Genomic DNA, 139,643 nt, shown 5'->3' on the forward strand with positions numbered 1-139,643 from the left:
AGACCAGACCGACCAACCTATGCACTGCCTGGACTGACTTCAAGAGAGCCTCTGACTCAATGACTTACATGTGGATCCTGGAATGCCTAGAACTGTACAAGTGCTTTTTCTACCCAATCAGAGCGTTCAGAGCGCTTTATACAGCATGCCTCATTCACCCATGCACACCCATTCATACAAGCACTTTTTCTATGCTTAAGTGTTTTCTATCAAACATTTACACTTGAGATGGATGCATTGGAGAGCAACAAGGTGCTAGTATCTTGCCGAAGAATATTTGGCATGTAGTCTGGAGCAGCCAGGGATCAAACCACCAAGCTTCCAATTAGTAGATACTCTACCTTCTGAGCTACAACCACCCCTGTACATCAGGAAGATGCCAACGAATGACCAGGTGCTTAGTGAATACCTCAGGCAGCAGAAACATGAGAAATAGGAAGGGCAAGAAGAGGAACCATCATGGAAGGACAGGCCCCCATACAGCATTGACCACCAGCAGATAGAAGAAGTGTCTGTTATCAAGAAATCCAACCAATAGCTGAAAAAAGCTGTACTGAAAGACAGCACAGAGGCACAAATCATGGCAGTGCAGGAACAAGCTCTAAGTACAAGATCCATAGAGGCAATGGTGTACCACACCAGGCAAGACCCCAGGTGCAAGCTGTGCAAAGATGTCCCTGAGACACTCCAATACATAACACCAGGGTGCAAGATGCTAGAGGGCGGCAAATCCAGGTAGCTGGTATATAGAGAAATATCTGTGCCAAGTATGGCCTGAAAGTCATGAGGTCAAAATGTGATATGCCCTCCATGGTGGTTGATGATGACTGAGCTAAGAGCCTGTGGGACTGCCAGTTACAGACAGACAAACTGGTGATGGCTAACCAACTGGACATAGTAGTGTTGGACAAGCAGAGGAAGATGGCCATAGCGAAAGATGTTGCTAGGATAACATTTTCAGGAAGAAGAAACACAAGAAGCTCAAGAAATACCATGGGTTGAGAGAAGAGCTTGAGAAGATGTGGAGGGTGAAGGCAACAGTGGTCCCAGTGGTAATCAGAGCACTCAGGATAGTGACTCCCAAACTGGGCAAGTGGCTTGAGCAGATCCCAGGAATGATATTCTAGATCTCTGTCCAGAAGAGTGTAGTCCTGGGAACAGCAAAGATACTGTACAGGACCCTCAAGCTCCCAGGCCTCTGGTAGGGGACCCAAGCTTGAGGCATAAAGACTGCCTGCAGGGCGAGTGGGGAATTTAAAAATATATATATATTTATATATTTTTTCAATAAAGTTATAAAGGTAGCTATGTATATATATATATATATATATATATATATATATATATATATATATATATATATATGACAGGTACCTTTACTATATATAGTAATATAATAAAAAAAATAGTGCTGTCACTTATAGTTGTGGTCAGAAGTTTACATACACTCATCCTGGCTATTAATGTGATGGTAATTTTGAGCTTTTAAAGATGAAACAAGAACTTAGTGCACAAGTTTGAATTTATTTTGGATTTTCTCTAATCCTTAAACATAAAAAGCTTAAACACTCGCTTAATTCTTAAATGATGCTGACACTTATATGACCTATGAACTTATTTTTAGTGATAATGATTGGCTACAAGTGGTAGTTTCTCTTTCCGTCATAAAAAGGTTTTTTTTTAATTTTTTATCTTTTTAAAAGCGCTTATTCTATTGACCAATGTTCAGAGTAATGGAAAAGTACAATACTGACCCTTATAAGTCAGGTCTGTGCTGGGAAACAAACCAAGATAACTGAACTCTATCAAGCATGAGGTTGAGGTGTAACGTGCTAAGTGACATTGAACCAATTATAAGTGGGGCTGTATGTATTTATTTAAACTTGTATGTAAAATTTTGTATAATCCACAGTTTGGATTAGAGAAAATCCAAAAGAAATTCAAACTTCTGCACCCAGCTCTTTGTTTTTAAAGTCATTAAAGTGTGCTGTACAATCATTCCACCCAGGAAAAAGATCAGTTCAAAGAAATCATTAAAAGCACACGCCATTGATGAGTGTATGTAAACCTTCCATACAGTGTATGTACGAATGTTTCACGTCCAAAACCCTTTTGCGGCTTTCCTTTGTAAACAGGCAGATCAACGGCCCACCCATGGGTCCTGCTGTTTGGGCCATCTCCTTCGCGCATGTCAAGCCACACGTGCATTTGCTGCGTGTCGTGTCGGTCGTTGTTGTGTACCATTGCGAATCGTGTACTTTGTGAAAACAACTACAATTGGATAAAACTCTGTGTTGGGTTAGAAACGGTCTCTAAATGGGAGGTCTTCAAAAGAAAAAGGTAGGTGTGGGTGTTCGTGTAATGTCGGCGTTTTATTACCAAAAGTCTGACTATCCAGTTAGCTAACAGCTAGCTGAAGTTTGTTTTTCTCAAACAGTAGATTCTCCTGGACTCGGGTGAGCTTATGTGCCTTGTTAACACATACTGTTTGCGCTGAATATGAGCATCTTCCTATGTTTTCCAGTTTGAGAGGGGCTCTGCCACCAACTACATCACCAGAAACAGAGCTCGAAAGAAGTTGCAGCTCAGCCTCCCGGACTTCAGGTAACGTTGCAGTTAGCATTTTTACACGTGTGTGTGTGTGTGTGTGTGTGTGTGTGTGTGTCTGTCTGTGTGTGTGTCAGTGTCAGTGTGTGTGTCTGTGTTTTAAATCACGATATATTCATACCCCGACGCCACTATATTAGTTTCTCGTTATTGTATAGTAGCTAACGCTTTCTGGGTGGAAAAAGGTGCTAGGGCCCATTTACAACACAAAGTCTTTAAAACTCAACTCAGTGGGTTTTCTTTGTTTGTTTGTTGTGAAACTGTGTATTGAACTGTGCTGTGTATTGAACAAGGTAGACATGTGTGCAGAGTCAAACAAAAGTGCATTTCTTTTTGGCTCCTGGCTTTGGAGGTCACAACAGTAGTCCCTAGCATCCTCCTCTTTCACATCAACACTCTGCATGTACTTCGCTACATCCATGAATCTCCTCTGTGGTCTTCCTCTTTTCCACCTGCCAGACATCTGCTCCATCAACATCCTTTGTTCAGTAATCATCCACCGTCCCTCCTCTACACATGTCCAAACCATCCCAGCCTTGTTTCTAACTTTGTCTCTGCTCAATCTTAGCTGTCCCTTTGATGTACTCAATTCTTACATTCCTACTGTAAAGTTGAAAATCTCAGCAGCTCTACCAGCTTGGCCTCCTGTCCAAATTATACTTCACAGCAGGTCTCACTACCATCTTGCAATCCTTAGCTGTCATTCTTGCTGCTATCCGTCTGCCACAAATCACCCCTGACCTTCATTTCCATCTTTTCCATCTGCCCTGCACTCTCTTCTTCACCTCTCTTGTGCACTGTTGCTTTGGATGGTTGACCCCAGCGTTAAAACTCCTCTTTCACTACTTCTGCTTCTCGCATCTTTGAAAAAAGTGAGTGAAAAGTATTAATGCATCCTCAAAAGTGAAGCAAAGTTTAATTAGCATTTCAGTAAAAACCTTGTTACCTTCAACAAGGAACAATGTATTGACGCCCAAGTTAGTGAGATAAAGTTATGTTAGTAGTTAATAATGGATCTGCACCTAGTGATATTCTTTATGATCAACACTATATCCATAAATCACATCTGACATATAATGTGCATATATTAATTTAACAAAAAATTCTGAGGTGTCTTAAATTTTTAGTGAATGTGATCAGAATATTTGGCAGTGGCTGGTAATTTCAAAATAAATCCCTGGTTCTGAAAATGTTACTCTCCATGCAAATATTACTAAGATTTTTTTTATAAACACCAGATTAGTTTCTGTTACATCACTGTATTTCTTATGCCATCACAGCAACTTACTTTTCTCCAAGTTTGTTCCAAATCTCGATTTCCAGTTGCAAGGCTTTCCCAGAAAGGAACCTTGTTGCAGACAAATGATTTCTCTTCTCTGATTTTCAGGCGACTTTGCATTCTCAAAGGCATATATCCTCATGAGCCAAAGCACAAGAAGAAGGTGAACAAAGGCTCTACAGCCCCAAGGACCTTCTACCTGCTCAAAGACATCCGCTTTCTGCTCCATGAGCCAATTGTTGGAAAATTCAGAGAGTACAAGGTATCTTACATAAGAAACCAGTGCCTTAGTGTGCTTTACCTCTACAAAAAGGATATTTAAATCACTTTGTTTTAATCAGTTTTTCCTCATCATGTCTTTGTTTTATTGTTTGATTTAAATTTGGTTGACAATCTTTTTTTGTACCTGTGTTATTTTCTTTTTATAGATATTTGTGCGTAAGCTTAAGAAGGCTTATGGAAAAACAGAGTGGTCTGCAGTGGAAAGACTGAGAGAGAACAAGCCAACCTATAAATTGGATCACATCATCAAAGAAAGGTTGGGTGGTTGTTCTTCACACTGAACATAAGAGGGCACAGTTGATCTTTTTTTCTCTGCCACTGTATGAATTAAATTGAAATTGTAGGGTAACAGTAGGACAGGATCTTTAGTAGTCTGTCAGTAGATTTTTTTTAAAGCTTTAATTGAAATTTAACTGATTTTTTTTATTTGAAAGGTAAGATGTTTTTGTTAAAAACACAAAACAAAAACAAAACCTCACAAATATTGTTTGTGCTTCTTTGTTTGGCAGGTATCCAACCTTCATTGATGCCCTCCGTGATATCGACGATGCCCTCTGCATGTGCTTCCTCTTCTCCACTTTTGCTCGAACAGGAAAATGTCATGTGCAGACAATCCAGCTGTGCAGACGGCTCACTGTGGAGTGGATGAACTATGTGATCGCATCACGTTCTCTCCGAAAGGTGCAAGTTCACCAACCTGTTATTGATCTGACTCAGTGAGAGTTGATTGACCTGTGTTCTGTAATGCACTAAACGTTTGTCTGCTTTGATAGGTTTTCCTCTCCATCAAGGGAATATATTATCAGGCTGAGGTGATGGGACAGCTCATTACATGGGTGGTGCCATATCAGTTCTCCCATGATGTAAGTGCAGTCTGGCAAATTGCAGTCAACAGGGACAGTGCTAATAATAAGCAGTCACTTTATTACTGTGGGGTTATAACATAGGTTGCCAGGCAAACATCGTAAATAAAAAATTGTCCTTAATGACTTGCCTGCTCATTAAGAATCAGAAATGTGTGGCTCCTATGAACAAGAAAACTGAATTTGCTTATGGCTTACACTTGTGAGCAGCTTGTGTGTTTTAAAATTAGAATATACTAAAAATTATGTTGGAAGTGACTGTGATTGAACTCACACTTGTAAATGTACCTCTGAAACTTGGTCAAACTAATATTTGTTTCCCTTTCAGCACCCCGTTGATGTTGATTACAGAGTAATGGCAACATTCACAGAGTTGTACACCACTCTGCTGGGCTTTGTCAATTTCAGGCTCTACAATTCTCTCAACTTGGTCTACCCACCAAAGGTATCATAGACTGTAATATAAAAAGGATTCATTATAAACTGGTCATATGTAAGCAGACCTGCCATCGGTTAATATCGCCTCTCATTTTGCAGCTGGACAGTAATGCAGAATCAGAGCCAAAGGAAGAGAGTGAGGATGACTATGCCATGAATTCTGAAAGTTACTTAGAGGTGAGTCACATTGTTTTAAAAAGTGTAAAAGACCTCTGATGTGTTTTTGTTTGTAGTCCTCATAACATTGAAAGGAGGCTTGTTGGTTATCCAGAGTAACAGAATAAATTCACTTAAACCATCCAGGATAAAACAGCTTTAGATCTTTGTTAAAAGTATAGTACCAGAGAGGACCGAGTTCTCTCTGCCACTGAGCATTTGAAACTTGGTTTGGCTGTATTGTAATGGTCTAGTTGTGGTATTGGGTGACTTTTTCCTTACGAAAGGCCATCAAACCATATCAGATTGTCAGTTGATTCAAACTGCTATTATAAGAGGAAGATGTGGTGATAGCAGAAATTACACACAATGTCTCCAGGAAGAATAGCGAAAGCATTGTTGACGCTTTTCGGAAAAAAACACGTCCCATGTGACCTCTAAATCCAGCTTTACCGTGTAAAGTCATTTTAAAGCACAGCGTACATTATTTTCCTGGCTTCATCAAAGTAATAAAGACAATGCATTCTGTTATTCAAGCAGGAGTCAACTTTATTTTCCCTCTGCTTTATTGAGACATAAAACTGGGGTATGTGTTAATGTGAATTTATAAATTGTAGACTTGTGCTCTGCTGAATGTGATCCACATTCCTTACTAGGTCATATCCAGTGGGAATCTCATTGTGTCTACCAGTTATTTATTCGTTATGCCAGTGGTTCTCAAACTGTGGTACACGTACGACTGGTGGTACTTTGGCTCTCTCTAGTGGTCCACGGGAAATCTAAAGAAAAAGCTGAGGATTCTTTTCAACAAAGGACCCACACAGAGGTTGAGCCTGCTATTCCATCCCAAGCAGAAAGGGGGAGCTCTTTATTGAACTACACATTGCATCAATAACCCCGCACATGAACTCACTCATGATATAACATCTCTTTCCATCAAACAACAACTGCCAGTGAATTTACACTGTAGCATTAACAGGAAGAGTCACGTAACATTAACAGATGTAAATAACAATTTCCTCGTCTTAAACGGCAAAACGTTCCCAAGGCATGATGGGAGATAACTAGCCACTCCCAACACACCACAGATACCATGTTCGATTGAGCAATTTCTGAAAAATTAAAACGTACAGCTCTGCTATCACTTCCAACATAAATGAAGACAGAAAACTAAACAGCGGTGGAGTTTATAGGGTTACTGAAATTGGGCTAGCTGGTATATAATGATGTCCTACGTGGTGGCTAGCTACACAGCTATGTTAGCATAATACAAACACAGTGAAGCTGGAGGATGAACGCTAACTTTTTTCCCACTCAATAAAAGTTAACGTTAGGGTTACCGATGGTTAGGGACAAATGCAGTCGCATGGCAGGATGCTGTAAACGGACCAAACGGTTAGTCATTAATATACTGCTCCATGGGCTGGGCTGTAGTTACATCATAAAGTTTTAAAAACTTAGCTTAGAAATGATTAGTGGTAATAAAAACCAAGAGAGGCCGACAGTGATCACTGACTTTTTTTAGGGGCTTTTTCAGATTTTTTTTCAGAATTTTTTATTTTTATTTTCAGAAATAGAACAAGATACAAAGCATTAAAACATGTTAAAAACACAACAGCCTTAATAAACTCAGTAGTTTGGACCCAGAAGCAGGATTCATACGTCATCACTTAAAGACTGGATATCCCACCTGCTGTGAATGTTTAAATGTAGTACAGTTGTTATTATTATCACTTGCCACATCCTGTTTATGACAGTTAAAATAAATAACATTCATATCAGAAATAAAATTGTCTTGTGTAAACTGTATATGGTGTTAAATAGGCCTATACTACTATACTTTAATGTCGGTCATAGGGGTGGTACTTCAAGAGCCATACATTTTATGTGGTGGTACTCATTGTAAAAAGTTTGAGAACCACTGCATTACCACTTTGCAGTTCTGGGTTGGACCCTCTTTTTGCTTCAGAGCTGCCTGAATTTTGTGTGCCATAGATTCAACAAGGTGGTGGAAACATTCCTCAGAGATTTTAGTCCATATTGACATAATAGCACAGTTGCTGCAGATTTGTATGCTGCTCATCCCTGATGCAAATCTCCCGATCCACCACATCCCAGTGGAGCTCTATTGGGCTACGTTCACACTGCAGGCGAAAGCGCATCAAATCCGATTTTTTCGCCCCTATGCAACCCGTATCCGATCTTGGTATGACAGTGTGAACGGCACAAATCCGATATTTTCAAATCCGATCTGGGTCACTTTCGTATGTGGTACTGAATCCGATACGTATCCGATGTTTTAGAAAGCGACTGCTGTGTGAACGGTCAAGTCGCATTAAATCCGTCTTTTACGTCACTGACACAGGACAGACGCCAATTATCAGCGCCGGAGAAGCGCCCGATAGGACATCGCGAACGATTTCCTACCATCCGGTGAAACTGTTGGGAAGACAACGTTGGAGAAATGTGAACATTTTATTTTTACTGTATTTTCTGCAGATTCTGACAGAAATCTGCAACTATCCTTTGAAGCACCGCTCCTCTCTAAAACAGCAAAAAGGATCATTATTAGGTCATCTACATTATTATGTAAATAACAAAATAACTTAAAGCAAAAATCTGGAAACATAAAGTCCGAAGTCTTTATATTAAGGGCAATCAGTCAAACAATATTGTTTGCTCTGGGTCTAAACAGAGCGAGTTGTGTGTGACATCTTCTTTTGCGCATGCGGGCCGCTTTGAGCGTTCACACTGGCGAGCGTTTGATGTCGCATTTTATGTGTAGTGTGAACAAGCAGACAAAAAAATCGGATTTGATCAAAAAATCGGAATTGAGCATTAAGACCTGCAGTGTGAACGTAGCCTAGGATTGAGATCTGATGAGGCTATTTGAGTGGAGTGAACTCAATGTCATGCTCAGGTTGAAAACAGTTTTAGATGATTTGAGCTTTGTTACATGGTGTTAGGGCTGTGCGATATGACCAAAATCTCATATCCCGATATTAAGACATCTATCATCCGATAACGATATAAATCACAAAAATGTAACATTTTCTGTAAATTCTGTGAATGTCGGGCAGCTCGACTTGCGTGAAGTGTTTCCAGCTGGGCGTCGCGTACCTGGAGTCGAGTGTTTTAACTGATGCATGAAACGATACATTTTTAGACATAGGTTGTAACAGCCGCTGTTTTCTTTGTGAGTATTTATTACACAGCGTGCTGCGGGGAAAAGCCTGTTCTAACGTTTGAGTCTAAGGTTTATTTTTTAGCACCTGACGGCTCTTTTTTGCTTCTCATCCGTAAATACTCTGCATCTTTCACATGATTCAGTTTATTTTGAAAAGTCTCAACAGGATCTTGAGCTTTATTGTGAAAGGTTTATGTGGAAAATAAACAAGCGGACACGAGGTGGTTTTACCGTCGTTGTTGCTAGCGACAACGCATAAAAACAAGCGCTTGTCCGTCTGTAGTGTGGTTATATTAAATATAAGAGAAAGAGAGAACTTTAGGAAATTAATATAGCCACTACAGTGACCATCAAAATAATGAAAAAATATTGCCGTAAACAGTTTATTTTGCGACACCACGAAACAAACGATAGCGTAAAATGAAACGATAGACGTTTTTCTATCGTCATCCGATATATATCGTTATATCGAACAGCCCTACATGGTGTGTTATCATGCTGGAAGCAACCATCAGAAGATGGTTACACTGATCATAAAGGGATGAGCATGGTCAGCAGCAATACTCGGGTAGGTTGTGGGGTTTAAATGATGACCAGTTAAGGGGCCCACATTATTACGCCACTGAGCTGTTGATACAAAGAAGCATGGAACCATGCTTTCATGTTGTTTACACTAAACTTTCACCCTACCTTCTGAATATCACAGCAGAAATTGACTCATCAGACCAACCTGTGTGAATGGTAGCCTCAGTTTCGTGTTTTTAGCTGACAGGTTTGGCATCTGATGTGGTCGTCTGCTGCTGTAGCCCATTTACTTCAGCTTTTAATGTATTGTGTGTTTTTGGTGATGCTCTTCTGCCATGTTTGTAACAAGCGGTTATTCAAGTTACTGTTGCCTTGCCATCCCCAGCCAAAGGAAGGTTGTTGCCATGTGATTGGCTGATTAGGTATTTGCATAAATAAGCGGTTGAACAGGTGTCTGTAATAAAGTGACTGGTGAGTGTATTTATTTAACTTAAAAATACAGTACACGTAACATGAGGTCTTGCCCTGTGTCATTTCTGACACTTTAATTAGAGCTCAACATGTAGTGTACCTATTAGTAGCCTTCAGTATACTAATAGAGAAATTATGTAAACCTATGTTTTTAAAGAAACAAGCCACATATGCTTAAATTAAACTGGTGACCAAACTAACTAAATCTATTAAATACGCATACATTGAGGTGTAAATGCTAACACTTGTTCTTACCTTGTTTTTGATTTTGCAGAAACTGTCAGCTCTGAGTGCCAGTCTGGCACGTGTGGTTTCTTCTGCAGAGGAGGAGGAGGCTCAACTGGACCATTTTCCCACTGAAGGGGTAAGAAAGCTAGCTCACAAAACATGACACATCACATGCATCTTGATTTACTCAAGCAAAGCATAATTATTTGTTATTGTGAGAAATATAATTAAAACACACAGATCACCACTTCATGCATAATGCATCTCATATGTATGGACGTGTGCATGTGTGTGTGTATATATATATATATATGTGTATATTTAGTGTGTACGTGTGTGTGCATGTACATGTCTATACTTATAGATATCTATTAATTACATAGTAATAGTAGTAGAATAGTTGAATTTATTACTTGCATATTTCCACAACCTTCCATAACACATACTGTGTATGAGTGTACATAGAACCTCAGCTACCGTTGTATATAGTGTATTATCTTATTTACCTGAGCTGTGGTACTGCACCCCCCCCCCCAATAAAGTATCTTATCTCAATCTTAGAAAAAACTTTCATTCTTTCTTTTTGCTCTAATTAGTCTCTAAGGGTGAACATTAAAGGTTACATCATTTGATCTTTTGGAGGTGTGATACAAGGGATTTACAGCTTTATGTTTGGTTGCTAGTGACGATGTGTTTCTCACCCTGGGAAGCTTGTTGTCAGTGACTGGTTTGAAGTTAACGATTGGTTTTGGCAATTCATTCTGATTTTCTGTAGTGTTAGGAAGTAAATGCAGTTCAAACTCTGCTTTATTTTATTTATTTATATTTTTGGGGGGGTGGGGGGCTCAAGCCATGGGCACTTAATCATGAGAAATATAAGAATGAAAAATATAAAAATACAATCTGTTATTCTAAAGTTTTCAAGTCCACTCACCTGAATGATCTTTCAACGTTATAGCTTCCAGACTAAAGTGCTTTATTAAGGCATTAACAGATCAACTATGGAAAGTGTGGCTAGTATCGTGTATTTCTGTGTCTTCTTTTCAAACTTTTTACACGCCTGATGAGCACATCTTTTTATTTTGCTTGTTCTTTCTCTTCTTTATGGCTGTACAGTTAGATTGAAAAATGTTAGTGTTTCTGAGACATTAGCTTTACTACAAAGCAAGGTAACCGCTTTTTTTTTTTTTTTTTTTTTTTTTTTTTTTTTTTTGTTATTTAAGTAATTTCGGGACTTAATTGTTACTAAGACATTGGGTGTAACTTCCTGGTGGGTTAATTTTACCTGAGCTTTGTGTGTCTATTCTTGTGTGTTCTGAGAACGTAACAGATCAGATCTGCACAAGTAGCCTACTAGCCTGTCACATTTCCTGGAAAGTAACACCACTATTCCTGTGGGTCTTGGTGTTTTTAGAGACAATCTAAACCCTCTGGTTTTCCCTGATGAGTCTCGATCACAGACATATAATCTCAGAGGAAGGAACTGTAATCCCTTGATGAGTTGTTTTCTGCTGGCTGCATGCAATTTCAAAGTCTTTTCATTGGTTCATTTATGATACTGTAGCTGTAGTCTATAGTTAGTGCATAAGCAGTGATGGTATTACTTTCTAGTCGGAGTCAGTGAGCTGTGGCTGTGGTGATCCTTGAGGACACCCCTTTCAAGCCGATGACACAAATGTAACTTGGAACAGATAGGTTAGATATGTGGTTAGTGTTCAGGCTGACCAGAATAAAGGAACTTGTACTTCCTATTGATGAAGTTAAAGTTCACAAAAACCAGCTCTAAGATGCTCTACAAGATGCTCTAGTGCCTTTGCTTCCAGAGTGGAGCATCTCACTTCAACTTCTTTGAAGTTGTTTCAGGGTCCCATAGACTTTATTCCTGGGACGTGAGGAGCAGGGTCACAGTCAGTCTACCCATCTACCCTTCAAGATGTAGGTGTAGTATGTTCAAGATCTTAAGTGGGTGAAAAGGCCAATTCAATCCTGCTACCTGGAATAAGTGAGCAAACAGGCTGCAAACCTCCATGGTTGCATTCCAGAGCTGGGGAGTCCAAGGGGGGTGGCTGCAACATAAACTGCATACCTTTAAAACCAGCCACTGTCATCCATGATTCTAAGTAGAGCCAAGGGCAAGCTGTCGTAGCTTACTGCTCATCAGTGGCTTCTGATTGATGATTTTAGGGTAACACATAACACACATAACACAGTGCATCTCACCACTAGGACTTTGTCTGTTAGTTGTGGACCATTGAACTCCATTTGTTACTGCCATATGCATGCAGTTAGTGCTTCCACACATATGAATAGGCAATGGTGCTGTGTGCCACATCTAAGCAAAGCCATGTCTAGGCTCTGAAGGAGCTGGTTATGGAGATGTTAATGTTTTTGCCGTCCTAAGATAGCCAGTCAGCAGAGGCATATCATAGCAGCAGCTTGGTAATACTGCAAGCAACAAACACCACAAGCTAAGCTGGTGGTAAAAGATGCAAGACAATGGCAATACTTTAATAATCCCTAAGGAAATTATGTGATGAAGCCTGCACTATACTCAGCTGCATTTTTTTTTTTTGTTTTTTTTTTGTATTCTTTGAGTATTGTACATGGGGTAGAGTAGCCAAGCCAACTTTATTTATAAAGCACTTTAAAGCTGGTGATCCAACAGCTGAGTAGTCATTTCTATTAGACTTCTTTGTTCTTCTTTAGAAGAATTTTATTTTATTATTTTTATCAGTTTTAAATTGCTTTGCATATGTTAAATTTCAGGCTCCAGACAGGTCTGTGATTGGTCATCAGATGCCAACAATAACTATTTTTATGTATAAGTGCATCAGCTGTGGTAACAAGTCCACTAATCACCACTGCTGAACAATTTAACACTGGTTCAGACAGTTTGTCTAACCTGACTGTGATTCTTTAGTTAAATCTGAGCAGATCAAATTCAGAGATAAATAAATCTATTCATTGTCGAGTTGTACTTTTTAACTAGCTTTTTAACATTTTCCTTTTGGGAATTGTCATAGGGTTATTAGAAATGCAATGAAATTAAGCTGTTCTGATTTAATTGTCAATTGAAATTACCAGAAGAATAATTCATGTTTTCCCTTTAATTCTTTGATACAGGAGGACATGGAGAAGATGGAGGCTAGGGAAAAGGAACTGAAACAGCAAGAAGCTCAGAAGAAGCTTTTTGAGGGACTCAAGTTTTACCTCAATAGAGAAGTTCCCAGGGAGTCTCTGGCGTTCATCATCAGGTGAGCGAGAGATGCTACAGTGAAGCAAAGAAACGTCCACAGAAGCCGGAAGCTGACTTTTTCACTTTTGTGTATTTCTGTTGCCTTTCAGGTGTTTTGGAGGTCAGGTATCCTGGGACAAGTCTGTGTGCATTGGTAGCACATACGAAATGACAGATGAGACCATCACCCATCACATTATTGACAGGCCCAGTGTTGACAAACAGTATATCAACAGGTAGAGAAATGCTGTGCTTTTCGTCATGTATGGCAATGCTGTCTAAACACCCTTCTTTTTTTCTTATAGAGGTAGTTCATTTTGGCATAGAACTCTTAATCCTAGAGACAGGAAGTGTGACATCATGTATATGACCCAACTTTACAATGACTCCTTTCACTGGAATCTTTCCTATCCCATCCCCCCCACCCCCTGGTCCTTCAGCACAAAAAATCCTCACCAAAGAGCAAGATTATATTCTCATCATTACATAGTAGACACAAGAAAATGTGCACTTATTTGCTATCATAACATACGATTTTAAAAACCTTTGCTTGTTTTAGATACTACATCCAACCCCAGTGGGTATATGACTGTGTCAATGCCAAAGTGCTCTTGCCTGTGGAGGATTATTTCCTTGGGGTGACTCTACCCCCTCACCTGTCTCCGTTTGTGGAGGAGAAGGAAGGTGACTATGTGCCTCCAGAGAAACTGAAGATCATGGCCTTACAGCGAGGAGAAAAAACAGGTGTGGTTCAGTTATATCTCAGTGTGTGTGCAGGTCACACCCATAATTAACTGACTTTTTTGCCCTGATCTTAGTCCTGGTTTAAAAAACAACCAACAAAAAAAAAAACTTCACATCTGAATGAACAACAGGTGTGTAGGAGGAAAACTATAAGATAGCTATAACCTCTGAACATGGTCTCTTGTCAGTATTTTGTTGCATCATAAAATTATGAGTATTGTACATAATCGAGTAGTTAAGCCAACTTTATTTAAAAAGAACAACCACTGAGCAAAGTGTTGGACGTAGGAAGACAAACACACTCTAATACATTTTTTTAAAAAGTGGCCTGTTTAATGTGAAATGGCAGCAAATTCCACAATTCGGGAACTTCTACAGCAAAAGTCCTGTCCCCCTCTGAGCCTCCACTGTGTCCTCGGCATATACAAGGAGTTGGTCAGCTAATCTGAGCAACTGGCAAAGAGTGCAAATGCAGCAGCTCAGAGAGGTAGTGTGGAGCGAGGCCATGTAACGACCTGAAAATAGATAAAAGAATTTTAAAATGTCATGTGTAAAGTTAAATAGACTCGTGGCATCTATTAATCTGAATGGTTGTAATTGATATTTGTTATAACTTATTTGATTTTTTTTGTTTTGTTTTTGGAGACTTTATCACAAAACTCTTTTAATAGTCTCATTATGTGATTAATTAGTGCCAGCATTCCTTAATTGGATGATTAAATTTTTCCTGGTGGCTGGATCGAAATGTTGTGATTTACTAAAAGAACTGTAAGTGAGACAGCGTGCAGAGGTTCTAGTTTATCTGATCAGTGCCCTTAAAAAAGCCACTTTGGCAGCACACAGTAATGAAAATAAAAGACGAATATTTAATGTAAGCACACAGGATTCAAATGTCAGAAGCACTAATTTTAAATAATTCCCTTTTCTTCCTTTTATAGGCAATGAACAGGAGGAGGAGGAAGAAGAAGAACAAGAGGAGGAGGAAGAGGAAGAAGAAGAAGAACAAGAGGAGGAGGAAGAGGATGACAATGGTGATGAAGAGGACGATGAAGAGGAAGTAGCAGAAGAGAAAAACCTTAAGAAAATGGAAGAACAAAGATCCCAGGGCAAGGTGATATGTCGGATCCTGTTTTCTTTGTCATGATTTTATTTTTAGTAATCTTTTAGAATCTTTATTGACTCATCTTGTTCCCTTTTAGTCTCTACAAGTCAAAGTGACACCTGGAAAGCTGAAGGTAGAAAATAAAGCACGCTTGGAGCAAGAGGAGAAGGCAGAGGAGAAGCGTCTAGCCATCATGATGATGAAGAAAAAGGAAAAGTACCTCTATGACAAAATCATGTTTGGAAAGAAAAGAAAAGTCCGTGAGGTTCGTACAATCCCTCTTCGTTATTTGTTCAGCCTAAAAGCTTCAACATTGAATATTTTAGTGTTGATACTGAGCATTTTATCTCAGGCCACAGTGTTTACCAGTATTATGTAGCTGCTGCGGCGAGAACGGTGCAGCCCAGCGCTGACCCCCGCCGAGTTCAATGAGCTTAAAAATGGTTGCGTAACTGGTGTTGAGTGTCTTCCATTAACTGGGCTCCTTCTCTTTTTACAGGCTAACAAGCTTGCTGCCAAGAGGAAGGCTCACGATGATGCAGAAAAAGCAAAAAAGAAAAAGGCCCGAAAATAACTGGTGCCTACTTCAGACTGACTTTGTTTTTAACTTTGAGGTTGAGTACTTTGCAGGTTTACATACCATAAAACCTGAAAGTGTAGTAGACCTCTGTGTGCTACATGCACTCTAATGACCTCTGCAAAACTTCAAACAGCGCAGGTTGTCACAAATGCTAGTTGTGTAATTATTATTGTAAAAGTAACTGTTTGTTTGATCTGTGCTACACTTTTCTGTATTTCACAATACAACTTCGTCTTTATTTTAAAGTCTGTAACCGAAATATTTTACAGTTAAACGGACTGAATTAAACCTGTTACTTGTGATATTGCATCTCTAAGAAGAAATGATTCTCTTAGTCTCGGCGCCATATTGAAAAAGGATTATTTGTCCTTGAGGCTGTAGCTTTAGGGCAGCTGTCTCTTTTCAAAGCTGTGCAGGGTCAGACAAGATGGCAAAAGGTCAGAATACAATCCAGAGAACAAACCTAAAGAGTTCACATCTGCAGAGGCTGAGGTCACGCTGCTGCTGTCGGTTGAACCTCTTTGCTGATTGGTTAACACTTACGTAGTGGGCGGTGATGACAAAGAACCACAAGACCAAAGCACCATCTCAGAGGGCAAAGGCTACGCCCATCATACCCCTCCGCTCCTTGGTTTCCTCACACAGTTTGACACTCGCTGCAGCCTCTCATCCCTCGCCTGGGACCCAAATCTACATTCCTCACAAGCCCACCCAGTTCAAGTCTCAGCCTGGCACTCCTTTTGCCTACAGGCAAAACCACTCCCCACTGAACAAAAACGGTGTTGTGCCTGAGCTTGATGAATGTGGGTTGACCAGCATAGATCGAGTATGCCTTCCCTTCCAAGAAGCGGGACATCAGTTTAGAGGAAGATGGAGCTCATGTGTAGTGGGGGTTTTTTTTTTTGGCCGGTATCGTGACAACGTATTGCAACATCTGTAAATGAAGCCAGATAGACTTGTCGCTCCAGTAATGTTCACTCTCTGCTATAATGGCTGTGTGGGATGGCAGTTTCACAGGCAGAAGGTACCGCGTGGTTTAACTTGTATGTAGAGTTAAAATATTGATAGCTTTTAGTTAATGAATTGCAGATAAAGATAAGGGAGATTAAAAGGTCAATCCTTTGTAAATATACGGTGGAAAAACTTGTATGCAGGTTTGTTGTGAAATAAATACGAAATATCTGATCTGTGGTGTAAAATTTAACAACACATACTCAGCAGCCTTGATCAACTAGTACACTCGGTCTTTGTGCTCTGGATTTCTAAATTTGTTTCTTTTATGCTGTTTTCTCCCCCTCCTGTCAGCTTGCAGCTCAGACTCCAGTGTTCACACTCAATGGTCTTTTGTATGTAGACACTGAATAGGCACTACAGTCTCACTCCTCCCTCACCATTTCAACCTCCCTCCCTCTCAACCCTCCTCTTTTACGCTCCCTAGCAAGTGCATGTCCCTTGACACAATTACTGACGTCACAGGTGGCTTGATGAGCCTCCCTGCAGTGCTTTGTTCAGCGTGATCAGTTTTGGAATCAAAAGTTGAAGAGGGAGGCAGCTGGCTGCCTGAAAGCATCAGGTGTGCATACAGAGAGGCAGGGGGAGAAAGAAGAGAAGAGGAACAGCACTCAGATGAATGACACACGCAGCACAGGACGTGATAGGACAGCAGGACAGTGCTGGGTCAATAGCGGCATGTGTATGTCGGGATCAAGATATAAGGACAGCCGTTAGAGGGAAATGAACTTGTATTCATTTTTTTGGAACTGGGCGGACTAAATGATACTGTCAATAAATTACCATTACCACTAGTTTGTCTTTGGACTTGCGCATAAGGGTAAGAAATGCTTCTCCGGTCTTTTCACAATAATCTTTATTTTAGAAAATCTCAATTGTAAGCATGTTGTACTTTTCCAACACCTTTTATTCAGTGTTTTCGCACGAAATGCAGTGATTCAACTAAATCTAGTCATGTTTACCCTTAATGTTTACTCTTAAAACAATGTTGCACTCAGTCTTTTCAATTCCTCCTCATATAAATGGGGGAGAGAAAAAAACAAACGAACTTTGTAATCCAGCTGTGCAAAGCTTAAGATCCATGATGGATGAGAAAACGTTTGGGAAAGTGAGTGAAGTAATGCTAATGTTGATCCTACCCAGGCATGCATTTTGGATAAATTGAGCTTTTGTGAAAATCTAAACATAGCCTCAACAGTTACTTTTTATTTATCCAGTACAGTCTGGTGTTTTGATGTTATTGCAGGAAATGTTATTCACTGCTCCTTTGCAGGCAAACAATCTTTTCCCAACTTCAGACACAATTACTTTTCTCTTCATGGACCTTTTTAGTAGATTTGCTCTGTGCCTCCTTCGAAAGCTGGCCTCAGTCCAAAAAACAGATGAATACTTGACCTAGTGGATACCAAGAAACGACGACGTACTTGACAGTCAGGATTCTCTAAAGGAGCAAAATCCCCGTCAGTTTCAGTTCAGCACAGACAAACACGCTGCCATGTGTGACTTACAATCATGATCAAAAGAAAAAAAATTGAAGCTGTTATGCTTTGAGCAGAAAAGGAGGGGACACAGATGGTCATTTTCTAATGGCAACCTAGTTTAAAGCTGTTACTAGAAACAGGCTAAATAAAAGCCTGAAAATATCTTTCACAGTTTCAGTGCTTTCATATCCATGCAGGAATGATCAGGGGAGAAAAATGGTCTTCGCTCAACATTTGAAGACAAATTGTAAATTCTTTCAGCTCAAAGTTACAATTGACTAAGACAGACATAAGCTCGGACAAAGGTGCAGGTTTAGGAGAGTGACTTTCATATGTACGAAGGCTGGCCTCATTCCAAAAAAGAGATGAATGTGACACAGATACCAAGAAACCACAACGTGCTTAACCGCCTGGATTTTTTAAAGGATGGAAACCTCTGTCACAGTTTCAGTTCAGGACAAATACTTTTAAAACTATGACCCATGATTTACAAGCATGATTAAGGGCAGAAATGGAAGTTGTTCGTCTTAAATTAGGAAAAAGAGGGAACATTTGTCGAACACAAAATCTGATGAATTCATTTCCTACTGGTAACATAGTTGAAAGCTGTGATTTATTAGAAATGGCACGTTACAATAACTTAAAGCAAAGATCACACAGTGGTTACTGTATTAGGTTTATCTTTCTGCATTATGATGTCCATAAAAAATATAATTTTTAGCAACTTTTCTGAATGCTGTTACTTCATGAAGATGTTAAATTATTGTTTGTGTGGGACAGTGTTTGTTTGACGCACGCGGTGATGGCAGAGGAACCAGTAATGAATGTAAACATCAAGTCAAACAGAGTTGAAAAGTGATGACATGTCTTGGAAGCAGCAGCAGCAGCACATAACAGGCAATTTAGTTCTGTCACAACACGGAGTTGTCCTATGCTGGCAAAATGCCTGAATGTGTCACTGACTGGAACACTTCCACAAGTCTGAAACATTCGGGAATCTCTCCAGTCGGAGATCTCCAAACAGTCTGGAATGCTTCTGTCCGTAAGGACAAGCGCAGATCAGGATGGCAGCTCTATATGATGCATATGTACAACTGTTGCCAAAAGTACATGTACTTCTTGTAAGTTTTTGTACTTCTATATTTCGATTATATATTGTCCTCCTGCTCTCTTTCACTGTAAGTCTGAAAGTTGTTTTTCCCTCCTGCTTTTTATTCATTTTGTGATCACTCACATATCTTGAGACACTTTCCAAAGGCCCCACCCCAAATTAGGAATGATTTGACTAAACTACAAAACTGTGTTTAAAACATTTGAGGGTGGGGGGTGGGAAGGGGTAGTTTAATTTGGTAATTTTCTCTCTGTAAGCAATCTTGCTTATTCCACTAGTGGTTGACAAGTTGGTAACAAAGAATATTAAATTTTGCTAACATGTGGTTAATTTTTTATTCAAATAGTATATATGCACTGGGTTCACGCTGGTTCAGATAATGTCACAAATTCCAGGTGGAGAGTTTCACCTCGTTATTTATGTAGCTGAGTGAGCAGGTGGCTCACCTTACTGCAGTCTGCAGGGGGGGATGCAATATCACTTTCCATGTTGATGCATTATTTATTTTAAAGGAAGCTGAGAACCCCAGGGTCAAACATTTCAATTCTCAAATATGTTGTTTTGTAATTCCTCATACAGTTCAAATTCTCTCTGTTTAAAATATTCTTTACATACAGTTACATTATATACGGTATGTAGTATGTTACCTCTTATTCACACTCAACTTGGAAAAAGTGGAAATGCTTTGCTGCTTATGCATTTGAGCAAGCTGGAACAAATTGTGAAATTACATTCATTGACTTCTTTGGAGCATTTTCAAAGATTGTATTTATTGATCTCCACCTACCTGCTCTTCAACAGGTCTCTGTTGAAAAAGAGATCTTGATCTCAGTGAAACTCTGTCTAAATAAAAGATTTAATAACAAAAATCATCAACATCATCATCACCTTTATTTATAAAGCACTTTAAAACAACCACAGCTGACACAAAGTGCTGTACATTGGAACTGTAAAATAAAATTACATGAGATATAAATAAAAACCAAATAAAAGAAGAGTGAAATCATTAATTAAATAACTACTTCAATTAAAAGAGAAACTAAGTCTCACTGAGGGTAAAAGCCAAGGAATAAAAGTGGGTTTTCTGACGTGACTTAAAAGTGGACAGTGAAGGGGCCTCTCTAACGTGCAAGGGCAAATTATTCCATAATTTAGGAGCCACGATAGAGAAGGCCCTGTCCCCTCTGAGCTTCCTCCTGGATCTCGGTACCTCCAGGAGCAGCTGGTCAGCTGACCTGAGAGACCGACAGGGTGTGTGGGGATGAAGAAGCTCAGAGAGGTAAGGCAGGGCAAGACTGTGAAGCCATTTAAAAACAAACATGATAATTTTAAAATGAACTCTAAAAGACACAGGCAGCCAGTGCAGAGAGGCTAGCACGGGGGTTATATGCTCTCTTTTTCGACTCCTGTTAGGAGTCGTGCAGCCGCATTTTGAACCAGCCGCAGACGTGAGAGCAATGACTGACTGACCCCCGCATAAAGTGAGTTACAGTAGTCCAGGCGGGAAGAAATAAAAGCATGGATCACTGTTTCAAGGTGCTGCCTTGAAAGAAAAGATTTTACTCTTGCCAGTCGCCTTAAATGATAAAAACTGGACTTCACCACTGCTCTGATTTGGTTGTCCAATTTAAAATCACTGTCCAACTTAAAACCAAGGTCAGTAACAACAGGTTTAAAATAGACTTCCAGGGATCCTAAATCAACAGAGGAGGACTCACAGGGACCACTAGGTCCAAACACCAACACTTCTGTTTTCTTTTCGTTAAAATTTAAAAAGTTTAGAGTCAACCAAGCTTTAATGTCATCTAGACATGTCAAGAGAGGTTTTATGGAGATGCCATTCTTCTGCTTTAGTGGTAAATAAATTTGGCAGTCATCGACATAACAATGAAATGAGATCCCATGCCTTCTAAGGATGGAACCCAGAGGCAATAGATACAGTAAAAAGAGCAGTGGCCCTAAAATTGAGCCCTGTGGGACGCCGCATGACAGAGGAGCAGAAGATGATTCGGAACCAAGAAGGCTGACAGAGAAAGTTCTATCTGACAAATAAGACCTAAACCAATTAAGTACAGTGCCACCAATACCCAGTGCCACCACCCAGTGCCACCAATATAAGTAGACAGCCAAGGTTAACTATGTAACAGTGTAACCTTTCCCTGTGGGTTCATATTCTTGAGCACCTTAAATTATAGGCCACACTATAGCACTGCTGTCCATGTGAAATTACTGGTTTGTAAACCTGCTATTAGTGAGCCTCTTTAATTTTTTTACCAAAATAGCTGTTCTTCCTGCCCTCTGTCAGAGTGTTCCCATTGAGCCATACACGTACCAAAACCAGCGTTAAAGCTACTCATTCAGTGCTGCTTTTCCTGAATGACAAATGCAACTTTCATCTGCCTTTGTGGTGCATTTCTTTTCACTTCGCTTTTGTGTGCACTTCTGTACACACAACTGAACAAAGATTATAATCCGTGTAATCAAATTACAATTAAATAACCAAGAAACTAAATCAATCATTTCAAGTGATCTTGTTATGCTGTGTCAGCGACACACCCACTGAGGAACAAACTCTGCTTGGCGATTATGTTTTGAGATAGCTAGAGACACCAGCGACCGTAGGGTTGGGTCCAGGGTCCAGAACAGGCAACATTAAGGGAACCCTAAAACTCCTGGCTAAAGATAAACTTAAATTTGTAAAATTATAGTTCACATCAACAGTAAAGACACTTTGTTAAGTCAATCGAAGGTCACTAAAATTAATATGAAATCAGTGTGTAACAATATTGGACTGTGTAGTTGTCTCTGGTCTCCAATCAGACCAATAGTGATGTGATTAGCCACATGTTTTTCTTTATTTACTGACTGTCTGAGTGGTGTCCAAAAAAAGATGTGGGCTTTATAAATAATTGGGAAACTTTCTAGGGCAAACCTGGTCTTGTTAAGATAGATGGTATCCATCCCACCTTGGATAAAGCAGCTCTCATTTTTATAAATCTTGCCAAATTTATTAAACCCCAAAACATGAATATCCAGAGTTGGGACCAGGAAGCAAATTTGCAGGCTTACATGTCTCTCTGGAGCTTCTCTCTTCCTGCTATACCCCCAAAACCCCATCCCCTCAGACTGTGTCTCCTCCCAGACCACCAGAAAAACAAACAAACCAAAAACCAAAAAAAACATTTTCAGGTAAATTTTGTTTTTTGTTTTTGTGCACTTTATGTTTAATATATGTATTTTGTTGTGCCTGAAATGAACAAATAAAAAAAAAACAAAACAAAAAAAAACAAAGGAAGAACAATATAGCACCTACAACTGTACCAAAGAGTAAAACAGTGACCGTTAGGTCTCTCTCTTCTAAGTCCTTATTAGTACATGCATTAATAATTTGTCAAAAAACTGATTTACCATGCCCTACAGAAACCTGGTTACAGCAGGATGGTTATGTTAGTTTAAATGAATCAACACCTCTGAGTTATACTAACTGTCGAACTCCAGAAGCACAGGGGTGCAGTCTCCTAAATCCCAAGTTTTATTGTTGTTATCTATCATCCACCTGGGCCTTACTCAGAGTTTCCATCTGATTACTCTGAGAGTAATCAGAGACTTTATATCTGATTTAGTGCTCAGCTCAAATAAAATTTTTATTGTGGGTGATTTTAACATCAATGTAGATATTGAAAATGACAGCCTCTGCTTGGTATTTTTAGACTTAACTTCTGACTACCTTCTCTCAAAATGTTACTTATGTAACCACCACTTTAAAGTCTAGATCTTCTTCTAACTTATTCTACAGAAACTTAACATTTAACAATATTCCCCGAAAACCCTCTATTGTCTGATCTTTTCCAACATTTAAATTTACAATAAAGGATTACACAGAATTGGGGAATATATTTGATTACAGTAGATGTCTTTTTGAAGGTGCTGTAACTAAATTTAGAGACATAATCCCTCCAGTGTTATTTTCTTCAATGCCTTGTCCCAGCTGAGTGCAAAACAGGTACCTGAACTTTACCCCCACAGAATTGATTATCTTGTTAATAATTTTGCATCGCTTCACTGCATACAAATCTGGATACTGCAGCACCTCTGAAAAAGAGGTTCTCAAATTAGAAGTACTTGACTCCCTCGTATAACTCTCAAATGCAAACCTTAAAGCAGATAACTTGTAAGCTGGAGAGGAAATGTTGTCTCGCTAATTTAGAAGATCCTTATTTAGCCTGGAAAAATAGTTTTTTGCTCAAAAGCCCTCCACAAAGCTAGAACATCTTACTATTCATCACTGATAGCAGAAAATAAGAATAAGTCTGTTTTCTCTTCAGCACTGTAGCCAGGCTGACAAAAAGTCAGAGCTCTGTTGTGTCAAGCTTTCCTTTAGTCTTAACTACTAATGACTTCATGAATTTCTTCACAAATAAAATTCCATCCATCCATCCATCCATCCATCCATCCATCCATCCATCCATCCATCCATCCATCCATCCATCCATCCATCCATCCATCCATCCATCCATCCATCTTCTTTCATTTTCGAATTCAGGGTCACAGGGGTGCTGGAGCCTGTCCCAGCTACCGTAGGATGAGAGGTGTTTGTTGCAGGGTTACCACAAAGAGACAGACAACCATTCGCACTCACATTCAAATCTATGGGCAAGTATGGGAGAGTACCCTGAGAGAACATGCAAACTCCACACTCCTCTCTGTGAGACAACAGGGCTAACCACTGTGCCATCGTGCTGCCAAAAAATTTTATCCATTAGAGAAAAAATTACTCATGACCATCTCACAGACATAACATTGTGTACAGCTTCTTTCAGTACCATTGATATTTATGTAGAGTCTTTTTCTCCAATCGTTCTAAGTTAACTTCAGGTCATCACAGTACTGAAACAGCATTAGTGAAAGTTCCAAATGATCTTCTTATGGCCTCCGATAGTTGACTCATCCTGCTGGACCTCAAAGCAACATTACATACTGTTGATCATAATATTTTATTACAGCAATCACAGCATGTTGTCATTACTGTTGACCAAAATATTTTATTACAGTGATTAGAGCATGCCGTGGGCATTAAAGGCCCTGCCCTGCAGTGGTTTGAATCATATCAAGCTAACAGACTCCAATTTGTTCATGTAAATGGAGAGTCCTCTTCACACACTAAGGTTAATTATGAAGTTCCAGAGGGTTTTGCATTAGTACCAGTTCTGTTTACATTATGCATGCTTCCCTTACACAGTATGAATAGAAGGCATAGCATACATTTTCACTGCTATGTAGACGATACCCAACTTTATCTATCCATGAAGCTAGACAGCACACACCAGCACACACCAAGTAGTTAAACTACAGGAATGACTACAGGACATTGTACAATGCCCCAAAAAATCTTATATAGATGGTTAGACTGATGCTTACTCTGGATGGCATTACGTTAGTCTCCAGTAACGCTGTGAGGAATCTTGGAGTTGTTTTTGAACAGAATATGTACCTCAATGCACATATTAAACAAATATGTAGACGCTTTCTTCCATTTGCACAATATCCTCAAATTAGAAATATCCTTTCTCAGAGTGATGATGAGAAACTAGTTCATTATTACTATAGACTGCTGTAATTATTTTAATTGCAATTTTAATTGTAATTAATTATTATCAGTGTCCTAAAAACTCCCTGAAAAGCCTTCAGTTGATCCAAAATGCTGCAGCAGGAGTATTGACCGGGATTAGAAAGAGAGAGCATACTTCTCCTTTACTGGATTTTCTTGATTGGCTCCTTGTCAAACCCAGAATCGAATAATCCGACAAGATTTTGAATAATCTGGCCCCATCTCATCTTAAAGACCTCATATTACTGCATCACCCCAATTTGTCACTTTGTCCTCAGACTGCAGGCTTACTTGTGCTTCACAGCGTATTTAAAAATCGAATGGGAGGCATAGCCTTCAGCTTCGAGGCCCCTCTTCTGTGGAATTACCTCCCAGTTTGGTTTTGGGAGACAGACACCCTCTCTGCTTTTAAGATTAGACTTAAAACTTCCCTGCTTGAAAAAGCATATAGTTAGAGCCAGATCAGTTCACCCTAAATTTTCCACTCAGCATTTAATCATTAGTTAATATTATTTAATTGTTCCTGTTAAAAGGGATTTTTTCCTTCCCACTGTCACCAAAGTCCTTGCTCATAGGGGGTCATCTCACTGTTGGAGTTTCTCTGTATTATTGCTGGGTCTTTACCTTACAATATAAAGTGCCTTGAGGTAACTGTTGTTGTTATTTGGTGCTATATAAAATGAACTTAACTGAATTGAGTTGAATTGAATTGTCTCTTAAAAGCAGATAAAATTTCAGGAACCATTTTCCGGTAACATGAGAACAACAACAAAAATGTCTGGACAGCATTCAGACAGGAAATATATAACATAGCAATGATAAACACGAAAATGAAAATGAGGATGAAGAAGAGATTTGTTCTGTGTTTTCAGGTGAGCTCTTCTTCTGCTGGACCATGACTGGCAAGCAAAGAATCCAATGGAGGTCCATGTGCAAAAGCCTGGTCCTGGGTACACTCCTGACAAGCTGCATGATCCTTGTTTACTGCCTCTCCACCCCACAGATCCACTACAGTCTGCCTGAGTAAGATTCCTATTGCTGGTGTGCATGTGTTCTGTAGAACCCATCATGTAAAATTTGCATTCTTCTGCAAGGAATATATTTCATATTCAATTATTTAGGTATAAGTTGTTTTTAAAAAACATTATTTTTTTTCTAGTTTCTCAAGTGTGATGGGTTAGTGCTTTAGTTTATTTTCTGTCACAGCATATTTAGAGACAATTTCCACAAAACCCATATGTCTTTATAGTTTGTTCTCATTTTCCTCTATGTAGGGTTCCGGTGCCTTATTCCTGTGCACACCGTCCAACACAGTCCCAGCACAAATCAACCATCAACAATTCAGACACTGCCTACATCTGTACTCCTAAAGTTGATATCATGTTCATGAAGACCCATAAAACAGCCAGCAGCACCTTCCTTAACATCCTTTTCCGGTTTGGAGAGAAACACCAGGTCAAATTTGCTTTTCCTGACAGCAGAAATGACTTCTTCTACCCATCTTTTTTCCAGCGCTCCCAGGTTAAAGACTACAGACCGGGAATGTGTTTCAACATTATCTGTAATCACATGCGCTTCAATGCACCTGAAGTGTCCAAGTTGCTGCCTGTGGACACATCCTACATCACCATTCTGCGAGACCCTGCAGAGCTTTTTGAATCTTCCTTCCACTACTTTGGCCGCCTGGTGCCTTTTACTTGGACGATACCAGGTGACGACAAGCTGACTGAGTTCCTACGTGATCCCCACAAGTACTTTGATCCAGGGAGCTTCAACTCTTACTACCTCAAGAATCTGCTGTTTTTTGACTTTGGACTGGACAACTCTCTGGATGTGAATGATCCGCGAGTGGAAGAAGGAATCAAATTCATCAGTGACCGTTTTCAGCTGGTCATGTTAGTGGAACACTTTGAGGAATCACTCATCCTGCTAAAGGATGCCCTCTGCTGGGAGATGGATGATTTGCTCTTCTTTAAGCTCAATATCCGTAAGGGATCCACTTTGTCTAAATTTACTCCTGAGCTGAGAGCTAGGGCCCTTGAGTGGAATGCTATTGATTGGAAGTTATATCAGCATTTTAATCAAACTTTCTGGAAGAAAGTAGACGCGTACGGGCACCAGCGTATGGCTGAGGATGTGGCAGAGCTCAAGAAGAGGAACAAGGAGATGACATCTATCTGCATTGAGGGCGGCCATGCTGTAGAAGCTGGCAGCATCCAAGAGAAAGACATGCAGCCCTGGCAGCCAATCGGAGAGAAGTCTATCATGGGCTATAATTTAAAAAAGAATATAGACAAAGCACATCGGAATCTGTGCCGCAAGATGTTAATGCCTGAGATTCAGTACTTAACAGAGCTTGGGGTGAACCTCTGGATTACCAAGTTGTGGGGCCATGTCCGAGATATAATTAACTGGTAACTCAGTGTGTGAGCACCAGGGGCCAATTTAAATCTGAAACACTGTATTAAGAAGTACTGCGTGGTTGACAGAATGAGAGGTTAATAACGTGTCATATTTTCTGTCTCTTTGCCTGTTTGAATTGTACATGGTTGTGCACTGTGATGTACATGATGAGAGCTTGAGAAAAAAGAAGTTATGCTCTACAAATACTGAATCAGTTTACGACATGCAGCCAAGGCTTAGTATTCTCCACTATGAGTCCGTTTAATTGTTCTTACTCTCAGATGTCAGCTTGTTCTAATGGAGTACTTGACATAACTATGAAGTTCACAATGACGTTCTAAAGCACTTTGATGGATTGATAAGAAATATTTATTTTCATCCCTGAGAAACTTCTGAGATTTTGGAAACATGGAAGGAATATCAGTTGGTTTGTAGTAAATGACGTCTTTGATGATCATTTGAAAAAGTCAAAACATTTCATTTCTAAGTGACTGATTCCCCACTAAGGACTGAAATATATGTGAAAATATGCAACTACTTTACTATCTGTGAAGGACAAAATCAGTCATGATTTTAAAAAGTATGTGAGTATCACTCTCTCTCTCTCTCTCTCTCTCTCTCTCTCTCTCTCTATACATATATATATATGTGTATATATATATACATATGTATGTATATGTATATATATATAACTTTTTTTAAATGAATGGCATTAGCTATCAGTCTACTTGAGAGTCCTATCACTACAAATTCTAAATCAAATCATCATTAATGTTATCAACTATAAACGTGCTTCTCCATGTCTGTCATGTAATATGTTTAATAAGGAATCAATAAATGAAAGAGCCATTAAAAATGATGTAATTAGCTGTAAAAAAAAACAAACAAACAAAAAAAACCAACCTTAATTTTATAGGATAAATGTTGCATTTCCAGCTGTATCAATGTTTTTTCTTCATGTGAGAACTTTACTGTTCAGTTTTCGTTTTGCTGCTTATATTTCAGTGATAATCAACAATAATGTGTTGCTCTTGCCAGTTGTTTTGGGAGGTAGAGTGACAATGTGATGTGACTTGTGTAGAGAGCAGGCAAATAACCTAAAACATATGTCTGTCAAGTAAGGTCCTACCTAAATGTACAATGACCAAGAGTGTTAAACACCACTCGCATGTCTACACAGCCTTATTATCAGAACCACTCATAAGAAATGCAATTTCATTTCATTAATTTATGTTTTGTTAATGCTCTTCATCATTCGTTAAACTCTTTAGTTTTGTAAATTCACCTATAATATTTAGTCAGTATTTCTTTCCATTCAGTATTGTCTTTTCTTAGTGTTTTGTATTACTAATGATTTGATTTTAACTAATGTCCTGATTTTGTCCTCCACACAATAATCCATTGTTACTACCGATATATGATAAGCTAAGTCTCACAATAAAATGAATAGTAATATTGTTTATTTAAAACAACCATTTAATTTTGTTGAATGACAGCCCTGGGAAATATCTGTTCCTAAAAATGGTGGGTTAAGATAAATGACCATATTGTATCTATGGATGGGTGAATAACATTTCACAAGTTTCCTGTTAAAATGAGCATTTGGTGCAGATAATGCCTCAAAATGGTAGTGGTTCCAAACGGACCTATTAAAGCATTTATTTTGATCATCAGTGTTAGAAAAGTGTAATTAAATCCACTGTGATTTGTTGTTATAAAATAAAAAAATAAAACATGAAAAGTTCAGTGAGGATGGTTATGTTTTTAACAGAAACTGCATGATCACAATACTTATTCATTGCTTGGAGATGTTCTTAACATTTGTGTTAAGACAGTCATAGACTTACAAACACTGTTAAGTCTACGGTTTTACATATCAGGATGTACTCTAATGGGGAAAAAATATGTAACCCTTAAAAGGAATTAAAATTTGACAAATAAAACCTGAAATGAACAACGACACTTGACATATTACACTGTGCCATTATTGATAATTGAAAGACTACACCTTTCATTTCTGACTTCATTGGAATTAAGAGGGTTATTAGCAGCAGTGCTGCTAATCAAACCCACTTGATTAATTGGATCTTGATTAATTGACATGAAAGCAGAAGTTTTGGGAGTTTGCTAGTCTGGAGCAGCGACATGCTGTAAGGATTTTGGACAGGAGTGCGTTTGCGGAGGGTGAAAACCACTCTCCCTGTCCAAATAGAGACACACATGCTGACCATGCTGAATAAAGTATGCTTAAAGTTACATTATGTAACTGTTATGTGGAAGGTTATAGCACAGATTAAAAGGAGTTTCCGGTTGCATCGTAAATTACAATGCAGATTTCTAGCTGAAGCATTAACCTCTCAAGTTCAACTGCATATTCGCTAGCTACGGTGGCTGCTATAGGACAAACATGCTTTAGGTAAGAGCGATAAAGAGGGCATGAAACACTGCATTTGTTGAGAGAAATTTACACCATGGAGCCCTACTTTAAAAAGGTACCATAGATTTTAAAACTGTAAAGCTGTATTTAAGAAATAGGCTTTAAACTTTTTAGGGAATGTTTGGTTTTATTTTATCCCAGTAAAGACTGTCACTGCGTTGTTTGGTTGGTTGCTGTTAATAGATTAATGTTAGTTTATATTAGCTAACTCGTGAGAGAACCAATAACTTTTAAAGTTTTAGGTTCCTTGAAGGAGAGCTTGTTTAAGTTCTTTGCATGGAAAAAAAAAATCGACGTTAGTCTTCTTCTTTTGTAAAATAATAAGTTCCAAGCCAAAACAATATTTTTTCTTTTGTCTGTTGCATACATCAATCTATTGTTCATGCAGACATGTTTATGGATGTCAGGATTCCCGGTCATGCTTTGGTAAGACACTTAGTTAAGTTTGTGGTGTGATGCGCATGTGGTAACCCTGTATGCTGATAAAACATGATATGCTTGGGAAAAGAGATCATTTTAATACATATAATACTAATGATCACATCTTGTAGACATCTGCTTTGCCTGTTGATTTCTCTGCTCGGTGTGTCCAACCGAACAGACAAGGAAAAATCAAACACAGAGGGGATTTTGTCTGACTCCTGCTTTGCAGTTTGGTGAGCCACTGGGGCACCTGACTCAAACAGGCCATCCTTCACAAAACCCTCATTTATTAAGTTATCTATAACCCCTTTTCAGTCCAGCTAGCTAACAACAGAGAACCACTTACTGCTTCAGAGAAAAAGAGTGAAAGTGGACACTATATCCTTGTTTTTAACATAAAACTCATTGCTGCTACCAGGAGCAGCAATGAGTGACTGCTGCTTTTTTAGCTTTAGTTTCCTTATTTTCTTTCTTTGTTTTTTTTACTTTTGGGTTATTGATTCTGTCACTAGTTAGCTAACATAAACTAAACTAATGTGTCTACAACCAACCGAGCAACTCAGCGATATCACATTCTATACTGGCACAAGATGGTGCTTAACGTGCTTTAAAATCTTTAATTTCAAAGACTCTTTTCCAAATTCCAGCTTTACAGACGGTGTTAAATCTATGACAGGTTTTTAGAGTAGGGCTCCAAACTGTAAATTAACGTTAATACCTATAGGTACTATATATAGTGTTTCATGTCAACTTCAAATGTGCACATACTACTCAAGATTACAGGACTGAAAGCATTTTGACTCCGCCTTTTCAACATTACAGGAAGTGAAGTACCCGCAGGGTTGTGGGGGGCGTGGATTTACCACTGCTTTTGATTTCTTGGTGTTGTTTTTAGTGTCTAATATCATGACATCGTAGGTATCGAACCGGTTAGCCAGATGTTTTAGCGCAACGTTAGCGTTGTTCGTTAACTTGTCGTTTTCTTCTTCATGTTGCTAGTTTTGGGGCGTAGCATTAGCTAGAGGCTAGCTAGCTAGCCAGGATTAGCTGAGCTTTTTTGTAGCTAACAGTTCTCTGGAGGACAACAGCCTCAGTCTTTAACAAAGAAGACTTGGGTAAGAGTAGTACCAATGTCACTCCAGATTTACATGTGGTGACACAAGTATTAGCACTTATGCTGGGGCATTAACAGCGTCGTTAATCGTTCACGTCCCTGCAGATGAGTGGCCCTGACATCTGATTGAGCCGGGGAATTAGCAAAAACATGTCCTGTAAGTCAACTAAAGTGGCTCCGAGTGTTGATTTCGACCACAGCTGCTCTGACAGCGTGGAATATTTGACACTTAATTTCGGCCCATTTGAGACTGTTCATCGCTGGAGAAGACTCCCTCCGTGCGATGAGTTTGTTGGTGCAAGGTAAGGTGTGGACAGATGAGCAGCAGCATCTTCACTCAAACTGAATACCTGTGGTCTTATTGAACTTCATGCGGCTTCACGCAGGCGCAGCAAACACACTGTGGTGGCTTACAGAGATGCAATATATGTGTTCGGGGGAGACAATGGGTAAGGGCTACAAGACTTTGCAGACATTTTTCAGATATATGTATTAGTTATTATATGTATGTGAGAATTCTGTGTCACCCAACAGCAAAAACATGCTGAATGATCTCCTCCGCTTTGATGTGAAGGATTGTTCCTGGTGTCGGTAAGGCTATAGCCTCACAGCCACAGTTGATTTGATTTTACTTTGTTGCAATACATATCACAATCCACGGAATATCCCAGATTAACACATATTTACATTTTAAGACCATCATAGTGTGCATGCAGTGAGTATCAGAACAAGGAGCACTAAAAAGTAATCATAAAGATCAGCTTATTTCCACAGTGGACACTTTTTTTGAAAGTATTACAATACAAGACACCAAATCAGCCAGAGTATATATAAAACATACACAATCTTAACCGTATAATAAAATAGAAGTTGACACATGTCTATAATTCACAGAGCTTTCACCACTGGAACGCCACCTGCCCCCAGATACCACCACTCAGCTGTGGTCTATGGCAGCAGCATGTTTGTATTTGGTAAATCCTTAATTATCTATAAAAGTCCTTTATTTTATCCATTTTAAACTCTGGTGGCATTTTTGTAATGTTCAACTTTGATATTTTCTAGGGGGCTACACTGGAGACATTTACTCAAATTCAAACCTGAAAAACAAAAATGACCTTTTTGAGTACAAGTTTGCTACAGGACAGTGGACTGAATGGAAAGTGGAGGGAAGGTAATGTATTAACTTGTTTCTTTTTAATAATGACCAAACATTGTCATTGTTATTGTGTCCCATGATATTATTGTATCTTGCCTCCGTGGTTTTTCCACCCTTAATACTTTAGGTCAGGGGTGTCGAACTCCAGGCCTTGAGGGCCAGTGTCCTGCAGGTTTTAGATCTCACCCTGGGTCAACACATCCGAATCAAATGATTAGTTCATTATCAGGCCTCTGGAGAACTTCAACTCATGTTGAGGAGGTCATTTAGCCACTTAAGAACAAGAATAAGAATAAGAATAACTTTATTTATCCCGAGGGGAATTCTTTTGTCATGTACATGCTCAAAGCAGCAGGAGACAGAGGAACAGATGAATAAGATATAAGATATACAATATATACAATAAGAATAGTAAAATAGTTAAATCAGCTGTGTTGGATCAAGGACACATCTAAAACTTGCAGGACACCGACCCTCAAGGCCTGGAGTTCAACACCTGTGCTTTAGGTTGTCTGGAGGATAAAATATGTTGGAAAAACTGTGGGCGCGTTTGGCATGTGCCTTTATGTTTACTGGCTGAACTAAAACTTTAGAGGAGCTCACACTGTGCACAGTTGCCTTCTACTATGTCCTAGCATGACAGCCCCCACTCCCCAATCCTCTACTTGCCTGCACTCACACCAAAGTTAATGATCCAGCCACAAGTACATATCAATTTGTCTCTGCATCAGCTTTTTAATAAAAATTTTATGCTTTTTGTGGCTTCTTAACTGGGCAATCAAAAAATTAATTACACAAAATAATTTTACAGTACATGAATAAGCATTACAGTTCTGCGTTTAGCTGTAGTTGATGCTTATTAACATCAGTATCTTCAAGTTGGCCTAGACAGAGTTCTTTTGGTCGGTCATTTTAAAGCAGAGGTGGGGAACGCCAGGACTCAAAGGTCGGTGTCCTGCAGGTTGATACTGAAAACACCGGCCCTTGAGCCTTGGAGTTCCCCACCCCTGCTTTAAAGGCTTAAACCCTCATCAGTTCAAAAATGGCCCTGCAAACGTATGTCATCAACATGATGTAATAGATGGTTGGTGGGGTTTTTTAGATATTCCAAGTAGTCTGTGATTCTTCGCAAAATTGCTGATAAAAGTTAAGCCCACCTACTTCAAAAATGGATCCCATAGTATCTCTAATCCACAGTCTTGCGGACAGCTTATTTTAATCCAGGACAAGCAAAATCTACAACTGTTTTAAGTCTTTGCAGGGACCTTTGAGGTACAGAGGCAAATAAAAGTTTAGTCTGGGACTATGCTTAAGTGTTGACTGTGAATCTCTGTTCCAGCTTGCCAGTGGCCAGATCTGCACATGGGGCCACAGTCTACAGTGATAAACTCTGGATATTTGCTGGTTATGATGGAAATGCCAGGTATGCATGAATTTTTTTTTTGTTTTCATTTTCTGCAGATGTATTTATTTTTGTGCATAACCTTGGTGACTATTTCGCCCACGTATAGGTTGAACGACATGTGGACCATCAGTCTGCAGGACCGAGAGCACGCGTGCTGGGAAGAGGTATGTTTAATTCATTTTCACAACAAAAGAGAACAACATTTAAAGTTAAAGACTCAGAAACCCTTGGTCAGCGTTCACGTCTGTCTTTGTGTCCATCAGATCGATCAGAGTGGTGAAATTCCGCCGTCTTGCTGCAACTTCCCTGTCGCCGTATGCAGGGACAAGATGTTTGTGTTTTCTGGACAGAGTGGAGCCAAAATTACTAACAACCTCTTTCAGTTTGAGTTCCAAGGCCACATGTAAGCAGAACCCTTTTTTTTTTTATATATCATTCAGCTACTTATACTATATTTACCAGCATTACCTGACACTCATAACTCCCATTTTCTCAGGTGGACACGTATACCAACTGAACATTTGCTGCGGGGCTCCCCTCCACCTCCGCAGAGGCGCTATGGACACACTATGGTTGCCTTTGACCGCCACCTGTATGTATTTGGAGGTGCTGCTGACAACACCCTGCCCAATGAGCTGCACTGCTATGATGTTGACTCTCAGACCTGGGAGGTGATTCAACCCAGCCATGACAGTGAGGTATGAAAAAATTTGGAAAACTTTCATTGTTTGTGTGATATCATTCATTTGTTGACACAAAGAACTATGTTATGGAGGTAGATGAATGATATCACAAATATTTTTATTAGGACAGTAAATTATTAAACGAGAAGACTTTGTTCCTGTACGTTCCATTCCTATCTATTGTACTACTTCTTTATGTAATGCAAACATAATATGTTTGGAAAGGCTGTTGAGTGGTGAGTCATTTTGAGTTTAGTTCGTTGCTGTAGCCCAGGGGTCTGCAACCTTTAACACCCAAAGAGCCACTTGGACCCGGTTTCCACGCAAAAGAAAACACTGGGAGCCGCAAATACTTTTTGACATCTAAAATGAAGATAACACTGTATATATTGTTTTTTTTACCTTTATGCTTTGTGTGAACAACTTAAGTAAGTAAAGTTTATTTATTAAGCGCTTTTCACAGACAGGCAGTCACAAAGCGCTGTACACAAAGATTAAAATAAACAATACAATCAATAGACATTATACACAATGTAAAAGATCAAATGTAAATAATGTAAAGAATATAAAATACATAGATCAACAAAAGGCTTGTTTGAACAGAAAAGTTTTTAACTGCTTTTTAAAAGAATCCACAGAGCAACTAAAGTGTGTTGCTTATGAAATCCATGAAGTGCTACAGAGAAAATTACATTTTATTTATGTAATTAACACATTTTGAACTCTTAAAGAAATATAACAAAAAGGAAAGACACTCAGTTGAAGGTCTCTTAAATGAATTTAAAAGCTGAACTTAAATGATCCATGTAGCAAAGAAAAACTGTTGTGAGCCGCCACCCTTATATCGCCTTTGGGCTTTTGGAACGTAGCGGAGCCTTGACCTGAATTTTAAAAAATAATTGGAAAAAAATCACTATGCTACAAAAAAAATGAAAAATAAATATTTGCAAAATTCTGCATAAATATTTATTTTACCTGGTTAATGTGTGGGCGTGGTCTGCAGTGCCGCTGCATGGGAGTCGGACTCACCTGAGCGGCACCCGCAATTACGCCTCGCCGCCTTAAAGTCTGTGCTCTCTGCTGTTGTGTTGTCGGGCTGTGAGCTGAAAAGCTACAGCCGGCTGTATGCGTACAGCAACCGTGTGTGAAAAGTGGTCAATAAAGAGATGCTGAAAAGCGTGTTCATGGAAACATCGTCGGGTCTGCCGTGGTATGTTTACAATGGGACTTCTGCTCCTGAACCTCTGCGCACAGCGTCTGCAAATCGGGGCTGTACGAAGTCACTTTCATCTTTACGCAGGACTGTAAGCTGTCATCTGTGAGGCATGGGCGGTGTTTGTTTTTAACATAGTTCACGGTGGAGAATAGCTGCTGACATAATGTGGATCCGAAGATCCATAATTGGCCTACCTGGGGTTGAAATAAATGCACTGCGTTTCGGCGGGTATACCGGCTTCGCGAGTGTGATGCTTATTTTGAGCGATGACCCCTGCTGTGGACAGTCTGCATTTTGTTACTGAAATTTGTGCAAGACAGCTTATATTATTGTAAATCATAGTGGTATGGTGTTCCTTTTGTGTCACCCTAGATAGGAATATAAAACACATGTTGGTGAATTTTACAGATATGTAATTAAACTCTATCTTCTTTTTTTGTTTTTGTTTTTTCTCAGATGCCCAGTGGGAGACTCTTCCATGCTGCTGCTGTGATTCTGGATGCCATGTACATCTTTGGTGGGACTGTGGACAACAATGTCCGCAGTGGGGAGATGTACAGATTCCAGGTTGGTGTCAAATCACCTCATTGCTAAGATATACCACCATAGTTAAAAAGTCTGTCCTCCCTTATGATTGATTACTAAAACTTCCACTTTTGTAGTTTTCATGCTACCCAAAGTGTACCCTCCATGAGGATTATGGCAAACTATGGGAGAACCGTCAGTTCTGTGATGTGGAGTTCATTCTGGGCGAGGTGAGTTTTCATTGCTGTAAAACTGGAAGCCAAGCCTCTAAACTGCTGATTAAAATTTCAAATATAACTACCTGGGTTGAGCAGGTGACCAGTATAGTCTGAGGTTATTGCAGGGCCCTAGGATCAAATCTGTCCTAGGCCCTTTGGTTACATTGCTTCCTATTGCCCTGTCCCCCAGCTTTATCAGCTGTCTTGTTGTAATAAAGGCTCAAAAGCCCAAAGGCAATTTTTGAAATTCATAGTGACTCACACATGATCTGCAAAACTTGTTTTTTTCCACTTGTCTGACTCATTGTTGTCTTGTTTGCAGAGTGAAGAGAGAGTCTTGGGGCATATCGCCATAGTGACTGCAAGATGTCAGTGGTTGCGGAAGAAAATCCTGCAGGCTCGAGATAGGCAGCGACAGGTTAGGACAATGCAGCAAGTACATCTCCTCTGACACATACAAGACTGTCAGTGACCTCAGAAGATATTTATAAATATGAAAAATCAGGCTGATCATGTAACTCTGTAACCTATCCCACATCTTGGAAATCAGAAACACTTTGAAGTGGTGACATAACTTCGAGCACCTGTGTCACAATTCAAATATTAAATGGCTCAAAACAGCACAAAAAGCTGAAGGGTTAAGAATTGAATCCTCCAACCTGCACTCTTCAAGCTGTGTTTTACATTTTAAAACAATGTGCACCGCAGGGCACACAATTAGTCGTGATCACATCATGATTGGTTGGTCTCCATCCCCACTGAAATAGGTTAGAGTGGAGATATTGTCATAAAGAAAGAGTAATGATTTGGTAATTATCTGTAATAAAAGGCTAGTGTTTGGTATTTGTCCAACAATAGTGTTGAAGGGGAAAATCAAGAGGTTATTGGTCGTATTTTTTTCAGACACTCATATTTATAGAAAATTAACTCAATTCAGACTTAATGTGCAAACTGAAGCTGCAAATGTAATCATTTTAGTTCATTTTCAGCTCATCCAGCCGTGGCAAGGTGTCTGTCGTCCATCCACAGTTCACAAGAATATCTACTCCTACAGTATTGGTCAGAATTGAATCAAACTTAATGTTCACCTAATTGGGTCTTCACCCAAATTGTGCTCAAAGTCTAGATCCCAGTTATCATTTAATGGGCAGTAACCCGTGAAATGTAATGGACTGTGAGGTGGATGTTGAGCTACATTCTCTAAATTTCAATTCTATGAAAACTCAGTGAGGCTTTCGCTACAGAAAAGGTGCAGCAACATAAATATTGCGCGTTCAATGCTTTAATGATCATGTTTATCTAAGCTTGTTGGTCTGAGGCATCACGATGTATTCATATAAGCATTTGTAAGAGTAATGGGTCACTGGTGTATTCACTGAGCCAGAATGATAGTTGCTTACTTTACTGTCTTACAGAAAACAAAACAGGAGAGCAGTGAGGATGAAGGAGCAGCTGGAGGCCCAAAGGATATGCCAGCAGGCAACAGGCCATCGGGCACACAGCCGCTGCTGGAGGTATCCATCAGAGAAGCGGAGGCTCAGCCTTTTGAAGTCTTAATGCAGTTTCTCTACACAGACAAGATCCAGTACCCTCGCAGAGGTACCACTCTACTCATGCTTCTCACGTTTGGTTGTTACCGGTCTTGCTGCAAAAGAGAGGGAAAATGTTTATTCTTGTGTGTATCTGTCTACACAGGTCATGTGCAGGATGTTCTCCTGATTATGGATGTGTACAAACTGGCCCTTAGCTTTAAGCTTTCCCGGCTGGAGCAGCTCTGTGTGCAGTACATTGAAGCATCAGTTGACCTGCAGAATGTTCTCAGTGTCTGTGAAAACGCCAACAAACTGCAGCTCGACCAGCTCAAGGTACATCCAGATTAAATGTTAACAGCTGAAAAGCGTCTTATACTGACATCTAGTGGTTAAAGTTTCTTAATTTCACTGATTTTCAAACTGTTGAGCTGGAACATGGACGACCAGGGTAAAAACATGGAGTGACGCCAAGTTAAATGAATATGACTTAAGTCTGGAAAATAAACAAACAAGAGTTTGTGGATGCTGTCCTGCTTATGATATTTGTGGTGTGAACCTTTTTGTGATTTCTAAAGTGTGAGAACCACTGGTCTAAAAGCTCTCAGTTTACAGTAGCAAAGGATGTCGCTCAGAGCCAGCTTGGTACTGAGTCACTCTTTAAGATCAGAGATGCCTAGGACAGGAAAAGGATTTGTTATTATGGCACTAATACCAACATCTTTTTTCTTTCTTCAGGAACATTGCCTTAATTTTGTGGTTAAGGAGTCACACTTTAACCAGGTTATCATGACAAAAGAGTTCGAGCATCTCTCCACTCCCCTGATAGTGGAGATTGTGCGACGAAAGCAGCAGCCTCCTCCTAGGGTGTACTCTGACCAGCCTGTGGACATCGGGACCTCCCTGGTGCAGGACATGAAGGCCTACCTGGAGGGAAGCGGCTTTGAGTTTTGTGACATTATTCTGCTGTTAGATGGTCACCCACGGCCTGCACACAAAGCCATACTGGCAGCTCGATCCAGGTAGATCAGTGTAGATTTTATGGATGGGTTGTTTTGTTTTTGTTTTGTATTTTTGGTACCTTACTTAAGCTGAATTGGATTTAATGTGGATTTTATGCTCCTTTGCCAATAGTTGACTCTTAGATTTGATTGCTTTCTGTAATGGCTTGACGTTGTATCACAGTTGGTCATGGTCCATTTCAGCTTAATGATGTGACTTATCCTTTTTATGCTGTTACTCCTCAGTTACTTTGAGGCAATGTTCCGCTCCTTCATGCCCGTGGACGGTCAGGTAAATATATCCATCGGTGAGATGGTCCCGAGTAAGCAGGCCTTTGAGTCGATGCTGCGTTATATTTACTATGGTGACGTGAACATGCCTCCAGAGGATTCCCTGTATCCTTTTCAGTTGTCGAGAGTTTTTTGTTTGTTTTTTTACTTTAACATTTCTGCAAATTTAAATAAAAAGGAAATGAGTAACTCAATTGAAGGCAAAGTAGCCTGTGAAATAATAATAATGATAACAACAATTAATTAATTAATTTAAAACTTAAAACTTTAAAATGTAAAAAAAACCCGTCAAATATCTTTACTTCTGTTCAGATCTTAAAAAAAACAACATATTCCTACAGAGACATTTGTATCGAGTACAGTTTGTAGCACTAACAGTAAAACTGCTGGCTCGTCACAAAAGAACTCAACATTTAACATAAGAAAAGGTGTGAACTTTTCATCTGTAAGTTAGAAAGTGTTGATGTTTAAGTTAAGAATAAGTGTTGGTTAATGTTTATAAATGGTTTATAAGTAGATAAGATCAGGGACACAATGAAATAATTCATAAACGTATCATTGCCAGAAACAAAATAAGGCCTTAAATGTTTCATATAACGAGTTTCTAAATAACACTGAAGCTTTTTTGAAAATTCAGCCACATGGGTTGTCGAAGCACGCAGCCTTACTTTTTGGTTAAAGTGAGTAAAGTTTCATTGGTTTTCATCCTTGACCCTGGATTAACAGCTATCTGTTTGCTGCACCATATTACTATGGGTTTTCTAACAACAGGCTGCAGGCTTACTGCAAGCAGAATCTCGAGATGAACGTCACTGTGGAGAATGTCTTGCAGGTATTGTGCTTTCGCCCAGGGGGAGCAGTGACCTAATTGGACAATGCGGTCCCTCACTTTTGTACAAAATAAATCATTTCTTCACTCACTTCTCTCTCGCTGTCCTCCCTCAGATTCTTGAGGCAGCTGATAAGACCCAGGCTCTGGACATGAAGAAGCACTGTCTCCACATTATTGTCCACCAGTTCATCAAGGTGGGTGGGCTTGTATCCGAAGCCCTGGGGGTTTGCTGCCCACTCACTGCAGCTGAGCTAACCCTCTAGTCCCGTCTTCTTTGCGGGAGACTGACACCTTTGGCCTCTTAGTGGATCACCCTCCATCTTCTGCGTGAAGAGGAGACTGTTTACAGGCTGGCCGGCTGTACAAGCACCTCATCACATTGCGATGAGGTGTCGCTCTGATTATTGTTTGTTATCCAAAGGAACAAAGAAGCACTCAATTTTCACTTTACTTCACTGGAGTGTTAGCTCTGCTGTATTTCTGTTAAGCTTTTATCTTCTTTTTATCTTTTATCTTCATTTTGTTGTGCATGAGCAATCAAGTGCTGCTTATTCCCCATTTTGACTCATTGTCTTATCTTAATTTGCTGTTCTTTTTTTCATTTTTTTTGTTCTCCTCCCCTCCCAAAGGTATCCAAGCTCCCCAACCTGAGGTCTCTCAGCCAGCTGCTGTTGTTGGACATCATTGAGTCGCTAGCCACACACATATCAGACAAACAGTGTGCCGAGATGTGCTCCGATATTTAGGACGGCTCTTTTCTACTCTTGCAGAAGCCCTACATCCCTGCTCCACCTAATCATTCCTTGCATGTGTCATACCCCACGCAACTGATGCCTTTTATCCACACTGTATCGAGTTGCTGTTGTTGTTGTTGTTTGTCCCTCTGCATCTCAGCGAGGAATGAAATCAGTGAAGGAACCAGATTGTACCTAGAATTGTTAAATAGTGTAAAATGATCTTTTCATGTATAACTCTGCTTTTATTTATTTTGTACAGACAGACCTTTTTTGCAAAGAAATTATTCTGCTCACTGTTGCTTTTGCATTTTTTTGGGGGATAAATATACAGCTCACATTTACATTTCATAATTGTGACAATAGAAATGGATTAAATCTCATCAGATGCATCATCTCAATAAAACATCACATCTATTAAAGTCAAGTGGGTTATTTATCTAAATCTCTATTCATTGAAGTTTGTATTATTTACATATGTCTTGTGGTAAAGAATCCAAATCATATGAAAATATTTATAATATATCTCTGTGTTAAGTACTGTTACTGGCACATGTCTTTGTGATAATTCTTACCATTAACAAAATCTGTGTATCCTATAATACTGACCTGAGTATTTAGTGACATTATTCTGTTATCATGCACTCGAAGCCTTAATAAATCTCCTACAGAATGAGTCATGTGTTCTGAGTGTCTGTGCTCTGATTCACCAGTATACCAACGTTATTGAGGTTTCTGCGCAACCATTTTGTCAGTTAATCAATAAATACAAAGGAATGTGTCAAAAAACTGAAGTTTTTCTGAAACCACAGAAGTGATTGATTTGACCTCTCTTTAGAAGCTATTGTCAGGTTGTGTTATCACAAATCTTCTGGGCTCTCTAACAGACGACTTTATTCTTGAGCCCAAACCTAACTTTTAACCTGCTTTTAAATCCTACAGCCATCTGTGCAAAGAGCCAATAACTCCATTATGTCAGCTTTGCCTAAAACTACAGCACTGGCCTTCCTCACTGTCTTTATGCAGGGACCATACTAGACTGGATCAGCGGGAAGGTTGTTTTGCTGTTTTTAGTGTTTGGGGTTAAAGTGGGTTGAATCAGGCAGCAGTCCTCATCCCGTCCAGCAGGATATGGCCTACTCAGTAAATACGTCACCATTGCTGCTTAGATGAGAAGTGGATGCCTCAAAGGTGTAGGAATTTTAAACAGCTGATGTTTAAAGTGAAATATTCAAAGACACTTTTGTTGGCCTTGAATACTGGTGCTAATCTAAAATTCAGACTATTGTTACAAACTAAAGCCAGTACAACTTAAACACAGTGTGAAAAAGCTGAAGGTCAGCCCTTGACCTTTCATTAAATCAGCATGTCCGTCAGGGGTCTCAGTTTCCACAGATCTATGCATGATAAGTTCAGACAACGCTCCCTGGTTTGAGCGGATGAATTCCTTTTGAATCTGCAAGGTTTTGGAATGCAGCGATTTTGGTGTACTCACGTGATCTAAATTAAATTCAGTAGTTTAATTTTAATTATTAATTTGAGATGTGTTACAGGTTCTTATATGTACTGCGGTCACCCTTAATAATCCCAGTATGAGTTCAATAAAATTAAAAAAAAGTATTTTATGAACGTTTATAGTTAATTTTGTTCATGGGGCTAAGACAAAATGTTTGTCCTAAATGCAGAGGCATTATATTGGTTTTCTACAAGCTGGCAGTTGTACTGCAGGATCTGTAACAACCCACAGAGGAATTCACAAAGTGCTGGACTCTTTTGGACTTTTGTACTGCTGCAGTGAGCACAAAGTGCTATTCACAGTAGAGATACTTGAGAAATTTAGCAAATCAAAATAAATAACTTAAACAAATAATATATAATCAAAAACGAAAGTCCATACCTCACCTAATTTTGCTGAAACTTTTAAAGTTGTACTGAATTTCACAGTCACGTGAAACAGTAACTTTTATGTCTTTCTTTTTTATGCGCCCCTCATGCACAGGTTGCTCATGTTTCATTCAAGTTGACTTGTGCACACACACGGCCGAGAATCCCTCTGCTCATATCTGGTTTCATTTAAATACTGAGTTCGTTGTTCGCTGGGATGACATTGAACACTGAAACCAAACAGTATGGCCGTTGTTATGCAGTGGTACCAGATTATCTCCTACTTATCAGGTGCATTTTCTTAAAGAAGTAAGAAGTGGGCTGTCCAGGTCTGTCCAACAGGTGGGACGAGCTACAGAGCCACTCGGATGGCTTGCCTAGCTTTACTTAGATTTGGACACAGAATCACAGCACAGACTTCACCGCACAAAGGCAGATGATGGTTTTTCTAACAGCTAAAATGATGCAAAGGACCGCGCTCTTTGTGACGGTTGGAGGCTTGGTGACATCTCTGATCACCACCTTCCTTCCACATTGGAAAACAATGAACTCTGATCTCAATGAAGTGGAGAACTGGTTCTCTGGGCTGTGGCACACCTGCCTCTACACCGAGGAAGTGGGAATTCAGTGTAAGGCCTACGATTCCATCATGGGACTGCCGATGGACCTGCAGATCTCCAGGGTGCTCATGTCAGTGTCTATTGGTACTGGTGCTTCAGCTGTATTGGCTGCTTTCCCGGGTCTAGAGGGGGTTGAGATGTGTATGGAGCCGCCTGGTCTGAAGAGAAGGCTCCTCATCTTTAGTGGGGTGCTGTCCTGGGTGTCTGGACTCACTACTCTGGCTCCTGTGTCTGTTGTGGCCTACACAACTGTGGTGGACTTCTGGGACGAGGGTTTTCCTGATGTGATGCCACGATGGGAGTATGGGGAGGCGATGTTCTCCGGATGGTTTGGAGGCCTGGCACTGGTCATCGGAGGGACTTTGTTCTTTGTAGCTGTATGCATGGGCGACTACGACCGGCAGACATCGAGTGTACCAAACAGCCCACAGGTGAAGCAAAAGACACAGCACTACCTAAAGACGGAGGTTTTATAACTTGGACATTCCCATATGTGTAATATCTGCGAGTTCATGTACGTTATATGGAAGCATGACAGCCTGTGAAAGGTTACAGTAGTTCTACCGAGAAGCACTGAAGTGTTTTTGGGGCCCTTTTGTTTTTTTTACTGGATTTCAAACTGGAAATCAAACTTTTTTTTCTGTGATCTCTGTTTAGAAGAAAAAATCTGAAGCAACTGTGTGCGACCAGACACATTTTATTAAAACAATGCGAGACAATAGATGGCTGCTGTAGTTTTTATTCTTGTTAAAGGATTGGAGGACAATTTATTTAGCAGAACATACACGCCATTGGAACCTCACTTAATGGTACGGTAAAAGCTAGTCAAAATAACTTTTTGGTTGAATTACTCATGCATTAGTTTTAATGTCAAGGGATGTGTGCAATAAGTGCACAAAAGTATGTCATAAAGTTTCAAAACACCAGAAAGGAACCTACTATCACCATAAAACCGATTTATGAGAGTTTTGTTTAGGAACACTGACCACAGGCAATCACTACAATAAAGTGAGTATTTTTTTCTGATGCTTTAAAAGTCTTTAAAGGTCAGTAATGCTTTTAAGACGAGCTTTCTTTCTTGCTAATCAGCATCAATATACCAGAAATATAAAGTGTAGCCATGCCAGATTATAGCAAAACTGTTCATTAACATCTGTAGTCCTGGGGCAGGTGACATCAAACTTTCTAATAAACAAAAACAAAAATAAATGATTCATCAGACAGAAGTAACTGATGGTTTGGGATCACTTACTGTTTAAGATGTGCCTTAAGTGCCTGGTATGTGGACCGCGCCTTTAATGCCTTTGGTAGGCTGTTCAGACATTTAGTTCCCTTTACTGACAGCACAGCTTGTCCAAATGCACCTATAAGGATATTTATCTATCCATTTAAGCTCCATGGAAGAACATATGTGAATATGCATGTAATTTACAGCTGCACTTGTGGTGATTTCTTTCAGATGAATTTTATTTGTATGTTTTAGTTAGAAGAATGATATTCAGCTGAACTGAAACATGAAGAAACTTAAAGAAACTTAAAGGTTTCTTTAAGTTCGTAATGAAAATGGGTCCGTAATGAAAATGTCCCGCATTAGTTGTGAGCAGAGTGTGAGTGCTCACTGCAGTGCAGGAGTGAATAAATGAGCAGGGGTTGCATTCTTGAGCTGCTCTGTGTTGAATTTCATTTGGTGGGGAGGGGGCTTGGTGCCATCAGCTCCTTTTAGAGCTTAATGTACTCTGTTGCTCACCGTTATTGTCAGAACTGATGTAGACTGTTTTGTTTTATTCTTTTCAGTTTCTTCATTTCACCAAAAAAGGGGGTCAAACACTGATGTTTCTTTGGCTGGGCGATGTATGTTATTAGCATTTACTTACTGATTGATTTAAAGCTAATTAACAGGTTAAATCTACCCCTAATAACTGCTGGCATTAATATTTTGGCAGAGCATTTGTTTTATAAGCCATTAATGATTCATTCACTTCTCCCTGCTCTCTTGATCTGGCTTTTTGGATGCTGCAGCTCTCTGTGACCCCTGGGTATTCAATTAAACTGAGTGATGTGTCAGTGATGTCAGATGGCCTTCCCTGCACACTGGGCGAGTCTGATAGGTCATCTTGTCGTGCATATCCACACGCCCCACCCTGGCTTTGACTCAAATATGCTTTTTCCATCAAACAAGAGCAGTGCGTGTGCACCTGTCAGCTGTCAAACATCAAATTAGTCCATGTGGAGAGTGGAAATGATCTAATTTGATCTCTATTCTTTTATAACCATGTTTTGTTTTGTTTTGTGTTTTTTGAAGTGAAAGCACTGACATTCTGAAAACACCATAAAGGTTTTGGTGCTGCATGCTGTTCATCACCCGTGTCACTGCTGTCATCATCATTTCCATAGAATGAATGTGCAATTATCAGGTGAATGACCTTGACCCATCTCTCCCACAATGGGAGCATAAGGAATGGAAATATCTCGAGAGCTCATTTCTATAAGACTTAGTAGGCTATACCTTTGTAATCCTGCTCTACCCTACCCCCTCACTGAACCCAGGATTTACTGCAACAACTGCACTTTCAGGCTTTCTCCCTCTGCTGCACACACTGATAGAAGTGCAGCATTCACACACACACACACACACACACACACACACACACACACACACACACACACACACACAGTAAGTGCGGCTTCGGTGTTTATTTTATGTTCCCTGGTGGTCAGTGTAACTACAATAAATCCAAACACTGGTAAGTTTTAACAGCAGATGATGCTCGTGGAAGCAGCATTTACAGGGAGCAACCAGTGTAATAGGTGGGCAGTCATTGGGGCAGTGCTTTGGGGAGGGTAGTTAAGTCTTTGATCAGGTTTAGCTGGCAAGTCAGGTCTTTGACATTTGAAGGCGAGGCTGAAATGGTCTGAACAGAAAAGCAAGCCTGGCGCGCGCACGCACACACACAGAGCGCGCGTGTGTGTGTTTTTTAAGAAAGAGAGAGGAAGGTTGGGTGGAGGAGAGCAGGGAACGGTGAGAATTCATGCTGTGTTAGCATCCCCTCAGCAACTCCATCAATACCGCATACAGCTGAGAAACTGGCAAAGGTCCTCCGTGCTGCGTTTTCAGGCTCGGACAGAGAAACAGAGCAACTCCCACAACCCGTCGGCTCAGTGTGCTGCTCCTGCTGCTCCTGCTGCTGCTGAGGGGGACTCTGAGAGGGGCAGAGCGCACACACACGTACACTCACCCACACACTCACTCACTCACTGGAGCCTCTGCTGCATCAAGAGGAAGAAGAGGAGTGCGGAGGAGGGTACGGAGGGACACGCAGACTGGGAATACTCTAGCGGAGAGAGCCAATCCGGAGAGGGAGAAGACTGCGAGGAGACCCGTGCTAATATGCTGCCGTGCTCCGCAGGGACGGCTGAGCACCAGGGAGTTTGACAGGATCTCAGTGCACCTGCTCCATGCACGCGGGTAAGACCCTTCACATTCTTTTTACACCAGGGACTCAGTTAGAGGTAATTACTTTATATGTGTTTATGTGATGCTGCGTGCGCGCGCGCGCGTGTGCGTGCGTGAGAGAGAGCGAGATCCCACTTATTTCTTCAAGTGGGTTTTGCCTGCATTGGCGCACTGTGGTCACATAGAGTACTTCTATAAGGAAGTTGCTTGCTCTGGGGGCTCTTCTGTTGAGAAACATCCACTGTTTCTCTACAAATCAGTTTGTTAGTGAAAACACACTCATGAGTGGAATAGATGAAAATCTTGGAGAAATTCTGATCCCTCAAACTTCACGCATATCAGATAATGTTTTCCAGTCCATATACACCAGTAACTTTTACAAAAATGAAAACAGGTCGAATATATCACAGCACATCTCCAATCATAATTTGACAGCAGCCATGTGTGTCTTTGTATGCGTCTGCGTGTGTGTGCTGAGAAACTGGTCACTTGCAGAACTGCTCTAAGGAAGTACAGCTGCCCTGTAGGGGTGTACACCCCTCTGAAGAACTCAGTTCCAGTTTTCCATGACATCATGGAGAGGTTATCGCTCAAAGTAGCAGCAAAATTACCTGATAGAGCCATGTAGTGCTATTGTTAACCAACTTAAGCTTTACAGATAAATACATACAAAACATTTTGGCATCTGAGTCAACATAAAGCCACAGGAACTTGTCTACTTCATGAACTCTGTGCTGTTGAACAGTAAATAATGCTGAATGCTGATTTGGTCTTTGTTTTCTTGAACCACGTGGCAGCTGCTGTATCATGTGAAGCAGTAATGTTTTTTTGAATTCCCCTTAAAAGCTTAATTAGGACTGTACCTGACTCTGTAATCAGGTAAATGTATAGTTAATTTATCACACATTATATTCCCGTTTCTTTTTTAATTTTCAGTCAAGGCTTTTTCACAGCCTGCACTCTGTTGGTGTCACATGGAGCTGAATTTATTTCTTCAAATCTTGCCCATAACAAGGATGTCACCTCACAAAGGAAACAAAAGCAAAACTATACACAAGCATTGATCTGAATAATCTGAATGAAATTAAACACACACACAAACACACACACACTGGAGCCTCCTAATGGGGATTGTGGTAACTGTAATCCACACTTTTTTCTTTCATAGTCAGTGACACGTAGGCACTGGAGTAAACAGAAGTCAATCAGAAGCTTGGCGGCATTTCAGGGAACACCTTTAACTTCAGACATGGCTTGGGACACTTGCTGCCCTTCCCTTTCCCTCCTGTTTCCTTTCACTGCAAACAATTAACACATGAACAGCAAAAAGACCCCAACAAAAAAAGATCAAGGATTAAAATGCTTTCATTTTTATACATTTGTCAGGGGCACTGAAGACTTCATTAAACTGCTAGTAAATAAAATAAATGGTCAGTAAGAGCCTGTCAGCTCAGCAGCAGGTTTATGCAATTGCAGGATGACTTCTCAGGCTTATCTTGCATTTCACGAACCTGAAGAGCTGACTGTGAGGGAAAGAAAGAAGCGTGGTCAAATATTAAGCAGCATGAGGCCTTTTATCAGCCAAGGATCAGAGAACTCTAACTACAGGCTAACCTGTCAGGATACCTGCCAAGCAGGTGTTTTAAAATAGTCAAGGTGTTATGAAGTGAATGAGCCAATAAACAGCTGATCTTCTCTTAGTACATATGGAGATCGCAGCATGTTCCTCTTCTGCTAACGTTACACATGCTATCACAGTTTGCGTGGTAATTTCAGTGGGTGTGTCCATCAAAGGGCTGGCATTTTCGACTGGCATTTGTTTCACTCACGTTCACTTTATAGATCAGCCTCTTTTCCACCAACCAGGAGTTGGCATTTTGCTAATTCTCCCCTCTGACATTCCAGTAACAGGTTTTGCATTTGTAGGGAAGTGAGTGAAACTGACAGCTTGTTTGCAGGCAGGATTATTAGCACTGCTTGGGGACAGGCCCAACAGTGAGAAAGAGTGAGGGATCTGCGTCATATGTTGTGAGGACCAAATCTGCTTAACCTACTTTAGTTTTGCACAAAATATCTTGGGTTTACTGGAGCTCCAGTATGGTAGCTATTTGTGATCCAATTTGTTGTTCATCAAATTTTCAGTGGTGACGAATTATTTAAGGGACAACATGCAAGGGGCAAGTTTTCCTACATATCTTCAGTCTTCAGAAAGGGACTTGATATTTTTTTTTGCTTTCTCTAGTTAGTGGCTTACACAGAAAGCACCTGGCAGTGCTGGCAAGGATGTTAACTAAATGCAAGGAAATGTGCTTGGCATAGATATTTGAAGGAACAGCGCAAAAATACAGATTAAAAAGAAGCTAGAGCAAATGGAGATCACTAGGTTTTCACTAGATTTTTGGCTTAACAAGTCAAGTAACACCTTGTTCAGTAACATCTCAAAGAAACAACGATGAAAGTATTCTCCTTATTTAAGTAAAAGCCCTAAAACAACAACGGAAAAATACACCCTACTTAATGATTAGCAACAAAATGTGCACAAGTGTATTTTAGTAGCCGTTTCCAATATTGGATTTACTTAAAGGGCCATGACATACATTTGAAGAGTCCTGAGATGATTAATGAAGTGAGATCTAGCCAATATTTCACCAAAAGGCCATCTTTGCCTTTTGGTGAAGTACTGGGATAGTTTTACCTCTTTGGATTAGCAGACCATGTAAAAAAGTTTATTGGGGATTCTGTCTCTTGTTGAAACACTTACAACTCATAAAGTGTTTGAACTCCAAATAATGTTTGTAGAATCTGCAGTTGTCCTTTTCATATGTGGCACACAGCAGGAGATGATACACTACACATGCGTTCCCACTACTGGCAACACTCCATAAGGTTTATGCAAGAGTGTTGTGTAGGTAGAGCATACAGCAGGAAGGAGTGAATGCTGTGATTTTTACCTTTGCTGTTGTTACATGGACAGAAACAGAGCTGGCAGGTTAAAAACTGCTTAATGTACAATTAACCTTCTAAGATATTTCCATTATCAGATGCAGCTTTACTCTCAGTCTTTAGCGCCTTATGAAAGCAACTTTAGACTGAGAGCTAAGACACTGGCAAAAGGTCTTTACAAACTGCCTTTTGTAAGAGATTGCAGTTCTGAAAGGTCAAATCATCCATCAGCTTATCCAGCCTGGTTATCTGAGCTGACAGGACAAAAGGCAAGATACACCCTGGATATAACACCTCACATTACATCAACATCTCTAGCCAGTTTAGAGTCACCAGTCAACCCAACACGTATGTTTTGGGGACAACCTGGAGCACTCACAGGGCCAGGGAAACCATAGAGGGGCCCAGGAGGTTCAAACCTACTAACTCCTTTCTATGAGGTGACAGCATTAACCACTGTACTACTGTGCTTCCCACCTGAAATGAGTAAATTTTGGACAGAGCACTTAACATCTATTTTTTTTTTTTTTCAAATATTTTAATGTAAACTTTTTCTGGAAATGAAGAAAAACGGAGCATGAAATGAATATTTTTGTGTGCAGCACTAGTAGCTCAATAATATACTTAAGTTGTCAAGTTTGGTGGTATAGACAGAGCCTGAATCCAGCATGCGAGACCAAAAGGAGGAAAATAAAAGAGAGACTTTATCGCAGCTGATACGTCCAAAATAAACAGAGCCAGGAAATAAATCCAAAAAATATAGGGACAAACTGAGCTGCAATAGAGAGGAACATAAACAGATGCTTTAATTAATGGGAAGGCAGGTCTACACATACACACAGAGAGGGCTGATAGGCAACAGGAGCTAGGTGGGGATGAGGCACAACTGAACATAATCAGCACAGGTGAATACAGTTAGGGCGGGGCTAAGGGAAAAACAGACCATTAAACTAAGGTTAACATTTAAAGGAAAATAGAAAATAACACAACAATGAAATATCAAACACAGATACAAGACAGGGGAACCAGAGGGAACTAAAAATCCTATTAAAAAAAAGAGAAAATCTCAAAACCAAGGATTACAAAACTGAATCTCATCACTAGAAAAACATTAAAACTCAAACAGAGCCCTTAAACTCAATTGCATTAACTAAGAATCCAAACCTCAGAACCTAAGGACCATCCTAAGTATCACAAGTACTTGAGTAAATGTACTTTCATCCAGAGCAAACAAATACATTGTACATATGCAACACCAACACACTGTTAGCTGCAGATTTCTGTCCAATTAGAGGAGATCTTTCCATTTCTCATTTGTCTTCAGGAACTTTCTCTAAGCAGCGCTCCATTCAGTACTGCAAAGTTGTTTTTTTTTCTAAAGTTCAAGGACATTAAGATGTGCTCAGAATATCAAGCAGTCCTTTTGGTTGTACCTCAATAGGATAATTTGGTGATGGATTGCACCGTGTTGAGTGATACACCTGCCATCCTGTGGCATCCTGTGTATGCTGAGATTCATAGCAGCCAGTGAGTAACTAGCTACAGTCCGTGTGGCTGAAATACCAGAGCTGGCAGAAATGTGTGAGGGCAATGTGGAAACAAAACAAGGGGGATTTTAAAACTCAAGGGGCCCCTGCTTCCCTTTAAAGCGCAGTGTGACGAGAAAGCTAATAGGTGTCGGAGTGCTGTTAATATTTAACAGTTTCCCATGCAATATGCATGAACAAAGGTAACAGTGTGTGTGGACATGTTCCTAATTAACACAACTGCTTCCTTTTTACAAGCACTAACATGTTACATAGACAAAGATAAACAGTGGCTGGGTTAGCTCTCCTCAGGGTCTGACTCATGCGTCCTTCACACATTTCAGAGCGACATCAGCTGCACATTAGTAACACAGACATAAAGACAAATATCAGTTTGGTAATGATAAAAACAACACAAGTATATTTTCTAATGCTTGTAGTTTTAACAGCAAGTCATCACAGTGTGACGGTGTGTGTGTTGTTGTTGTCACTCGCTCTGTGCATTCAGATTATGTGGAGGAGCTGACGTGTGCGATGGCCAGCTTGGACCTGCAGGTTCTCAGACCTCCAGCTCTGCATTACTGTTACCTCCAAAACAAGCAGCCCAGCTCCACGATCTGACTGTACCTCCCCTCCTCTCCTCTCCCCCTCTCCCTCTCTCTCCCTGGGTGTCCCTCAATCCTGGGCCCACCATGGGAGGATGCTTCTCCAAACCCAAACCAGGTAAACGGCATGTTTGCCCAATTCAAGCATTAGTAAATTAGTAAAATCCACAACTGCTGTATGATGTCCTTTACTTTTTGGAGAATGTTTTGTCTTTATATGCATCTTTATAAGTCTTGAGTCACCCCTCATTTCATTATATTTTGCTTCCAAGGAGCCAGGCTTTTAATTCTTTTAAAGTGGTCTTGAGAAATGGTTCTCGGGGCTTTCTGAAGGTCTTTCAAAAATGTATTGGATTTATTGGCTGCTTTTTCACTCATTTCACTCCAGTCCTTGTGCCTGACCATTTTCAAAAGAATGTTTTTTGTTTAACACTGTTCAACAAGGGACCTAACTCAAGGAAAGGAACCTATTTTAAGTAGGCACTTTGTCACTACCATCCAAAAACACAAAATTTGTTCCAATTTCTATAGTGATTTGTTACCATTTCTAATATATGAAAAATTCCAAAAGTAACAAAGACTGACAGATATAAAATTGTATTTTTGCACTAACAAGGTGATTCCCAAAAAGCTTTTAGCAAAAAGCATGCCATATCACAGCATGGTGTGCAGTGTGTCCTTAAAAAATGTGAAGAAACTGGACAAGTGCCAGACAGAAGAAGAAGCCTTCCTATAAACTATCTGCAGCACATTAATAGTATGTGAAAGTAACGTCCTTAAGAAATAGGAAAAAATCTAACAAGACTTGGGACACGACCTGAGTGATGCGTTTAACCCTTCAGTTGTTCACCAAAGCCTCATCAGCAATGCTCTCAATGGAAGGGTGGCTGTCAAGAAGCCACATTTTTCATTCAAATTGTTAATATGTACATCAGGTCAGGAGAGAGGTGCAATAGTGAGTGTTTACAGCCATCTGTAAAACATGATGGAATCTCTGTTGTGGTTTGGGGCTGTTTCAATCAGTGATGTTGGGAATCTTGTCAAAACTGATGGCATTATGAATGCAGAATGTTTTTTTAAAGAAATACTGCAGTCCTTGTAGTAGTTGTAAGGATAGTGAAGAAAATATAACACAATAATTATACAAAAAGCACCCTATTTTAATTTCTATTCTATATAAGGTTAAAATTATGAAGCTTTTCAATGTAAATCGGGACTGTTTGGTGTCTTTGTTTGTCATTTTCAGAGCTGTTGCTTCCAGATCCTGTTATACTCTTCCCCTCAGCCTCCTCTGTTTGCAGTTTATTTTGTGTGTGTGTGTGTGGGAGGAATTTAAATGCTCTCCCTACTGTCTTTGGTTATTAGGATTACATACTGAGACACAAATATCTTAAACTGACATATGTACAGTACGTGTGAGATCTGTTTATGCATCACCTCAGTGTTGGCATTGCTAAGAGGTACTCTAATAACACACTCGACTTCACATTCAGGTGCACTGAATAAGATTTCATCATCTGTTCAGAGACTCTAGTTGTATGTAAATGATGACTGTCAGGCAGCTGAAGACTAATAAGTGTTGATAACAGTGTAACCTCCGGCTACTAATGCACACTCAATGCACAACAAAGATTTACTATCTAGACTGGAAAAATGTCTCAGGTCAAAGGCTGAAGTTAGTTTCAAGTTCAAATAGAATGAGAAGAATAGAAAAGAATGCATTTCATTGTCACTATACACATGTACAATGAGATTTAGAGCATCTTCTACCCAGGCAGACGTGTTAAAGCATGAGATGGAAAAGAACATTATTAACATGAAACCTATGAAGTAGCTTATTCGGATACTTTATATTTATAAATAAGGATGACTCCCACTCTAAATATACAGTAAATACTGTAGAGGATCATTTATTCCCACTTACATAGAAATGAGTAAAAAGTGAGAGTAAATTTGCACCATGAGAAAGTCTATGATGGAGGGATGCCTTTAAAGACAAACTGCTGTACCATCTTCATTTGCCTAAAAATGTGAAGAAATACAAAAAGTAAATATAAAATCTGAACATTTTACATAATTATCTATGCCATGCTTTCTACTCAGTAAATGTAAAGTCTGTGTTGGGCAACTTACAAGAATTAGATCAAATATAGTTATGTATGTTATAACCCTGATAACTACTTAGTCTGATCAAATGAAGCATCAGCGTGACGACGTCTTATTTAGCCTCAGATATTACAGCTGCTTCTGGAGATTCTCTTCAGCCATGGAAAGCTTTCTCTTTCTTTTCTCCTGCAAATGCACTCACTACTATGATTTTCCATTGATTTTAATTAAGACTTGCTCAGCAGGAGAAAATTCCAGCCAGATTACTGTGTAAGAACCGGATGATCAGCACATTTTTCCAGCCGAACAGATAAAGCCTGCTGCAGTGAAAAAGGAGTTACACAACCGCTTCTTAATGTTCGCAAATACAAAGCAAACAGCAGCGCATCAGAGAAAACTGAGTGGCTCCAAAATACGTAGATTAATGTGCACCATGTTGCTGCAGTCTGTATTTTTTGCTGTCATCTTGGGAGAGCTCAAGCTGTACTTAAATCTCCACCACTCCCATCAATATCGCATTATTTAACGAGCATTATTTAAAAAGCGTCTTCAACTTGGTTAAACTGCATTTTTGAGAATGAACTGATGATTCAGTGTATGATTTTTTTTTTTTATTTAAATGCAAATTGTCAAACTATCTCCCTATTTTGGGGATTTTTATACCACATCACCAAAGAAACAACTGAATAAGAGGTATGCACTAGAAGGGAGGGGAAAAAAAGAAGACAGGGTTGCACCTGCTTCCTGCTTTCATTTGTTTGAGCTTTGTGGATGTCGGAGTCAATTTGTCCTAAGGTTGTAGACATCTCTCTAGGCTATAAGGCAAATTGCTGCTATAAAACTCTAGAGAAGGATAGAAATGAAATAACACAGAACAGGTTTATGGAATAATAAAGATAGTCCACTGGTGATCGTTAGCATCAATATCCCCTGAAATCATTTTCATTTTAAACCTTCAAACAATAATTCTGCATCAAATGCATTTATTCAGCCATGCATTTTCGCACATTTTCTGATTTGGCCGTGTCTCTGCTGTGCAGTTGAAGTAAAAGTGGAACTCTCTCTCCTGGATAAAGAAAAAGAGGTGGACGGGTTGTCGCCTAATGGCAAAGCGAGTCCCTTTGCTGAATGCAGACCTAACGGGGCCCTGGCTCACGGCTCTGATGATGACTCCACCCTGCTCCCTCTCTACCACAAACCCCGGGACTATGTGGAGGCCTCTGTGTGCCACGTTAAAGATCTGGAAAATGGACAGTAAGAACGTGATCGTGCAGCTTTTTTTATTCTCTCACCTGTTGAGGCACATTTTAAAGATGATAAAATACTGAAGGAAAGTAAAGTGTGGGAAGTATCGAATTAAGTAAGGCTGTCTTAAATTGGGAGAGCAGGATTGTGTTTCCTTTTCCATTAAGATAAGGAAAAATTTCATTTTCCGAGCTTTAATGGTAGTTAAGAACTAGATTGTGAGGACGTTTGGAGGTCACCCAGAATTAATTAATTCTTTGATTTTAATGTTTTAAGGTGACCTGCATAGATGTAGCACAGATATATTGCCTCCTGTTTAAAGTGCAGAAATTGTTTGTTAGAAGCATCCATGGCCAAACACATTCAGTTCTAGCCATACACACTAGGATAGTGATATAGTTGTTATAGTTTTGTACATCACAACAGTGAGTTTTAAATCAGTTAATCAAAATGTGGCTGAAGTGCAGTTTTTTTGCTTTAACTCAAACTTTAACAGAAGTACTGTATTAAGTGTTTAGGAATTAAAGACATTTATTATACATAGTCTCTCATTTTCAGAAGCTCAAAAATAGGTTGGACACTTGAGTGACAAGCAGTTTAATAACCAGGTTCTCAGGTAATTTAATGACAAACTGAGCAGATGAAAGATTTGGACTTGATTCCAAGAACTTGTATTTGGTAACTGTTCACCAGGACTGACTATATGAAGTCCAAAGAGATGTCACTCTGTCTCTAAAAGATGATCTTTTTATACTCAATCATGTTGCTGACCTGTTATCAGTTAACCTAGTTACCTACAAAATGTTCCTCCAGCTGTATCTATGAAGCACCCCTTACTTTTCCAGCCTTTTGTTTCCCCCCATCATAACTTTTATATTCTACTGTGAATAAAATCTCATAAAATATCAATTTATGCGAATTGCAAATCATTGTGCTTTATTTCTATGTTTACATTTTATACAGTGTCCCAATGTTTTTGGAATCGGGGTTGTAAAATCCTTTCAAAGTAAAGTTTAAAGTTTACACATCAATCACATCTTAGCTGTTTGAGTTGAAATCCACTGCAGTGTTGTACAGAGGCAAAATTACAGAAACCGTGTCATTGTCCAGTTACTCTGGATCTGACTATCATTTTATTTTGTGTGCTTGACAGAATGCGAGAGGTTGATTTGGGAAGCGGCAGGGCTCTGTTGATTAAAGAACATGGGGAGTTCACAGCCATGGGCCACAAGTGTCCACACTATGGAGCACCTCTGGTTAAAGGTGAGTCATTTATTTTTAGTTATGAAGTGACGTGGTGAGCGGGGATGGGTATATTTGTACCCCCCGAGTTCGATGTCTGCACACAGTGTTCCACAGTGGATGAGAAGGCTGTTTCCCTGCACCCTCAGGTGGGGGAATGGCTCCTGACCATCGTTTGTGCTGAATGACAATTCAGTGTACTGATTTGTCTTGCAGTTACTTGGCGTGGTGCTTGAAAGTGTGTTCTGCTGGTGGACTTCAATACTCGCATTGGCAATGACAGTGTGACCAGAAAGGGTATGACTGGGAGGGGCAGCTTGACAGATCTGAACCTGAGTGGTGCTCTGTTACTAAACTTATGTGCTAACCACATTTTGTCCATAACAAACACAATGTTTGAGCATGAAGGTGTCAATAAGTATAATGAACCCCAGGACACTCTATGTCACAGGTCGATGATAGATTTTGTGATTGTTTGCTCAACGAGTCTATGTGTTTTTCTTTGGGGCATCCTGTGGGCAATGCTTTGAGAGTAGGGAGTAACTAAGGGCCATTCAGTCCCTGTATAACCACAGCAAGAGCTCGGTTCGCATTGTCAGTAGTAAGTTAAACCTGTTACCAGTAAAAGTTCGACTCAAAGACCAGGACTGTTCTTTGTCAGTGATCCTGTTCATTACTTTTATGGATTTTCTAGGTGTAGACTAGTGATGGAGGGTTTCTTATTTAGTGGCCTCAGGATGAAATCTCTGCTCCTTCCAGATATTGTGATTCCTCTGTCCTCATCAGGCAGTGACAGTTGAGTGTGAAGTGGATGAGAAATATTACCTTCAGGTATGAGACCATGGTCCTTAACTGGAAAAGGGTAGAGTGCACACTCCAGGTCAGAGATGAGTTGCTGCCCAAGGGGAGAAGTTTTAGTATCTTGGGGTCTTGGTGCAGAAGACTGACAGATGGATTGGCATGGCATCTGAAATGATACAGATGCTGTACTGGTGTGTTGTGGTAAAGACGGAGCTTAGTATGAAAGCAAAGTTGCCAATTTACTGGTTAATATTCTCAGCAATGGCCACGATCTCTGGGAAATGAACAAAAGAATGAGATTATGGATAGAAGCAGCAGAAACGAGCTTCCTCCAAAGGGCGTGTGGACTCTCCCTTAGAGATACAATGCAGAGCTCAGTCATTAAGGAGGTGCTCAGAGTAGAGCTGCTACTCCTCCACATCAAAAGGAGCCAGCTGAATTGGTTTGGGCATCTGTTTAGGATGCCTCCTGATTGCCTTCTAGGTGAGATGTTTAAGGCATATACTACCAGGAGAGATTATGTCTCTTTTCTCACTTGGGAATGCCTCGATGTCCCCCCTGGATGAGCTGGAGAAGATGGCTGGGGAGAGAGATGTCTGTGTGTCTCTGCTTAGACTGCTAAACAAAATGTATGGATGGGCCATATGCTGTTATTTCAGGTGTGCTGTCCAAAGGACATGTACGCTGTCCCTGGCACGGTGCATGTTTTAACATTGCAACAGGAGACATTGAGGACTTCCCTGGACTGGACAGCCTGCCCATCTTTCAGGTGACCCTCCACACTGGTGCTAGCTCTTAACACATTTACTACCTAATCATCTTTTTAATGATCATCAAAAACTGTACACATCACTTAATTCTGTTTGCAGGTCAGAGTTGAAAAGGACAAGGTGATCATTCGGGCAAACAAGCAGGTAACACGAAGAAGATGAAGAGTTCATGCAGGAGAGTCAGCTGACCACTTGATTGACCTAGGATCTTTCTTTAATGATTTCCAGGCTCTTCAGTCACAGAAAAGGTCAAAGCCCATGGCCCGATGTTCAGCAGTCATTAACTCCAACACAGGATTCAGCCATGTTCTCATTATTGGCTCGGGTTAGTGTGTGTGTGTGTGTGTGTATGCTCTTTATTGTTTTATGTCTCACAGCTGACCCTAAATAACTCAATCTTCCTCTGAGTTTCGTCCTTGCAATGTTATGTGCATCTGTTTTGGTTAACTTACTGGCAGGTCCAGCCGGTTTGGTGTGTGCAGAAACACTGAGGCAAGAGGGCTTCACGGATCGCATTGTCATGTGCACTATGGACAAACATCCTCCATATGACAGGCCTAAACTGAGTAAGGTTTGTACACAGATCCTGAACACATACAATGAGATAGACCTCACTTAGTCACCAAAGTTACATAACAGACCGCTGTGGTCAGCGCTGCTAAAACAGTTCTTTGAAAAGCTACGCACTTCAAAACAACCAACAAAGTAAAGGGAAATGGCCTGTACATAAAAAATATATAAATAATAAATAATTCCAAATATGACTAAGGTTTTGGGTCATATTTGGTATAAAAGCACGCTTTAAAGGCAGCCAAGTAACTAAAGAGACTGTTACTACTGTGACTAGAATGACTGTAGGATCTGTTGTGTTTTTACAACAGGTTGAATATGATTAATTGTGACTTTGCAGTTTTGAGCAATAGCATGGGAAGAAAAGGGTTAAATGACATTTCTAGACTTTGTTCCAACTGTTTCCTTTGCTCAGTGCTAACTTGCTACCCCTCAGTCCTTAGAGAGCACGGCAGAGCAGCTGAGACTGCGCTCCATGGACTTCTTGCAAGATCATGACATTGAACTTCTCACAGAGAAAGAGGTGATTAATATTTAAAAGTTTAATTAATCATTAATTAATGATTAATGTTTAATGATATTTATATATATCTTTTTAATTAAGACTGTTTTTAAAAAAAGAAACTGAAGAAAAACTTCAATTTACACTTTCATTGTTTTTGTTTTGTGTGTTTTTAGGTGGTGGCAATAGATGTGAAAACACAGTCTGTGATATTTGAAGATGGCCTGAGGATGGAGTACAGGAAACTCTTTATTGCTACAGGAAGCAGGTAAGCAAAAAATATTCTTTTCTCATGATGCAGAAGAGCTGAGAATGTAAATGAGTAAACTGACACCCGATTGTGCTCCTGTTCCTGCTTGAAAGACCAAAACCAATGAACTACAAGGGCAAAGATGTCAGGAATGTGTTTCACCTCAGGACGCCCGAGGATGCTAACAGCATAGCGAGGCTAGCCAACAACAAGAATGCAGTGATTGTGGGAACGTCATTTGTGGGTGAGACAAGGACACATTTATAAACATATTGTTTTCATAACATTTAAATTTGCTGAAATAGAAAAGTATCATATATTCAAAATTCTATCTTTTGTTTAATAGATAAAACTAATACATTGATACACTGTACAGTTTTTAAACATTATATTATATTCTTTCATTTATTGTTTTATTTATATATTAATTAATTTCGACATTATATATTTCTTTATATATTAACTACCATTCATTGCTCATGTTTTTTTTCACAGTACAGCTTTCCAAAGGTGTTAACTCTTAATGTATTACTGTTTTGTGTCATCCTGCATTAACTAGTGTGTATGTTAAGTGCTGTTTATTCATTTTGCTGGCAGGTATGGAGGTGGCTGCAGCTCTGACTGACAAAGCCCACTCAGTCTCTGTCATCGGGATCGAGTCGGTCCCTTTTAAAAAAGCTCTCGGGGAGAAAGTAGGGAAAGCCATAATGAAGGTAGAGACGCCCTCCTGGGAAATCAAGCTTTTCAGAACATGAAGCACTTTCACAATTCTATCATCAGCATTCTCCCTGAGAGGAAACTATTAGTTAAAATGCAAATCATGTTTCGCAGGTCAATACAGCGCAACAAATGGGAGTGTAAATCTTCTCATTAGCGGCGATTGATCATGCAGACACATGAAAATTCAGCGGTGAACTTTTCCTGTCTCTGTTTTCGAGTATTCACTAGAACCGTTTTGTCTTTGCAGCTGTTTGAGGCAAACAGGGTGAAATTCTACATGCTGAACGAGGTGTCAGAGATGGTTGGCCATCATGGACAGGTATTCAGAAAGTGAGAGAAACAGCACAATGCTCGGACGCACTATTGTCTCTTGTTTGATAACGTGGCAAAACTCAGATAAGGAGGTGGGCATTGTGTCCACTGAACTTGGGATATTGAAGATTGCATCCATCTCTTGGGGGAAATGATCTAAATAACTGAGAGACGCTGTGACTTTACATGTATAATCCCATTTCTCAGTAAAAAAACTAACTGAATAAAAAGATCAGTTTTTATATTAACATTTATTTTGCGTGAGAGTTGTTAATGTATCAATAGATACACTAGCACATAAGTGCAAGTTGTTTCTTTTCCCTGTTACAGTTGAAAGAGGTTGTACTGAAGAGTGGAAAAGTCCTGCGGGCAGATGTGTGTGTCATTGGAGCAGGTGATATGAAACATAATACAGAATATGTCCTTATTGTCTGTCATTAATTATCTAAAAATTACTTTGGTGACATTAAAAGTGTGTTTTTGCGCTCTTGCTCTGCTCTCCTGCAGGAAGCGTTCCTGCAACAGGGTTCCTGAAACAGAGCGGCATCCACTTAGACTCCAAGGGCTTCATTACTGTGAACAAGGTGCTGTGCAGAGCCTGGAGCCTCACTTAAACTGTTTGACTCCCATTTTGTTAAATTCTTACATCTTTCTTCCAGAATATGCAGACGAATGTTGATGGGGTCTTTGCTGGAGGAGATGTGGTGATGTTTCCTTTCCCACCACGCAACAACAAGAAGGTGAACATCCCTCACTGGCAAATGGCTCATGTACACGGTGAGTTTGTTGTAGCATGTTCTTGACTGCATTCATACTCCAAAACTAAGGCTTTTATAACTCAACTATGTGAATGTTTTTGGTTTCCATTGGCACTGACAGGAAAGGTAGCAGCTCTTAGCATGATGGGCAGAGCCACTGAGATCAAAACCGTGCCTTACTTCTGGTCAGCCATGTTTGGGAAGACCATACGCTATGCAGGTAGGCGGGCCTTCCATCCATCTGTAGTGTTTGCTTTAGCCTGAAAGTTTGTGTTAAGAGGAAGACTGACTGTGAAAGGATCAGAGATTAAGAGGAAATGAGTCTGCCCTGAAATGTTGGTACTACACTGCCATCTAGCTGAACAAAAATGAAGCCCCGTGACCAAGAATTAGGCCTGAGTCGGATTATTTTTTTCTATTTGTGGAGGTTATGGTGACGGATTTGATGATGTCATTATACAAGGAGATCTGGATGAACTACGCTTTGTAGCATTTTATACAAGGTAAGATTTCTAGAATTTTTCTGACATCTTAGTTTGTCTGTGTGTTGTTTTAACTATTGTGAACTAATATTTATCTTTTATTGTGAAGGTACCTTCTCATTGTTTCCTCCTCTGGTCCATCTATAGGAGTGAGGAGGTGGTTTCTGTCACCAGCATGAACTATGATCCCATTGTATCCCGAGTGGCAGAGGTCCTAGGATCCGGAAAGACGATTAAGAAGCGAGATGTAGAGTAAGTGTCCTTCTGCACCAGAATCTGGTCGTGGTTACAATAATAATTTTGGTGTCTAAGGTTTATGTTAAAGAACTACCTGACAAATGTTATCAATCTGACAGAAACCACAGTGAGACATGGAGTTTATAATCACATGAAAAGTTTTGTGTGAGCCAAATAAATTGTCTTATTTTAACAAACTACAGAGCAATAATATATTTAGATATTTTACGTGATTTATTAATATTTTAAAACTGTATTTTAAGGATTACAAATTTTCCCCACTAACTATATACACTCTTTTGACAATTAGTTAAACCCCTGCTGGTACCACATCCCACTGGTACCCAGTTGGTAGTAAGGAGCTCAAAGTGTGCCAAGAAAATATTCCCCACACCATTACAGCACCCCTACCAGCCTGGACCGTTGATACAAGGCAGGATGCATCCATGCGTTCATGTTCTTTATGCCAAATTCTGGCCCTGCTGTTTTAACGTTGCAGCAGAAAATGAGACTCATCAGACCAGGCAAAGTTCTTTCATTCTTCTATTGCTCAATTTTGGTGAATACTGTGTCTCAGGTGAGCATGAATTGTAGTCTCAATTTCCTGTTCTTAGCTCACAGGAGTGAGCATGTGCTGTAGGCCATCTGCTCCAAGGTTTAATGTGTTCTGCATTCAGAGATGCTCTGCTGAATACCTTGGTTGAAATAAGGGGTTATTTGAGTCACTGTTCCCTCTCTGTCAGCTCGAAGCAGTCTGGTCATTTTCCTCTGACCTCTGGATGTTTTTTGTGTAAACTCTAGAGATGGTTGTTTGGGAAAATCCCAGCAGATCAGCAGTTTGAACTTAAACAGGTTATCTTGTCTCCATGCCTAAATATGTTATGTTGTTGAGATGTGATTGGCTGTTTAGGCATTTGTATAACAAGCAGTTGAACAGGTGCACCTAACAAAATATTCATTGACTGTATAGCAAATACACTGAGTACATTTGCATTTTAAGAAAGAACCAGCATAGTTATGAAGTATTTAAATAGTTTCAGCAGTTGTAATTTCCAAGTAAACTCCAAGTTTAATGTTTCGCTTTAACCACCAATAATATTATTGATATATAATATTATACTACTATTATGTATTTAACTGTATATAAACTCTAAAAATAATTAATTGCTTGTGATGCTCTCTAGTTGTGTTACAAGTAAACATTAACAGTAATATAATATTAAAATATTTGTCGTTATAACTTCTATCAGGCATCTGTATATATGTGAAAAAGTTTTTTTTACCCGACTTTATAAAGTCCTGTGACTTTATAAAGTCTGATTCCACAGAAATTAAGAGGGTAAGTAGCAGCCAGGTGCTGCTAATCAATCATCACCATGTGTGGGCACCTATATGAAAGCAGACTTTCCAGTTTGTTAGTCTGCAGTATTCAGGCATGTACTAACATAGTGCTACAATCTATATTTAGCTATGTATACTCCAGAGCTTCAGACACTACAGGCCTCAGTTAACACATTAATTGTTAACGTTCAAGGCAGTAAAACTAGAAAAAAGACCAAACAACTATAATTTGTTTAAAAGGGCTGCTAGAAAAAAGCCTCTTCTCTCAATAAAGAACAGGGCAGCACATTAAAGCGGGGGTGTTTGGTTATAATGCATAGCAGCATGTTTGGTGAAAACCAAACAATGCATATCAGCAACCATGAACGTCTCTGTATACCTCTGTATAAGTATTCTGGAGTCAGATGTGGGGCTCTCTGTCTGACAGCTAAAGCTTGGCCCAAATTAAATCAGACAACAGGATAATAATCCCAAGCACAGCAGCAAATCTCCAATGTGATGGGACCTTAATAGAGTTAAATGTAAATTAATGTTTGTAAACCTCCATTAACTGAAGCAACACTGTAAAGAAGAATGGGCCAAATTTCCACCACTGATGTGAAAGACTTATGCAGTCATACAGACAATGATTACTTCAAGTTACTGCTGCTAAAGGTGGTTCAACAAACTACTGAATCATGGAGTGTGCTTGGAGTTTCACAGGATTGCAGAAAGTCCTGTGAAAACGTTTTTTTTTTCATGACTGTGCAGCTATAGGATGAAAACTGTGATGGTAACACAAAGCTTTAATCACAATTAATAATATGAAATCACACACAGTGGTTAAGGAGCCTCTGTGAGAGGGTTTAGAAATCAGTTTCTTGACTATTATTAGGAACTGCTGGATCTGTTAATGCAGCAGAACCGTACCATAATGATGTTGCTGGAATCTTTTGTGTCCACTTTTTCCTTGTTTTTGTGACTTTACTGTTCTTGTGTCTTCTGTTTCTAATAATGCTTGCAAAAAACCTGAAGGATGTTAACACGACTTGGCAAGTATGGAAAAATATTTGCTTTTTCTCCTTTCTGCTTCACGCATTAACAGAAACTCACAGGGAGCTGTAATTTATCAACTAACTTGTGATTTTGTTGGCATGTTTTTGTTTGTATGTAATGGCTGGATTTTATGTGTGTTTTTTTTAGGACAGGAGACATTTCTTGGTTGATTGACAAAGGCTCTCAATGACTTCCCATCTGAAGTTCCCAGTCCCTTCGGACACCTCCATATGGACACTCATGGTGCTGAGACACTGAGCAGCTATCACAGTCTATTCACAACACACACAAATTTGCTGATATGACTGTCTGTTTGGGACATGCTTACCTGAGGACATCACTCAAACTTGCTTTTTCTCCTAAGAGACACTTTAAAATAACAAAAGGAGCTACGCGCGACCTGAAAACACTGAGCGACTGTGTTGGCAGGTCTTTTATTATTGATGTTGTCTTGTTTCACAACGAAGTAATACCGGTGTCAGCCTCCGTGCTGCTGCAAGATGTATCTACCTGTACACTTTGTTTATAAGAAGCCAGGGAAGGGCAATGAGTTTTTTTGTACAGATAATATTGTAAATAGTTATAATCCTGAATGCACTGTAACAAAATAATAGCATCCATTTTCCAGTGAATGACAGACGTGGTCGTATGCTTGCATACAGGCCGTAGATCTGCATGGTATAACTTGCTATAACAGGAGTTAAATTAAGCCCCAAACTAGTAAAAAAAAAAATTTAATGTAGACACATGAGCAAAGCTTAAATCTGCAACAAAAACAAACTGTGTTACCACTTCAGCACAAGCCTGAATGCAGCTTTTAACCTACTTACCAACTCTCACTCGCAGCGTTAATTTGTGATTTATTATAATGGTTAGACTCACAGCTTACCTCTCTGTTATGGTTGCCTTGCTAGTAGAGTGCACAAATGGAATTCTTATTCTTTGATCGCATACTAGTGCTTGCACTGTAGATTCGTGTATTTTCTAACAAGTAGGTATAACGCCTCGAAAATGAATAGTGAGCAATAGTAGCTTAAGGTTATTTTGGATAGCCGTCACCCCCTTAGAGACGTTGTTTGTTACTAACTCAGGGAACTGAGGATTGTGGCCTGGGTTTGCCAGTCCCTCTGCAAGCAGAAAAATTTAATTTGTTGCTTGAATATTTCCTCCCGGTTACTGCAGTTTTACTGGTTCAGAGCTTGCAATGCGCTTCATGATAGAAAGCAGATATTTGATTACATCCTGGAGTGCCGCAGATCCCGAAACACTTGAGCTCTGACACACACGTCAACAAAGCGATTTAAAAGGCATTGTTCTCCCTGCAGAGATGTCTGGAATGGCATTTTTATAACTAAACTTTGAAATAAAAGTCTTCCAACAATAACCGCTTTATGTTACATTTTATTTTTCATGTTATTCTACTTGTTATTTGTATGTCTGTTCTTGACTTTATTAACTGGAAAAAAAACGTGTAACAGGTTTAAAAAAATGTTTAATGATTTCCAAAGAGGTGACAGAGCATAGTTTTTGCATGTTTTTCTTGACAGATTTCATTCTGTGATTCATGGTTATTAAAAATATAGATGAAATCACTTGAGTCTAGATTTCATGCAGTAGCACAAACATTTCACAGAATTTATAAATTAAGTTTCACAACTATTCATATAAAAATTGGGAGCCATCTAACATTAAAATACAAACAAACTGGGAGTGTTCACAACTATGTTGCAAATAGAGGTTTGGATAAAAGTACGGATACACCGATCCAACTTCTCTATTCGGATAAAAATTCTGAAATGTCAACTCAGTGCTTTTGCGACCAACTCTTTCAGTGCGCCAGAGACGTGTATTACGAAGCAAGATTTCATCTTAGCCAGGTAACTTCAAGTTTAGCCCTGGGTTTTCTGGATTACGAAGGCAGTTCACATCTTTCTGGGATATATGACCATAGAAACTTATGCCAGACAGCTAATCTGCTCTGGAGCAGGTTATGTTTGAGAAGAGAGATCAGCAGGTATCCCATGACCAATCAGTTCTCCCAAAAATAGTATCACCATTCCTGGAAGAGCCCTTAGGCCTCTCTGCACAGACACTTAAGTCTTAAGTTTTTCTGTCATTAGATTCAATAAGGAATATCGATATAGACTCCTTCATATAGGATCCTAAAACAGGGCACACATTTGTACATGTGGACCTCATTTGCACCTAAGTTAGATCTATATTTGACCTGTTTTTCATATTTTTTCTGCAGCTGAAAGAATAAGGCAACAATTGCTTTACACACATCTCATCCTCAATTTACTGTAATCTGGCAGATCCTGCTGTTTATTCGTGATAGAGCTGTAATGCTAGTATGTCTGTTGACTTACACGGTCAGCATTTATACCAGCTTTCCTTTCTGGCTTTCAATCGGCTAGGCTTTATTAATGTAGTAGTGCTTTTCCAGTCTTACTGACCAAAATTCTTCATAAAGTGCCTTTTAATAATATAATCTTTCTATTATGTTTACACACTCTGCTTTCAGCCAGTATTGTGTGTGTTTGACTGCTTCATACTGTTCTAATATTATAGTTTTACCTCCCATTGTAAAATCAGCCTATAAAACGGACAGATCTGCTGTTAGAGATTGATCAGATGCAATTCATGTAAACACATTCGTAGCCATGTTGAAAAGTTAACTTATCGAGCTGATAACCATCTTCATGTGACTGATTAACCTGCTTGCTAATGTTAGAGGTTTATTTATATCAGTCACAGCAATAAATTAAAAAAAAGAAAACCTCAAAAGCAGCTCTATTGTTAATGTCGAGCATTGGATCAGTGCATCTCTAGGAAAAAGCACCTCACATGTTGACATCTGTCAACACTAATAAATACATCTACAAACAGTGTGGTGAAGGCAGTATATGGTGTCACTAGTTAAATCTATCAATAAAGGACTGGCAGGGTTCATTGCTTATTAACACAAGTACGAGGTACCCGACAGCGCAGTTACTTCACTGCACTATGGTGTCCCTGAGGTGCAAAACACAACAAAAACTAAATGAAACTGAAACAAGCAAACAAAAAAAATGTTAAAAAAAAACAACTCACTTTTTCTCAGAAGCGTTGGGGCAACATTTCTTATTGTGACCGGACAGAATCAAGCTCACCGCTACAGTCGGGAGGGATTTCCAGCTTCTATGCTACTCTTATATTAAAATCTTACTTGAAAGCCCTGAGGCCCACTTAAAAGACATATGGTCAAAGAGATGAGGTTGTGTTATGCTGAGAGCTACAATCCCCACCATGGGACCATTCGCAGCTAAAGCAGATCCCCAGCAAGGATTTCTAGGTGGCATTTTTATAGCCTCTATTTGATAGAAGAGTAGAGAGCGGACAGGAATGTAAGGCGGGAACACAGGGCCAATCCATCCTTTTGACACGTGGAAATCATTACAATGGTGACACAAGGCCAAAATATACAATAGTCTCTGTTGGTTTGAACAATGGGAATAATGTGTTTGAAATCTACAGGCGGTAGGGCAAACGTGCTCGTATAATGATGGAGTCAAGTCAGACTTGATTTCTTTCCTTTCGCAAACACTATTCAACCATCAACCAGAGCAATGACTATTTGCCTTACGGCTTAGATGCAGCAACTTGGGTTCAAGCCTGACTTGCGACCCCTTCACTGCGTGCGTCCCCTGCTCTCTCCCCTTTCCTCACTGCAAAACTGTAAATAAAGTAAAAATTTAAAAAAGTTAAGAAATGGAATGAAGGAATGTTCCATTATTATATGACCACATGGGGTCTCTGCAATGCGATATTTGCTACTGGTTATTTTTTCTTTTAGGTAGGAAAGAAAAAAAACTTTTCAATTTATTCATTATACAGTAAATAGTTTTTAAGTAGTATCTAAGTAATTTTAAAAAGACAAGTATTTGCAGGTGAATATAATCAAATCATAATTTCAGGTAAAACACACTGAAATTTCATTAAATTCTAAGGGACTTACACTCTTACTCACAGGCCATATTACATAAATATGGTGAAAGTGTATAAAGAAGATCAGTGCCTTAACTCTTATCCTCTCAATCTCAGTTTAAAAATTTCCCAAGAAAACTGCTGAGAGTAGTACAGAAATAGAAAAAAATGACCTCAATCTCTTCCCAGGAACTTGGATTTTATCCAGTCACAAACAAGAAATGTTGTCACCAACTTTCCCATCAAATGTTTCTTTTTGCTGTTGTGTGTGGCACCTCTAGGCCACCGTACTGTGCTGTACTGAAAGTCTGTGGAACATCTAACAATGATTACACGACAACGATTTGTATATAAAAATAAGTGATTGGCTCTTTGGAGGCAAGAGAAGGATTCAACGCAATAAATGTGTTTTTATCAGATGTCCAACCATAATGCCCAGGCTTTAATCACAGCATTGGTTATTGTAGCTATTGCTTAAAACACATTCTGGTAACACTGCGCTCAGGACAGTGTAGTGAGATATAAAGACCCATCACATGACAACAATGAGAACTAACTTTATAGAGGACATCATGAAAATGTGTTTGCTGGTAAAGGCAGCCCCAAGTTCAAGAAGAAAATGTGTAATTTGTAAACATTTCATATTTTTCTCACAATAATTACCCATAGACTATAAAAAAAATCCAGTCACAGTCTGACTTTCATTAAACGGCTACAATCAAAGCTTCTCCAATAATTAGTAATAAAGGCACTTTTCAAATCCGCTGCTGAGATGATAATTGTTGGCAGTGATCTTGGCTGATTTAGAGAGTACACCTGCGAGCTTACAGGTACTGGTGCAAAGTGTCTTCAGCTTACCCAGGGTCAGAGGTCATATTCTGCTGCACACTGCTGGAGGTACCATTCATACAATTTACTCTGTGGAGAAAAGTTACCTGTGTGAGATTCACAATCCTGATGTTTGATAAATTGACAACACGCATAAACTGATTTTCTTTTCTTTTTGGGCTGAGGGGAAGATAAACTAGCTGAAAACACAACACTGACATAAAGTTTACTACCTTATGAAGCATTCTTGTTTTTAGTGAGCAGTCAGCTCACTTAAAAAAAACCCTGATCAACACTAAACAGCTCCATAAACTGAAGGGAAGCAGCAGAGTTGGCAATATTTTCCTTTATACCAATAGCAAATCAATAAAATACTTAATTATTGTGGCCTTTAGAGTTGCACAATCCAAATGAAAAAACAACTTAGTCAAGAGAGCATACAGACACAAAATGTACATCTAACCTTCTTAGTCTTGACGATATCTTGGATGTAATCACTGTACTCTGCCATCGTCCTCTTCTCCTTCTTCGTCAGAGTTTTATTCCTTCGGCTGAGAATGAAGAACATCACAGCATTAAAATACTCATGTTTGTAATTGCATGTACAGTCACCACCAGCCACTTCACTGGCTACACCTGTTCAACTGGTCATTACACAAATCTTACCAGCCAATTAAATGGCAGGAACTGAATGCATTTAGGCATGTAGACAAGGTCAAGTTGATATTAAAATGAATAAGTTCAAAACAAGCATCAGAAGGGGGAAGAAATGTGATTTATATGTTTGAGCGTATCATACAGGCCGATTCTCAGGCCTAGTTCTTTAAAGGGTTAAAGGAGCCATTTTAATGTCTTCATACGACATAAGGGCCTTGCAATCTTATAATGAGCTTATTCAACCATCAAGAGCATTCAAAAGGACAGAAAAATAGAAAAAACGTTTGCAGAAAACTACAAAGAAACTGAAATTTTGAATGAACCAGTCCCTGTTTAGTTTACTGCTTGATCAGGTGACTTTGAACGGACACATGAACTGTGGTTGGTGCCAGTCAGGCTGGTCTGAATATTTCAAAAAATACTGGTCTACTGGGATTTTCCCACAAAACCGGTCAGAAAAGGGGGAAATATCCAGTGGGTGAATATGCCTCATTGATGCCATAAATCAGAGGAGAATGACCAGAAAGTTAGGTAACAGTAACTCAAATGACCAGTCCTTACAACCAAAGTAAGCAAAAGAGCATCTCTAAATGCTCTCTAACCCATCTGCTTTTAACATTACAGGAGCAGAAGAGCACACCAGGTACATTCTTGTTTGCTAAGAACAAAAAACTGACGCTGCAATTCAGGGTGTGAAAATGATCACTACTGATCAGATCACTATCTGTTTGGGATGTGGCGGAACGGGAAGATTTGCATCATTAACGTGCAGCTGACGAATCTGCAGCAACTGTGTGATGCTGTCATGTCAATATGAACAAAATCGATCTATTTAATTAACCTCTACGAGTTAAATTGCATTTTTGTCACACTTACCCTGCAAAATACTTTGCCAGGAAAAGCAGGAGGTAGCAAAAAGCCCCAAAAATGATGACAAAGACTACTTGCCCATCTTCTGGTATCCAGTCCCATAAATACATCACTATTCCCTGTCAGACACACAGTAATAGACAGTCAGAGAGCTCAGGACACTATGTTATGTCACTAATGAAGTAATTAATGAAATATTATGAAACTGATATTCATTCAGAGCACTTACTGTGAAGATAGTGATGGTTCGAGTTGCACCTTCACCCAACAGCTCCTCCAGCTGCTCTTTGGATAAGGTGTTCACTATAAAACTGAGGATGAAGAGTAAAGGCAGGAAAACGCCCAAAGCACCGCACAGGAATGAATGAAGACGGACGCTTTTGTTGTAAGCCACATCAGCCCTGTGTACACAACCAGAACAATAATGTGTTATCATACATTTTCCACAACTGATAGTATCTGGTGATGCTTATCTGCTCAGTGTACACATAATATGTTTTGGCAAGGCTGCAAGAGGTCATACCTGTCCTGCTCTAGTCTGCTGCTGATAGTGGAACAAATAAGGTCAGAGTCTTTCTCCAGCTGATTCAGTGTCTTCTGAACAGCCTGGTTAATGGTCTTCTCGATGGTCTGACAAACGCCATCGATCTGGTTCACACACCTGCTCGGCTACATGAGACAAACAGCTCGTAAACACGTCAGATTTGGGCTGAACATGAATAAAACACTCTGCATGTCTCAATAACACATAAAGACATAAAGACCTGGATGGCCGCTAACTTTCTGCTTCTTAATTCAGATAAAACTGAGGTTATTGTACTCGGCCCTGAAAATCTTAGAAATATGGTATCTAAGCAGATTCTTACTCTGGATGGCATTACCTTGGCCTCCAGTAACACTGTGAGAAACCTTGGAGTCATTTTTGACCAGGACATGTCCTTCAACGCACATATTAAACAAATATGTAAGACTGCTTTCTTCCATTTGCGCAACATCTCTAAAATTAGAAATATCCTGTCTCAGAGTGATGCTGAAAAACTAGTTCATGCCTTCATTACTTCCAGGCTGGACTACTGTAATTCTTTATTATCAGAATGTCCTAAAAACTCGCTGAAAAGCCTTCAGCTAATCCAAAATGCTGCAGCAAGAGTACTGACAGGGACTAGAAAAGAGAGCATATTTCTCCTGTTTTGGCTTCCTTCATTGGCTTCCTGTTAAATCCAGAATTGAATTCAAAATCCTGCTCCTCACATACAAGGTCTTAAATAATCAGGCCCCATCTTATCTTAATGACCTTGTAGTACCATATCACCCTATTAGAGCACTTCGCTCTCACACTGCAGACTTACTTGTTGTTCCTAGAGTATTTAAAAGTAGAATGGGAGGGAGAGCCTTCAGTTTTCAGGCCCCTCTTCTGTGGAACCAGCTTCCAGTTTGGATTCGGGAGACAGACACCATCTCTACTTTCAAGATTAGGCTTAAAACTTTCCTTTTTGCTAAAGCATATAGTTAGGGCTGGACCAGGTGACCCTGAATCCTCCCTTAGTTATGCTGCAATAGACGTGAGGCTGCCGGGGATTCCCATGATGCATTGAGTTTTTCCTTCCAGTCACCTTTCTCACTCACTATGTGCTAATAGACCTCTCTGCATCGAATCATATCTGTTATTAATCTCTGTCTCTCTTCCACAGCATGTCTTTCATCCTGTTTTCCTTCTTTCACCCCAACCGGTCGCAGCAGATGGCCGCCCCTCCCTGAGCCTGGTTCTGCCGGAGGTTTCTTCCTGTTAAAAGGGAGTTTTTCCTTCCCACTGTCGCCAAAGTGCTTGCTCATAGGGGGTCATATGATTGTTGAGTTTTTCTCTGTATTTATTATTGTGCAATCTACTGTACAATATAAAGCGCCTTGAGGCGACTTTTGTTGTGATTTGGCACTATATAAATAAAATTGAATTGAATTGAATTGAATAAAAGATGGTCTGGAAGCTTCCATGACAAATCCTGAGGGCATTCTGACTGACAGCCTTGTGGACTTGGCAGAAAGTGAAGCTGCACTCGCTCAGCAGAAAATGAAGCGGAGGTCTTGAGGGATGCACAAATCTACCACGCACACTTCGTGGTTGTAGATCACAAGATGGTGCAGCGATAACTGCACTGCCGTGGTTTATAATATTTGCACAACCAGAACTAATTTTTTAAAATAACCAACACAGAAACGCACAGTTCATTTTACCTTCTGTGGGTTTGGGATGTATATTGTTGGCATCTCAAAGCCACATTTGTTGAGGCCTGGACGGCGGCACAGTTCTTGGACTATCTGCATCATCACTCTCTGATGAGAAAGAAAAAAGTTCATCTCACAGGTTCAACTTTCTTTGAAACAAAAATTAATTATACAAATCAGGTAAACTGACCTGTCTGTCTGTCTCCTTCCCGGCTTCATCTGCTTTGCTGAGGTAGAACAACAGCTTGTCTGCGCATTTTTCGCTCAGCTTCTCCACGATGTTGAGCGTGCGTTTGCAAAGCGCTTGGCCCATCGGGTCAAAGAATACAAATATCAGGTCTGCCTGTTCTCCTGCTCAGAGAAAAAAAGCATTTATTACATTCCTGCAGCTGTACATCAGCTGTGCAGTAGACACAGAGGAGGAGAAGAAGAAGACAGATCACCACTGAAGAGACAAGTTTAAGCTAAAGGACACACCCAACCAAGTGATGGCGCTATTCACATCAAAAGGGTAGATCATGTCCCCGTCCACCAAACCCGGAGTGTCCACGAAAGTCACCAGGCTGAATTTCTTCTGCTTGGAGGTGGAGATCTCAGCAGACAGGTAGTCAGTAACACCTGGAAAATAGAGATGGCGTGCATGTGCAAAAAGATAAAGACACAGTAACTAAGGTAACGAGTTCGGTCCATGCAGGAAAATGTCGCCTCTAATGGCTATAATATTGCTACTGGAAGCCGCAGTGCGGTCAATACTTGGAAGCCTGAGGGAGATCAGCAACAAGATCTCAAGGCAACTTTTATGCTAAGAGCTTTGCATTTTCAGGACGGCAGCTATAATTTAACTCCAAAACGGATTCTTCACAGACACGGCTGTGCGCATGTGAGAAGACACGTTCACCTCCTGTGATGATGAAAATAGCGGCAGCAGCCACACCCTCGCACATGAAACTTTATTTCTGTTTTTCTAATCATGAAAATATTTACGAGGCCTCTGTTTCCTCACTGCCCTCTGCGGAGAGCTTTGTTGTCATGGTTACACACAACAGCTCTTCAACTGGCAGCTTTAGTGTGGGGCGTGGGACATAAAGCTAGCCAGTGAAGAACGACTGTGAGGCAACGCACTGAGAGGTTACGATAATCCACCACAACCATCACACATAAGCCTGAACACCCTCCCTCCCCTTAAATAGAACAGGATCACTATTGAGACGCATCCCAACTAGTGACAAAGTAACCCCTCCCACGCCGACCCACACTCACACCGGGGGAGGCCTGGGATGACACTGAGGCTGTTTCATGCAAAGCGGCAGGTGTCAACAGCCAGCACAAATCGCATCCTTGTGCTGCAGTGAGCAGAGCCACTGCTCCTCTGGCACATTAGCATTCCCTCATGTTTCTCCCACATCAGCATGGCCACAATATCAATAGATCTGCCTCCGAGAACAGTCTCGGAGTACCGAGATATCCCTGCTGTGCAAAAGAAATATTAAAAATATGTATGTTTGTGTTTAGGTGTGTGCAGATTTCATAAAGTACCTTTAATTTAGAGCGCTGCTAGACCGCACTTCAGCTATTCCATATAATCCTAAATAAACAGGCACAAACGGGGACAGACACATCGATCCGTGTGGGAAAGGAAAAAAAGTTCTGCCAGCTGAAAATGAGAGTTATACTCGCCGATGTGCGCTAAGTTCCTGAACTGACTGTAACTGAGAAGACAGTGCAGGAGATCATGTGCACAAGGAAAAGGGCAAAGGCTGCAATAATGCTGCATCGACCAAGACTAAAAAAGAAATTGTTGAGCTGAACAGGTGAAAGCAGACATGGTGCAAATACTTCTACAGGAATCTGAGAAGCCAAAGTCCTTGATTAACCAGCCGATATGATTATTTTTTAATGTGCAGCAAAAGCAGTCAGTTCCCACAAAGCATACAGGCTAAACCCATGACAACAGGTTGATAAGACAGACGCATAAAGATCTAAGTATGAAGCCAAATTAAGAAGCACATCCCAAAGGAGACCAAACTGTGCAGCCAGCAGCTGCTCCCACATGTATGGATATATGGAGCTTTTCTGATGAGTCATCCTCGGCTGCTGTGACAGGTAAACAAATGTCTCATACAGCTGGTTTCCACATGCGGCGGCGACGATGACGATAAAGTTGAAATGAATTGAAAAAAAAAATCCTGCTTGTATTCCAGCAGCAGATTGTTGCGAGGCTCGGGCCTGCGGAGCGAAGCTGTTGCTGCTGGAGTCTGGGCTGTGCCGTCTCTAATAGCTGTGACATTTCTCAGCAGCTCCTTCTGACTAAACTGCACTGCTGCCGATGGGGCGTGTGACTCATACGCCATACAGTGTTCGCTCTGGTCCGCACCCAGTGAACCCTCACTCTCTACACAGTGCCTGTCAACACTCAAACACACTCCCCCACCCTCCGCTGCACACCCCCACTCAGCCAGCAGGCAACACCCAGAGTCTGTAAACGATCACCACGTTCACAGCGGCCGTCCAGAGCGCTGCTGACGCACAGATCTGAGCAAAACTGTCTTAAAACAATATCAGAGCGCTGCACGTGTGCAAGAAGAAGAAAACAGGAGTCTGGACTGATTTATCATCAAGTTTATGACTCACTATTGAATCATCAAGGTGAAGGACCTAAACCCAACCTTAAATCACAGAAGCCTGTGATAAGGATTAATAAGAGCCCACGAGTAACAGAGCATTAAACAGGCAGACATTCTTGTGATGTTACAGATGGAGCAACGCGTCTTTAAAACTGACTTTGATCAGCAGCATCCAGAGGTAAATATTCATTAGTCACCAGCAGAGCCTTATCTTAAACCTCAAAGGTACAGCTACCTTTCTGCAGTTTGTGATTACATTCATCTCCTGCAGTTTTAACTCTCGATTCGAATAATTTGCTAATTGTAGAGACTGATTGGTCATGATTTTCATCAATGAGCATAGAAATATCATGATCAAAGGCATAGAGATGCAAAGCCCCAAGTTTTCACTGTTTACCCGCACATGGAATATGTATCAAATCTAATGTTTCACAGAAGGAACTATCTGCACATTCACTGAGAGAGCATGAAAATGTAGTATAGTAAAGAGTTGAAGAAGTAAAGTCTTACCTTTGAACTCCAGGAGCGGTCGAAAGTGAGGATAGAGATGCAGCGTTGCATTACCCTGTGAAAGGGTTAACAGGACAGTGTTAGAAACAACCCGATGAAACAAACCTGCATTTTTTTTCCCTGCAGTTTTTCCCGCCCCTCTACAACAGAGTCCTCTCTCATCTTAGTGCTTTACACGAGCTGGTGTGCTGCGGCTCAGCGTGCACGCCTTAGCTCTTCCTGCACATTGGAGATAATCCTTCTACTCTGCAGTCCTACACTCCGAATGTATTATTCATACTCCTAACCTTCACCACATCAGGATATGAACAGAGAGGTAGAGGGAAGGGATATCAGAGAGGACCGAGAGGCAGGTGTCTCCCAAGCCTGTTCTCATGCTGCAAAGATGTTTCTGTGTGTGTGTGTGTGTGTGTGTGTGTGTGTGTGTGTGTGTGTGTGTGTGTGTGTGTGTGTGTGTGTGTGCACACAACAAAGCCCCTCAGTGGAGCAGCATATAGAATGAGAAATCACCACTGGCTGAGGGAGTACTTTACATAAATGCCAACATCAAACACCCTGCTTCATCAGCCTTTATGACTGACTGCAGCTTCAGTTCCTGTTACTGAAGTTAAAAAATCGCAACATCTCCTTGAGTACAAAACTAAGAGGTGATAGCTAAATATAAAAACAAGCTTCGTAACAAATACTGAGAACAAAATAAAGGATTGCACTGAAGTAAAAGAGTTAACTGTCACAGTTTTCCTTTTTAAGCTCTGGCTGGGAAATCTTTTCGTGGCACAGCTGCACATGCCGGCCGTGTCCGCGCTGATCTTACCGTCAGAGATTCTCTTTTGCGTCCACTTGTGATGAAGGTAAACCCCTGCGTTTCGATGGCCACCCCTGTTTTCTGTATGTGCTCTTCAACATACCTAGAAAGATAACAACGCCATCAAAAGTGAGAAAGAGCTAAAGCAACAACACCTCAATTCTTGCGGAAAGCTACATGTGAGAAAACGCTGCAAAATGATTCAGTTTACAATCAAAGGGAAAATAAACAAATCCTAACATTTTAAGAAGCTTCAAAAATGTACTGTTTTAATTTTTGCTTGGTAAATTTGATTTATCCACAAGAAACTAATTTAATTCTTTCATGTTTTTAACATGTTGAATGAGAATAAATGTACTTACCTACCCACCAACCCACCTAGCCATCCAGCTGTAATAATATAGCTTGTTGCTTGTTTAAAAGGATGTGAATGTGTAATCAGTGGTATATTACAGAGTTTGGACCTCAAGATGCTAGAGAACAAATGTCAACAAACACTCCTCGAACCAGTTTGCAATCTCTAAGCAATAATAATCAAAGTGATGACCTTAAGAGCATCTTCAACATTAGCCAAGATGAGTATATAAGAATCCTCAAAGATTTAACAAATTAACAAATATTGCAATAGAAAAAAAATGTCACTTTAGCCAATTTGTCAGCAGAAAGCCCCCACTCTCTCTAAAATATGTCAGATCAGTTATAATCAGGGGCAGCGCGGTGGTGCAGTGGTTAGCTCTGCTGTTTCACAACATAAAAAGTCCCGAGTTTGAATCTATTGGCCAGCTGGGGCTTGGGTGGGTTCTCTTTGCGTACTGGGGCTTCCTCCCACAGACCACAGACATGCATGTTGGGTTACTAATTATTCTAAACTGTCTGTAAAGGAAACAAGGAAGACCACAGAAGATGTACATGGTTGTGGTGAAGGCTGGTGTGACAGAGGGGGTTGCTAGGGATAGGGTGGGATGAAGGGAGATAATCTGCTTTGGCGACCCCTGAAGGGTCAGGAGGAGGAGAAGGAAGAAAAGGAGGAGAGGAGGGAGAGGAGGAAAATAAGAAGCTTAAGGAGAAAAATACGAAGAAGGAGGAGGAGGAGGAAGAGGATGAGGAGAAGAAGACGAGGAAGTTTTTCCCAAATTGCGAAAGGTCCCCAGTTCAAGGACAGGAGGAGACACAAATCCCAGGAAGGCTTGTGTCAGAAAAGACCCTCCTTCTTATGTCTGCACATATTGTTTATATTTGATTCAGTACATGTAGTATTTATTAATGGTGATTTGCTGCTCTTTCTTTTAGCACGGATGTGGGACAGTACTACAGTGTCATTGTATGCCATGATCTGCATTTCAAATATGCAGATCCACCCACTGTGGCGACCCCCTGTGAATAAGGGAGTAGCCTAAAGGTCACTAATCTTACAGCATACATATTTCCTACCCAGCATTTATTCAAAAAAGGACAAAACTTTGATTGTGACAAAAGATTTAACTGACATACAAAATAACAATTTACACCTGTTTTTTTCCCCATTTTCTTTAAAAATCCACACTTCCTGGGGCAAAACTGGGCTGCATTCAAACCACAAAGCGCTTTCAAAAAGTCATGTGTGAACAGGATGTTCTCGACACCAGTCTCTCTTTCAAACATAGAGCAGAGCATGTGATGGTCAGGCAGTGTTATTAAATCACAACAACAATAAGAATTATCAGTAATACCAGTTAATGAAGGAGCTCTTTCCTGCAGAGTGGTTACCCATTATCATCACGATGATCTTCTTTCTGGGAGGCAGAAGACGGACTCCCAGGCTGCTGGCAATTTTTACCAAGCCTGAAAAACACACACAACACAATCATGACATGCAATGACTAAAGTGGTACCTTTGTACTGTGATGCTCTAGACTGGTTTTAAAATAAAATAATGTAGTTGTGACTAAATAGTAAGCCTGCACAGATGCATAGTTAATCGTACATGGTTAAAGAGTAGGTAGAGGAAAATTTTACAAAGTGGCAGATGAAATGACTGCCCCTTGTCCTCCCTCGCAACTCTTCTCAGTAGTGACAATGATCACAGTAAACCTCTGAAGTCTACGTTATCTGAACCCTAACCCTATGCAGTCACAATCTGTATGTTTGTTTTATAAATCAGTCTCCCAAGAATGAACATAAATTCTAAGGTTTTTCCTCTTTGGAACAATGATTTCTTTTAGAAATGTAATTCCAATACATCTACTTGATTTTGACATTTGACAATACAAAAGTCTTGAGCCATCTCTCATTTGTTTAGGCCATTTTTTTAAAGTTATTCTTAAGGAAGGGGAAATTATACATGCCTGTGTTTTTATTTAGCTATTACACTATAATATTTTTTTTTTTAAATGACACAGGGTGATCAAGGTAACTAAAATGAGTTACAGGATTATTCGTGACACCACACCTTTCCAAATGTTTACCTTCTAGAAAACAAGCTGATATTCTCTCTGCTTTTCATGCACCCCAGAAGGGTATAATAATCTCCCATTAATAAAAAGCACACAACAGGAGGCTCCCTTATTAAGTTTTTGCATTTTTACTGTAATATCTTACAGTATAAGGCCGTCAATATGCGCCTGTGCCACTTTAACTGTGTTGTTTATTTATTGTGGACTACACTATTTTTATTTTTGATCCTGCTTCTGTAACACAATAAGACCCCTTTCTGGGATCAATGAAGTATCTTTGTATCTATGTGTATGTGATTTTGCAGCAGTGCATACAGTCAGATGGGGCACTGCCCTGCGAGGCTGCAGAGAAGCCTCTGAGATGTTCAACGTCACGTGTTTGACACACACTAGCAGCTGCTGCAGGCTGACACACACATAACACACACACACACACACACACACACACACACACACTAAACAAGCAGCATTACACCTTTAAGTCCACATAAACTTCAGTCGGGGACTTCAGCAGTGCCACAGCTCGGTTGCCATAATATCACAGCCAGGGCGGGCTGGTTTCTACTTTGCGGTCCTAACTTTGCTTTAGCCTTAATCCAGATTATCGACTGTTTACCGTTTTCGCTGTCCACATACAGATTGTGGCACTCCTTCAGTATCCTCTCACTCGGTGTGGTGATCGCAGACTCCAGAGGGTTTGCCACAGACCGGGGCTTTCTACCCGACATGGTTAACGACGCCAGGGGAACCCGCTTCTCTGCCCTTTCCTACACCACACGGGGAAGGGTTTCAGGGTTGCACAACCACCGTTCTGTGCGGAAGAAGCGCTCCCCCTGCGGCCAGACGTCATCATGACATCTGAACAGACAGGTGTTAGTATGCCCTGCGTGGCTTTAAATATTATTTAACGATTAGTTTGTATTACTGACCTTTGTCCATAGAAATATGACAAAATTGCTGTCATGTTGAATGTGTACAATTAGCTCTCGCCCCTCCCCAACCAACACCTGCTCCCAAAATGTGGGCCACGGACCCCTGGTGGGCCGTGAGTGTACTACAAGTGGGCATTAAGAAGTCAATTATTATAAATAGGCTAAAATATAACTGACAAAACTATTATTAAAACTATTACAGTTCAAATCAGTTGTATTCACGTTACTTCAAATTACAACAATAATTGCCTCAAGGTGCTTTAAGTGTAAGGTTAGAGAGGAAACAGCAACAATTAGATAACCCCTGATGAGGAAGCACTTGGCCAGAATGGGAAAGAAAAAACACACTTTTAGCAGGAAGAAAACTCCTGCAGAACCAGTTCAGTTGCTGCTCCAACCAACTTAGAGTGAGGGTAAAGAGAAAAGACAAAGAGGGCACAGGGATACAGGACAAAACACAGATTATGGGGGATAAAAGACACAATTCAATGGCATGCAGTAGTGTATGAACACCAGGGGAATGAAAAGTGAAGAAGAAATGCTCAGTGTATCACAGGTAGTAGCAGTCTGACCTTATAGCAGCATAACTAAGGAATGGTTAAGGGTCACCTGATTCACCCCTACCTTTATCAAAAAGTTTACGTCAAGTGATAAAAAGAGGTGAAGGATTTCCCTCCAGTTCTATTTTGTGAAACTCTAGGAACCACAAGTAAGCCTGTAGTCTGATTGGATAAAATGATAATGGTGTGACAGGATCTGGTTATTCAAGACTTTACATGTGAGGAGAAACTCATTAAAGAGGAGCAAAGCTGATGTAACAAACCATGAGGTTTAAAAAAAGTACTTTAATCTTCATTGTCTGACCCATTTACGATACTGAACTGGTCTTGTATTTCGCCAGCAAAGGAAGAATTGAAACAAAGCAATAGTTGATCATCAGGTACCGGAAATAAAGCTGGAAAATCAACCTCAATGTGAGCTGTTAGACTTTCTAAAAATGTCAAAGCAGAAAAATATGGATTATAAATATCTGTTTGAGGATGGCAGAAGCCCAAAGACTATTTCCAAGAAGTGGAAAGATCCCAGGCATGACCAGAGATATCAGTACCTCTCCATCCACTCAGATGGTGTACTGAAATTATGAAATGATGACTTTAAAAATTCATGTTGCATTCCCTTTTATGAGAGAGAGGAAGATATTGTCTCCACTTTTGACAGAGACATATCATTCTATAACTGTAATGCATCAGCTGTTTGGAAATAAGTGCTGCATAATTGAAGAGGATAATGACCAATGACCAATGATTGTTTTCCTTTTGTCTCATCTTCAAAGACACAGAGGCTGATGGCCTCTGCTGCACAGATGCATATGAGAAACCCTCTCTGATGCACTATATGGCTGTTTATGCTTCTTCTCTGTTAGAAAACCTAACTAAAGACTTTCTTGGCCTGATGATTCCCAGTGATGTTTCAGTGATGTGTCAATCAGATTCAGTGCATTAGGTTTAAACTGTTTGCCATCTGCAGTCTAAAGAAGTTTTCAAGAGCTCATGATGTATCAACCACCTTATTGGATTAATCTGATGTTATCTACAGTAATAATGTAGAAATGTGAAATTTAATCCTCTTATTTGAAGTGGTATTTTTGAGCCATTATCTAAATTAAAGCTGCACGTGTGGACTCACCATTCATGTGTAATAAAAACTGCACCCTTTGCTGACTTTGTCTTGAATTCATGTTTTAAAACATTCTTAGAAGTTATACTTTTACCATCATCTTTGCTGTTGGGAAAGTCTTCACAGTGTTCTCCCTGTGCCTGCATTGGTTCTCTCCGGGTTCTCCAGTGTCCTACACCAGTCCAAAGACATGTTAGGTCAAGTAGTGAATTGTCTGTAAGTTTATGAGTGCAAATGTTTTTCTGTTTCTTTGTGTTAGCCGTGAAAGACTGGCGAAAGGTTCCCGAAGGACCTGAGCTCCAAAGGATGACCTTTATATCCAGTCATGTTACCAGCTTGTTTCTGCTGCTAATTACATTTTTAATGGACTGGTACTTATATCACACTTTTCTACCCTAACTGGGCACTCAGATAGAGTGCTCACATTCATACATCACTTTATTCCATGCCTTGCACACATTCACACTCCAATGAGGGGGCAATTTGAGGTTCAGTAGGATACTCCAGCAAGCTGACTGAAGGACCCAGGGATCAAAACATTGACCTTTCAGTTTGTAACTCTACCTGCTGCACCTCCTTGTTAAGCATCATACAAGTTTTACAATTTTTCATAAATTCTTCATAAACAGTGACATTACACATGTTTTTTTTTTGTCCTGAATAGATCAGCCTGAGAATGTGCTCTGCTGCGTCTGGAGTATAGAGTGGAGCTGGTGCAATAGAATGTCAGTTGAATAGATAGAATAGAATAGCCCTTTATTGTCACTGTACATGTACAACGAAATTGTAATAACTTTGTGGAAACAGCGCTATCATAGCTTCAGCTGAATGAATGATCTTTTGAGTTATTGTTTCATAAATGTGGTCAGTATAATGACCATATTTATCATATTAACTTCAGTGGGTTTTATTTGAATAAGCTTTAAGCTGTGTCACATGAGAGTATTCCTTTTTTTCTGTCTCTGTTTTAACGTTGATCAATAAATCATCACTACAGACTGAAACTAAAGCTGAGCTGTACATTTTGAAAAAAAATATCCATTGAGATTTCCATTTTAAGTTTTAGAAATTATTTGTTTTATCAGTTTTTTCTAAAGTAATTCAAACCCAAATATGTATTTACCAAGGAGGCAGTCATCCATGGAAAATAGAACAGTGTATTCCAATTTAATGGAATTACCAATTAGCAGATGACATCTTCTACTACCTAAACAATAAATTTGTGTTATCATCTTTGAATATAGTGAGAACTTATTGTAGTATTCTTTTTTTCTCGTGACCACAATACATGAACCAAACTACAGAAAAAAAAAAAAAAAAAAAAAAAAAAAAAAAGTCACATGACAGTTGAAACAAGCTGTAAGTGTGAAGTGTGTAACACAAAGTGAATATTATTTTAATATTTGGGTTAACAATCCCTCTTTTACCCGAGAGCAAGCTTCAGCATGCAGCAGGAATGTGCCTCAACCTCTTAATCAGCCCTCTACGCTGAGCCGAGGTCATGTGCTGCACCTTACAGTAGGCTGCTACTTTGTCAGCATTTGGATTCAAGTGCAAAATTTAGTCTTTGTAAATGGTTTCTGCGAGCGTAATTTTACGGCAGCTTTCAAAATGAACGCGGATGAGGGACGTGCGGAATCAAAGAAAGAGGTGAGTCATACACGGGTTTGGAACCAATGAGGGCTGTTAGAAAAAAAAAGAAAGAAAGAAAATAAATTAATTTTGAATATTTGCAGGGTTTTTTGTTTCTTTTTGTTTTTCTTGTTTTTTGTTTGTTTGTTGTTGTTGTTTTTAATAATTCCTGGGTACAGACGTCTTTCCTCAAATGACTAAAGAGAGCCAGTCACGAGCCAAAGTCATGAAGAGAAACGTTAATTTCACATGAAATAAAACGTAGCTAGTTTCTGTGGAGGATGTGAGCTGTAATCCGTAGTTTAATCATTTTAATCCTAAATAAATGTCATTTATATTTTAAATCCCACTAAAAGCGCGTGGTTTTGGGTTGCCAGATTGACAAAAATCCGTTTAAAGTACTTGGTATTGATATTTATTATAACTGCAGTCGGGATTATTGTATACAGAATGTCTTAAATTATGAATATTTATTAGCAGCTTTATTAAACTGCTAATGAATTGCTCTTTATAAACATTTCCGGGCATCCCTCCTCTGACGGAGACTGGAGTCCTTATGACGGAAAAGACAGCAGCCACAAAAACTTTGCACCATGGCCGGCCCAGATTGCTCTTCACAGTTAATCCATCCAGCGGCTGCGGCTCTATTCACAAAACTTCACCAACTGCTTTTCTATACTTGAACTATAGGGGGAGTCCACACATAGCATCTTTACTGCTGAGTGCACAGCCTAGGACATATGTTATGGCATAACTATGGATTTTTTTCTCAGCCTTTTAAAATGTGAATGTGGTACTGCATGCTGCCTGTAGGCATGCATCACACTTCTATGGCATCAAAGCTGTGAGGTATGCAAGTCTTTAAAAACAGAAAAAAGAAAAGAAACCAAAATATATAAAATATGCGCACAATGTCCTACTCTTTGTGAAACATGTTTTCAATAGACCAAAATCATAATGCTATGTAACTCCCCTATGTGTGGATCCTGATATACTTTTCTTCTTTTATGTTAAAGTAATTAAACTACACTGCATGCTGTGTTTGGATTCAGTTAGTGCGCCATGAACTCCGAATAAACATGGAACAATTTAGCCAATTCCCCACATCCTAAGGGCACTTTCTGACAACAGATCAATTGTATTATCCCCGGCATAAACTCATCCCCCCGTCCGCTTTAAGTTTCCTGTTGGATGCAAGCTCCTGCGAGAAGGATACTCTGATATTCTGCTCTCCCTCAAAGAATCCAGGATTTTAAGCAAAATATCAAAAATGCCAAAAGAATACAAGAATGAATATCAGCCTCTTCTAGCTAAAGCAACTAAAGATAGAAGGCGGCCAAAGGTAAGTGGATTGTAATGGATTAAGAGTTTTGAAAAACAAAAGTGGGTTTGGCAGCATGGTGGGACGCAGCTTTCTGTCCAAGATGATACTGAAACACTTTTGTTTGTGTGTCTGTTTTTCTGTTTGCAGCTTCCAAACAAATCGCTTCTGCTGGCTGTGTGCGCTGCTGGCATCGGTGGGACCTTTCAGTATGGATATAATATATCTGTCATCAATGCACCCACAGCGGTAATAATTCTGCTGCCTCTCACTGGACTTTTTCCATAACTATTGATCTAAATGATCAAAACACAGTTTGAGGGCAAACTTAGTAACACGTGGACTACAGTCACTGTTTGTTATTCTGATATTAGAGAGCACGCACACACACACACACATAGGAAAGCCTAATGTAACTCCTCAAATAATTCTTTCTAACAAGCACAGGAGGTCTAATGATCGCCAAGTAGAGTGATGTTAATCAGTGACAAAAAAGTAGACTGATAATAAGAGAAGTGGCAGTATTTAGACATTGCTTTGCACTCGTGTTGATAAAAAACAATGTTTGTGTTCAATTTTCTTCTTTTCTCTCCAGTATGTGCAAGATTTCATCAACCAAACCTGGAGCAAGCGTTACCAAACTCAAATATCAGATGATGGTCTCACCCTCCTCTGGTCCACTATCGTGTCCATATTCACCTTAGGAGGACTTACAGGGGCAATGATTGGTGGAACATTGTCTGTGAGGGTCGGAAGGTAGTGGACTTTTTTTTTTTTAATTTTTAATGGAAAATTGTCTCCTCTTTTGTAAATAATGGGATTCGTTTTTTCTTTCCAGAAAAGGGACACTGCTGACCAATAACATATTTGCATTCCTGGCTGCTTTGCTGATGGGTCTGAGTTATCCTACAGGGTTATTTGAATTACTCATCATCGGACGTTTCATCTCTGGATTAAATGCAGGTGAGTACATCAGGACGACTTAAATGTTTCTTTTCTATATCTTGGAGAAACACAGATACATGAATTAGATGTCCACTTAATAATGGCTAATAATGATGCTGCATGAAAACCTTCTGAAATGTCTATTAAATATTTTTATAGGCATTTCCATTTGTGTTCAACCTCTATATTTGGGAGAAATAGCTCCGACTTCACTGCGTGGTGCTATGGGAATGGGAACCTCAATTTTCATTACTGGGGGGATCTTTACTGGACAAGTGATTGGCCTCAGGTGATTAATAAACACATTAAGAAGAATAAATTTTCACATGGTTCCAATGCTACATCCCTTCAAAGAAAAATATCAAGCTGAAGTCCTTGTACAATTATACAGAGAGCTCCTGGGGAAAGAGGAGTACTGGCCCATCCTGCTCTCCACCACCTGTATCCCAGCTTTCCTGCAGCTCCTGATCCTGCCCTGGTTCCCTGAGAGCCCACGCTATCTGCTCATTGACAAAGGGGATGAAGAGGGTTGTAAGAAAGGTAAAACAGCAGCACCATTCCTTCCATTTCAGATTACTGGGAATTGTGTTCTGCCTGGAAAGACGACTTAGTGCATGTGACAGTGTAAAAAAATGTATAAAGACTACCCTTTGGTAGAAATGACCAGAGGCAGAGACATTTATCTTTTCATTTCAAGCATGTGATGAATTTCTGACGATGGAAACCTTCTGACAGGGCACCCCCACCCCCCCAGACAGCCCCTGCAGATTAATCAGATATGAAGGAAGCACAATAACTTGAAGTCCTGTGTGTCTTTTGTGTCTGCAGCCCTGAAACAGCTGCACGGTATAGCTGATTGTGATGGTGAACGAGAGGATATTGAGAAGGAGAGGAATAACTTATCAGGTTTACAGGCCAAGAAACCCTGGGAGCTCTTTGCTGATCGCTCTTTACGCTGGCAGGTTCTCACTATCATACTGTTAAACGCTGCGCAACAGCTGAACGGCATCAATGCTGTACGTACACAATGCCCCCCCACAATGACCACTTTAGAAACTTCACACAAAGATGAAAAAGAATTTTCCAAAAAACTGAAAGTTATGGTTTTGTGTTTGTTTCTTTATTTGTTTTCTACACTCCCTTTAGATTTACTTCTACGCAGGTTACGTGTTCAAACAGTCTGGTATTCCCAGTGATAAGATACCATACGCCACTGTCGGCACTGGTGCCTGTGAATGCATCACCGCTTTAACATGTGTAAGTATGAGTTTCTCATTTAAGAACTGAAAAATCATGCTCTGGTGGATTGAAATCAGGTGACTGGCTTGGTCATTGAAGGATATCCCATTTATTTGCCTCAGACAAACTCTTTGCAGTATGCTTTGGATCATTATCCATTTTAACAGAAATTATAGCTGTGTACCCTTCTGATGTCATCCTGCTACTTCTAGCAGTCACATAATCAGTAAACATTGTAATGCTGTTCAGCCATACATGCCTATGCATTAGGCCTCCACCATGTCTGACAGATAGTCTTTCATGCTTCAGGTCACAAGATTTTCTCCTTCGCCATGCTTTTCTCTTCCCATCAGTTGCCTCTGTGTTTCTTCTACAAATGACAAAAACGTTCCTGTTTTTTCACTACCTACTATATAGAAATGCCCGCTTTGTTGTATTTTTTTTTTTTTTTACAGTGAGTTCACAAAAACGAAAACTGTATATGTTTAATTACATGACATGAACCACCAGAGCTTTTTCTGTAATTTTACACATTTATTGTGTAGTTTCACTGGTCTGACCCATTTAAGATCAAAGTGAGCTGTATGCAGCCCGCAGTGTAAAATGAGTTTGTCATTCCTGCTCTACACAGTTATTGTGTGTTAATCTGACGAGTGTATTCACCTTATAAGTATGACTCAAAACATAAGCTGACTTATAGTCCTTTATATGAGATCTCAGCTTCCAGCTGAACTCAGGATATATAAATATCATAAAAATCTAATGTGACATTTTTTTCTTTGCTATTGCTTGGGGTGCTTGTTGTGGTCTGTGAAGTGAAATTTACTATTATAAAACTTCTCAGCTTTACATGTTTACAGACAAGTTTTCTATTTAGACTAAATTTATGCCTCACTTATTCATAATGCATGATGACATCAGAGGTTAGAAGATACAGATCTTAAACATTTCAAGCCCAAAGCCTTTAAAAGTAGCTTTTGCTTTTCCTGGGGTGAAAGACTGCTTACCCAGTACTGGACTAATATGTGACAAAGACTGGTAAACCCAAAATAATGTGTGTAATGGTCTGAATATTAATATACATTTACAGTTATTTTTTACTGCATCAGATTATGAATATAGGGGAGTTTTAGACCATAAGATTACATGCGAGCCCACTCAGGACTATCATTTGTTAAAAAATAAGTCACAACAGACCTCAGCTTTGCAGTGCAATAACTTCGGCTTACTCTCCAGAGAAGGCACGATCTCCTGAAGCAAGCTGAGTTTTGCCAGGTGAGACAGCACATCTGAAGTGAACTATCTTCTCCCGGGTGTCATGTGTCTCATGTGACCAAGTCCAGCTCCTGACACTGCCCAGAGTTTATGTGTGAAAATGGCTTTAGTTGTGCATACTTGTATTTATAATCTATATTAACTGGAAAATACCTGAATTTTAGGTTCAAATTTTTCTTTTTGTTTCAGCAAACAGAGAAATAATGATCCTCTATGACACTTACAGCAATCTTAAAATCACGAGATGAGACCTTTCAAATATTGCTTTCAAGCGATGAACTGTCAGAGGCGGTCAGATTATAAAAAATAAACCATCAGGAAGAAAAACAGAAAAGAATTTCAAGACGTTTGTGTAAGATGGCTGGAAATAGAACATGAAATGGATCAGAGTAATCCTCAAAGGAGATGTTTGCCTGGAGTCTTTCTGGTCTTGTGACATGCTGTGTGTCTCACAGGGTATGCTCATTGACTGTCTGGGAAGGAAAGTACTCATCATGGGAGGATACACACTGATGGCTATCTGCTGCATTTTATTCACGCTGACCCTAACTTTTCAGGTAATTATCCTCAAGCCAAGAAATATTTTTAAAAAGAGATATTTAAGGGTTTAAGCCCTGTGTGGTGTTCATGCTTTCGTTACCCCGGTTGCATCACATTGTCACATATGGGGGTGTTTCAGTCCTTGGACAAGAAAACTATGCAATTTAACCATTTTTGGCATCCATATTTCTCCCTGTGTTGGCCGCTGGTAAGCTTATTTTGGAGATGACTGATGGTCAGCCTCATGCTTACTGTCAGACTCTGTCAGGCGAGCACTCTGACAGTGCTCACCTGGTTCAGTGAGTGACCTGTGTGCTAAAAGCTAGAGTTGTCACTGCAGAGTTTGAGTCTGTCCCGTCGTTCCTTCCTGTCTGCACCATCACAACTGATAAAGACAAAACTCAACTGTTTCTCTGCATCATCTTCCAAAACTGTCTCATCTAAAAGCGCTAAGCAGAGAATGAGTTCATAATCAATAAGCAGCCACACAGGTCAAGCTATTTGTATTTGTTGTGCACCACCCTCCATATGCAGCCTGGGATGGAGCGTGAGAAACTACATCGTGGTTCCCACAACCCAGAGGGTAAAATGTGCAGGAATGTGGGAGTAGACAGGTGTAGGTGTTAAAAACATGACAATGTTGGAACCTTGTGTAGGAAAAGCATACATACAACATACACACTAAAAGCACACCTGAACACACATGCTTAATATAAATGTGTAGGGTTGCTCTATGAAGTTTTATTGTATGCATTCTTTGCAGAAATGAGCCAAAGGCAAAAAGTCTGAAGAAACAATAACAAATTACGTATGTTTTCTTTTGGTGAACACTGAAAACGGGTCCAACAGACCCCAACACCACGCAGAGCTTAAGGCATGTCCCTGCCTGTGTTGTAACGTTTCTTTTGCACAACTTCCTTGTTCTCAGGAGGCCAGCCCAGTTGTTCCATACCTCAGCATGGTCTGTGTTTTTGCTTTCATCTTAAGTTTTGGCTTGGGACCAGGTAAGAATGTTCTTTCTTGCACCGACGCATGCACATCATCAGCTGCGTCTGCACATCAGCTGTAACAGGGATTTCTTCTGTGTCTTCCCCCATGAAGGTGGCGTGACTAACATCTTAACCACTGAGCTGTTCACGCAAAACTCGCGCCCTGCAGCATACATGCTTGCAGGGTCAGTGAACTGGTCCAGTTTCTTCTTTATTGGCCTGGTCTTCCCCTTCATTGTGGTAGGTGTTCAAAACGGTTTAGGATCTATGATCATTTTGGAATCACCATTTCTTGCATTTAAAATGAACATTTAAACCTCGATGTTGTACTTGGATATGTTCCAATCACTTGTTTCATTTTTTACAGCTCGGACTGAAGCAGTACTGTTTCCTGGTGTTCTTGGTTATCTGCTGCTTGGTGATAATATACATCTTCCTTGTTGTCCCTGAAACCAAGAACAAAACCTTTCTGGAAATCCAGAACGAGTTCCAGTCTTCCAAAAAGAGGCAGATCGGCTGTTCGGACGGAGCAGGGACAATACTGTTGTCAACTTCAATATGAAATGTGTCTCGTTAAACAGGGATATTTAATCAGTGATTCTTTATGTCACACAATATTTATCACACAAATCTGAAATATTTATAGTCAACACATGAGATAACCTCCTGAGACCCAGGTTCATGTTTGGGATGCAATTTGTGATTTTGCCTTGTTATTTTTGATTAGTTGGACATAAACTAAGTTTTCTCTTTGAGCAGGGAGTTGTTACTGTATTACAAAGCTGTTACTTTTTTTTTTTATCAAGTCCTAATATTGGGATAATCGGGTCATGTTACAGCACAATACAATAAAGTCAACATGGCTTAACAATGTATAAAACACAGCTGAGCATAATTAAGTATAAGGTGCAGAACAGCAAAATGCAATACGCTCATATGATGATGCAGGGTCTCAGGTTAACACTCTCACCAGCCACTTTGTTAGGTACACCTACTATCTCTAATCAGCCAATCATGTAACAGCAACTCATTTAAACATGCAGACATGATCAAGATGGCCTGCTGAAGTTCAATCTGAGCATCAGAATGAATATTTAAGTGACTTTGAAAGTGGCATCGTTGTTGGTGCTAGACAGGCTGGTCAGAATATTTTACAAACTGCTGATCTACTGGTATTCTCTCAAACAACCACCTCTTCACAGAAAATGGTCTTAGAAAGACTTCTGATGCCAGAGGTCAAAGAGAATAGGCAGACTGCTTTGAGCCGATAGGAAGGAAACAGTAACTTAAATCACCAGTCGTTACAACCAAGGCACAGAAGAGGATGACATGTTGAACCATTAAACCCAGAAAACCACACCAGGTACCACTACTGTCAGCTAAGAACGGCAACCTGACGCCACAAATTCATATGGCTCACCAAAATTGGACAACAGAAGAATGATAAAATGTTCTCTGGTCTGATGAGTCTGAGTATCTGTGGCAATATTCAGACGGTAGGATCAGAAGTTGGGGTAAACATCACAAAAGCATGGATCCATCCAGCCTTATATTAAGGGTTCAGGCTGTTGGCGATGTGGGGATATTTTCTTGGCACACATTGTTTAAACCCCACAGCCTACCTGACAGCTGTTGCTGACCATTTCCTTCCTTTCGTGACCACAGTGTATCCATCTGCTAAAGGTGGTCCTGCCCAGTGGAATCAAAGTGTACCTAAATGTTTCTGGTGGGTGTATGTTGCTTAATAATGAATTGTACTGTAAACTATAGTTCCTTTTTAGATCTTCTAGGCAGTTGTGATTGTGTCTCTTTAGCCCAACTAATACTGATGAAGTAATCTTTGTATATAATATGTTGGTATAATAAAGGCTGGTTTGTGTAACTTTTAAAGCCAGGTCTCCCTTGTAAAAGAGATCTTTAATTTCAATGGGAATAACCTGGTTAAATAAAGGTTAAATTAAAAACAAAAAAATAAAAAATAAAAGGTGCTCCTCTGAGAATTTACAATAAAGACCAGTTTAAATAAAAAAGTTTCATCATTTGTGAACTTTGCTTGGCATTTCAGCTGCTTAATATTTCAGTTTCCAATCTTTCAGCACCACATGTGATCAGGAGAACAAAGAGTTCACTTTACAGTTTGTCATGCATCACATGAATAATAAAGAGCATTAGAGTGAAAAAGAGTGAAAAAGTATTAGAAGTAGAGAGAGAAAATATATTGAATATATAAAAAAGAAATATGTATAAGAAGAGACGCCGTCATTGATTAGTTAATTACATGGTTGTTAGTTACAGCAAGTTACATGGTTGCTTAATAATGGTACCAACAACATAAACCAATGACACTGCTTAAAGTCAGTAGTAGTCAGTGGTATAATTCTGTATCATTGAGGAGAAGGATAATTACATTTAAATGTGGTCAGATGTACAGGGAAATGGCAATGGCTTGCTTTTTAACCACAGTTATGTCACTGAGTACTCATGTTAGTTCTGATTCTCATTCCTACAGATACCTTAAACCCAGAACCAAGAACAACAGCTCCTTTTCCTTTTCCTTTGTTCCAGCTGTCATAACATCTTCATTAGAAGTGTAAAATTAAAATATAATCAAAGCCTATAATGTAAAAAAAAACCACCTGAAAAAAACACTGAGTCTCTTGAAGTTGAAGGAAATATAATGTCTGTGAAGAGCATGAAAATTCAGCCCCAAAGATCCAACCAGCTCCAGCTGCTTAGCAATCCAACTAACTCCTGATTTAGATGATACGCTTCGCTTAGCAGAAAAATGTTGGCAGCCAAGTTTTTTTTGTTTCGTTTTAAACAATAAGCTACTGATTTTAAACAGCAAGCCGTCATCTCGGCAGGAAGCAGAGACCATACACAGCCAGATTAACCTGCAAGGCATGTGTAAGCTGCAGGCCCTGGTTGAACCTCCCTTCTTTCTGTTCTCCACACGCTCTCCACCCTGCCGCCTTTAAGCCAGCTTCAAGTACAGTTAATAGACTGTGTTTGAAGCTTAATGTAGTTTTTCTAGCTGCAGGAACAGCACAGTTGGGCTGCAGCATGCATGACTGACTCACAGTACAATGTACAGTGTAATAAAGCTATTTCATATACATATGAAATAGCTATACATATATATATGTAAGAGAAAGAGCAACATACAACATAAAGAAATGGTTTGCAAGCTTCATAACATCGAGAAACACAACGAAGACTTGCAAGTAAGGCTTGATGAAGCTCTGGAAAAAAATAAAGAGATCCTCCATGAGAAAGAACAGCAGGACATCGAGCAGAGAGACATGCAGTGCAAACTCCAAGGCATGGAGGAAAAATACAGAGCGCTGCATATAAAGCATAATAGAAAACTGCACAAAAATCAACAGTTGCTTCAAGAGAAGAAGCAACTGGACAAAAAACAGAAAGAAATGGACTGCAAGCTGGAAGACATGGAAGAAAAATGCAGAGTGCTGCAAATAAGGCTCGATATAACACTGCAGAGAAATAAGGAGTTTGTTCAAGAGAAAGATCAGCACAACATAAAAGAGGAAGAAATCCAACCCAAACTTGAAGACATGGAGGAAAAATGCAAAATGCTCCAAACAACTCTTAATGAAACACTGCTCTAAAATCAAGAGTTGCTTCAAGAGAAGGAGCAACTGGACATACAACAGAAAGAAGAAAAACTTATTCTCCAGAGGAAAAATCAAAAACTCCAAGAATTTTATAATGAAATGAAGTACAAAGCAACTGAACTGGAAGCCGAAAAGAAAAAAATGGAAAAACAATGCTCAGAGATGCAGAGTAGCATCAATGAAAGGTTTTGCAAAAGCAACAACAACAGAAAACACATGAAACCTACAGTGTACACTACAAGAAAGCCAGAAGAGAAACCTGCAGTTAGCGACCAATGACTGTTTTCTACAGTCATTGGTCGCGCCACACCTTTCACTCACAATTTATTCGTTTTCCAGATGTTGTCCTGTCATATTTTAGTAATACCTGAACATCTGTTATAGTTACATGTTTTCATATCACATATAACATCAGTTTTTTTTATGTGTTTTTGATATGATTATTAGAACACCCAGTTTAATATTGTTTGATAATATACGCAGTAACCATTCCCGACCACAGGGTGGCGTTTATTCACTGATACGGTTACTATCGGCCGAAGAAGAAGAAGCCCCTCCCACTCAAGATGGCGAGCTAGAGGTTCTTGTCCACGCTGTTTTTGTTGACAAGTTATTTAAAGCAGTTTTACGCGTTAACAGTGGAATTACAGCTTCTGCCGTGATGTCGAGACTCATCGTTAAAAACCTCCCTAATGGGGTAAGTAAACAACCCGCTCGCATATGAACACACAGCGAGAGCAGTCTTTAATTTGACCCCAGCTAAACTTCACTGTTCTCTGTGCAGATGAAGGAGGACAGGTTCAGGTCGATGTTTGCTGCCTTTGGCACTTTGACAGACTGCTCTCTGAAATTTACCAAAGACGGCAAGTTCCGGAAGTTCGGCTTTGTGGGTTTTAAATCCGAGGAGGATGCAAACAAGGCCCTGAAGCATTTCAATAAGAGCTTCGTGGACACATCCAGAGTGACGGTATGGCCTCAGCCGCACACAGTCTGTGCCTCGAGAGTGAACACGCGCATGCTTGATGGTTCACCTGTCCTTTATTCTAGGTGGAGATGTGTAAGGCATTTGGAGACCCCAGTAAGGCAAGAGCCTGGAGTAAACACACTCAGAGCTCAGGGCAGGGCAAACCCTCTGCTCCGGCCGACACTGATGGCAAAAAGGTAGGAAACACCTGTGGACGGGAAATAACAGTATTTGTAAACTGACACTCTGTAATTACACAGGTCGTACTTGTATATAAAACTTACCATATATCTTTATAATTCATTCTTCCCTCTGTATATCATCAATTTTTTGCTGCCTTACCAGAGAATAATATTAGTAGGATTTCATAGAATTTGTTTTTAATACAATAGTGTGTGTGTGTGTGTGTGTGTGTGTGTGTGTTTGAATTTTAGAAGAAGAAGAAGCAGAAAAAGGAATCCAGCAGTATTCTGGGAGATGTAAGTAAATTATAAAATGTAAAATTTATCTGCTCTTAAATTGAGATGTTGGTCAGGAGATGGGTGCAAGTTTTAGGAAAAATACTCAGACCAGCCCATCTGGCACCAACAGCCATGTCATGTTCAAAATCACTTAAATCACCATTCCTCTTTATTAAGATGCTCGGCCTGAAGTTCAGCAGGTTATGGTTAAGATTACCAGTACACTGACCAGTGCCTCAGTGATTTGCTGATTAGATATGTGGGTAAATTAGCAGTTGAACAGGTGTACCCAATGAAGTGGCCTGTGAGAGTACAATTTTTTGTTTAGTTAATTTATTACATTTTTTTGCCCACCTCATCAGTTTTTGTATGATGTAACACTTAATATTTGGATATTGGTTTATATCTCATTTCAGCTGGAAGAGGAACCAGAATTCAAAGAGTTTCTGTCAGTGCATCAGAATCGAAGCCAAGCTCCGACCTGGGCAAACGACACTGCACAGGAAGCACCTGATCCCAACAAGAGGAAGACTGCTCAAAGCAAGAAGAAACCTGCTTCAGATGATTACCTCAACTTTGACTCAGACCAGTCAGAAGAAGACAAAGAGGATGAGGAAGAAGAAAATGATGAGAGTGAGGATGAAGATGAAGGTTGGTAGTGGTTGTGTTTTAATTTTGGGGTTACATCAACATAAAATACTGAAATTTATATCAGAGAAATATTGATCTAAAGTACACACACACACACACAGTCACAGAAAATCAGATTAAACAATATTAGAAAATATTCATCCAGGTTCAGTGAATTATTATTAATTGTTTGCTATGTCGTTGCTTCCAGATGCCACTAAAGAAGCACTGAAGTCTGGCTTGTCAGATATGGACTACCTGCGGTCAAAGGTGGCACAAACAGCAGACACGGAGGAGGAGGAGGAGGATGAGAACAAAGATGAGGAGGAGGAAGAAGAGGATGATGATGGTCCTTTACAGCACACAGACAGTGACTACGAGAGTGGAGACAGGGAAAACATCTCAAAGGTCAAATCTTCAGTGACCTCTGAGGAAAAGGACCAGAGCAAAGTGAAGAAACCTGCCACGCAGGAGGTGACTCTTCTGTCAGAAGCTGCTTTAAATTTTTACATTCAATGCAGTGCAGTCATTGTTACTAGTTTGTAGTGATTCACACCAACCCCTGTGTATTTACTACAGACGGAGCCAACAACAGAATTCACAGTGAAGCTGAGAGGAGTCCCGTTCAATGTTAAAGAGGTGAGCGAACAAGAAACTTCTCAGTGTCAGCACTGAAATGTTCACTATATCACATCCTCTGAATCTGTGACGCTAACATTTTTTTCTGTAACACCACTAGAAACAAATTAGAGAATTTATGACTCCACTGAAGCCTGCAGCAGTCCGGATTGGGAAGAACGAAAGCGGAAATAGAACAGGTGTGATAGTAAAACTATTTAAAGTTTCTCATTTTGCAACAGTCACCCACATATGCTGTATTCAGTGGCTTGAGAAAATATAATTGCCCACTTCATGATTTCTTTTTTTGTGTGTATTTGTCACATTTGCATGTTTCAAATCATCAAATTCATTTTAATATTAGCTAAAGAGAATCCAAATAAATACAAAATGCAATTTTTAAATAATGATTTAATTTTTTAAGGGAAAAAGCCCACACAAACCCTCCTGGTCCTAAGTGAAAATTTAATTCTCCCCTTCTTAAATCATGAATTATTCACCTTTTTTTAAAAGCTGATAGCAGTTTTACTAGTCACACACAGACCTGATTACTGAATCTAAAGAAAGAGATAAAAAAAACACAGTCACTGACATCAATCAGTCTGCAAAGGGTTACCAAGCCATTTCTAATACTGTGGGACCCCAGTGAGAGCCATTATCCACAAATGGAGAAAACATGCAACAGTGAGAAACTTCCTGGGAGTGGCCGGCCTTCCTAAATGACTTCCAAGAGCACATTGATTAGTCATCCAGGAGGTCACAAAAGATCCTAGAACAACATCTACAGAACTGCAGGCCTGACTTGTCTCAGTTAAGGTCAAAGTTCATGATTCAACACGAAGAAAATGGCATACATAGTAGAGTCCAAGGAGAAAACCACTGCTGACCAAAAAGAACACAAAGGCTCGTCTCACATCTGCCAAAATATTTCTTGATGATCCCCAACACCTTTGGGAAAATATTCTGTGGAATGACGACACAAAATCTGAACTTTGTTTAAGGTTTGAGTCTAGTTACATCTAACATAAAACTAACACAGCATTCCATAAAAAGAACATCATACTAATGATCAAACACGGTGGTGGTAGTGTGATGGTCTAGAGCGGCTTTGCTGCTTCAGGACAACCTGCTGTAGTTGATAGAGCCATGAGTTCTCCACTCTACCAGAAAATCCTAAAGGAGAACATCTGCCCAACAGTTCATGCCCTGAAGCTCCAGTGGACTTGGACAATGATCCAAAACACACTGGCCTACCTCTAAATGGCTCAAAAAAAAGTCTGACTGAATATGAGTGATATGAAAGACTCGTGTCAGATATCACAAATGCCTGATTGCAGTTCTTGCTGCCAATGGTGGCACAAACGGTTTTTAGGTTTGGGGGACATTCAGGTAGGTTTGAATAACCTTTTCCCACTTTTGTGTATTTGCTTATCTTTCTGTAAAATTACACATATTTTGATGATCTCGAGTGTGACAAATATGCAAAAACAATAATTCAGGATGAGGGCAATTACTTTTTCACAGCACCACAGGTCTGTATAAACTGTATACAGGCAGATGCATCTTAACAGTGGGCTGTTGTTTTTTAGGTTACGTATACGTGGACTTGCACTCTGAGGAAGAGGTGGAAAAGGCCTTGAAGAAAAACAAGGATTATATAGGTGAAATTATTACGACTTATTTCTGTTCATAATATTTGGCTGTGTTACTATGAATGAGATGTTACAGGGTGTAAAAACTCTGCACAAAATGTGAGCGAAAACATTTGAAGCCACCATTCAGTTGGGGAAACAATGGCACAAAAACATTTCTCGTTCTCTGCCAGCTTATGAAGCCTAGACCTCGTGCTTGTGTTTTCAGGAGGGCGTTACATTGAAGTCTTTCGCGTGGATGCTTTTGCGGGAAAGAACAAGAGAGACGGAAAAGAGAAAGAAACTGACAGAAACTTTAGCAGGAAGCTCAAGGAGGACGAGGAGGAGGAAGATGTTTCAGAGTCAGGCCGACTCTTCATCAGAAACCTTCCTTACACCTGCACAGAGGAGGACATCAAAGAGCTGTTTAGCAAACATGGTGAGTTAAGAACACCTATAAGACATGTACAGATTAATTACACGTCTGTAGAAAGAAATGCGCTCTTGTTCCAAGTGTTTCATGGTTATAAAATCTCTGCAGGTCCTTTATCTGATGTGCTGTTCCCAATTGACACGCTAACCAAGAGACCTAAAGGGTTTGCCTTTGTAACCTACATGATACCAGAGAACGCTGTGACAGCCCTCGCTCAGCTGGACGGACACATATTTCAGGTGTTTATGTCAGAACTTCTTCATCACTGTACTCCTCATGGCTGGATTCAAAGTGCAGTTCATTAAATTCAGCTGATTGAAAACTTTCTTACACCTCTAGGGCAGAATGCTTCACCTGCTTCCCTCCACTGCGAAGAAAGAAAAGAGTGACTCTGATGCTGGCGGTCCTGGCTCCTCATCTTACAAACGGCAAAAAGATGCTAAAACTAAAGCTTTAAGTTCCAGGTAATCGGGATCAAGGTGACCCTCTGTTTCAGTTTTTCATGCTGATATTTTTTTAAGCTTACATGTGAATTTTCGGCTTCTTTCTAGTTCACACAACTGGAACACCTTGTTTCTGGGTACAAGTGCGGTGGCAGATGCTATTGCTGAAAAATACAACACCACCAAAAGCCAAGTCCTGGACCACGTGAGTGACTTTACATCTAGTTCACCTGCATTTACGCTCCTGTCTGCCTCCTTCCTTCTTCTACTTTTTTTTTTAATTGAACAATTTATTAAAATTTTTAACAAATTATGAAACATAATACAAGAGAAAAAATAATAATAATATATGAGGGAAAAGGGAGTTCAGCATGGCAATATCCTCTAATTATTAAATGTGTCTTTCAACCTTATATTACATTTACTTGATAACCACAAAGTTATTTAAACTGCAGACGGCCACCTAATAAACGGGTCCCATTTAAGAATGTGTTCGTGAATTTTTATTAGTCTCACAGGCAGCCAGCTGTGTCATCATTGTTCTCCATTCTCTATATGGAGGTGATTTACAGAGATTTGAAATCTTTTCTCCTAGAGAAAAGTTAACCTCTTGAATATTATTCCATCAGACTTTGAGTCCTGGAAAAGTCCAATGTACAGGGAGAATTGAAGACCCTTGTAACCCTACACCTGCAGAAAAAGCTAGCTGGCAGTAGATTTCGTCTATTTCATCTAATTGTTGTGCTGTCTGTGTATTATTTACAGTTGTACAACTTTATTACCCATTTCTTTGTTCATTGTAATAATATTACACAGACAAGACCACTCAGTTGAGCAAAGGGTCTCACTTTTTTTTTAGTAGCTGGTAGGTTGAACTACCTGTAGGGTAAGTAAGAGTACATCCAAACCATTTAGACAGACCACCTTTTACCTGCAGAATTGACTGTATGATTATCTATAAATATCTATTATTTGACTAAAACTTTGAAAAATGTTTGTCTGGATGCCAAATGCATGAAAAACAGAAGTAATTCCAGCTCTCCGACACATAACCTGGTTGACTGATTTGTTTATGATTAGTTTATTATTCCATAGAGATTCCATAAGGATTTGAAAAAGTCCCAACAACCTGCTCTGTGTAATGTATAGCATAGTGACCTAGTGTTAGTGATAATAGGATGTTCGTCTTGGAATGATGGATTTGTCCCACTCAATCTATACCGAGGCAATAGCCCGCTGCTCAGGTCAGTTTCTCGCTGAAACCAACTTGGTTTATTATGACTTTTATAGTTTGGTAACCACATTTTTAAATGCTTTAGGCTAATGGCACAGTACCATCAGCTCAATCTAAAAAAAAAAACCCAAAAAACTCTTTTTACAGACTTGTTTTTCATTTCCTCTTTATTTATTTATTTATTTATTACATGTGTCTATGGTCCTTGCTCTCCCCTGCAGGAGTCAAAGGGAAGTGTTGCAGTGAGGATGGCTTTGGGGGAAACACAAATTGTCCAGGAGACGCGGCAGTTTCTGCTGGATAACAGTGTCAGCCTGGATTCCTTCAGTCAGGTATGCTTGATGTACTTCTCAGTGCTCTTGATCCAAATGCGTGAATGAAAATTTGAATGAAAAGTCCACGGCTTGTGTCCCTTCGTCTACAGGCAGCAGCAGCAAGGAGTAACACGGTGATCCTGGTGAAGAACCTTCCAGCTGGAGTGCAGGTGTCAGAGCTTGAGGAGCTCTTCTCACCTTATGGTTCTTTGGGCCGCGTGCTGCTGCCACCTTCAGGACTCACGGCAATCGTTGAGTTTCTGGAGCCGACTGAAGCGAAACGAGCCTTCACAAGGCTGGCTTACAGTAAGGTGTGTGCAACGTTTCACCTGCATATAGTATGTTTTGACTGCTGGATACTGAAGACTTATTATTGAATCAAATTCATTCCTAATCCAGTTCCATCATGTCCCGCTGTATTTGGAGTGGGCGCCTGTCGGGGTGTTTGTGGCCAAACCAGAACCAGGTAAACTCTCTCAAAACACAACCAGGCAGTCTTTTTAAGAGAGAGCAGTATTTTCCAGACTTGAAAGGAATGATATGTATAATCAGAAGCCACCATTACTCTGTCTAACTAAGTATTAGAGAAGAAGGCAGCCGAGAAAGAGGAGAAGAAGAAAGAAAATGAGGAAGAAGAAGGTGATGATGAAGAGGAGGAGGAGGAGGAAGCTCTTCCAGGTTCTACACTTTTCATTAAGAATCTTAATTTCAACACGACAGAGGAGAAACTATTGGAGGTAGGTACATTAATAAATACTATTATTATTAACTGTTTAATCACTGGCTGATGGTCATGGTGTTTATTTGTTTATTTCAGACATTCTCCAAATGTGGCAAAGTCAAATCCTGCACGATATCCAAGAAAAAAGATAAAACAGGTACTGAGAAGGGTTTCAAATATTTCCTTTCAGAACATGTGCTGGCATCTGCTTACTGAACTGATGATACAAATGGAGTGCTCACTATTCAACCACAAATTATGGTTTTGTTAAGAAAAGTATATTTGTAGACTCAGTGGTAAGTTATGCTGCTGTAAGATTGTTCAGCGTAACCACTTTGTTGGTGGATCAGTGATGGTCTGACGAGGCATATCCATGGAGGGAGGCACAGATCACTGCCATAGGTAACATTATGAAATGCTTGGACCCACTTTCAGACCCTACACTGGTTCAGGGGGTCCTGGGTTCCTCCTGGTGCATGATAATGACCGACCTCATGTGGCAATAGTATGCAGGCAGTTCCTGGAGAATGAAGCAATTGATATCATTGATGGCCCCCATGCTTGCCTGAATTAAATCCAATAGAAAACCTCTGGGACACTTTTCAGTCCATCTGAAGATGACAGGTTGCACCTTAGACTTTCCAGGAGCTCAGTGATGCCCTGGTCCAGATCTGGGAGGACAAGACTTCAGAACCATCTGAAGTCTAATCACAGACAAGCACACTTTTAATATTGTGCTAAAGATCTTCTGCTTTTCTCTGCGTGTTCACTGTTTTCATGCTTATTGTTCTGTCTTCCAGGCAAACTGTTGTCAATGGGTTACGGTTTTGTCCAGTATCAGACGGCAGAAGCGGCTCAGAAGGCCCTGAGGCAGCTCCAGGTACCATCCCCACCTCCTCAGCAACACTCTCACAGCTTTTCTCCACAAGCAGGTTTTTGGCTAATGTCTTCTCTCTCCTTAAACCCTCCTTCAGCACTATAAGGTGGATGATCACCAGTTAGAGCTCAAGGTTTCAGAGAGAGCCACAAGGTGAGATGTGAATCAGAAAGGTTTTCTTTTTCCCCCACTTATGTCTATTTACTTACAAGAATATGCTCCTAAACATTTCAGCTGACATGTTTATGGTTAGAATTTGTGGGAGCATGAAGACGTCGCTCCTCTTGTCACCACTCATTCATTTTTTTCCCATATGCAGGACAGCTGTGGTGACACGGAAGAAGAAACAAGCTGACAAGAAGCAGACGGGATCCAAGATCCTTGTGCGCAATGTTCCTTTCCAAGCCTCTGTCAGGGAAATCCGGGAGCTTTTCTGGTAACACATACACAGCTATCGTTTTTTATTGTTATTTATGCTGTTGGAAGAGCTAAATTAATACTCACATTTCCTCCTTGTATCTTCTCAGTACATTTGGGGAGCTAAAGACTGTCCGTCTTCCAAAGAAAGCGGCTGGTTCAGGAAGTCATCGAGGTTTTGGCTTTGTTGATTTCCTCACCAAACAAGATGCTAAGGTTTGTGTGTGATTCATGACACGAAGAAAATATGCATTTCATCAGCTACTCAGAATATTATAGTATATAGATTTGTAGGTCTCATCATTTTGCTACATGTCGGTCTGGGGATATCTCCATCGCCAAATGTATTTTATTATTTAACGTTGTAGGGCAACAATAGAGGAAATGATCTAAGGTCTGTGACTTACAATACTTTCAACAGCATATAAAGAACTTTTTTTTTAAATACTCAAGGTGGGATATTTTAATGTGCTTTAAAAATATTAAAATAGATTTTTGTGTTACAGATTTTCTGCTAATAGGAAGTTTAGAAACAATTTCAAGCCGGAAGCTGACATATCCAAGAGAGATAATATAATTTCAATTTCAAAAATCTAATTTTATGATCACAGTTTGAACAAATTTAATCAAAAGAAGTAATCGAAAGAGTGTTTTGAGAAGAGCGTCCATCTGAATATTAGCACCTACCGTGATTTCAACCATTTTCACCAACATTGAGGGATAAACATGTATTTAACTCATTTCTGGTTTTAATTACCAGTTATTGGCCTTAAAACTGATCTTGTAGCATTGTTAAAAAGTAGATCCAGCCAACATCAGTCTTAGCTCAAGTGACTCAAATTAGTAAAGTGTGGCAATATTTATTTTAGAGGGATTTTGGCTGTCACGCTGATTAGCAGTTGTGTTCCTCTGGTTTCTACGTAGAAAGCGTTTGCCGCGCTGTGCCACAGCACCCATCTGTACGGGAGACGTCTTGTGCTGGAGTGGGCTGACGCCGAGGAAACTGTGGAGGCATTGAGGCGAAAAACAGCTGAACATTTTCATGGTAAATCCACCAAATCCTTGTTAACAGGACACAAATAAAAAGTAGGTTTGCCGTTTATTCATTTTTTTCTTTTTGTTTTATTCCTCCTCAGTCACAGCCAAAAAGCAGCGAAAAGCAGAGGTTATGGAAGGAATTTTGGAGACAATGGAAACTGAAGGTGGTGTGGAAGACTGACATCTGCAGCCTCCACACAAATCCTGACCCCGACGCTCTGTGTAAAATGGACTGAATAAAACATGGACCTGAATATCTGGAGAAGTTTATAATGAATTTAAAAGCTGGTGCAGTTTTCTCTGGATTAACTAGTATTTTGTACAGAATGAAATGTCCAAGAGATCTGATGTACCTGACGACTGGTTTTTATATATGTATAAAAAATTGCGTACATGTTACTTTTTGTCTCATGTCTCGTTTGTGATAGTGATTCAACTACTGATGAACTTATGATGCAGGATGTCGGGCGGTGTCTTTTATTTTGAAAGTCTTGGCGGTAGTCAGGTGACTTGGCCCAGCGAAGTCACATGATTTGTTCATGTAAACATGGCGTGCAGGCGGAACGGAGCTGACCGTGTTAGAAGTTTTACGGAGGTTTTAGATCTTTTAAAGATGTTTCTGCTTTTGTTTTGTTTGTTTTCGGCCGTTCGAGCAGAAATACGAACGGCTGTGATCGACAAGCAAACCGGACAGCTGTCTGTCATAGAGGGATATCAGGAGGATTTTGTGGCTTGGGCGAACTTCACTAATGATATAGAAACGTCAGGGTGAGTGTTTAAAGACTGTTCTTGGTCTAAAATGTAAAATATTTACCTCTAAAGGCTCGGTTTGTGCTTGAAATAGGTCGTTGGTGAATGGTCAAGCTGGGTCAGTGCTGCAGTTTCTTACAGAAAGTAAGGGAAAGCGTGTTGCAGCGTTGGCTCTCTATTGTTTCAATTATTCGGTTAATCGTTTAATGCAAGGGTGAAGAACTCCAGGCCTCAAGGTCCGGTGTCCTGCATGTTGTAGATATCACCTTGGGTCAGCACGCCTGAATCAAATGATTAGTTCATTACCAGGCCTCTGGAGAACCTCAAGACATGTTGAGGAGGTCATTTAGCCATTTAAATCATCGGTGTTAGTTAAAGCACATGTCTAAAACCTGCAAGACACGGCCTAGAGTTCCCCACCGCTGGTTTAGTGTATAATTTGCAGTTCCACACACAGTGTTTGACTAGTTTTACACCCAAACCGACCCAGATTCTCTCAGACTAGTTTAAGAATTTAAGAAAAATTGAGAAATTATACATATTAAAATATTTGAGTTCATAAAGAACGTAAACAATCATCCCTTATGAAGCTGTAACAGAATGGTGTTCGGCAGTGTCAATGGTCTAAGTTGTTTTTTGTAAATGTTGACTCGTTGAGCAACATTTAATCCTTGTGGTGTGGTTTTGTTTTGAGGAACCCAAATTAGCAGAAGTGACACACATGACACACTGAGAAACCTTCTGGAGGTCTTTAAAAGTTTTTCTTTGGACATTGGCTGGGTTTTTTTGTTTGTTTGTTTTGTTTGAAAGGGGGGGGGGGTCACTCATTTTTAGTCCAGTCCCTAAACCAGACCATTTCAGATGAATGCGTTTTGTTAAAGCCACTTAACACCGACCCACAAATCATTCAAGCTTAATAAAGGCATCTAATTTAAGAGATGAACGAGTGTTGTGTCCACTCCTAGCTGATGACTTGGAAAAGAACCAATTTAATATTTTGTATCTTTAGGCACTTTGTTACTAGCAGCCTGTTACAAAAACACATTAGTTGCAAAAACAAAAACAAAAAAATAGAAAAGATAATACAGCATCCATAGTGTGTGGCCTGTGGAAACTATGAAAAGTGAGGAAACTGGCAGGCCATAAAGAAATCTGTCTTCTCTGTAAAGAAAAGGGTGAGCCACTGAGGTATCCCAGATTACACAAGAAGTGGACTGAAGATCAGTGACAACAGGTCTGATGGAGTGATAAATTTAATTTTGAAACTTCTGGTTCAAATAGCACCATGTATGGAGGAGGAGGTCAGGAGAGAGGTAGAACCAGTATCTACAGCCTTCTGTAAAACATGGCGGACGCCCTGTCATTTTTTTTGGAGCTGCATTTTAACCAGTGGTGCTGGAGATCTTGTTAAAATTGATCAATCGGAATCAGAATATTTTATTAATCCCAGAGTGGTCACAGTTGTTCCAAGACAGTAAGAACGGTAACCAACTAAATGAAATAATATAATAGATTAAATAACAATAACATGAATAATAATGATAATAGGCGCTGGCACGGCTGGCAGCCTTAACCCAATTTTCCTTGGGAAATAGCTCTGAATGTAGAACAGTGCCTTCAGATTTTAATCCACCATATAATAATATCTGGAAAGCATGTGAATGACAGCAGCTTCATTTTTCAGCTTAACAATGATCCCAAACACACTGCCAATGCCATAAAATCATACCTGGATAGAAAAACAATCAGTATTGAAGTATTAATAGTATTAAGCCTGGAGAACTATTCCTGAACCTACTTAAAGAAATTACACGAAAGCTAGTTTAAGAAAGTTCAGACTGTGCAAACAAATTAAGGTGGTCATACCAAACCTTGACTTTCAATCTCATTAGATTTACACAGACTTTGCTTTTGACTTGTATGCATAACCTTGTTTGCACATAATTCAGTAGAGCACTGCACCACCTATTTTACTAGCAAAATGTAAACAAATGGGGGGTGGCTCAAGGTTTTTGCACAGTGCTGTAAACTTCATAAATCTATTTTTTTTTTCTGGAGATGGTTTTACATTTTGATGCTCGCTCTTTCAGGTGGTCTTTCTTGGAGGTGACTACCAGCAGTCGGTACAACGACAGCATCCAAGCTTACGCTGCAGGTGCAGTTGAGGCTGCAGTAACATCTCAGGTCAGTCTAACCCTCATTTGGTCAGAAGTTAAAATATTTTTGGTTTAATTATTCTAATGACTAGGTATGCTGGTGTTTTTTAGCTGATCTATAAACACTGGATGAACACTCTAATGGGTTACTGCGAACCCTTGATGTATGAATCTGCCTACTGTGAGCGCCTTAAGTCTTTCATCATAACCAACATGCAGTGGATTCAGGACCAAATAGAGAATAATCCAAACTCACCCTACTGGTACCAGGTACAGTGAGCAGGACTGAAAAACATCCCTTACATGACAAGCTTTTTTAAAGGCCAGAAATCAGACTTTGTGCTATCTGTTTCTTCATCAGGTGCATCTGACATTGCTGCAGCTCAAAGGTTTGGAGGACAGCTACAATGATCAGCTGTCTTTGCCAATAGGGTCATTCTCCCTCAACCCATTTGGCTTCCTGTAAGTAGTTGTCTCATTTTCTGTATCATCCAAACATTTTTTACCCTCTTTTGCTGAGATTTTAAACTTTCACTTGCTGTTGCCCAAACAGACTTTTCCAAATGGGCGGAGACCTTGAGGACCTGGAATCGGCTCTGAATAAATCCAGTCAAACCCGACCCATTGGCTCTGGCTCCTGCTCTGCACTGATTAAGCTTCTGCCTAACAATAAGGAACTGCTGGTGTCACATGACACCTGGAACACCTACCAGGCCATGCTGCGCATCATGAAGAAATACATTTTTGCCTTTAAAGTTTCTCCTCTAGGTAAATAATTGACGCAAGTGTGCCGCCTGATTGATGATAAGATTCACTGAGAGTGATCAGGGGAGACGAGATTAGAAATGAGCACATCAGAGGGACAGATCAGGTTGAGTGACAATGAAGTTAGAGAGGCAAAGGTTAGATGATTTGGACATGTGTAGAGGAGGGATAGTGGATATACTGGAGAAAGGATGTTTAATATGGAGCTGAAAGGCGTCATATAAATAACTTACTTACTTAATGATGCCCTCGGGGTCTGAGGGAAAACCACAAAACTTTTTTAAAGCCCATATATAAAGTGTTCATTGTGAGGGTTTGTTTGTTTTGCTTTGTTTTGGGGGGTTTTAGGTGCTGGTTGATTTTTCCGGTTTAGCTGTTGCTGTTTCTAGATATCCGCTCACTCTACTTTTAAGATTTACAATACAAAAACAATGGTCCCAATTTTTTATATAATGGCAAACCAATTATATATGTCCTTAAATGCTTGACTTTTTTATTCTTTAATGCACGCTTAAAACCCCAAAAGTAGCCTAGGACCATTTTTGATGTCATTATTTTAGGGACTAGTTGATAGTGTGACTTCAGCACATGCTCTCATGTTTTTCAGACAACTATGTTCTTCCTGGAAGAACTCAGGCGTTCTCATCCTACCCTGGATCCATCTTCTCTGGGGATGACTTTTATATCCTAAGCAGCGGCTTGGTAAGATCTCTTTATACTTGACATTACATAATATGATTTTTTAAAAAGGGAAAGCTGGGATTATCTTATTGCTTTTATTTTTTTTTTCTTTCTTTTTTCTGTCTGTAGGTTACTTTGGAAACCACCATTGGCAACAGCAACCCTGCTCTCTGGAAATATGTTCAGCCCACAGGAACAGTCATGGAGTGGCTGAGGAACATTGTTGCAAATCGACTCGCTGCTACTGGCAAGGACTGGGCAGACATTTTCACGAAGTACAACAGTGGAACGTGAGTTAGTTTTACTCATCAAAAAGAAACTGTTTGATCTGCTGACAAGGCTCCAGACTGTTCTGCTTTTTAGCTTGTGTTGATAATCCTCATTGAAGACCAGATTGTGTAACATTTTGTTTTGTCCGTGTCGTGCGTATTGGTGAAAAGAAGGCCACTCAGTTAGGCCGCATGTAATTGGGCCATCAGGAGTGTTTGCTGTGAACTTGTGCATCAGCTATGTGGACAAAGTTACTTTGGTGGAAATTTATTGGGAGGGGCACTTAATAGTTAAAGTTTTATGCTCACTTTTAACTGTGCTTTGCAGTTACAACAACCAGTGGATGATTGTTAACTACAACCTCTTCACTCCAGGGAAGACTGACATCACAGAAGGGCTCTTTGTCGTGTTGGAGCAGATTCCGTAAGTCACAGCACCCGAACTTGGATCAAAATAGATCATTTATTCATGGTTTCTATTGACAATATATAACCCTATCAGACCTGACCTTAAAACAAGCATTTTATTTTTTCCAATGCTGCAGAGGACTCGTCATTTACGCTGATAAAACTCAGGAACTGCTGAAGAAAGGATACTGGGCTAGTTACAACATACCGTAAGTATTTGGTATGCAAACATTAAGGTGAATGTTAATCTGTACTTTAGATTATGCATGTGTCTTTTCTTTTGTCTATACTTCCAAATTCTTTATGAAGGTACTATGTGGAGATATTTAATACGAGTGGCTGCAATGAGTTGGTTGAGAAGTTTGGCCCTTGGTTCTCCCTGGACCAGAATCCTCGGGCTCAGATTTTCCGAAGAAACCAGACGGATGTTACAGATGTGGACTCGATGGTCCGCCTCATGAGGTACGGTCTGTGTGTTGCACATGTTTGGAGATTTGTATTCCCAAAACAAACAATCTCTAATAGATGTTGTAGTTTTTGAAAGTTGGGGGAAAAAAGGTATCTTAATTTATGAGATGCACTGTTCCTCCTCAGGTATAATAACTTTAAGGAAGATCCACTCTCAAAGTGTGACGGCTGTGATCCACCTGAGAACGGAGAGAATGCGATCTCAGCGCGGTCAGACCTGAACCCAGCTAATGGAACATATCCATTTGGCGCCTTAAAGCAGAGACCACATGGAGGAACAGACATGAAGGTTTTCATTTTCACATCTCCCTTTGCCCTAACCCTTTTACCCATCATGCACCGTGAAGATTTGTTTTGGTTTGCCGTAAGTAAAAATGAGTTTAAAAGAGATGTTCACTGAGTTTGATCCATTGTGTGTGATTCTTTGCAGCTGACCTCCTACGAGATGTTCCGAGAGTACGGCATGGTGGCAGTGAGCGGTCCAACCTGGGACCAAGTGCCACCCTTCCAGTGGAGCACTTCCCCCTACAAAGACCTGCTACACATGGGTCAGCCTGATGTATGGCATTTCAAGCCTATAAAAGTCACCTGGACTCCTTAACTGGTATCAGTAGTTCCAGCTCTATGATGTTTGACAAAGGGAAATGACAGAAAAACAGTCATCACTGCTTCTCAAAGAAATCTTTAAGTGATACAGAGTTTAATAATATACCTCTATTTGAATAAGAAGACACAAAATTTTATTATTTTTTTTTTTTTGCATTTCTCTTTCTCATGCAAAATATGTGAAAATCAATATAGTAAACCCAATAAATATGCACCTTTCTGTGGAGAAATCACCAAGTATTATTACTTACATTTATGCTGATGAACATTTTCTGTAACAGTTGTTGCAAATGTTTTAATCCTGAGATAAATCATTTTTGAGTTATTCAGTATTTTCTGAAGTGTAGATTTTTTGTAAATAACTTTTTAAATAGACTTCAGAGCGATCACTTCTTTTTAAAAGACGTGTGTTTGTGTGTGAAATAAAACAAGAAAACATGGTCAAAGAGAATCAGGAGCTCAAAGTAAAGCTTGATGAAGCTCTGGAAAAACATAAAGAGATCCTCCAAGAGAAAGAACAGCAGGACATCGAGCAGAGAGACATGCAGTGCAAACTCCAAGGCATGGAGGAATAATACAGAGCGCTGCATATAAAGCATAATAAAACACTGCACAAAAATCAACAGTTGCTTCAAGAGAAGAAGCAACTGGACGAAAAAACAGAAAGAAATGGACTGCAAGCTTGAAGACATGGAAGAAAAATGCAGAGTGCTGCAAATAAGGCTCGATAAAACACTGCAGAGAAATAAAGAGTTTGTTCACGAAAAAGAGCAGCCGGACATAAAACAGGAAGAAATTAATTGCAGGAGAATTGGAGGAGAAATACAAAATGCTCCAATCAAATCTTAATGAAACACTGCTCCAAAATCGAGAGTTGCTTCAAGAGAAGGAGCAACTGGACATACAACAGAAAGAAGAAAAACTTATTCTCCAGAGGAAAAATCAAAAACTCCAAGAATTTTATAATGAAATGAAGTACAAAGCAACTGAACTGGAAGCCGAAAAGAAAAAACTGGAAAAGCAATGCTCAGAGATGCAGAGTAGCATCAATGAAATCCTGAGAAAAAACACAGAACTTGAGGAACTTTCTAACAACTTGAAGTACAAATACACTGAAATCCAGGTGCAAAAGCAACAACAACAGAAAACACATGAAGACCTGCAGTGTACACTTCAAGAAATCCAGAAGAGAAACCTGCAGTTAGAAGACATGCACAGGAAAGTAGAACAGAGAAATACAGATATGCACAAGGCGAAGCTAATAGAGGAGGCAACATCTAAAGAACTGAAAGACAAGCTTGAAGAAAAACAAGCACAATTAGAAGACGTGGAGAAAAGATGCAACAAACTTGAGGAACAAAACGTAGAAACAATTGATGAGTTGAAAACCCTCATCCTTGAGAAAAAAGTGCTCATAGAACAGTTCCTAAAAAAGAACAAAAAAAGCTTCCACTGGTTCTGGAAGAGAGACACTGCTGCTCCTCACCTGATGTAACCTAGTCTTCCTCCACCTCTGTTCCATCTTAATTTTCACCTCTTCTCTCCCCTCTCTCCCTTTCTCTCCTAACACCTATCCCTCTCCCTCTTCATCCCTTTTCTTTTTTCACCCTCACCCCCCGACCAGTCCCAGCAGTTGACTGCGCCTCCTGAGCCTGGTTCTGCCATAGGTTTCTCCCTTCCATTTAAAGGGAGCTTTTCCTATCCACTACCACCTAGTGCTTGCTCAGAGGGGATTGTTGGGGTTTTCTCTCCTCTCTCTCTTTCCTTCTTTCTATCCCTCTCTTTACCTCTTCTTCTACCTTTCCTTTACCCCTTTCTTTTCATTCCCCCACCCAACTTTTCCATTTCCTCCATCATCTCCCTATCCGATGTTCCCTTTTGAGAACAGAGGGTTGGGAGATAGGGGAGAACAATAAACACAACTGGCCACATTTTACATGTGTCAGATCAGTCTTCATTCAACAATAGCTGCATGTGTGTTTGTGTGTGAGTATAATATACATGCTTAACTCGTTGGATCCAAATCCCAGAAGGAATTCAATAAAACAAAAAGTCAAACAGAAAAACAAAACAAAAATATGTTTCTCTCCCTTCACAGGTGAGGTTTGGTTTTTAAATCCTGATTTGTATCAGTGACCAGTTGACCTATATTAGTTCCTTTCAGATTAATCTGAGTTCCTTGTAGTTGTTGTTCTAACTCTCTGATCAATACCAGTCCACTCAGTTCTGTCGATTTAATTTAGCCTGATGCAGTTCACCCAATGCTTTCACTCACTGTAAGAATACCCAATAACACTTCAATGAGTTACCAATATGTCAGTGGCTGTTTCTGTGACCCAGCACGTCGAGTTTATTCTTATATTTCTTTTCTTAGGTATATTGAAGGTATGTTAAGTTCTTGTTGTGGCTGTTATTAGTTTGGATCTGAGTTTCCTTGTATATTGTTATTCATTGTTTATGGTTAAGTCCATCTAGTTATAATCTCCTAGGTTGCCTAGTTATAGTCCTTTGTTTATTTAGATTCCTTTGTGTCATCACCTCTGTTAAGTCTCCCTTGTTGGTTAGTGTGTCTAACCTGTCTTGTTTCATGTCTGTATGGTTCATGTTGTCATGTTGTGTCATGTCTGCGTCCTGTCATGTTTTCTGTTTATTTTTAAAGTCTTGTTTCCATATTCTATGTGCTTAGTTTAAACTTCCCTGTGGCGTCATTATGCTCATTATGCCCACAGCCCATGTTGCCTTGATTGTGTTTTCTTGCAATCAGCCATAGTAAAGGCTCGTCTTCTGTTTAACATTCAAGTCAAGTTCCGCGTCCCTTTGTGTCTGCGTTTGGGTCCACCATTCACACTTCTTCTTTTTTTCCCCCATAAGTTTATTAAGCAACAGTATACAGAGAATGTATACAAATTGGAACATAATTAACACATGCCAGGGGGTGTAATATAAACAGTTACATACATTCAAATAATTTGTAATTAGTCTTTTTACTAAGTGATCCACTAATCAATTTCATGTAAGATAGAGTATCATTACAGTAGTGTTTAAAATTAGGCTTTTGACTACTGTATTTGTATTTGTGGAAATAAAATTTAGCTAAGGTAACTAACAAGTTTATTATAAAGTATAAATCTTTTTTTGCCTTCAAAAGAAACAAAATACAACATTTTCCAATTTCAGAGTAAAGTCCTTGAGCTGTCCAGTAATGAATTTACTGGAGTCTTTCCAAGATGTTCTAGCATGTGAACAGATCCAGAAGAGGTGCTGCACAGTCTTAGGTTGGCTTCCACAAAATCCACTGTTTGGATTTATGTCCTTTTTGAACTTTGTCATATAATGATTAGCAGGATAATATTTATGAAGTATTTTGAATGAAACTTCCTTTACTTTATTTGTTACAAGATACTTGTTAGGAATTGTCCATACTCTTTTCCAAGTAATATCACTGACAAAGGAATTCCAATAAGAAATCACATATGGAACAGATAGAGATTCTCTCTGGAACAAAGCATGAATATTCTTATTACTTTTACTATGGTTTGTTTAACAGATTATTCCTATGTGTGAATCCACAGGATTGGGGAGAGAAACAGGTGATATGCAAGGTTGAATTTCTTTAAATAGCATTATAATACCCATAGGTATCACATCAAACAATATGGCATATTATTTGGGTGTGGCTGAAAATTTATAAGTGTTTAAGAATTCTGAACAAGACATAAGCTGCCCATTAGGATTAAACAACTGATTCACTAAAACAATCCGTTTCTCAACCCAACTAGAGAAAAATTATGATTTATTTTTATGCGCTATGTTCCTATTATTCCAATACGTATGGGGTGCAAAGTTGTGTTTATATATAAGAGATCATGCAAATAGAACTCCAAATTCACACTTCACACAGTCTGCTCCCACAAACCGTGACACAACACAACTCCAACAGAATGAATTTGATTCAAGATTTGGCAGAAGGTAGCGCTGCCTCAGACTTTCTGCTGAAACAAATTTGGCATTGCTACTGCTGAATATTCTGGATATATTAACACTTTGAGACTCTAAAATGGTAGGTTAATACACACATTAGGTAATTAGGAAGATACAGCACAGATGGGCAAAAAAGCCACAGACGAACTAAAGCTGTCTCATTTAAGCATCCTTCGGAGGCCTCGTTTGAAGGCCGATTACGTCAGAGCAACGCGACGAAGGCTGTCCCAATTCGAAGGCTGCTATAAATGCGTGTTACTGCAGGCACTTTCTTGTTGTTTCAGGCACTTAGCTTTATTTGATCTCTAACTCATCAAATAAAATTATGAAAAAATGCCAGCGGAATAGTGACAAAGATGTCCGCAAACTCTAGACTATCCAACTTAAAAACTCTTGCTGTGTAAATAAAAGAAAACACCTGTTTGGGTGGATTACGCAGATACCTTAAAAATGTTTTTACTGGAAACATTCAAAACCCCATTAACAATCAGAATAAATTAATTGTATCATTCTCTGCCCCCCCCCCTCAAAAAAAGTTTCTTATAACTATGCTTCCTGTAAACTGCACTTTATTTCAATGACCTGAACTCTGAGAAGTGGCAAACTCGCCAAGCTAAATGTGAATATTTAAATAGTCGGTAGCGTAACACCACATGCACATTAATAAACATTTAGTGCCAGTGTTATCCTGCCTTCCAATGCTCAAAATAAGAATAAAGATAACAACAATGATATCTGCTGTTGCTGTGTCCTTGCTTTTCCCCCGTTTTAAAAACAAATTCAAGTCATTTAAAGTCATGTGATCTAGTCCTTGTTGTCGTCATAGCAGTGTATTGTCGTAAAGTGACAGCGGTGTCGTGTCACTATTTAATAGCTGAACTTCCTTCTTAAATGTCGAACTTTTGTTTACTTGTGTTTAAGAAACTATTCCGGTGTATTTTACCAAGCCTGGAGACGTGAACAGAGCATACGAGTTCGAGGTATGACATTATTTTTCAGAAAGCTAGCTAGTTAGCGTCATAAGAGCGGTAATCTTTGCCAGTAGAGCTGGTTGTTAGACTAGTTGTACGTCTCCTGTTGCGTAGAGTATTGATTTAATATAATTACTACATAGATGTGTTCTTTTTTTATAAGTAAGCATTTAACTGTCTACAGTCACGTGACAGAGAGTACGTGCTTTCAGCTTTGCTGAAACTAAATGTGATTATGTTGAAAACGAGGTACGCTCGAGAAAAGACATGACAAATATCCTGTTTTGTTAAGCAGTAGCTATATAGTATTTCCACAATAAAAGTTACAGATTTTCTACAGCTTAATGCTCACTATGAACATAACTAGGTGATCCATGCAAAGATTTTTCATTAGAAAGGTTCATACATGATGTCTCCATGTATGTGCAATACAGAGCATGTGTGTCCATGCCAAAGTTGTTGTGTATATATTTATGATTATATATATTTATGTACACTATCTGTAGCACTGCACTACAGGGTGCCTGTCTGTTGGACCAAGATTGGCTTTCTGTTCCCAACAAGGAAGATCACAGTTAGATGTTAGGTGAGTGGAGATAAACTTTCTGGTCTCCCAGTGCCAAAGTCTGAACAGACATTATTCTGGAGAGTAAAGGTCAAACAGCCAAGAGGACAACACTGGCTAAAATGTGGGACACAGGCACCCACCTCTGCTAAAAGCATTTTGGAGTGGGTTTGAACAGACTTCTTTCTCCTTTTAGTACTTCCAATCTCCCTCATATTACTCTGACCCTAGCATCCTCCTCTGTCACACCCCTGCCCCTGCATGTATATATGAATCCATGAATCGTCTCTGTAGTCACTCTCAGTAAAAATCTTAACATCTTCAACTCTGCCCCCTACAATGCTGTCTTTTTGTTAGTGGCACTGTCTCCAAATCAAAGTTATAGCAGTTCTCATTAGCATCTTGTAAACTTTCTCTTTCTGCTCTTGCTGCTATCCTACTGTTACGAATCACCCCTAAAACTTGTCTCCATCCTGCCGTCTCTATGCGCTCTCTTCTTCACCTCTCTTATGCAATGTCTGTTGCTTAGAATAGTTGACCCCCATCTATTTAAACAGGTCCACCTTCACTACCCCTGCTCCTTGCAGCTTCACTTTCACTCCACCTGTGTACTTCTCATTCACACATGTACTCTGTTTTGCTTCTACTGACTTTCATTCCTTTGCATACTTCTACTTCTCCAGGCTCTCTTCCATTTGTTTCCTACTGAAATTGTCTCTGAAATTGTCTTCCTCTATGTCTTACTCTAACAGATGTATTGAACTTGCCTAATAATAATGAAAAGGTCCATTACTTAAGTACTTGTGATACTTGGAGGAAAAATGTGAAATTTTTCTCTTCTGTTTACAGCTCGTCACATCTCCGCTGTTTGTGGAGCCTGATGATGGGTTTCTGGCAGCCGCTGACTAATCTTAGAGATTATGTGTCTCAGAATCCTCCAGGGACTACGTTTTTCCTGTGTTTGCTAACTCTGGCTATTTCATTTATCTGCCTTAGTTCTTACAGCTACACTCACACTCTGCCTAACCCTGACATAACAAAGGTGAGGAGTGATTTAAACTGAAGCAATTTTGGGCTTTTGCTCTTTTCTGTCATCTATATATTAGAGTAGTGGATGCACAATAAACATGGCTGAAGTTTCAAATATTAATCAGCCTGTGTCAAAACCTAAGTTGCAGACTGCTCTAAGCTCTCTGTATCAATTTTTTTCTACTTTTGGTTCTTTTTGAGGCTCAAATATTCTATACAGAGGAGCAATTAATCAGAAGAAATGTACCTTAAAGATAGGGGAGTTAAAATGACTGGGTTCAGACTGAGGATGAATTAAGGCCTGATGTCAGACAAATATGGGTTTGTTTTTTTTTAGAGCAGTGACTCATGCAAAGAAACTTAAGATCAGTCCAAAAATAACAATATGGAGCTGGGAATGAGTATAGTAGGTTTCCTTAGTAAACTGAGCTAATTTTTCTCCATGCCTTCTCTAAGTAGATAATTGGTGCTGGTGTGCATAGGAAACATGATGCTGTGCAGGCTTTGACTGAATATACCCACACATTCTGTGCCCTGATTGTATCTGTGTGTAATCTGTGCACTTTATTATTCTCATAGGACTGGAACCGTGTGTTATCCTCCTTATCAACATTCCACCTATGTGTGAAAGCAAATGAGCTTATTTCCTCAGTCCAATCACCTCTAATCAAGCAGGAAGAGGATAGAAAGACCTCAGTTAACTCAGCAAAGAGTCCTTCTTCTGTCACTAATTTACATCTCAAGGTTCCTCTTGCTCTTGTGACTTCCAGCTCTCAGAGTGTCTCTCTGAGAGATCTCAGTCTACATACAACCTTGAGAGCCAGTCAGCTGCTTATTGGAGGTTAGTTTAGCCATGGAGTGCTATGGGTGTGAAATTATGCGAAAGTTTTTATCACCTTACATTCTGATTGTAATTATTTTTACTCCCCAGGCAATGAAAATGTTAATTTGACACTAGAGTTTCTATCTGACAATGGTACCTACACCTGCCTCACTATAAGTGCCCCAAGTGACCTCCTGCCAACAAGTGTGTAAGTTTATCATGTTCTGTAAAGAACATGTTTCTTAACTTAATAAGATAAGATAAGATAAGATAAGATAAGATAAGATAAGATAATTCTTTATTGTCATTGCACAGTCATACATAGTACAGTAGTACAATGAAATTGGAAAAACTGTCCTACGTCGGCACTACATATAACACAACACGGCACGATATGACACATCACAACGCAACACAAACAACACAACACAGTATATTAACTTAGAAATAAAAAAGAAGAATAAGTGTTATGTTATGTTACAGTGTAACTACGACTACTCCTCAGTGACCTAAAAAGTCAGCAAACTCATAAATGTTATGTACTTTAATAAAGTCGTCCTCCGGAGTGCCCTGAGTCAGAGAAAAATATTTCATCCTTCTATGTGGAGGCAAGTAACCAGCTGCCTACAGCATCACTAACCTGCTACAGTCTGAACTTCAAGGATGATCCCACTCTTACAGTCATGTTAACACAGGTACGGTGTGTTGCACATGAACAGCACAGCTGATTTAGCCACAGTTCAGAGATTTGTTTTGTACCCTCATTTATTTCCTACTTCTAAAGGAGGAACAGAGCGTGGCAGTGCAACATCTGTTGGAAGTCAGTGTGTGTCTCCTCGGAGTTTGTTTGATGCTCTGTATAGCTGCTTGTCAACCACATGCACTAAAACGCCGCAACCAATGGAATGGACTGAACCAACAAAGTGTAAGTCTTGATCGTTCGGGTTTTAGAACCTTTTTACTGAGAAATCCATACGGATTATTTAACCTATCTTTGCTACTTTACTTTATTTACAGGAACCCTTAATAGACAGCTGAGTGATTAAATCTGTTGATGGTTGGAAAGAGAGGGCTACACCTTACTACATCCTACAGAAGAAGCTGGTTTGTTGTTGGAGTACTACTAACTGTGAAAATATTTGTATAATGCTGCTTTGGAGAAAGCTCTCCTAAATTCATACTTAGGACTAAAGTCAGGGTACAGCAACCTCTCTTGGAACAGTTTGAACCAATTTATCTGTCTCTCATAACTTTTGCAACATTACGAATGTGCAATATGTAAAATCATTTTGAGAAACATGACCATGGTAGAAAATGAGTTATAATTTATTATTTATGATGTGTTTTTCAAAATAAAAGACAAAAATAAATGTTATAATAAGGCGGCGATGAAGACATTGCTCAAGGCTGAAGAAAATGGATGAAATGTTGGTTAAAATTGCTATTATATTTGCCTTATATTTGTTTAATAACAAAGTATTAACAGATCATTGGGCACTGTAAAGAGTGCGTGTGTAGAAATTAGCAGTGCTATGAACTGTTTTTCCTACAGGATTTTACGCTTCTCAGCAACAAATGACTGCAGTCATGCTGTTTCAGACATGTTTCTTTGCTGTAGAAGGAATAGCTTTACTTGGGCTGTTTTGTTGACTAATGTGATTCATTTGTCAGTATCACAGGTATTACAGTAAGCACTGTATTGTACTGTAACTGTAATGTCAATAAAAGCTAAAGCCAGGCTAAGGGGAATGTGAAGGTGAGTGACATCAGTTTTTAGTGACATTTAAAACTTCAAATACATTTTGCTTGTGCACTTATTTTGAAGCATCATTTAAATATCTTTCTATCCACCGGAAGGTTATGGCTTTACCACCACCAAGGTTTAATTATGTGAGTGCCATATTTTGCTCTGATATAAGGCCTCTTGAAACAGAAATCGAAGAGGAAATTATTTTTTTCTTTAATTTCATTCAATGTTTCCTTAAGTGTATGAAAAAAGGACGTATAAGGATTTTGTAAAATTAGTAATTCAATATAGTACATGTCTGTCGGAGAGTCATCAAATAATCATAATAATGTTTCATCAGCATTTCAACTGCTGTAGCTAAAATAAAATAAAAAATTAGGGTTAAGGTGAATTGTCAATGTGTTTTTTGTTTTTATTTTAATTGTGAGCATACTTTTGATTTTATGGCCCCAAAAGTATAGATTATGAGGTTAACGCAATGAATTTATGAAGGTCTCTCTAGGCACCAGCAGACTGGTGCACCGGTATGTTATTTTGTCTACGTAACGAGATGTCCTCCAATCATGGTTTAGAATCATAACGTGGTGCCTTCCTATTGTCCAGAGCTATTGGGTGATTATCGAAAAATAGAGGCGGGATTAACGCAGATCAGGGGAAACTAGAGAACCAACCATCGACGTTGATGGTAGTTGGATTCTTCGCGGCCTCGGGGATTGCTTTATGTCAAGGAAAACAAAACGTAACGTTATGAAGTATTTGGACTACCTATATTAGCGTGCAAAGACGCGGTCATCTGAAAACGTCTGGCAGAAAGGAATTGATACGGCTAACGTTAGCTTCATCTTCCCACTGTAAAGCTAGCTAGCTGCCGTTTCCTCATAAACATTCCTGCGCTAATGTCGGCTAGCTGCTAATGTTAGCATGCCGTTAATAACAGTTACAGCAAAACCTCTGAACTGTTGATGTCATGTTCTTAACCAAACATGACTTAGTCATATTTTACAGTAACCCAGCGAGGCAAGGGTCTGACTTCTGCTCAAACGAATGCACGTTAATGTCTTCGTTGCTCAAGCCGTGCCTAAAGACGCTCTTAGCTCTTAATCATAACATTTTGTTGTTCCTCAGCAGGCCTCCCACGTGGTACTTGCTGGTACCTTCACCTGCGGAGTGACTTGTAATTACGCAGGAGTGTCTCCTCTGACTTGTTGTAAAGTAAAAACATTAGCTAATGTCATGTCATTTCCGTTATGTCAGTGAATTGATTGAAGATACTCGCAGGCAAATCAACAGTATTTTTGATCTTTTCTTTCCTTTTTTAGAATGAAAGCTCTGAACTAGGGCTTGGTCCGTCAGCAAGAAGACGAGGTGGTCACCAGGAAGTATCTAGTTAACAATCGTGAGTGACCATGGCCTACTCTAGCTACAGCAACCTGAGCAGGGCTCAGCTCACCTTTGAATACCTGCACACAAATTCGTAAGTACCAACTTTTTTGGAAATAATGTGCCCGTAAGAACTTCACGATACACAGAGTTACAGCTAGTTAGCCTTAAAGATAGAACTTTAGCAACCACCTACACACAATACACTGCACCACTTCACCTCACCTACTTATTTTTGCAAGATGCCCAGCAATGTTTCTATTGATGCTCCCGACAACCCGATAGCTTGTTGAATAGAAAATAAGATATAGTCCAGAAAGACGAGTAGAGCACGTTTCCCTCATTTTGTTACATGTCATTTTATATTTAAAACAACTTTACCTTCCATGAGTAATACTTTCCATTCTGTCTGTATGCATGCACAATTCAAAACCTATGCTGGCGTTTATTTTAATAGCTGATGCTGCTACCGTTCTTTTACTCTTTGTGTTTTTGCTCTTTGTTGTTATGCATTTTCTTTATTGTCACAAGGGGGAAAAATGTTTGCCAGTTTGCCACATCAACGTTATAACAAATTTCTTAGATATAATCAGCTATTTTTATTTTCTGAACTTGACAGTGCCTCTGTGTATAACATGGGGAATTGACAGTGTAGGCTCAGAACGGAGTATAGACACGTTGCAATGAAGCTAAATGTGCTTGCTTCAGTTATTTGTCAAAGAAATCATGTGATATTGGCTGCTTGCAGACATTTATCACTCAGTTTGATCAGTAATGACTCAGAAAAAAAAGACAAGTTTTGTTATATGCTTCTGTGGTATGTCATGTTCAATGTATATGTGGCTTATATTCAAAGTAGGTCGCAGCACCCTTTTCTTCTTCTTTTTGTTATAATGATAATTCATTTTAAGTGGCTAGCTTTCATGTGAACTGTGGATAGTCAGTCCTTGAAGCTGAGCAGATAGTTTTACAGTTAACCAGGAAATGCATGCTTAACTGATAGTTCTTCATTTTATGCTGACACGTGTCAGCAGACTTGAGAAATTACAGTTTTTATAACAGAATAATATTCGTATGTCGACTGTCTGTGCTGTCACCAAGCATCTCCCATGTGTCCTTGTTCTCTAATGAGCTTCCCTTGTCAGTTTTTACTCTATTAATGGAATATTTGGTCTAACTCTTAGGACAACACATGAGTTCTTATTTGGAGCCTTGGCAGAACTTGTGGACAATTCAAGGTACCTGTTATGATTCACAGCACAATTTTTAAATACATTATCGAGTATGGGAAAACTTGCATTAACCTGATATCTTTTTTCTAAAAAATCTCATATATTTTATTTCTTTCACAGAGATGCTAATGCCACACGTATAGACATCTACACAGGTAGACCTCAGAGTAAAATATCCAATTTCATATACTGAAACTTATCCAGTGAGTCATTGTTTTTCATATCTGTCTTTTGACTTCCTGCTTGTGTGACAGAAAAAAAAACAGAGCTGAGGGGTGGCTACATGCTTTGTTTTCTGGATGATGGTACTGGGATGGACCCAAGTAAGTGTGACTAAATGATCAAAGAGCAAATTTAAAGCAAGGTTATTGTTGTTTTTGTAGGCCCATGGTTACGGTTAAGTGTATAATTTGTGTCCTTAAACTGCTTTTTTCTTAGGTGAGACAACCCATGTGATTCAGTTTGGAAAGTCAAACAAACGGTCTCCTGAGTCCACTCAGATTGGCCAGTATGGAAACGGACTGAAATCGTGAGTTGTTTTTCCAGTTCCTGTCTGGTGTTGATTGCGAAGTTGGTACACCGGCATTTCCATATTTACGAAGTTTGTGTGTTTCCACAGGGGCTCTATGCGCATTGGAAAAGACTTTATCTTGTTCACAAAAAAGAACGACACGCTGACTTGCCTCTTCCTGTCGAGGACTTTCCATGAAGAGGAGGGTCTGGATGAGGTCAGTGGTAGTCATGAAATGCTTAGAGACGACTTTTGTTAGATATGCTTTAGCCACTCACCACACATTCATTTCAAAGTGTACTTTGATTATGTGTCGAGATACTCACACCTGTGTGTTCATGCTTGTGTGTGTGTGTGTGTGTGTGTGTGTGTGTGTGTGTTGGTGATGTCCTCCATCGTTAGACGCTTTCAGTCTGTATGAACAGTACTCTGTGCTCTCTGCTCAGTTCAGAAACATGATGAAATTTTACACCAGCCTTACATAAATAATGTCATAAATCCCTTGACAAATACTAAGAATGGAACAAAAACTGACAGCACTGCAAAATGCAAATTGTGTAATATTAAAATTTAGACAACTTCTAAATAAATTTAAAACACCAAAGATTATCAGAGTCATATCAACATCTTGTATCTTATAGCATAAATCAAGGCCTAATGGAAGATTGGAGCAATGGATGAAATGATTGCTAATTGTGGCTCAGTGATACCTTTTTGTACCGGTATATAATTGATTTGGATGTAAAAAAGTGATCTACATTTATGTGAAAAAGAAAGGATACCGTCTTTCATTTGTAAAGTTTTGTGCATCAGAACATAATTAAAAAAAATCAACCGGTCATAAAATTAGCTAAATAAAACCTCAGATGGGCAAAACATGTTCATCTGATATTCAATTAAATTTTATTTATACAGCGCCAAATCACAACAACAGTCGCTTCAAGGCACTTATATGATATGACATTCAACACGTTATATTACACTGTTTAAAAAAAAAAAACTAAGCAAAAATGCAGAAGCAGTGTGTGAGAACTAACTACACTGCAACCAAGGTCAGACCATGAAATCCTCAGAAATTGCAAAAAGAAAAAACCAAGAGCTATATCTCAGATTCTGAGTATGCTAAAGTTCATGACCATACAATTTGACGAAGACAAAATAAGTATGACCTGTTTGAAAGAGATACCAGGACAAAGTTTCCTTTCTCTTAAAACAAAACAAAACAAATAAACATTGCAGCTCAGATTAGATTTGCACAGTTACATCTGAAACCACGAGTATTACGAAACAATGTCATTGGGTTAGATAAGAGTAAAGTGGAGATGTTGGACCATAATACACAGCACCAAATGAAAACCAAATGCAGCATATCAGCACAAAGATCTCATAACTGCGTAGCACAGTGGTGGAGGGGTGATGATTTGGGCTTGTCTTCTAGCAACAGAACCTGAGCGCCTCGGGCTCATTGAGGTGACCTCTGTATACCAAAGTATTCTAGGGTCATCTTTCCAAAAGATAAAGCTTGGTTGAAACCCCGTCGTTTAACACGATATTGATCCCAAGCACGGCAGCAAATCTACAATCAGATGACCAAAAAAAAGAAACAAATCAAAGTGTTGGAAGGGTCCAGTCAAAGTTCAGACCTCAGCCTGATTGAAATGCTGAAAGTTGGCTCTAAAATCGGAGTAGACAGTGCTTCTGCATTTTGCCTTAGTTTTTGTTAAACAAATAAGGGCATGGTGTAATATGTCATAATATGTGTGTAGTTTGTCATTTGGAGATTTATTTACCCAGCATGTTGTAGAATGTAAACAATGTGGCTCTCCAGCAAACTGATTTAAGGTCACATTTGTCAGATTCCAAAACATGTGGAAAGCTAACTGCTCTGGGTTACTTAGGGTTCTCATCCCCCTCCCTCTACAGGTTATAGTGCCTCTTCCTTCCTGGGATCTGAAGACCAAGGAGCCGCTGACTTCTGATCCAGAAAAGTATGCCATAGAGACCGAACTGATCTTCAAATACTCACCTTTTAAAAATGAAAAGCAGCTGATGGAGCAGTTCAACAAAATAGAAGGCAACAGCGGTAAGCATTTAAATGTGCATCACTGTGAAGAGCTGACAAATTGACATGTTGTTACTTACTTTTGGTGTGGTATTTTATATTATCTATAGGAACGCTAGTGATAATCTATAATTTGAAACTGATGGACAATGGAGAACCAGAGCTGGATGTAGAGACAGACCACCAGGACATACTGATGGCTGGGACACCTGCTGAAGGAGTGTAAGTACACTTGTTACTGTTAGTTATGATGTGATTATTATTGTAGCTCACAGATAAACTGATATGATTTTGGTGGTTAATGTGACCAAACACTGATCCCATGTTTTTTTGACTTCAGTATCACAAACCAGTTTAAAATTTCATCAAATGTCCAGCTGGACTCAAGGATGAACTCAAACTTAATGGTGATCAAATTTCGAAATCAAAATGTTTGTAGTGACTTCTCTTCACGAATAATTGCTGATTGTGCTGGGGGTGTTGTTTATCCACAGGGGATAGCAAGGGATCTCTATGGCATTAGCATATGAATTTAAAACATTAATTTAAAATATTAAGTTGAGTTGGGTATCTTTATTGCAAGCTATTAGTGATTCAGCTTTTTATGAGCAATCCCACTTATCGTTTAAGGGTAGAGCCCTGAAGTTTCCACAGATATGGATGCAACTGCAAGTTGACTAGTTGGAGGAGGCAGAAAACCACAAAGCAGTAAAAATAGTTTGACGACAGCATGTCTAATGCACCATTTCTTGTTCACAGGAAGCCAGAGAGAAGATCGTTCAGGGCGTACGCTGCTGTTTTGTACATTGACCCACGCATGAGGATTTTTATCCAGGGTCATAAAGTCAGGACTAAGAGACTTTCGTGCTGTCTTTATAAACCAAGGTAATACAGTAACGCACATATGGACTATCTGTAACTTGTTTATTCCAGTGTTAACACTTTGATTGGACTTTCTGTTTTATTTAAAGGTGTTATAAATACTCATCAACTCGGTTCAAGACCCGTGCTGAACAAGAAGTTAAGAAAGCTGATCATCTTGCAAAGATTGGTGAGATAGTGGGTTATTAATCCTGCTAATTTAAGTTTGCTTTAGCTTTAGTTCATGTGAGAATAATATGTGGTGTATATTTCAGCGGAGGAGAAGGCCAGAGAGGCGGAGAGTAAACGCATGGCTTTGGAGGCCAGATTAGGAGAGGACCTATCAAAAGACTCACGGGTAAGATAAGGAAAACCTTTGGTTAATTGTCAAGTGCAGATGTGTAGTGTTTATGTAAAACGGGTTTTGGGCAAAGCAAGTTTAGTTGTATAGCAACAGTTAATGACAAACACGTCAAAGTGTTTTACATATGTCAAATTATTAAAGAAACAGGGAAATTTAAGAAAAGGTGTACTTTGACATGATTCAGTGGTTGATTCACAACCAAAAAATGATGACATTAAATTTCTTCTTTGTCTCCCTCCTTTTACTCCATCAGGCAATTTTGAGAAAAGTTCAAGATGCAGCCATGATGCTGCGAAGGGATGCTGACATGAAAAAAAGGATTCTTGAAGCCAAACAAAAGTATGATTAACAAAAATGGCAAACCTTATAGATTGTAGGCTGTGAAAATTCTGTTCCTTTGTTTGGCTGGAAATGTATATTAAAAAATGCCTCAAAATAAGATTTATACATAAATTTTTTTTGCCAACCAAATTATTTGGCATCTAAATTTTATGTAAATGTATTTCTTACCAATCTACGTTTCTTCCTTGTTCTTCAGAGCATTAAAGGAGCCCAAGGAGCTGAATTTTATATTTGGAGTGAACATTGAACAGAGGGACCTGGATGGGATGTTTGTGTACAACTGCTCTCGTCTCATTAAGATGTATGAAAAGACTGGTCCTCAACTGGAGGGAGGCATGTAAGTAAAATGCACTAAAAGTGAAAAATGGCAGGAAATGAGCAGGTGATTAAGTTGTAATTTTAAACTATTTGGTTCATGTGTCTTAGGGCATGTGGTGGTGTAGTTGGAGTAGTGGATGTCCCATATTTAGTTCTAGAGCCTACTCACAACAAACAAGACTTTGCGGATGCTAAAGAGTATCGACATTTACTAAAATCCATGGGGGAGCATCTGGCTCAGTACTGGAAGGACACAAACATCGGTAAGCTTCCCTGAAGTTGCTGGATTTCTGTTTATTGCTGCACCTCAAATTCCCAGTTAAAAATACCCCCATACTCCTGGGAGTTTTAAGCATGTTCCATGATTGATAGATTATCCTGCTAGAAAGTTAGACAATTCAGATACAGTTGTAATCACCATTATTGATCTACTGGGCGCTGGAGCTTTAAGGTGATATTGCTGTATTAAGGGTTCCTTCCCTAAATAAAAATACAGCTTTGGTTCAATTTATTTTAATTATAGCAAATGACTTACAACTGTATCAACTGATCTCACATCTGCATCTGTGTTTGTCATACAGCACAGAAAGGCATAGTGAAGTTCTGGGATGAGTTTGGATATCTGTCTGCCAGCTGGTCTGCACCTCCGTCATCAGAGTTGAGATACAAGAGGCGTCGTGCCATGGAGATACCACTTACTATTCAGTGTGGTAAATTGAGCACACACATTTAGAGGACATGCAGTATCTCAGCTTCCTGCAGAAAACTCGCTCTCTGATTATGCTTTTTCTTCTTTTTTTAAGATAAATGTTTAAAGTGGAGAACGCTGCCTTTCCAGATGGATGCAGTGGACAAACGCTACCCAGACAGTTGGGTGTGTCTCATGAACCCTGACAGCACTCAGGACAGGTACTGACACAGTGAGCTTTTTCAGATAACTTAATTTTCTTAACCACGTATCTCACTAAGCAAAACGGTTATCAAGTTTCTAATTAAACTTATTGGTTGTTTTTGATTGCTAAAAAACTGTTTTTAGTATAATTTAGAACAGAGTTACAATGAAATTATACAACTGAATTGTTACTTTATTCAGAAGCAGCAGAAATATTTACAGCAGCACAGTGATAATATGATCTTAGCAACTAAAGCAAATAAAGCTGACATAAAACTACTGAGTGGATGTTATAAAGATCACCTTGTTCTCCACTTAGGAGAGGGCCGTGGTCTTAACAGAAATTGAAGATACTTGGCAAATACAACTAAAGTCCGTTACACACTAAACGTGTTGCGAAAAAGCGACACAAATTCCGAATTTTACGGATCCGAACGTATATACACACTGAATGTGTTGCGTTTTTGTGGAAAATTTGCCCTGAAAAATGGAATTTGGAGAAAGAAAGAAGAAAAAAAAAAAAAGTAGTTATGAAGGAATGATGAGCTGGTCCTGATGTTCCTAAATAGAGATTCTGGGTTCATTCAGTTCTCATGACAAAGCAGCAGCAGGAAAAATATAATGGTTTGATCTAGGAGTGGAAGCTATATTGTGGCTTTCATACATGTGTAAAAGGATGTCAGTGGGGCAATTTGACCTTATGTTGGCAGACCACATCTGAGAAGGCAAAGATATAATTTCAGAGAGCTGATTGACCCCCAGAGCAGCATCTTGCTCTCCGAGGTGAAATTATTATTGTAATTATTATTTACATAACATTGTATATTCAGTACCAGTGCGCAATTTCAGCTATGAGTGCGCTTGATACGAAATGCAGTGATCTGATTGGTGAGATCTATTTATTCAGATTAGAAAAATCGAGCTTGGTTCGGGGGAAAAAAAAAAAAAAAGCCACAAATTTGTCCAGTGAAAAATAGGTGAGTCCGAAAAATATTTTAAACAGACAAAATGTTCAGACGGATTTTATGTGTTAGCCTACAAGCACACAGCTTTTGTTTAGTTTTGTTTTTGTTAAATAGCTTGTTTGTAACACTGTTCATATCATCATATCGCTCATGTCAGCTCATCAACTGTGCCATAGTTGAAGGTACTGATGTCTGATGGTATCCTTCAAATAGCTGATGTTATAAATGACACTTCAGTTATAAGTGTAATATAGCAAGTCTTCAGTGGCTTCACCTTTGCCACAGGTGCCTCTTGTGCCTACAGATGAGGTTGCTGTGCAAAATGTCAGGGAATATTTAGCATACCACTTTTTTTTCTCTCTCAGTTTTTCTAGTAATAAGAAAAACCCTATGCACTGATAGTGCTTAAGAGGAGTTCAAATCCAACCGGAAGTTGGAGATTCTGCAGCAATAAACAAAAAAGCAACAACAAAAGACCTTTGTAATGTATTAGCTGAAGTGCTTATGCCATGAGAAAGTACCTACTAGTGTGGTAATATATTTTGTATGTTCTATATAAATTGTTCATATATTGTTTGGAAATTGTTTTCAGATGTGACGCTCCTGAACAGAAACAGAATCTCCCATCTGGTGTTTTGAAGAAAGATAAGCCAACAGCTGAAGACAAACAAAAAGAGCTTGCAGAGAAAATCAAACAGCAGCAGGAGAAGCTGGAGGCCTTGCAGGTATCCTGTCCAACTCTTGCTGTCTGTGTTTCTGTGTGTGTGTTTGGTTTGTTTTTTATTTTTTAAATCTCTCTGTTTTGTGTCTATCACCACAGTATAAGTATATTCTGTTTGTTCCCTACCAGAAAACCAGCACCATCAAATCTGCGGCAGATGTAAGAAAGCTCCCATTGGAGGTTAGCATGAAACCAACAGAGAGTTCCTCTCAGGTAAAAACAAACAAAAAACTCCCCGTACCGTTCTTCCAATAGTTAACTCTCGGCATGTCGTATATGTATTTCTGATTTTAATATCACTGCACATATGAGGGATAACAGGAAAACTACCAAAGTAGTTGAATGAGATTTGCTATTAAAGGAAAAAACTTAATCATTCACAGGTACATTATATCCAGAAAGTATTCATAGCACCATGTTATAGACTTATTCCAAAATGGATTCAATTCATTTTTTACCTCAAATTTCTACTCAAAATAACCCATAAATACAACGTGAAAAAAGTAAATATTTACAGATTTTGGTTATTGTCTTGTTGAAGCACCTTTGGCAGTAATTACAGCCATAAGACTTTTTGAGTTTGATGCTTCAAGCTTGGTACTCATATCTTTAGGGAGTTTTTTCCATTTTTCTTTGTATAACCTCTCAAGCTCCATCAGGTTGGATGGGGAGCATCAGTACACAGGTATTTTCAGATCCTTTCAGAGATGTTCAATATAGTTTAAGTCTGAGCTCCGGCTGGGCCACTCAAGGACATTCACAGTGTGGTCCTGGAGCCACTGCTTTGTTAGCTTAGTTGTGTGCTTAGAGCCGTTGTCCTGTTGGAAGATGAACCTTCGCCCCAGTCCGAGGTCCAGAGCTCTCTGGAGCAGGTTATCCTCAAGGATTTCTTTTATATCACTGCATTCCCACGACTCTGACTCATCTCCGAGTTTCTCCTGCCAAAAAATATCCACACAGCATGATGCTGCCATCACCATGATTCACTGTAGGGATGGTACTGGCCATCTATACAGCAGTTCCTGGTTTCCTCCTGACATGACACTTGGCATTCAGACCAAAGAGTTCAATCCTTGGTACAGAGATTTTTGAATTTTGTTTCTCATTGCCTGAGAGTCCTCCGGCTGTCTTTTGGTAAACTCCAAACAATTTTGGAATAAAACTGTAACATGACAAAATGTAGAACAAGTGGAATGCTGGGAATACTCTCTGGATGAACTGTGTTTCCTTTTCTATGTAAATATGAACTGAAAATGTAAAAAAGGAGTTTTGTATGTTCAGTCTTAAACAATTTAATTGCACTGTGAAAGGGTCACACTAAAGACAAACACTGCTGTTGATGGTGATCCTTTTTCTTTTTTTTTGTTTAAATGTATTCATTATCATACTCAAATACAAGTTTTGTGTCCTTTCACGTTAACAATTCAGGCAACCAGGTCTTCTGAAAGGTCTGTTGCACGCCCACGCTCCCCACCACTCCCAGCTCACCTCAAAAATGCCCCAAGTGCCCCACCAGGACGTAGTGCTTCTCAGCGGCCCACCCGTACATCGGCCATACCACCAACTCCACCAAAGGTTGAACCATCCAGGTCCAGAGCTGCAGCAAAACCTCCTCCATCTGCAGCAAAACCTGTTCCCAAAGCTACTGCCAAAACACCTCCACCCAGCCGCAGCTCACGGGTACGTTACAGGTTTGATTCAAGAAAAGGTTTTGTTGTGAAAGTATTTCATATGGCTGCATGTACAAATCCTACTGTAAAGCAGTGTAAAATACTGAAAGCTGTCTCCTCACATAGGCATCCGCCAAAGCTTCACCTGCCAAACCAGCAGCTGCTGGACAGCGCAAGAGAATAATAGAGCAGGAGGAGAGTGAGGAAGAAGAAGAAGAAGAGGAGGAGGAAGAAGAAGAAGAAGGCAGCGAGGAGAGTGAAGAAGAACCACAGACAAAAAAATCCAAGATGGCTGCAGCTGCCACTAACCGTGGCAAAGTGGTAGAGAAGGCCCCACCTCCCAAACGTGGAAAGTTGGATGAGGTAAAGAAGAGAGGCAAAAACTGTAGTGCAGATTTGTAACTCTGCTGAAAATGTATTACAGCTCTGAAAAGCAACTGCACATCAAAACAAGATGATTAACCTGGGGTGTGAAATGAGAGCACTAGTAATTCTGCATAAACCTTAATCGTGCGTGTTCAGCGTGCGGCTTGCTCAAAGGACTTTTGCTTTTGCTCGCATTTTCACGCTTTTGCTTTATGAGAAATAAATTTCAGGATGTGGATAAGGTAATGAATGGACTAGGAAGTGATTGTATGCTTAACATTATTATAATATCTGCATTAATTCAGGTTAAGTCTGTCAGTTTTAAATTAATTGGCTGCTTATTGGAGCAAAGCTTTACTCATACTGCTCGCTTACTTTATGGTGTCTGAACACAAAGTAGCTGCAATTAAAGTATCTTAGACTTCTGCTTAAGACACTAAGGGAATATGGACATACCTGGGTGGCCCATCAGGTTGCTGAACCTCCAATCAGAACTGCTTTGCTATTGACCTTGCAGGTTAAAACACACTCTCAACTTGAGAAGAAAGGAGTGTCTGCCCCTACACGGCAGGCACCAACAACACCATGCTCTGCCCCTAAATCCGTTTCTACACACGGGGCTAAAGAAAAGGTAGCTTTATTGGGTCCCCCTCTCTCTTCTACTGTCGAATCAAGCTGGGCTGCCTGCTGCTCTCACAACTTCTAACAATCAACACTTACTTTTTCAGCTCATATATATATATATATATATATATATATATATATATATATATATATATATATATATATATATATATATATATATATATATATATATATATAGTGTAGTGATAAACTAACAGTTCTTTCAAAACAAAACCAATCATTTTATTAATATATAACAGTTTCTTTATAACCACGCATGCCATTCATTTCAACCTCTAACTAAGTTGTTGAAGATTGTATCTAACCTGACTGCCTTTTCAGTGATTTCTCAAACTGTTGTGGTCATATTTTGTTTGTATTTTTACAGGCACCTGATAAATCTCTACAACAGGAACCAGAAAACGACACTAAAAATGCTCAGAAAGGTGAGATGATGGTCCACTCTCTACTGATGTGAATCAAATACAGAACTGGAATATGAGTTTTTTCTATATTTTGCATTTTCTTCTCCAGATAAGGGTCTGCTGGTCGAAGTACGTGTCAATAAGGAGTGGTATACGGGCAAAGTCATTGCTGTTGAGGCGAATAAACAAAGTGTTCGCTGGAAAGTTAAATTTGACTACGTACCTCGGTCCACCCCTAAAGATCGATGGTAAGATGCAGTCTGTGTGAATGTTGCTTTCTGAACATGTTTTGATGACATGGCAGGTGATTCAAATCTTATACATGTATGTATCTCTCTGTAAAGGGTATTTAAGGGTAGCGATGAAGTCCGGCTGATGCGACCACCATCTCCAATCTCTCAGACACCTGACACCCAGCAGGAGACCGAGAAGGGTCCGGCACCCATGGAGCCAGACACTACTCAGCCAGGAACCAGCCGAGAGGTGACCGACAGCCTGGTCACCATGTTGAGGTGAGCTGGTTACAATGTTGTTATCATTCTTTATTGAAGTCTTGTAACTCTCATAACTGCTGTGTTTACTGTGCTCTTGATGTTTCTAGAACAATGCTGCGTTACTTCTTTCCTCCTGCTTTTCGGATCCCAAAGGACGATGTTAATAGCATGACAGCCGAGGAGCTGGTTGCCTTTCCTTTGGTGAGATAATAAAAGCTTTATTTATAGATCAACTTCTTGCCTATCTTGTGACGGATAAGCAAAAGCAGAATGCTAAATTTAAGCACAAAGTTGCAAGAAAAAAGAAGCTTAAATAGCACGGCAAAAAGGAATATGAATGTGAATGGTTGTCTGTTTCTGTGTTCACCGTACCTCTCGCCCTATGGCAGCTGGGATCATGTGCTTGTTGTATCAGTCTTGTGTGATGAAGAAAGAGTGAAAGTAGAACTGTCGATTTACCGGTTGATCTGTTCCCACCAAGTTTCAAATTGATGGAGGTCACTGTAAATGAATTGCCATCTTTGGGAACCCAAAATATCTGCTCAGTCTACTTACCTACCACCATCTTTGACACTTGAGCCAGACTTTTTCACACCTCATCAGTGTCCACAAGTCTGGGTCATGATGGAGAAATTACATTGTAGTGAAAATGATCTTCCGCTGCAGTGTGCAGGGTTCCGGTGCAGCTTTGGAATGCCTCTGTGTTCCACAAGAACAGCTGGAGGAGTTGGCCAGGGAGTTAGGTTTGGTCATCTCTGCTTAGTTTGCTGGATAACTGCCAGAAAATAGGTGGATAATAGTTTGATCTTTTAGTGTGAGATGAAACTACATGGAAAAAAACCTGTTAAATAACAAGATAGTTATTTAACAATGGCAATAGTGCATAAATGAACATTGAAATTATAAGTGAAGATGTTAACGGCTGTGCTTACTTGCCAATTCTGTCGAATTCTCCCACTGATTTGTTTTTGTTTTTTTTCCTCATGCATGTAGAAAGAGTATTTCCAGCAGTATGAATCAGGCCTCCAGTCATTATGTAATTCATACCAGAGCAGAGCTGATGCCAGGGCCAAAGCTGTGGAGGAGAAAAACAACAACACTGAGCTCAAACTAAAGGAGGCAGACGAGAAATTACAGAAACTCCGAACAAACATTGTGGCCCTTCTGCAGAAAGTACAAGAGGTAACACTTCTTAATCTGTGCTCCTCAATCATGTGCACATTGTTGATAAACCCCACCTTTGCAGAAAGTGAGTGATTATCGTGCCTTTTTTCCTCCCACAGGATATTGACATAAACACGGATGATGAACTTGACGCTTACATAGAAGACCTCCTTACAAAGGGTGACTAAAGAAGAGAAAAATCAAATGAAAGATGTGAACATTAACAGACTGGTCATCATTTCAAGTCTCCACGGACCCACTCTCATGTGTGAATATTTGGGGTTGTTTTCATTAATCCCTCCATGTGTTGAATCAGTTTGTAACCAGTTTGTATTTTTAGGTTCTCACTGTCGATTGCCTCTGGGCCTGTGGTTTTACTTTGTCCCTTTTTATTACCCTCTTACATCTGTTAATCTGTTTAAAACATGCTATCCTGGTTGAGCTGTTAAATAATTTGTATGTTTATTGCGACGTATGCTCTTTTATATAGTCAACTGTTGTTGTGACAAACTACATTTCTTCATTTTGGTCCATTGTCAGGTGACATTTTCACACTAAAGACTTGGGCTTAACTGGTCTCTGTTCTGTACTGCAGCCTGTAGTTAAACAGTTATTTTTATTTTTGTACACTAAAAACGCATCAGTGTTCTTCAACCTGGACAGAAAACCAGGTTCATCTTTTACGTTTGGGAGATGTGCCCCATCCATAAACAGGAGCTACATACTGGGTTATATCAGTACATTTATTATTCCTTTAAATTCCTTCTTCATTTAACCTTTGACTGTTCTGTGTTCATTTTGGGAAGGAAAAAAATGGTTAACTGCTGAATTGTTTAATAATTATTCAGTGCCTGTGTCCTTCTTTTTGAACAGATTTTTAACCCATCATGGAAATGTTTTATTAAACGGTGCATGCTTTCAGTCTTTATGTTCTCGTTGGAACAAAGGATACTGTATTTTTGACAAACCTTTACTTAGAACAATAAAACTGGTTCAGCAACACATTACGTTGGTCAGTATGTGGTGTATAATAAAGTATTCGTTCTGGGGAAATTTACATTTGGGCTTAAGTAAATTATAGTGTCACAGGAAGGGATTTCTGTCACCATGACAGTAAATATTGTTGAATTTAGTTTTGTTAGTGGTGCTTAGAGCCCTGTGTTCTGTGGATTATCTTTATCTTTACAAACAACCCATTTTCAATCCGTTTTTTCTACTCTTGGATCTATTTTATATCAATGAGACATGAAACACAAGGTTTAAACGGCAGAGGGAAACCGTGAGGGAAAACCAATCAGGAGTAGGTTGGCCTTGTGGTCCTAGAGTAACAAACTTTATTGTGCTGGAAATGTCCTCAGTAGGTCAACTTTTTGGTTTGATAAGGGAGACAGTTGTAGTCTAAATTCTGAAACAAACGGAACAACTGATGTTAGCTTTATTGGAATTAGGAATAGCACTGGACAAACTCAATATTTTTCATGTTGCTTGGCATCAGTTTTCCCAATAATCTGTCCTGTGTCATCTAAGTAATGAAGAACACCACGGGATACTTACAAGTCTGTCCAGCTCCACAGTGGAGGGACTGGTGTCAAGCCAGCCTCCAATTCCAGCATTGCAGTCAAGCCAGCCTCCAGTTTATTTTCTGTTCCCTGTGTATTCAAAGTAATACGGGAATGGATGTGGAAACCGGATTTCAAAATAAAAGCCAACTTCGAGTGAATTATCAGATATTTTAAGAACATAATAACAAATAATTTAGGCTTGTTCACTATTAGCGCCCTGTCAATATCAAGGCCATCTTATTTTGGATTTCAAAGTAAAAGCCCTGTGAACTTTGATTTTTGAACTACTCTTTCAATGACTTCAGAATGCTCTTAAAAGCAAAAGTCATATTTCCAAAGAGTAGTTGCATTTTGTATCAACACTATCCACCCACAGCAATTAGAAATTGCCCATATTTGACCGACTCTTTTAATGATTTCAAAATGCTCTAAAATGGAAAATTGCTGTTTCCACAGGGTAATTCCACTTTAGATCAACAGTATACAACCCCACAGTGATACCATATCAATATCAAGTCATTCTGATGTTGCCTTCCAAAATAAAAGCCTTTTCAAATTGTCCATAATTGACCTAACTTTCAGTGATTTCAAAATGCTCTAAAATGGAAAATTGCTGTTTCCACAGGGTAATTCCACTTTAGATCAACAGTATACAACCCCACAGTGATACCATATCAATATCAAGTTATTCTGATGTTGCCTTCCAAAATAAAGGCCTTTTCAAATTGTCCATAATTGACCTAACTTTCAGTGATTTCAAAATGCTTTGCCTTGATAGATTGTTTGTCATCTGTGTGGTCGCGTGCTGTTTCTGTCGCTGCTGCAGCAGCAGGGGGTGCTACTTGAACCTTTATACAAGGAGAGACTTTTATTTTGAAAACGAAACTTAAGTCGCCGCCGTGAAAGTGAACGCAGCTGGGAAAACGTTTGGTAAGATGACTGCTGTCAGCTATATCTTTGATATTTGGGAAGCTTTTACGTTTCATTTAAAACTAATTAAGCGTTGTCTGTGTAAGCTTGGCCGTGAATAAAGCGCTCACAGCTTTGTTGAACGTCATTGCTAACTGCTGTGTTGTTGTCGGGTTGGAGTGCGAAGAGTACGCGTTATGATAAAGGGTTTCAAGAAGAGGATAGCAAGTATATGCCTCTGTTTAATATTTCAATATTTAAATAATATAAAGGAAACCCTCGAATACAAGCGGTAAAATAATATCTGCACAAAGGCAACAACGCAATCAGATGAACTTTGACACATTTTTTGGTTGTCAATCTTCTCCATGGTCTGCAAGCCAGCTAGATAATTTTACATAAAGAAATAAGTATCAGCAATGGAAAAACAAAGAAGCTAATCCTATCCGGAATCAGTAAATCAGTAAAATGCACCTGATTTCTAAGTAATAAATAAAAAACAAATATACTGAAGTTGTTCAGCTGAATGCACCTCCCTGTTCTGCCCCGGAAGGACCAGGGGTGGTGCTAAAGGGCACTGGGGTGGCACTGCCCAGAGCGTGCCGTTATCCTCTTTAATGCTTCAATACAACTTGTCCTTTCCATTACTTTATTGTTTTAAAGCAACTATTTGATCTTAAATATTATTACATGCCGTGGATGCTACTGGTTTACATATTAATGGAAAATAATGATTTAATTTGAAAGATGGACCCCTCTTGTACCTCACATTAGTTTGGTCCACTACTGTCCGCTTACTTTGCAAACTCTAAACAAAGGATGTGTGAGAACCCCTTATTTATATCTAAAAATAAAACACATTAACAGTTTTATCCAGATTCATTTTTATTAGCTTGTTACCTCACTTCTTGTGCTTCAGTGTGGCTGCCATATTGTCATTACTGTATTTCCGGATGGATGTCTATGGAGAAGGAGGTCTGTGCAAGTTAAAATTATTATAACTCACTTTTTTTTTCTGATCCCAACTAGTTCTTGGACGCCACTCACCAGCCCCGTGCCAGCCCATTAAAAAATAACTGAAACATCCCTGCCTTTATCTAAATGTCACTGGTCCCTGCTCTAATGGCTTTGTGTTGACTCCCTAGTCAGACCTCAGACTGAAGGTATTGGGCCATGTCAGTGTCCTCAGCCCTCTTGAGCCGACGTGTAGCTGGAGGCTCCTCCAGGTTGTGGTGTGTCGTTCCTTCACCTCGACCACTGATCCATGTCAGATCAGCCACTGTAGCTGAGCCAGGCAGAAGAAGATCTAATGAAGAACAGCTGTGGGAGGCAGCAGGCTACCTGCCATTCACCCGAGCCAGGATAGGATCTTTCTTTCAGGAAAACCCAGTGCTGAAGAACCCGTTTGTAGAAGATGCCTTGCTCAGAGGATATCTGAAGAGACACATACCCCAGGAGGTGAGCAGGGATTACATGTTTTACCCAAGAAAGGGTGTCATACTACCAGTTTTAGAGGAAGAGCAACAGGCCCATTAAATAACAATGTCCATATTAGGTGTATATTACTATATTATATATTATGTGGGGGGGGGTTTGTTGTTTTTTATTGTGCTCACAACTTGTTTTCTTTTTGAAAGAAGTGTTGAGTATATGCACAGTGTTACATATGTATTGCATATTTTTCCTTACGTTTTGTTGCACCAGCACGAAGTCATTTTATAAAAAGCAATAAGAATTTAACTTTGGTCTTTGTTACTATTAAAAAGCCAGGGAGGAGCTGTCCTATCAGGTAAACAGGCTGTTTCATAAGGTCTGCGATATATTGTGTGTAATAATAATATCATTTTATTTATAGGCACCTTTAAAGACCCTCAAGGTCACCATACATTAGTACAAAATTTATTAAAATATATATATATATATATATATATATATATATATATATATATATATATATATATATATATATATATATATATATATATATATGTGTGTGTATAAATTTGTCCACAGGCGATTCTCTCAGACTTGTGTGCATTTGGAGAACACGTGGCAAAGGAGGTGGATGGCTGGGGTAGAGAGTGTGAGGTCAACCCTCCGCGGTTGATGCACTTTGATCCCTGGGGTCGCCGAGTGGACCACATTGTGACCTCCCATGCTTGGAAACGCATGAAAGACCTGTCAGCGCAGGAAGGACTCGTTGCCATTGGCTATGAGAGGTCATTTGGGGAGTGGAGGTTAGAAGGCTGTTGCACTTCCTTTTTTCGGTTCAGCTCATGTGTCTTATTTCACTTCAATAATGTGTTTTTGTCATCTTCCAAAAAGTGTATGTATGTGTTTCCTAGTCGTGTGTACCAGATGAGCAAGCTGTACCTTTTCTCTCCCTCATCTGGCCTCTATACCTGTCCTCTTGCTATGACCGACGGAGCTGCAAAAGTTATCCAGGTGTGTTTAAAGAAGTGAATAACATGACTAATACAGTGTCCTGTAAGCCAAACTGATTAGAAAAACAGAACAAGTAATGGGATTTACCTCCTAGGAAGTGACTACAGTAATCTAATCATTTAAAACTGAATTAAGTGAATATTGTAACCAATGTAGTTTAAAACATTGACTTTTTAAGAATATAAATTCATCGTATTCCCATCCGTCAAACGCTACAGACCATTTCATGCTCAGACTAAAGGCTCAGAGACAGTTTCATCTCAAAAGTTATACAAGCACTTAATCAGTCCATCAAGTCACCCCAGTAAAATTGCTTTAACTGGCTGAGGAACCACATAATCATAGCCATATCTGGAACAGTTTGCACTATATGCATTTTGCAACCTATTTCCTTTTATATTGTATATTTGTATTATCTTTTATTGTGTTATTTATCTCTTTTATAGGGAGATAATGTTTCTGCTTTTTATTTTCCTGTTTGTGTTAAGGAGAATTTGCCTTCCAATCAGTTTGCACTGTGTACATTGATAATATTAATAAAAAATGTAAAATATGCCAGCTTTTGTTTAAAACAGCAACATGTACTTGAAGGAACTGTATATTAGATATTATTAGATTGCTGAACAAACTTAATGCAACTCTAGATTTTGCAGTAATGGCTTTATAGTAGTGAATGTAAACATATTTTTGACCTGCTTGACCCCAGTTCTGTTTTTCCTTGTAAGCACAGTGAATGATTGTTTGCATTTGTGTATGAGAAGTCCTTAGGTGTTTCGCGGCCAGTAGAAGACGCCTACAGTCGTTTGACCACCCGCCATCCAGAACGCTTCTGGACATCCGGACAGTGGATGACAGAGAGACAGGGAGGCTCTGATGTGGGTAAGTAGTGGCAAATTGTTTTCTGCATTTATCAGTCCCAGCTTCAATCTGTAAATTAAGAGCTGCAGTACAACAGTGTTGTAATTGTGGTTTTAAAAGGATGAGATATCTGTAAAGGAGATTCTTTGTTTACATACTTTTTTTTTTTTTCGCTTTGTCATGCAGAACAAGAGTAACTGTTGAAATGCTTCATGAGTTGTTTTCATTGTCCTCAGCCAGCGGCACTGAGACGGTGGCTGTTCCACAAACAGATGGTTCCTACAAGCTCCACGGCTTCAAGTGGTTCACGTCTGCTACGGACGCAGACATGACTCTGACGCTGGCCAGAGTGCAGGACAAAACGGGAGCAACCATACCAGTACTGCTGACATCAGTCACAAAGCATTGTCATTGACTCGCAGAGTGATATACGGTAACTGACTGCTGTTCTCTGTCCCACAGGGTAGCAAAGGTTTGTCTCTCTTCTACGCGGAGGTGAGTCGAGATGAGGATGGCCAACTGAGGGGTATTGAGGTTCAGCGACTGAAGGACAAGCTGGGGACACGACAAATGCCGACTGCTGAGCTGCTGCTGGACGGCCTGCCAGCGCACAGGGTCAGTTACACACGCAGGGTCATTGGTTATAACAATTTATTGATAAACTATAGGCTTTGTCTCCTATCTGTGCAGATACGAGCAATTGCTTACACAATAACACACAAAAAAACAAGTTATGTGCAGCAATGATAAACAGAACCATTCCTGCATTTGTGTGCTAGGTGGAAAAATTCACAGTGATTTTATTTGCCACTCCTCCATAACAAAGAAGTACGCACTGTGCTTTGTAAAAACACAGATCAACTTTTGTAGCACTTCTGACTTAACCTGCCGAATCCTCAGAAACTTGTTGAGATGTGCAACTCATGCAAGTGCCAGCTGCTTGCAGTTCCAACGGCAGCACTCGGGCAGGTAGCATTCAGTCAGCATGAGATAATGAGCTGTGAATGGCTGCCACTAAATTAATATGAGGGAATCACTTAAAGCAAAACAAGCTCAGAAAAAAAAAGTAAATCAAAACAAGAAGTGGAGATCTGCAT

At 39.6% G+C, this 139,643-nt stretch overlaps 12 protein-coding genes across 21 annotated transcripts in view; 11 read left to right on the forward strand and 1 right to left on the reverse strand.

Moving 5' to 3' along the window:
* The first annotated feature begins 2,153 nt into the window (after positions 1-2,153).
* Positions 2,154-15,999, forward strand: pes (pescadillo). Its single transcript, XM_031755295.2, has 15 exons — positions 2,154-2,340; positions 2,525-2,604; positions 3,995-4,148; positions 4,315-4,424; positions 4,678-4,849; positions 4,942-5,031; positions 5,360-5,476; positions 5,569-5,646; positions 10,083-10,172; positions 13,160-13,290; positions 13,382-13,507; positions 13,831-14,015; positions 14,954-15,126; positions 15,215-15,382; positions 15,617-15,999. The coding sequence occupies exons 1-15, from the start codon at positions 2,317-2,319 to the stop codon at positions 15,689-15,691; spliced, it is 1,773 nt and encodes a 590-aa protein (XP_031611155.2). The 5' UTR covers positions 2,154-2,316; the 3' UTR covers positions 15,692-15,999.
* Positions 16,000-16,135: 136 nt separating this feature from the next.
* Positions 16,136-29,260, forward strand: gal3st1a (galactose-3-O-sulfotransferase 1a). The gene is made up of 3 exons (XM_031755296.2): positions 16,136-17,528; positions 25,781-25,931; positions 26,183-29,260. Exons 2-3 carry the CDS (start codon positions 25,804-25,806, stop codon positions 27,324-27,326), a joined length of 1,272 nt encoding a protein of 423 aa, XP_031611156.1. The 5' UTR covers positions 16,136-17,528; positions 25,781-25,803; the 3' UTR covers positions 27,327-29,260.
* Positions 29,261-30,155: 895 nt separating this feature from the next.
* lztr1 (leucine-zipper-like transcription regulator 1) lies at positions 30,156-41,554 on the forward strand. Of its 3 annotated transcripts, none has more exons than XM_039621154.1 (20): positions 30,156-30,174; positions 31,391-31,587; positions 31,672-31,734; positions 31,820-31,876; positions 32,180-32,259; positions 32,351-32,459; positions 33,784-33,867; positions 33,956-34,013; positions 34,113-34,252; positions 34,346-34,547; positions 36,205-36,315; positions 36,411-36,503; positions 36,814-36,909; positions 37,907-38,090; positions 38,187-38,356; positions 38,759-39,042; positions 39,268-39,417; positions 40,039-40,144; positions 40,258-40,338; positions 40,774-41,554. In XM_039621154.1, exons 2-20 carry the CDS (start codon positions 31,436-31,438, stop codon positions 40,888-40,890), a joined length of 2,337 nt encoding a protein of 778 aa, XP_039477088.1. In that variant the 5' UTR covers positions 30,156-30,174; positions 31,391-31,435; the 3' UTR covers positions 40,891-41,554. The 3 variants fall into 3 exon arrangements, with proteins under 3 accessions (XP_039477088.1, XP_031611298.1, XP_031611297.1); XM_031755438.2 differs by lacking the exon at positions 30,156-30,174 and adding an exon at positions 30,944-31,286; XM_031755437.2 differs by lacking the exon at positions 30,156-30,174 and having other exon boundaries at positions 30,944-31,587.
* Positions 41,555-43,180: 1,626 nt separating this feature from the next.
* cldn26 (claudin 26) lies at positions 43,181-43,878 on the forward strand. Its single transcript, XM_031755310.2, has one exon. It carries the CDS (start codon positions 43,199-43,201, stop codon positions 43,856-43,858), a length of 660 nt encoding a protein of 219 aa, XP_031611170.2. The 5' UTR covers positions 43,181-43,198; the 3' UTR covers positions 43,859-43,878.
* Positions 43,879-46,272: 2,394 nt separating this feature from the next.
* Positions 46,273-67,366, forward strand: LOC116332520 (apoptosis-inducing factor 3). 2 transcript variants are annotated; one of them, XM_039620927.1, is made up of 20 exons: positions 46,273-46,848; positions 51,814-52,028; positions 55,057-55,270; positions 56,415-56,524; positions 57,964-58,073; positions 58,174-58,218; positions 58,303-58,399; positions 58,533-58,645; positions 59,081-59,167; positions 59,323-59,414; positions 59,510-59,640; positions 59,994-60,109; positions 60,364-60,435; positions 60,759-60,822; positions 60,936-61,012; positions 61,088-61,205; positions 61,308-61,406; positions 61,614-61,689; positions 61,816-61,920; positions 64,429-67,366. In XM_039620927.1, exons 2-20 carry the CDS (start codon positions 51,998-52,000, stop codon positions 64,469-64,471), a joined length of 1,800 nt encoding a protein of 599 aa, XP_039476861.1. In that variant the 5' UTR covers positions 46,273-46,848; positions 51,814-51,997; the 3' UTR covers positions 64,472-67,366. The 2 variants fall into 2 exon arrangements, with proteins under 2 accessions (XP_039476861.1, XP_031611371.1); XM_031755511.2 differs by lacking the exon at positions 46,273-46,848 and having other exon boundaries at positions 50,520-52,028.
* si:dkey-98f17.5 (uncharacterized protein LOC569123 homolog) lies at positions 65,756-80,010 on the reverse strand. Its single transcript, XM_031755447.2, has 12 exons — positions 79,813-80,010; positions 78,474-78,585; positions 76,774-76,867; positions 75,960-76,014; positions 73,303-73,443; positions 73,016-73,176; positions 72,835-72,933; positions 71,126-71,271; positions 70,832-71,003; positions 70,609-70,721; positions 69,539-69,626; positions 65,756-69,165 (listed from the first exon to the last, which is right to left on the reverse strand). The coding sequence occupies exons 1-12, from the start codon at positions 79,922-79,924 to the stop codon at positions 69,112-69,114; spliced, it is 1,347 nt and encodes a 448-aa protein (XP_031611307.1). The 5' UTR covers positions 79,925-80,010; the 3' UTR covers positions 65,756-69,111.
* A 3,284-nt stretch (positions 80,011-83,294) lies between these two features.
* Positions 83,295-91,776, forward strand: slc2a11b (solute carrier family 2 member 11b). 2 transcript variants are annotated; one of them, XM_039621034.1, is made up of 12 exons: positions 83,295-83,455; positions 84,909-85,007; positions 85,354-85,514; positions 85,597-85,721; positions 85,863-85,992; positions 86,095-86,243; positions 86,532-86,719; positions 86,850-86,960; positions 88,673-88,774; positions 89,686-89,761; positions 89,859-89,986; positions 90,114-91,776. In XM_039621034.1, the coding sequence occupies exons 1-12, from the start codon at positions 83,417-83,419 to the stop codon at positions 90,306-90,308; spliced, it is 1,503 nt and encodes a 500-aa protein (XP_039476968.1). In that variant the 5' UTR covers positions 83,295-83,416; the 3' UTR covers positions 90,309-91,776. The 2 variants fall into 2 exon arrangements, with proteins under 2 accessions (XP_039476968.1, XP_031611236.1); XM_031755376.2 differs by lacking the exon at positions 83,295-83,455 and adding an exon at positions 84,637-84,779.
* A 2,161-nt stretch (positions 91,777-93,937) lies between these two features.
* Positions 93,938-103,561, forward strand: rbm19 (RNA binding motif protein 19). Of its 2 annotated transcripts, none has more exons than XM_031755401.2 (24): positions 93,938-94,078; positions 94,166-94,348; positions 94,429-94,542; positions 94,780-94,824; positions 95,223-95,457; positions 95,648-95,910; positions 96,016-96,075; positions 96,176-96,254; positions 97,644-97,715; positions 97,915-98,124; positions 98,227-98,357; positions 98,458-98,582; positions 98,670-98,766; positions 100,017-100,127; positions 100,220-100,420; positions 100,509-100,575; positions 100,689-100,846; positions 100,927-100,987; positions 101,631-101,710; positions 101,805-101,860; positions 102,027-102,143; positions 102,235-102,340; positions 103,049-103,169; positions 103,261-103,561. In XM_031755401.2, exons 1-24 carry the CDS (start codon positions 94,043-94,045, stop codon positions 103,341-103,343), a joined length of 2,811 nt encoding a protein of 936 aa, XP_031611261.1. In that variant the 5' UTR covers positions 93,938-94,042; the 3' UTR covers positions 103,344-103,561. The 2 variants fall into 2 exon arrangements, with proteins under 2 accessions (XP_031611261.1, XP_031611262.1); XM_031755402.2 differs by having other exon boundaries at positions 94,783-94,824.
* Positions 103,562-103,677: 116 nt separating this feature from the next.
* plbd2 (phospholipase B domain containing 2) lies at positions 103,678-111,196 on the forward strand. The gene is made up of 12 exons (XM_031755468.2): positions 103,678-103,930; positions 106,003-106,096; positions 106,180-106,338; positions 106,430-106,530; positions 106,622-106,836; positions 107,441-107,535; positions 107,644-107,804; positions 108,112-108,207; positions 108,329-108,400; positions 108,501-108,653; positions 108,786-108,948; positions 109,090-111,196. Exons 1-12 carry the CDS (start codon positions 103,710-103,712, stop codon positions 109,258-109,260), a joined length of 1,701 nt encoding a protein of 566 aa, XP_031611328.1. The 5' UTR covers positions 103,678-103,709; the 3' UTR covers positions 109,261-111,196.
* LOC116332503 (transmembrane protein 248-like) lies at positions 109,703-118,769 on the forward strand. The gene is made up of 9 exons (XM_039620859.1): positions 109,703-109,826; positions 114,168-114,226; positions 114,724-114,803; positions 115,779-115,824; positions 116,391-116,652; positions 116,743-116,842; positions 117,188-117,329; positions 117,419-117,559; positions 117,652-118,769. The coding sequence occupies exons 1-9, from the start codon at positions 109,703-109,705 to the stop codon at positions 117,670-117,672; spliced, it is 975 nt and encodes a 324-aa protein (XP_039476793.1). The 3' UTR covers positions 117,673-118,769.
* Positions 118,770-118,994: 225 nt separating this feature from the next.
* Positions 118,995-133,776, forward strand: morc2 (MORC family CW-type zinc finger 2). Of its 4 annotated transcripts, XM_039620602.1 has the most exons (29): positions 119,002-119,120; positions 119,510-119,593; positions 119,701-119,855; positions 120,946-120,999; positions 121,114-121,148; positions 121,248-121,316; positions 121,432-121,522; positions 121,613-121,721; positions 123,428-123,587; positions 123,677-123,788; positions 124,326-124,451; positions 124,538-124,617; positions 124,703-124,785; positions 125,045-125,130; positions 125,330-125,470; positions 125,560-125,714; positions 126,033-126,161; positions 126,255-126,360; positions 127,901-128,033; positions 128,159-128,242; positions 129,458-129,709; positions 129,826-130,062; positions 130,583-130,696; positions 131,078-131,135; positions 131,224-131,362; positions 131,459-131,626; positions 131,716-131,809; positions 132,602-132,790; positions 132,892-133,776. In XM_039620602.1, the coding sequence occupies exons 3-29, from the start codon at positions 119,788-119,790 to the stop codon at positions 132,958-132,960; spliced, it is 3,141 nt and encodes a 1,046-aa protein (XP_039476536.1). In that variant the 5' UTR covers positions 119,002-119,120; positions 119,510-119,593; positions 119,701-119,787; the 3' UTR covers positions 132,961-133,776. The 4 variants fall into 4 exon arrangements, with proteins under 4 accessions (XP_031611152.1, XP_031611154.1, XP_039476536.1 ...); XM_031755292.2 differs by lacking the exon at positions 119,510-119,593 and having other exon boundaries at positions 118,995-119,120; XM_031755294.2 differs by lacking the exons at positions 119,510-119,593; positions 130,583-130,696 and having other exon boundaries at positions 118,995-119,120.
* Positions 133,777-135,175: 1,399 nt separating this feature from the next.
* LOC116332419 (acyl-CoA dehydrogenase family member 11-like) overlaps positions 135,176-139,643 on the forward strand; it is a 7,714-nt gene continuing 3,246 nt past the window's right edge. The window contains exons 1-7 of one of the 2 annotated variants that reach the window (XM_031755378.2): positions 135,176-135,264; positions 136,389-136,701; positions 137,257-137,480; positions 137,589-137,688; positions 138,450-138,567; positions 138,783-138,925; positions 139,009-139,161. In XM_031755378.2, coding sequence (XP_031611238.1) covers positions 136,417-136,701; positions 137,257-137,480; positions 137,589-137,688; positions 138,450-138,567; positions 138,783-138,925; positions 139,009-139,161 — 1,023 coding nt within the window. In that variant the 5' untranslated portion in view covers positions 135,176-135,264; positions 136,389-136,416. Of the gene's footprint in view, positions 135,265-136,272; positions 136,702-137,256; positions 137,481-137,588; positions 137,689-138,449; positions 138,568-138,782; positions 138,926-139,008; positions 139,162-139,643 lie in introns of both variants that reach the window. The other variant, XM_031755377.2, reaches the window with a different exon arrangement.

This window comes from Oreochromis aureus, linkage group 12, assembly GCF_013358895.1.
Source record: "Oreochromis aureus strain Israel breed Guangdong linkage group 12, ZZ_aureus, whole genome shotgun sequence".
Lineage (NCBI taxonomy): Eukaryota > Metazoa > Chordata > Actinopteri > Cichliformes > Cichlidae > Oreochromis > Oreochromis aureus.

Excerpts from the sequence above, each read along its gene's own strand:
- LOC116332503 (XM_039620859.1), top strand. The coding sequence starts at position 109,703 with ATGGTCAAAGAGAATCAGGAGCTCAAAGTAAAGCTTGATGAAGCTCTG. Across the intron at positions 114,227-114,723 it reads ACAGAGCATACGAGTTCGAG|CACTGCACTACAGGGTGCCT; the intron begins GTATGACATTAT and ends CACTATCTGTAG. Across the intron at positions 115,825-116,390 it reads CTAACCCTGACATAACAAAG|GACTGGAACCGTGTGTTATC; the intron begins GTGAGGAGTGAT and ends TTATTCTCATAG.
- LOC116332520 (XM_039620927.1), top strand. The coding sequence starts at position 51,998 with ATGGGAGGATGCTTCTCCAAACCCAAACCAG. Across the intron at positions 56,525-57,963 it reads TGGAGCACCTCTGGTTAAAG|GTGTGCTGTCCAAAGGACAT; the intron begins GTGAGTCATTTA and ends CTGTTATTTCAG. Across the intron at positions 59,641-59,993 it reads TGTGGGAACGTCATTTGTGG|GTATGGAGGTGGCTGCAGCT; the intron begins GTGAGACAAGGA and ends TTTTGCTGGCAG.
- lztr1 (XM_039621154.1), top strand. The coding sequence starts at position 31,436 with ATGTCCTGTAAGTCAACTAAAGTGGCTCCGAGTGTTGATTTCGACCAC. Across the intron at positions 31,735-31,819 it reads GTGTTCGGGGGAGACAATGG|CAAAAACATGCTGAATGATC; the intron begins GTAAGGGCTACA and ends GTCACCCAACAG. Across the intron at positions 32,260-32,350 it reads CAGCAGCATGTTTGTATTTG|GGGGCTACACTGGAGACATT; the intron begins GTAAATCCTTAA and ends GATATTTTCTAG.
- rbm19 (XM_031755401.2), top strand. The coding sequence starts at position 94,043 with ATGTCGAGACTCATCGTTAAAAACCTCCCTAATGGG. Across the intron at positions 98,583-98,669 it reads ACTAAAGCTTTAAGTTCCAG|TTCACACAACTGGAACACCT; the intron begins GTAATCGGGATC and ends GCTTCTTTCTAG. Across the intron at positions 100,988-101,630 it reads CAAGAAAAAAGATAAAACAG|GCAAACTGTTGTCAATGGGT; the intron begins GTACTGAGAAGG and ends TCTGTCTTCCAG.
- cldn26 (XM_031755310.2), top strand. The coding sequence starts at position 43,199 with ATGATGGTTTTTCTAACAGCTAAAATGATGCAAAGGACCGCGCTCTTT.
- si:dkey-98f17.5 (XM_031755447.2), bottom strand. The coding sequence starts at position 79,924 with ATGTCGGGTAGAAAGCCCCGGTCTGTGGCAAACCCTCTGGAGTCTGCG. Across the intron at positions 73,177-73,302 it reads TAGCGCCATCACTTGGTTGG|GAGAACAGGCAGACCTGATA; the intron begins GTGTGTCCTTTA and ends TTCTCTGAGCAG. Across the intron at positions 70,722-70,831 it reads GAACCATCACTATCTTCACA|GGAATAGTGATGTATTTATG; the intron begins GTAAGTGCTCTG and ends TGTGTCTGACAG.
- morc2 (XM_031755292.2), top strand. The coding sequence starts at position 119,788 with ATGGCCTACTCTAGCTACAGCAACCTGAGCAGGGCTCAGCTCACCTTT. Across the intron at positions 123,588-123,676 it reads CAAAATAGAAGGCAACAGCG|GAACGCTAGTGATAATCTAT; the intron begins GTAAGCATTTAA and ends TATTATCTATAG. Across the intron at positions 128,034-128,158 it reads AGAAGCTGGAGGCCTTGCAG|AAAACCAGCACCATCAAATC; the intron begins GTATCCTGTCCA and ends GTTCCCTACCAG.
- slc2a11b (XM_031755376.2), top strand. The coding sequence starts at position 84,708 with ATGCCAAAAGAATACAAGAATGAATATCAGCCTCTTCTAGCTAAAGCA. Across the intron at positions 85,993-86,094 it reads GGACAAGTGATTGGCCTCAG|AGAGCTCCTGGGGAAAGAGG; the intron begins GTGATTAATAAA and ends ACAATTATACAG. Across the intron at positions 86,720-86,849 it reads AGCTGAACGGCATCAATGCT|ATTTACTTCTACGCAGGTTA; the intron begins GTACGTACACAA and ends CACTCCCTTTAG.
- gal3st1a (XM_031755296.2), top strand. The coding sequence starts at position 25,804 with ATGACTGGCAAGCAAAGAATCCAATGGAGGTCCATGTGCAAAAGCCTG. Across the intron at positions 25,932-26,182 it reads ATCCACTACAGTCTGCCTGA|GGTTCCGGTGCCTTATTCCT; the intron begins GTAAGATTCCTA and ends TCCTCTATGTAG.
- pes (XM_031755295.2), top strand. The coding sequence starts at position 2,317 with ATGGGAGGTCTTCAAAAGAAAAAG. Across the intron at positions 13,291-13,381 it reads TCTCTGGCGTTCATCATCAG|GTGTTTTGGAGGTCAGGTAT; the intron begins GTGAGCGAGAGA and ends GTTGCCTTTCAG. Across the intron at positions 15,127-15,214 it reads AACAAAGATCCCAGGGCAAG|TCTCTACAAGTCAAAGTGAC; the intron begins GTGATATGTCGG and ends GTTCCCTTTTAG.
- plbd2 (XM_031755468.2), top strand. The coding sequence starts at position 103,710 with ATGGCGTGCAGGCGGAACGGAGCTGACCGTGTTAGAAGTTTTACGGAG. Across the intron at positions 108,401-108,500 it reads TGGGCTAGTTACAACATACC|GTACTATGTGGAGATATTTA; the intron begins GTAAGTATTTGG and ends TTCTTTATGAAG. Across the intron at positions 108,949-109,089 it reads ATGGAGGAACAGACATGAAG|CTGACCTCCTACGAGATGTT; the intron begins GTTTTCATTTTC and ends GATTCTTTGCAG.